A 115,456-nucleotide genomic window follows, 5' to 3' on the forward strand; every position below is an offset into this window, starting at 1 on the left:
GTATAAAAATTTCCAAAATCCATGCGTTGTATTTGTATAAGGTGACCCAATAGCTCATGGACAAAGAACAATTTGGTTTCCAAATCGGGCTATCGAATCCATGTAACCCATACAAAACTTAGACACATGTAGCAGTACTTAACTACGATATATCAAGGCTACTTGAGAGTAGTCTCGATATTTGTAATTTCTCGATCCATAACTTTCCATGGGAGCATTACCCCCGCGAAAATTGAGGGATAAGGGATATTGAGGGAAAATTATTATATACATAGTATTCTGTTCTTTTTGCGTTGTAGAGGGTGTTTCAAATTAGAATTTTCCACCATAGGAGTTTCTGAGATATTCATGAAGAACTATCGATCATTTTGTATACTATTTTGAATGTTAAAAATGAATATTTTACTTTGAGACAGTTTAAACTGCATCTGTTATTTTGGTATAAAGGTTATTATGTTTGTTGTAACTTTGTTTTATAATCAATAAATATTTTTTTAAATATAAATAATTAATTTTGTTTCATGTGTAAGGAACAAACAAGGGTTTTTGTCAACATTTTACAAACTCTCTTATCAAAAAAACATTTTTTAAATATTCATCAATTCTGAATCATTTATGTATAGAATTGTAGGATTAAAATAAACATAAGTTTTATAATTCTAAATAATAAATAGATTAATGTGCCATTTTTGTTTAATACATACTATCTCAAGGGAATCACCACTCTGTTTTAAAATAAAAGAAGGAAATAAATATAAATTTTAATATCCATCAATCTACAATCGACAACAATAGCATATTAAGTATATACATATTTACAAAAAATTGAGCAGTTATTTTCATTTACTACATAAAATACTATTACAATTAACAATACATTTTGCAGTAATACTTTGCTGCCCAAAGGGGTACACAATAGATGCAAGTCTTTTGCGTAAACAACAAAAACCTATATAATTTAAAATTGTAATTAAAGAAAAAAAAAGTATTATGCATCTCGGAGCTATCTGGCTCTTGCAGGTAAAAAAATATGTATAATTTTAAACCAAAGGTCTCTGTACCTCAACATTGTAATAGTTCATATGATTTATGATTTAATACACCCATTTTGAATAGGTGTACAAAGTGATGTGCGGTGATGTTTCTTTAACAAAAGCATTTATTGATAAAATCGGTGACTGAAATTGATTAAATTTTGTTTATTTTTATAAAAGCTAGATTAATGGTTTTTATCTTTTGGATGTAATATGGCAGGGATTGCGAACGAGGGACCCGTTGAGAAATTATCCAACCCGCTTGAACTTTTAAAAATGATCGTTTTTATTGAAAGCTTTCATTTAAATAAAAAAGCAACTAAAAGATCTCTATCAACTATGTTCGGAGCGACATATGCATTCAAGCATTTATTTTCATCAATGAATTTATTAAATCACTACTACTACGACTAAATGACTGCTGTACGTGTACGATTAAACACCACATACTATGAACTTTGCATAGAAAAATTATCGTCAAATAAACAAAACAGATTTCCCATCAAACGAAAATATCGCTAAACGGAAGATTTGTTGTTGTTTATATTATTATTATTTATTTTACGTACATTATATTCTTCATGTTTTGTATTTATTTATAGAGTTCATTTAAATTTTGCTGGTAAATTGTAAAGTTAATAAAATATGCCTTTATTAGTTTCTGTTTTAATTACCCAACCTATGTGACCTGCGACATTGATTAAAAAATAAAAATAAAACAAATTTGACCAACTTGCGAAAAATGTTTACCATCCCTGGAATAGGGTTTACGTAATGAATTATCATCTGACATTTTATTTGAAAAAGTCACTAGCGGATTCAAGACTAAAATTTGTACCAGTATTTTTAATATATATCCATTACATTATTTTAACAAATCCAAACTAATTAATACAAAACATAACCTGTCAAAAGATTTAAAACTAAGGATATAACTGTCAATTTGTCGAAAATACACCCCAGAAATTAGTCTATTTCATTATTATATTATTATTTTTTTTGTTTTGACATCTCATCCAAGATGAAGTCTGGGCATTTACGGGGTTGATTTATGGGTAGAATTGGTGAATGTTACACGTGTGTAAAGTGATCACTTAAACCAGCCTATGACGGTCGTCAGCCCCGTAAATGCCCAGGCTTCCATATTCTTCTTCATCTTTGATGAGATGTAAAAAAATAATATGAAAATAACTCCTGTAATTGGAGATAATCCAGATTTTGTGAACAAGTATTTGGACACACTCAAAATGTTGTTTATTTCATTATTATTGATTTGGCAACTTATAAAGTAATTTGTTATATATCTTCTAGAGTAAACATTGTGAATTCTTTTTGCATTGTTAATAATTTGTACAAATCTTTTTTGGCTGCTATTTTGATGCCTCTTTTATTATAATCCAATGCTTCACGGATAAATTTTCTATTCAGGTCATGAACGTGCGGATGGTTGAGGAATTCATCTACAGCCATCCACTCGCAACCTTCTAATTCTCTCTCGCACTGGGTGATTGTAAGGCTTAGAGGCTTTAGCTGCACGATCATGTAAATATCCGAGTTGCCGAACATAGCTTGGTGGGCGTGGCGGAAGGATATGAGAGAGTGAAACTCTGAAAGGATTCCAGTCTCTTCTTTCACTTCACGGATCGCAGCATCAACAATATCCTCACCTAAAAAATGATATTTGTTATCTTATTGTAAGTATGTATGAGTAGTCCACTCACAAACCACGTTATGTTAAAAAATTATGTTTAGCCAAAGGCGGAAGCCGGTAGAATATTCAATCTTTTACCGATTTGATCTTTTTAAAGGGATTTTAGAAAGTGAACTGTCTATTGCATAGCAAGTTTTGCAAGAGTATTGATTTTTCTATTCTATTTTATTCCTAACTTAACGAGTTTTGGCAGATTATGTTAAATATGGATGTTAAGATTTTTAATTTTCTACCGATTGGAGCCATTGGTTTGCAAGTGGACTAATCATATATCAGGTTATGCGGAATCATTGTAGTGGTAAACACAGGAATAAACTACAAACAAAATATAAAGATATTTCAATCCATCTTACTAAGTAGTACCTAGCTTACCTTACTACCTACGTCTACTGCCTACCCTAATTAATTCTCTGTGCACGCCACTGATTACAAAAAATAATTATGTTTTGTTATACAAAGATAAAATAAATAAATAAATCAACCTTTCTCAACATATCCCCCTGGTAGCTTCCAATGCGGGACTTGGAAGTATTTCTCCCTAACAACCAGAACTTGATTGAGGTCGTTAATAACAACAGCTCCAACGCCGAGGTTTGTGTGCGCAAACGGAGGAACATTACACGTTTCCGTTTTTTCTGGTAGCCATTTGTACATCATGACAAATCCATCACTGGCGTGATGGTATTTGAAACCATTCTGAAAGCATAGAGAAAACAATTATTCTATCATTTTATTTATTTATTTTAAACATTGTAGTAAGACTATAGAAGAAGAATTAATATATTAACTACATAAGTCTCATATATTATTCTCAATTTGGGATTAAGATTTTGGGACGAGACTCGAACACAAAAAGAAAGTTTAAAAAAGTAAACATAATTAATGCAGGGCACAATGTAAAATCAATGCGTAATGATTTATAATGCAATCTCTCAGAAGAATGTGCGACAAAACGATGTATGATAGATGTGCGAATAGTAAAATAAGGAAGGAATGCAAGCAAAGCTGAGATAAGCATTATCGATAAAATTAAGAAAGGTGTATTGAGATGGTTTGGACATGTAGAACGAATGAGTGAGGAAAGAACGGTAAAACAAATTTATGAGGCAAATGTAAGTGGAAAAAAGAGCAGAGGAAGACCGAGAAAAACATGGCACGATCAGGTATGCCAAATACTTGAAAGTGGTCAGGTTAGGAGTCGTAACAATCGGCGGGTATGTATGAGGAGATGCATGGACGTGGAAGAGGCGAAGAATGTTTGCAAAGACAGAGTGGTGTGGCGTTCTATTCTCTCTGCCTACCCCTGCGGTGAAGCGGCGTGATGGTTAGTTAGTTAGTTAGTTTTTTATGTAAAATATAAAACAATAAACGGGTATAATAAATAGGCATATAAAAAAAGGTAAGAAGCATGCTTAAAGGAAACAAATGAGAAAAAATAATAAATCATTCAATGGATATGTAGTAACACAGAATTATTTTGTGTAAAAGTAATGTAAATAAAAACAGTTGATCGATCCTGAACATCCTGTCCAGAAGCATGCTTTTCACCACTAGCTATTGATAATTATTGTGTGTGTTGCTGTTATGTTCTACAGATGGCGCTGCTATTTTGGTAAAGTGGTTATTTTTCAAAACAAAACAAAAAGATGTTTTTATTTGTGACAAGTATATAAAATCACACAAATGCAATCTGGTACCAAAACTTACCAAACCAAAATGATTACTATCAATGCACATATACAACACACAATAGAATGTAGATCGAGAGTAGTTTATTTTATATTTGATGATAAAATATTAAATAGAAAAAAGGTGTATGTATAAATCTTACCCTGGCTAAAACTGGTACCCAGTCAGCATCCTCCAAATTCACTTTGAACCATATTCCTCTCTTTCCATTTTGAATCCAGGATTGAAGAGAGTCTAAAATGTGATTGAATTTTTATGTTTTTTCTTTCTTTTTTGAGTTCAGATACAATTTGATGAATCAAATAAATAATTGAGTGAATGAGACCTAACGAGACAAAGAAACCAGCAACCCAAGTGGTACGAACCAGATCAGAAGAAGTACATAATGTATTAGTGAAATATTATTATAAAGTACATACAAATTTACTTTCAAAATTTCATCCTAATTATTCCGAAGACTCATTTGAATATGACTCAGATAGTGTCTTGAGTTTTTCTTTAGACTCCCCTAGGTTTATTTTGTTCTTAAAAATGTATTTTAATGTATATATTTGCTCCGACAATTTATTTTTATTATCTTCTTTGTGTTATTAGTTTTTGACATGAATAATTTCATGTCAAAAACTCATTTAATGTACATATATTATTGTATTGTAGAAATTTTAGTGAAAGTAATAATAATAATTCGATTATTGTGTACAACTTTACTGTCTTGGAAATTTGTTAATTGAATGCTATTTGTACATTTTGACTTAACCTAAATTGTTCGTATTAATCTGTGTATTTTATAATGTTATAATTATGGAATTGACTAATGCCAATTTTATTTAAGCGATAGATTCAAATTTTTCACATTTTCTTTTCTTGGAAACCAGTTGATTAAATGCTAATTGTACTTTTAACTAAACCTTAATTGTTCATATTATTGTTTATTTTATAATGTTCTGACTCTAAAATTTACTAATATCCATTTACAGCAAGGGTTGTCAATACGCGGCGCGCGATCATGTATAACGAATTTTTTCTTTTCCTTCAAAAATCAATAAGTATGTAATTCGTTGTAGTATTTTTTTAAATTATTCATGTCTGTATGCCGCCCTTAGGATAATTTTATGTCATCGATGCGGCCCGGGTGCAATTTGAGTTGGCCAAGCCTGATTTAAAGCAAATAATATTCTTTTGTCGTTTTTTGCATATTTTCATTTTCTTTGAACTGTGTTCATTGTATACTTTTGTACTTTTTTGTAAATACCTGAGTCATTAATATGCATGCGTTTTTTATTGGCATTTAATTTACTCTGTCATTGAATAATATAAATGCTAATAAGGTTATAATTCCTTTGCCGAAATTTTGTGCCTTATTTTCTCTCGTATGTTGAAGTTATTTTGGGTTACTTTTGTACTTTCCCCTTATGACGTTCTTTTTATATCTCTCAAAATACATACTTTTGAAAATCACTTAAAACCAATGTTTTATTTAAATTTACCTCCTAGCTTGTATGAAACGGAACACTATGTAGCGATAAAAGAACCTTGCCATCTTGAGGGATGGACATGTACTAAAGATGACAAGGTTGTGGTCGAAACTGGTTGAATTACCAAAAATAAAAGTGGTTAAAAACAAAAAAAAATATTTTATAAAGTTTTATAGAATATACCACAAGGTAACTTTTTTTAAATTTATTTTAGTTGTGCTGAGTTTCTCCAAAAAACAGACTGAGCTCTTGTCCTAAGAAGGACTTTTTTATTCTTACTTTTTTTGTTATTGACATTTATACATTTAAAAAAAAAATACTTAGGAAAAAATATATCATGGGTGTACTGGCAAAAAACATTAACTCGAAAGTATGCAATTTTGACTTAATGATGCATTTCATAAAGTTTTCAATGTTCTATAAACTGGCAAAATACACCAAGTAGTTTGAAATGTCATATACATGTGTTTTTAAAAGTAAATTTAACTAATTTTTAAGTTTAATAGCGGTATTTTATTCAAGCTAAAAGCATTAAATAACAGGGATTATTCAAACAGGGATTTTAGAGTTAACATCTTTTGCCAGTATACCAACGATAATCTTTTAAATTTTGTCAAAATAACATATTTTGTTACTACTACTACTACTACTATAAACGCGCCGTTTCTCCGCAGGGGTAGGCAGAAAGGATGGAACACCACACTATATATTTTGATGAATTTTAACCATTAACACATATTTTGTTGAATTTTCTTAATTTTGTTAATATTGATGTCAGCTTTTTGGGGGCTCAACATTCAATTGCACCTGGGGTCAATGAACACTAATTGGTGTGCTAATTGTGCCACCATCAAACTATTATTTGATTTATTTGTGGTGTAGTTTGAGAATATAATAAATACTCATAGTAAGGATCTTATAAACATGTATATAATGATAATCTCAGTTTTACTGCTGTTAATGGATAGATGAGATTACAGTTATCTATCCTCTATAAATGACGCACTGAGGATTGTGGTTTTAATTTTCAGAATGTGTTAATAATTAACTGTTAGTTTATTTAAGCATGGAACAAACCTTCAAGTTTCTTTGGAAACAAATTGGAGCTACACTGTTCTTCATTAGATTCAACGGTTATTCCATTGTAGCGATCTTGTGTGCCTTTAAAGATATCACATTGAGTTGCCATTTTCTTTTCATAAGAATAACTGAAAACATACCCAGCATATGATTAGATTTTGTTACAAAGATAAACAAAACATAAACGATAAGAAAGTATCTCACCAACGGTTGTAACCTTTACACGATCTCGGTGCATGTAATAGTTTAAGATTCCCACAATCTACGACGGTGAGTCTGTAAACTCTGCGAAAAGAGCGAAACATTTAAAGAAGGTGGTTGATAGATCATTTACCACTTCTAGATAACGATTGAAATGTTTAAATAAAATACATAAAGCTAGTGCCAACTAACGTTTAAAATATGTATATTTCAAGGTTGGACTTTGCTTTACGTCACATCACGATAGTACAATATTCAGGAAGCATATTTTACGATACAAGCTAACGATAGACAGTATTCAATGCCAAAACATATGATTTTGACAGTTTATGCAAATAATGTTGCCATAATAAGAAAACATTTACAATATTTTGTAGTACTCACGCATTTCATAAAACAAAAGAGAATAAATAAAACGGGGCAAGTTGTTTTATAAAATTACAGGATATTCCGATTCTTTACATTGATACCCTAATTAAAATATTTATTTATTATAAAAAAGTGTGTTATTGTGTCCACCTCCAAAATGTAAACTTCGATCACCACATACTCGGTAGAGGTTTAATTAAAATTTATATCGGAATGTCAGATGCCAATCCAAATAACAAAGGATTGGTGCCTAAGAAGGAAGAGATATATCTTTTGTAAAACTTATAAAAATGGTTTCACTGCATTATTCTGATTTGCTGTTTCCTACGTTGAGCGATGGTAAGGTGAAGAAGGTAATGTGTGGTTGCCATTGATAACAATATAAAATTATATGACTATTGGACTCACTGATTATGAATTTCAAGTTAATAGTTAAGATATCTGTTTACTTTAAAGATCAGGTCAGTGATAGAATCACAGGCTTCAATTTATTCATTTACTCACGCCTAATAGTATTCTTCTACTTAACACGAGGGAAAGCTAGTGTCTTAGGATCTTTGAATATTGGTGTTACCATCTTTACCGATGGTCTCCACATTTCGCAGCTGTACATATTATGGAAGGTTAAGATCTGCAACGCCAGTCCAAGTAAGATATCTCTCCTGTCTCACCACCTCTACTCATCAAATTGTCTTCAGTTCGGACAAGTGTACAAATAATAAGTATAATAAAAACAACAAAGTATTTACACAATTTTATTCAAATGTAAGAATATCATAAAAATATAAATTTATTCGCATATTTTAACACATTGGCTACGGGACGTTTCTTTAAAGATTATGTCAAACAAGCGAGGCTCCACTGTACCACTTCCCCTTTTCATGCTTTTCATGCTTTCACACAACTCATTCTACCTATCCATTCCTCCTTGTATATTCCATGCACCTATGCGGCATTCCTCTTTGCACCCCCGCGAGAGACGCTGCATAGTAGGTGATGAGCTTCACTGCTACTTAACCGCATTGTCTCGCTCAACTTTTATCAATTATTTATACTCAATCTAAGAAACTCATACTATAATACATTGTAATACAAACTACTTATACTAATATGTGCTTAAATTATACGAAAAGTTACTTTGCATCACTTTTCAAAGATAGTGATATCTCTGCTTTCGCTGCCGGTATACCAGATATTCGAGTTTGGAAGAAATTCCAGAAAAACGCTTCAAATTTGTTCAGAATTACGGATATAAAATATATTATTCTTGCACTTTTCACAGATACGATAAGGATAATGAAAGCAGAGTGAACGCTGTTGAAATGCGTTCCCTCAGACAAATGTGTGGAAAATCATTGTATGACAGGATTAAAAACAAAGATATAAAAAAGGAATGTAAGGCTGAACAAGGAATAATTAAAAATATTAGGAAGAGTTCTTTAAGGAGGTATGGACATGAGCGAATGGATAACGAGAGAATGACTAAGAAAATATATGTGGCGAATGTGAGCTCCTAACACAACAAAACAGAACGAGGACGTCCAAAAAACTTGGCACGATCAGATCAATCAGAACCTAAAATCTGGTGGTGTTAAATGTCTGCGTAACCAGAGGGCATGTATGACTAGACGTATGGATGTGAAGGAGGCGAGGAGTGTATGTTAGGACAGAAGAGTGTGGCATTGCATCCTTTCTGCCTACCCCTACGGTAAAGCGGCATGATGGTAGTAGTAATGTTTCCTTAAAAAAATGTGACTACGGCGGGCGAGATTTGATCGCAATTACACAAGGTGTAATTAGTATGGCAGTAAACTTCAAACTGTGGGGCTCGGATTGATAAAACTGTTTACAACATAAATTATAGATATATTCACTCTCTGATTCACAAATCATCCTATTCAGAATTCCATATTTTAAAATTTTCATGGGATTATATACTCGCCATTTCAGACGACCTCTCCACGGAAGCATCCCTTCGTCTAGAGACATATTCTAAGTAACTCTAATCAAGAATCATATCCTATAGAGCTTTTCCAATAAATCCAGTAATCTTGAATTATCCATAATCAGTGTCCATCTATCCCAGCAGTATGTTTTATGAATCTGTAAGAAAAGATTGTGTTATACATACTATGAAGGAAATAATATCATATGGAAAAATATCATCAGTTAGCAAATATTGTCATTACGTATTTTAAAATAATAAATAAAAAAGTGTTACAGTTGCGCCATACGCTGATAATGTCAAAAGTGATTTGAAATATGGTGATCAGATTAAGCGTATGGCTGATAGTCATTTTACTATATTTGCCTTCTTAGGATCAATAATTTTTTTGCACCATTAACTGTAATGTCTCGTCATCAGTTATTTTTTTTATTTTAAAACTATTTTATATACTATCTTCCAATGAGGAAAATCAAATCGTGACATATGGTAAGACTAGTTATATGGTAATACAATATATAACAGATATAATGTAGGCATACCTTAAATTCATAGAGCAAACATCTTCATTTTCAAAACCTCTGCTAGTCATCAAATCATCACTGCTTACAATCTAAAATGTAAGTTGAGGATATTACAAAATCTAGTAAATAAAACACTTATAGGAATAATTAAAAAACATCATCAGTTAGCAAATATGGTCTTCACGGCAATCGGAGATCTTGGTGGTAGGAATATCATCATGACAATTAATCAAATAATAACACAAACAATTGATGGAGATGATTGAAATGTTTTAATATTATTTTGAGAAATAAAAAGACTTTATTTTTTGATCCCCTCACATTTTTATTAACCACTAACTAGTTTTGGCAACAACCTGTTCCGGGTTTATTTTATGACTTAACTAGTTGGTTGTTGTGGATCAAAGAACAAAGTCTTTTTATTTCTCAAAATAATATATCACTATAATCCACAAAGTTGATGCTTTCAATATTCAAAATATGAAATGTTTTAACCTAATATGTGGGGCTTAAAAATACTTACAATCAGAATCTGCAGGTCTGAGAAATCACATTCTTGATCATCCATATGGTTTCTAAAAGAAAGAAAAAAAACAACATTAGCACCTACATTAAAATCCGAATTAGAAACTAAAGAAAAAAGGCACTCAGTTAGCAAATATGGTCTTCACGGCAATCCGAGATCTTGGTGGTAGGAATATCATCATGACAGTTATTCAAATAATAATACACACAATTAATATAGATAATTAAATGTCTTAACCTAAATATGGACTCAGAAATACTCACAATCGGAATTTGCATGCTGGTGAAATCGTATTCTAGATCGTTCACATGTTTTCTGAAAGAAGAAAAAAATCAATATTAGCATCTACACCAAAATTTGTACATAATGCTGAAGAATAAAGAGAGCACTCAGTTAGCAAATATGGTCTTCACGGCAATCGGAGATCTTGGTGGTAGGAATATCATCATGACAATTAATCGAATAATAGCAAACAATTGATATAGATAATTGAATGTCTTAACCTAAATATGGACTCAAAATACTCACAATTGGAATTTGCAGGCTGGTGAAACCATATTCTTGATCATTCTTATATTTTCTGAAAGAAAAAAAGCAAAATTAGCATTTGCATTAAAATCTGCACTAAAAACTATAGAAAAAAGGGCACTCAGTTAGCAAATATGGTCTTCACGGCAATCGGAGATCTTGGTGGTAGGAATATCATCATGACAATTAATCGAATAATAGCAAACAATTGATATAGATAATTGAATGTCTTAACCTAAATATGGACTCAAAAATACTCACAATTGGAATTCGCAGGCTGGTGAAACCATATTCTTGATCATTCACATGTTTTCTGAAAGAAAAAAAGCAAAATTAGCATTTGCATTAAAATCTGCACTAAAAACAATAGAAAAAAGAGAACTCAGTTAGCAAATATGGTCTTCACGGCAATCGGAGATCTTGGTGGTAGGAATATCATCATGACAATTTATCAAATAATAAAACACAATCAATGGAGATAATTGAACTTCTTAACCTAATATCGTGGGTATACTGGCAAAAAAAAATAATTAATTCTGTTATTTAGAGCTTTTAGCCTGAATAAAATACCCGCTATCAAACTTAAAGTTGAATTTACTTGTAAAACCACATTTATATGAAATTTCAAATCGCTTAGTATATTTTGCCAGATTACACCGACCAGAACCAGAGTGTGGTTCCTCGAGCGCCCGACGCGGCTGCTGAGAGAATCACGCTCCATCATTTATTTAATTTTCTCCGGACATTTACATCTCAAGTCTACAATTTTTTGCTCAACTATAAATATTGTGATTGGTGTTAACTTGAAAAGGTTAAAAGTTATAATTTTACAAAGGTTAGCTGTTAACTGATGAAAGTGCATCAATAATATCATTGCGTCGTTCAATATAGCAATGCGGTCCTAAACGGTGTAGTGTATTTCTAAGAATCTGTGCCGAATTAACACATGTGGCAATCGGGCGTTAAAAAGTGCTGTGTTCGTCCCTTAAGGGTACGTTACAACCATAGTGTATTCATCCGAAACCCCTAGCTTCTCGGGAATAAATGAATGCAATAAAAATGTGCAAAGACAATAACGATCCTAGAACATGTGCTTAAACGGATATATTTTATGAAATCGAACTACAACCTTGAATACCTCAACTACGCCAGCTCCCATTCGTATGAAAGTGTAAGCGGAAAACCTCAGACAAAACCATCATGTCGGATCACGGAAGGGCGGCAAAAGAGGATCAAAGTGAAGTCCTGCTTGAACTGTGCTAGTCTGGAAGTTGGCCATCCACAATGACGAGGAGCTCAACATGCTGCCCTCCAGCGTGACAACCATCGCTCAGCAAGGCGTCCTGCCCAACATCTTGGCCATTCTCCAGCCCATGGGATCAAAAGGAAGGCGTTTTCATTTGTCGGCTCATCATTTCCTAATTCCAGACTCGACGGCCCGAGACCGATTGACGACGTTTTAATCCATTTTTTTTTATCATTATCATCATCATTCTATTATTATTATCTATGTCTTTATAAGCGCCCTTGAGGTAGTATTTTACGAAAATGGCGCTATACAAGTTATCCGAATTATTATTATTATTATTATTACAGAAAGCTGAAAACTTTATGTAATATGCATCATTAAGTAAAAATTGCATATTTTCGAATTAAGGTTTTTTTGCCAGTACACCCACGATATCTGGACCCGAAAATACTCACAATTGCAATCCGCTGATCTGTGAAATCATATTCTTGATGATTCATATGGTCTCTGAAAGAAAAATAATAACATTAGCATCTACACAAAATTTGCATTATATACTGAAGAAAAAAAGAGTACTCAGTTAGCAAATATGGTCTTCACGGCAATCGGAGATCTTGGTGGTAGGAATATCATCATGACAATTAATCTAATCGTTTTACAAATATTTATCGGGATAATAGAATTTCTTAACTTAAACTTGGGAACTCAAACTTACTCACTTTTTAATTTTCGATGTGAAATAATTTTTTGAGGATTCACATGGCTCCTGAAAAAAAAGAAGCAATATTAGCATCAACACTAAAATCTGCACTATACCTAGAGAAAAAAGGGCACTTAGATCTTGGTAGTAGCAATGTTACTATAAAATGGCAATCTAAATATATTAAGACGACTAATATTTATAAGGTAAACCGTTTCCAAAGCAAAAATAAAAACTGAAGAACACGGGCAGATTCTTTGAATAAATAACTAACCTTTTACAGTAGCCAATAATCATTGCCACATTAAGATGTCGGCGGATAAATAATGGAAATCCAACCATTTTAACTACAGACGAACGGGAGCGCGTTACACCGGGCGAACACGTGAGCTGTCACTTTCCAAGTGTAGCAACTTGAATATAAAAGACACATTGGGCCTAACACGCATGCGCAACTAGGTGTAAACAGGTTAGCCAATTACTCGTTAGTCTTTTTGCAAACGAGAATTCCGAACGCAAAACTACGCACAAACCACAAGGTCGTTTTTTTATGATTGATAATATACGTAAGTACCTACTCTGGAAATAATTTTTGGTCTTTGTCTAAAGAAGTAAAAATAGGTCAGAGTTATAAAAATATAAAATTTTATAGTCATTAGATAGGGCAAACATTGAAACCATTAATATTTTTTCATTAAAACAGTTTTTAGGTTTTTCGATTTTATGAAAAAGGTGCTACATACATTATTACATTATTATTATTTTTACTACTATTGTGACTCCCGAAATTACCTCTAATGTAAAGCTTACTTGCAGGCTTATAACTTTTGTTGTTTTTATTGGATTCTCGGTTATGTCACAAACTCCCAAAAAATGCAGAACTTGATTTATCGTTTCAACGGCGGTTGAACCAATTGTAAATTAAAATAACATTTACTAGTTTGTTTTTGGTTGGTTGGAAGATATTGTTCCTAAGCAATACGCCGTGACAGAAGTGAATCGGGCGATCGGATCACAGTGACCGGGTCGCAGAGACCGGGTGGCTAAATATTGCTCATGGCGGACAGCGAGCTTCTTAGCAGTTAGAAATGTTTAGTGACGGTAATCACCGTTACCAAACATGTTTTTTGGATTGCATTGTTTCATGGATTTGTAATATTCTCACTCCTTCACGTGCGTTATGAAACTAAACATATTAAAAATTAGTGGTTAACCACCCAAAAAATAATTCCTCAATTCTTAAGGAAATGTCCTTTCTTTTCCATTTAACTGGACAGAGCTACAGCAACGTGTGGCTTGGTACAGCTTGTATAACAATTTATTTAAATGGACCATTGTTTAGTTGTGAATTTTTATGCTTATTTTTTCAATAATCACAGGTAAATGTTTTGTTAACTGTCTCGCATCTGTTCAATTTCCTCTAGAAAATACAATATTTTGATTCTTCATTGTGTAAGCTTATTATTCTGGAATTATTTGAAAATATTATATAGACAGAGATCTGATGGTATTATCACACTATTAGTAAGTATTCGCCCGCCTTCGTGGTGTAATAGTTAACGTGTTTAGCTAGTGTGCTGGAGGTCCCGGGTTCGATTTCCAGGGGGGGAGGGTGAAAGTAAGTATTAGTGATTTTACGCTTTAATATTTATTTAATATTACCCTGGGTTGGTTCCTGAAGCGCAGGGGTGATCACCTTGCTTTCGTGTAAGTAACGATCAAGATAACTCTTCGTTAATACGATGCAGTGCCCTATACACCATTGGGTGCTTCTGAGGGTTAGAAGAATAGGAAGAAGTATGACAAGTATTTTTGTATAAATAAAAGAGTAACAAAGGTTTTTATTTTATCGAAATGTGTTTTGGCTAACAATAAGAAATGGAATAACCATAAAATCGAGAAAATAGAAAAGAAAACGGTACATACGTCTATGTTACCTTGCTAAAAGGGTTTTATTCATTGATAAAGAGCCTTAGTCCTTGATTTTGATCTCAATATCATTTTTGTAATATTTAAACAATGTAGGATAGTGTAGAATAATGTAGAATAATCAAAGTAGGTACGTAAAATGCCTTGTACAATTTTTATAATTGGTTTACTTTTTCAAAGAGAAATATTTGTTTTTTACTATCTACAAAAATACTTCAATTTTGTACTGTCTCTAACTAACTAACTAACTAACTAACTAACCATCACGCCGCTTCCCCGCAGGGGTAGGCAGAGAGAATAGAACGCCACACCACTCTGTCTTTGCAAACATTCTTCGCCTCTTCCACGTTCATGCATATCCTCATACATACCCGCCGATTGTTACGACTCCTAATCTGACCAATTTCAAGTATTTGGCATACCTGATTGTGCCATGTTTTTCTCGGTCTTCCTCTGCTCTTTTTTCCACTTACATTCGCTTCATAAATTTGTTTTACCGTTCTTTCCTCACTCATTCGTTCTACATGTCCAAACCATCTCAACACACCTTTCTTAATTTTATCGATAATGCTTATCTCAGCTTTGCATTCCTTCCTTCTATCATACATCGTTTTGTCGCACATTCTTCTGAGAGATCGCATTTTGACTGCATTAAGTTTACTTTCATCCTTCTTTTGCCAACTCCATGTTTCACTTCCATACAATAGAGTTGGAAATGGACTCCGTTGAGCACTGCCAGTTTAGCTTCCGATGATAGGTTTTTATTTGCTATAACTGATTTCAGTGCACCATTTACTTTGTTCCCAGCATTCACTCTTCTATCTATGTCTTTATCAATCTTTCCATCCCTAGGAAACATACTACCCAAATATACGAAATCATCTACCTGTTCCAAAATCTCTCCGTTTACCAATATTTCACACTCAGATCTAGATTCTTCTCTTTCAAAAACCATGATTTTGGATTTGCTAACATGTACTATCTCAGTGAGCCTAAGCGGCTCATTATTAAAAATAGGTATCAAATTGTGGTAGAGTGGATTCTCGAACCGAGAAACTCAAACTCAATAGTCCGTGACACTAACCACGGGACCACAACCCGACACTTCATCGGCAATTTACCATCGGTAATATATTGAGCCGATATATCGATTTACTTATTATTATATTAAGCATTATGTATGAAAATAATACTTCAGTATTATAACAATTTGTTAGCTAAAATAGTTTTAATAAATCAAAGTTATGGTATCTTATTTTGGCTTAAAAAAGATTGATTGAGTTATTATTGATCGGTGAATTGAAGAATGGACTTATATTTGAAAAGACTCATATAATAATTATTATATTTGATGGATGTTTAAAAAAATAAAAATGACTTTGCATTTTTTGTAAAAAAGCAAATGGCGGGAAAAAAATGACGAAAACATTAAAAAAGTTTTTAAAGTGTGAAAAGTATGATTTTTGTTATTATAGTGATGGCTCGTATTTGTTCTGTGACAAACGAGGAAACAAGTCACTGAGAATTTATACGAGTCGCTTAAGAAAATTGAGAATTACTTTTTGATTTTTATCAAAAAGTAATTCTCTTATTTATTGAATTTGATTGATCTTATTTTGTAAATTTAAAAATTAAATCCACAACGTGTAAAATATATGTATACAATTATTACTGTTGCGTCAGTATATTGAAAATATGATTATGAAATATGTTATAAATAGTAAAAAAGTTAAATTTATTTGTAAATGTGCATACATCATATTGTATACGTATATGTGGAACATTATAAATGTATGAGTGGTCATAAATAAGGGAGAAATAATATTTCTAGCAATAGGTAATTTAATAACACAGTAGTTAGTTTAAATGCACATAGTACATACATATATTATTTTAATTCAACTTTATTTTATTTTTATACATGTATATTTATAAATATTTATTCAATCAACATACACATCAAATCATATGAACAGCCGTTAAATACAACATTTGCTCCGAAGGTATCTATTAATAATCAACCTAACAAAAAAAGAAATCAATATAAGTTTCTACCATAGATATATGTAATTTATCAAGATAGTTTCATTTTTTATTATTATAGATCAATGTTAATGTTTTATTTTCTATAATTGAATAATATTCTTTTATAGGTTTAAAACTTTATTACTTATCGTTAAAACGATATATATTTTTTACTTTGATACAGCCCTTTTTGTTTGATATTTTAAGCCTGTTTTTTGTTTTAACTATGAATTTCACTTGATGAAAATTAAAACATATAATAAAAATATATGAACTCTCTCCCTAAACTTGATCAGTACGCTCTATTAGACAGGTACTTGTTACTGAAATATTGTATTTTTTAGCACTATTAGTACATTGATTTATTTTTTAAATAAAACACAATACTTACATACTTAAATTAAAAACAATAATTATAATTGAAAAAGGCGATATTATTTGCATTTGTTTTTTTATGAATGGATATTCATTACTCCAATGAGAAAAATTACTTTAACGTTTTATATGTTTATAAATTGGGATATATCTTGATCCTAAAATATCCTAGGTACCCTTAAAATGTTAACAGTTACCGGAGGAAGAATAATTTTTATTACAACCATATCGACGACGACAAATGGACGAGAAATCATGAGACCTTTCTCTTATATATTTGTTTATAGTTATTTGTAATAACTAGTGTGTCGATGACCGAATCAACGAAAGATTCGTTCATCAGATCAGATCGCTTGTTTTTGATCGACGGCTCTGCGTATTTAAAAGGCTCGGCGTTCGTGATAGTGATTTACAAAAAAATGAGATACGTAGACTTGGGCGGTCATATAATAAACGAGCATTAATAGAAAAATAGCTTTAATTCAGTTTTTGGATTTGGTCATTTCAAGCTAATCACGCCCATTAGTGGACAAATTTGGTTACGTGTTGCGTATGTCTAGGTCTTAATTCGTACATATACTTGACAATTTGACATAAAAAACTTAAACTGAAATGAAATATAAATCGAGGGAAAGAAATGAATACCATCCCGATTTGGTCACCAAAAAAGTCACAATTAAACATTCCATAACATAACAGTGTTACCTATTATTATACTTCTAAGAAAAAAATTGAACGGATTCTTAAGATCCTGTCGTTTAGTAATTCTATGGCTCATTTTAGCGTATTCTAATTCTAATTACTAATGTTATATAATATTTTAACGTTAGGTACTTTTTAGGTACGCTAGGTGTCGAGTTGTGGTCCCGTGGTGTCGCATACTCTTGAGTCAGAGTTTCTCGGTTCGAACCCACTATACCACAATTTGATACCTATTTCTAAATAACGCAAATATTTCTCTTTTTTTAAATTAAAATAATGTACCTAATACCAACACGATGATGAAATAGTAATCAAAATAGTAGATAGGCATCTACAATATAAAAATGAACAATAGAGGGATGCCTACCGCCTACCGCCTACGCCTACGAGATTACAATGTTTAAAGCGGTTTTCATAGTTTGCGCGTCCACCTGACAAAGAGTAGACCGGGGACATTTGTGTCACAATGCATTTTACCTTTTTCTAATCGCAGTGATGATTATGAAACAAAAATTTTTCTCAGTCAGTTAAGTTGTTCATATAATTATTATATGTTTTCTTGTTTGCTTATTTTAGGAAATAAAATAAAGGCTTTGAAACAGATCGAGGAAAATAGAATACTATATTTATATATGCCACATGTAAGGATTATTGATTAATATTATAAAATTGCCAAACAAACATATTTATGGGTTTCCATTAAAAATAATATACGATTCATTTGTACCAAGGTGTCATTTGTACCGAAATAATAGTCCTCGATTTTTAAAAAAAATTATGTTTTATTTCAAAGAGATAAAAATACAAGACAAAAATAAAAGTAAAAAATAATTCATTTTCATACTTTTACTGTGAGCCTATGCGGCTCATTATTATAAATAGGTATCAAATGGTGGTAGAGTTTGTTCGAACCGACAAACTGTGACACAAGAGTCCGCGACACTAACCACGGGCCCATAATCCGAAATATTGGTTGCTATATTTGAAATCGAACGCCTTTTAAAAATATATATCCATTGTTCTCTATTTAAAAACATTTTATAAAATATATATAAATAAAACATTTAAAAAATAAACAGCACATAAATCATAAAAACAAAATATGATTTGGATCTTTTATACTTTATGATGAATTATTATTAATACCTTCCACCTGGTACAATTTCCTTTGGTCTCCCCTATATCTTATTATTATTTTATTATAATAACAACTACGACGTTATCAGGCATGTACTAGCGTAAGCTTTTGCAAGCCGATAAATATTACAATTTCTTGTAATGATTGTTAGTCTTGGGCCGCCATTCGCCGTCGGTAACCGTTCTCACGGCCATATTTAATTTTCAATTTGCCGCCAAATGTGCTGTCAAACTGAATTAGCCGCGCTTTCATTATTTGACCAAAGATTTTGAAATTAGAATACTTTTTGTGAACTTTCGCTGCGTGGGTACTTACTCACATGGAATAAAACTGCACAATGGTAAGTATAAATACTTACATAATTTTAATTGATTTGACTATGAGAGATAATTTGGTTCACATCATAATAAAAAATACGTCTCTGATATATAATAATATTAGGTTACATAGATCATAGATAAATACAATATTTTTTTTTAATAATTTATATATTATTGTGTAAATAATTACTAGTACGGAAATTAAGTGAAAGAAATTAAATCATCCATAAATTTGATTAAGTAATGATGATTTTAAAAATGTTGGTCGCGGTGTAGGATTAAAATTAAAAATACACTCTAAATTATTTAAATGTTTATATTATCGTTAAGTATTTAAGACTACCCATAATCTTTCGAATATCACGCGATTGAAACATAAGAATTTGTATATTAAGTACATGTTAAAATCATTTTATCTCTGAAAATCATGGAGTCTGTTGATAAAAAAATATTATTATATATTTTAAGGAAGTAGCGTATGTTTAATACAAATCCACGATATAAATAAAAAAAGACTTTAATTATACTGAAATATTTGGTTAGTTATAACAGTGGTTTTGATTTGCAGAGGTATGTACAAATATTCAGACTGCCATCACTAAAATTTAGACTAAGCTTCACATACGGTGTTTGAAATTTATGCAGAATGCATCGATACACGTGTCACAAAGGATTTAAAGAAATAGTAGTACTTTTACCAAGTAAAACTTACATTAAAAATTTGAAAATTCCTAATCGCAAGGCGAAATATTAATCACTGGTAATCATAATCGTGGTTTTCTTACTCATATTTATGAAAAAAACGTTGTACCCTAGTTCTAGAGAGTATACGTATTTTTTTAAAAATAAATATGTTTAAATGAGTTTAAAAAATACTGTAGAGTTTAAATTTTTAGTTTTTGTGTCGGGCTATGGTCTCGTGGTTAGTGTCACGGACTTTTAAGTCAAAGTTTCTCGGTTCGAACTCACTCTACCACAGTTTGATACCTATGTATTTCTAATAATGAGCCGCTTAGGCTCACAGAAATATTATAACATTGAAATATTTGTGTAAACAATAAAAACACAAATTATTCTCTATAAAAAAAAAATGAAAGGAGAAATAAACATATGACCATCCTTAAATCTAGAACGGAAATCAGCGTTATTACTTATTACGTGTAACTTGAATGCACGTGTTTACTAAAAAGTAGGGCATCATTTTATTATACATTACGTAATTGGGGTTTCCTGAATGTTAAGTCTGATTTCCAATAGATATAAAAAATACCGTATAAATGAAAAAAAAACACTAGTATGAAAGTTTATGTAACAACTTTTTAGATATTTTGTCGTTGATAAGTGTATTGGAAGCAGTGCCTTTTGCATCGTTGGATTCAGATAAGATATACAAGAAAACCAATTGTTGAAAAGTGCGTTATTTAATACGAATATTACTTTTTACTTGACAAAATGGATATTCAATTTTTTAAGGACGTAGGAACTAGGTACTAGGTACCTACACATACTGAAAAAAGTTTAAATGTATGTTTTTACGTGTTGAGGTACACCAACATAAATAATCTAACTGGTGTTTATTTGTTTGTTTTGTTGTTGTTTTTATATTTTTTAAGTCTACATTGCCAGGGAGCATGTATGACTTATGACTAGATGTATAGATGTGAAGGAAACAAGGAGTGTATGTCAGAACAGACGAGTTTGGCGTTTCATCCTCTCTGCCTACCTACGGTAGTAGTAGAAGCAGTTATTAACAGATTATTTATACATGTATGTATTAATTGTCAAATTAAACGCAGATTTTTTGAGTCTATTAAATTGTATTTTATTGTTAAAAAACACTTCAAAATTAATACTGTGACAATTGTTTCGCCTAGTTATGGCATTTTCAAAAGATATTCGTTTGAAAATGCTATAGCAGCGCAAAAATGTCATAGTATGAATTTCTATGTGTTTTTTTAACAATAAAATTAAACTTAGTAGACTCAAAAAATCTGTATTTGATTTGAAAATTAATACATAAATTAAAGTGGAGTTTTACAAATTAAACGCCAAATTGACAAATAGTTATACACCTTATAATTTTTTTACATTTAATGTTTCTACGGTATACATACATAACATATATAGGGAAAAATGGGTAAACATTAGAATGTGTAGGCATATGTAAGAATTGATGGCTCTAATACATGTGGTAATTAGGCCTTGAAAATAGTTTAAAAGTGCCAGACGCCTCCCCTTTCATACTTATTGGAGTTCTTTTCAAATAAAACGCGACGATAAACATAAAATTGCTATAACTCTTTTGAACTGCCCTCGTGTATAAAAAAACTTAATAGAAAATAAATTGGACATGAAGTATTTGAAATAAAACGTTTAAAACACCATGAAAGTACGTTTTCTCAGCAATTGTAAAACAATGTCTATATAATCAATTATCACGTAATTCGAGTTAGTTTAATAGTTTATATAATCAATAGGTAGTAGAAGAAACTATCACTAGTAAAAGCATGTTTAATTTTTTAAAGATATTGTATCAACTGTGACATTAAAACCACAAGCATAGTTATTTCAAAACATTAAATTGAGTTTATAAGGCATCATGGACCGGTTTTTAAATACACGGTGAGGAAATTTAAAATTCAAACTCAGAAAATATGGTGTGGGTCAGGGCATGATGATTATCGGACAATGGCATTACAGTAAAACCTCGATATAACGAACTAATAAGGGGGAGGGGATGTCCATTAAAGCCAAAAGTCTGTTATATAAAACTAATTTACTTAATTATTAATTAACTTATGATTTTTTTTTCAAAAATAAGAACACTGTATTTCGATATACATAAACAATACAGACCACAAACAAAATTCTATTTATTTATTTATTTACGCATGATTGACAACCACAATACTCAAATTCTTAGAACTTCTCTGTATATTGTTCATATAAACACGGTGTTTGAATCACTATAATTTCACTAGAGACATCTATGGTGAGTTTAAAGAAGCTTTTTTCTAGTGTGGTTGTCAATCTTGGGTAGAATTGGTGAATTTTACACGTGTGTAAAGTGATCACTTAAACCAGCCTATGACGGTAGTAAACCCCGTAAATGCCATTGATGGTAAAGGCATGATGATTATCGGGCAATGGCATTACATTAAAACCTCGATATAACGGACTAATTAGGGGGAGGGGGTGTCCGTTAAAGCCAAAAGTCCGTTATATAAAAAAAGGTTTAAAAAACATAAGAAAAACTGTTTTTTTGTTAAAAAATATGAACGCTGTTTTTCGATAAACATAAACAATACAAACCACAAACAAAATTCTATTTATTGCTTTCGGACACTGTTCGTGAAATGACGTTGCTGTTTGATATTGATGCGCTTGCTTTGTTAATCCTGCTTTGAAAAAGGAATCAAGATTTGTTTGCACTTTTGAAGTTTGCTGTTTTTTTTATTTTAAATATAATCAATTCTCTAAAATAACAAAAATGCATATAAGATACTTATTAAAATATCGTTGAATTTTTTCTTATATTGGGCCAGATTTTTTGTCCGTTATATCCGATGTTAGTTACATATATGGAAGCCCGTTATATCGAGGTTTTATCCTACTGGTAAAGTAGTAAGTAAAAAAAGATACAAAAAACATATACCTAGTCAATACCAGTTTACCGATAACTATGCAGGTTTTAAAAAAGGAATGCTCTGCCATTATTTTGTGTTATAAAACAAAACAATAAATATATTCTAGTATATACTAGTTGAGTATGGAAATAATGTCTCAAAATTTGAGCCAGTGAATATATTCTGTCGATTTTTTTCTCAATACAATAAAACCTCGATATGACCTCTATTTAACGAAACTCGGATATAACGGACAAGAATCCGGTTGAATGAAAAAAAGTCCTATTAATATTATACATGCTTAAATTTATTTAAAGTGTCATCGCATGCAAACAATTTTTAGCGGCCATGATAATCACAAATTATGTCTCAAAACTTCAAAAGTGCAAATAAAACTTGATTCTTTTTCCGAAAATTACCGAAAGCAAGCGCGTCGATATCAAACAGCAACGTCACTTCATGACGAGTATCTGAAGACAACAAATATAATTTTGTTTGTGTTTTGTATCGTTTATTTATACATATCTGTATACAATGTTCATATTAAAAAAAGTTTTTTAAAAGTTAAAACGGACTTTCGATTTAAACGGACAACTTTAGCCCCCCAATAAGTCTATTGTATCGCTGTAGGTACTGTAAAAATAGTAATGGTCAGATGATGTCGTATTCTTTTTTATTTCAATACGATCTCGTCATAAAGTTCTAATTAGTACATAATATTTAACAAACAGCTGATAATATATTTTTATTAATTGAGAATTACACAGTCAATAGTTTCGTTAAACTGACTCGTGATTATCACAGCCTTGGATTCTTTAACGCACTTATGCGTTTTTTTGTTACACCGGAGCGAGTTCCTCGAAGTTCTACTAGGTTAACAAACTACTGGAGTTCAACATAACACCCTTCCAGCAAATATCATCGCATCACGTGGTAGCGTTAAAATATGAGAATCATCATAAATAATGTACAATATTTTAAAAATTAATAAATAATTTAACCAACTTACCGATACTGAGAACTTTATTTACCGGTAAGTAATTCGGTTGACCAATAAACCGGTAATGCAATTTGAACAACTAGTAATGCAACAATCAATGATTTTGCTTTTTGCAAATATAATCGCGTCATGTGGTTGTGTTAAAATATGAGTATCGTCATAAAAATATATTTCATAAAGTAAAAAATAATTTAACTAAATTACCGATGCTGTGATCATTATTTACCGGTAAATAATTCGGTTGAATGATAAACCGGTAATGCAATTTGAACAATTTGAGTTCTTTAAGGTGGTATAGACATGTGGAGCGAATGGATAATAAGAGAATGACTAAGAAAGTAAATGTGACGTGATGGTAGTAGTAGTAGTAGTATTAGTAGTAATTGGAATAAACAGTAATGCAACACTCAATGATTTTGCTTTCTGCAAATAACATCGATTCATATGAGTATCATCAAAAAAATGTATTTCAAAAGTAATAAACAATTTAACGATCTTACTGACACTGAGAATTTTCTTTACCGGTAAGTAATACGGTTAACCTTTAAATCGGTAATGCAATTCAACCCGAGCGCATGTTGCGCTCATAACAAATTTCTGAGTAAGGTATTAATTATTTTGTAGTGTATGGTTACCATTTACTACCGACAGTAACGTTTTGGATGGTATTTGTAAAAATGAAGCAAATGCTACACAACTAGAGCAAATGCTAGATAACTTTACAAGTTACCTTGATCGTAAGTTACACGAATGCGAGTTTATTGATGTACCTTCTTCTCCGGTCGTTTACCTCATTGCTGAAGATCGTGACACCTCTGTTGGCTTACTCTGAAACCACTGACAACACTGCCCCATCGTTCCCTATATTGTGCAGACATTAGATCTCCCAGAACGTAGAAACTTGTGATCTCTTTCACCTGATCGGTCCATCAGGTTGAAGATCTAGCTCTTGGACCTTCTAGGCCTCCGGTTATGACAAGCCTCTCCGGTTGTCTGGTGGTCTACGAGCAATGTGACCGAAGAACTCGAGAACTCGCATTCGGTAAAGAGATCTCGGACATCAATCTGGAATCGCACATTAATATCTTCACTAATTTTAACACATAATTTTGTGGTACATTAAATCATCCGAACACCTAGGTACTTTCACATTATTTTTTGACATGTCATCAAAGATGAAGAAGAATATGGAAGTCTGGGCATTTACGGGGCTGACAACCGTCATAGGCTGGTTTAAGTGATCACTTTACACACGTGTAACATTCACCAATTCTACCCATTATTAACAACCACACTACTCAAATTCTTGGAACTTTTATATATTTGAACCAATTTTGAAACATTGTTTTTGAATCACTAGAACTTCACTAGAGACATCTATTGGTGAAATGAAAAGAAGCTTTTTATTGAGCAGAAACGTTAGAAACAAAGAACCTAGGTACTTTGTTTATAGCAGCGTAAAGGATTATAAAAAAACATTAAAACAAATATCCTTTTTCACCAGTTATGAGTTATGAGTTAATTAATGGTTGAATTGTTTAATTTATGTTTATAACGAACCAAGATCTTTCTGTGGTTATGCAAAGTAAAAGATAAAAATTGTTCTAAGAACTAATAATACCTAACCATCTTTTCTCTAACGATAAACGTATCTAGGAAATGCATCATTTGCGGTTGAAATTAAAAATAAAATAATAAAGTAGAGCTGAAAACAATTACACTTTCTATACAGTAGAAATTCTTTGGGAACTTTAAATTAATCAATTAACTTCAAAGATTTTCATGGGTGTTGATCACATATGCTGAGAGTGGTATTTTAGCAAAAGCACTTTACTTTTTACGTTACTATTTTTTAGTAGGTACCATAGCGCCCTGAAAAAGCACGTGTAATAGCCGCCGAAATACCGGAAGCGAGTGCTAACGTAATACGGCATAATATCTACGAAAATAATTTTTACTGTACCTGCCATACACTACACTTCCTTCATAAGGAGAAGTAAGGCATCTACATTTTTTTTGGCACTAGATTATTTTATTTACATTTGTGTATGAGGATTTATTCACCCAAAAATATTGCGAAGAAAACAATCTTTCACTAAATGTAATTCCAAATTGTTGATATGAAATACTCTTCTATGCATAAAAAGTTAATTATAATTATTATTTAACAAACTTTTTATTACATCCAGGGTATTTAGACACAACGCCTATGGTGTTGTGTCTAAATACCCTGGATGAATTTGAGTATGAATTTGAGTTTCTTTAGTTGAAGCGTACCTTATTAGAAACCTTATTAGAAAAATGTCTAAAAGAAATCATATTTATATGTTTATATATATATATATATATATATATATATATATATATATATATATATATATATATATATATATATATATATATATATATATATATATATATATATATATATATATATATATATATATATATATATATATATATATATATATATATATATATATATATATATATATATATATATATATATATATATATATATATATATATATATATATATATATATATATATTTATATATATATACATTTATATGTGTGTGTGTGTGTGTGTGTGTGTGTGTGTGTGTGTGTGTGGGTAGTTTTCTTATAGATAACTACTTATTAGACTTACGTTTTTGTGTATTCCGATGAACAGTAATGTTCTAACTCTCCGTGTAATGATTCCTATTCTTATACCGGATTTCTGTTTTTTTTTTCAGAATTCTCTCTGAGTTCGTCCTACCTGCCAATCAAAGGGCAAATGAAGACAGACAAAAACAAGAGAACTTTATTCTTCTAGGGATTATTAAGGAGGCTGGAGTTTCTTAGTGACTGAACACAGATTACAAAGAATACAAATGGCTGACAAGGTAAGCAAATCCATTATTTGCTAAGCTACGAGGTTAATGAAATATTAAAGATGGCATTCTGATTCGCAACGTGAGAAAAAGTTTTCAAGGCGAATTTTATTTGAAAAAAACAGATCCTTGTACATTTTATTTCAAAATAAGCATGATTCCTTATGATGAAATAGGGTAATCTGTTATTTTGAGTATGTCCAAATACTTGTTCATTAATCTAGATTATCTCCAATTAGTAACATTATTTTTTTGACATATCAACATAAATAAAAAACACATAATTGAGAAACGCTTGAAATCGCTTAAAAACACATTCAATTTATTTTACCTTATAATTTAGCGGTAAATTTATTTGTAGCATTTTGAGTGTATCCAAATACTTGCTCACAACTCTGGATTATCTCCAATTAGGAGTAATCAGTTATTGATGAAATGAATTTATTTTGAAATTAAGTTTTACTTAGTACCACAATTTCTTAAAATCTATTGTGACACGTATTTGAATGCATTCAGCATCATATGGGAAACTAATTCTAAACTTTTTAGTTGGGTCCTTGGGACATTGAAGAATAAGCTTCACAAACCGTGTTTGAAAATAGTTCGGAATGCATCGAAACATGTGTCACAATAAATTTTAATAAAAAAGGTATTTATTTTGTAAAATTTAATTTAAAATGGATAGATTTTACCAAAATGTGACTGCCGAATCAATTAATGAAATGAATTTAAATAAAATATATGACGCATTGTTCAATGTATAAATGTGAAATCGACTCTTATTATTCGACTCAATCTCGTATTTTTATTGAATAGTACGTTTATTTGATGCTAAAACATAATTTTGAAAATTATCATCACTACACATTCATATGCACATTCGTATGTAATACTTTTATGTACACATTACAATATGATCGTGCACTCAATTACGTGCACACGATTCAAATTATAAAGGTGAACGTACGAGCACAGTCGAGGACAAAATTTATCATCCAGTTTGATAACTGATTATCTAGCTTTAGAGCATAAAGTGGCCATCTCGCATACGCAGGGAACTAGACAAAGAATTCGAGCAATGTTCGTGATAAAAAGACCTATGAAATATTAATGGGGATAGGAATTAAGTTTATTTCACCATTTGTAAATAATCTTAAAAGTGAAATTAATCTTTAAACATATTATAAAGAGGATGTTAAAATTTCAAGACCGCCTCCGTAGTGTAATAGTCAGCATGCTCGGCTACCGTTCTGGAGGTCCCAGGTTCAATTCCCAGGGGGGGTAAAATATATTTAAGTGATTTTTTCACTCTAATATTTATTTAATATTACCCTGGACTGGTATCTGAATCGGAGGGCTGATCACCTTTCCTTCATGTGTTAATGATCAAGATAACACTCCGTTTATATGATGCAGTGCCCTTTGCACCATTGGGTGTGGATAAGGGTTTGAATGAAATGAAAATTTCAAGAAAGATATTTGTAAGGTTTGTATGTTATAAAGAAAGAAATCCCTAGAAAATAATTATTTGAATAGTTTTGGAGGTTTTGACAATTTTTAAAGTATAATTTTGAAAAAATGTACAGTGAACAAAAAAATACTTAATATTTTGAGTGTGCCCAAATTTTTGTTGACAAATGCTGTATTTTAGATGATATTTTCAGGCGTTTCTTAGTACATGAAAAATTAATCTCGTATATTTCGGAGCCAGGAGATCTGTCTTCTGGCCACACCTTGTCGACTCTCTATGTTGCCTTTAATGATTAGGTGCAATAGCTCCTACTTCTCTCCTCTTAGCAGATGCCCCGGATAGGACACCTTCCGGTCCTTGATATCAGTCAACAATATTTCCCTTCTCTTGCTCTTCGGAGCGCATTGAGGTTACATATAAATACATACACAGATTAAATACAAATACGTACTCAGTTTTTGCAACAGAGCTACCGACGAACTTGGAGGCGGTCGTGAACATGTCAATTGCGGTGAAAGAACTAAAAAAGGTGAGGTGATAGATTTTTTGAACTAGCACTTCAACTAAGAGAGGCGAATGGAATTCGACCACTAATTGAGTCAATAAAGTAGAAAACTATTGATGAATGGCAACAGGTGGGATGACGATCCGACCTCCTCTCTTTTCCCCAATATAAAGAACAGATAATTTAGAACCTTCACATTGACCATCACGTAAAACAGAGATTTACTTAAGACCTCTTCATTAGATAAAGATATTGCACAGGAGATGTTGAAAGTGTTAGATATGTTTGCCAATTAGAATAGGGTCTTTTCAGGATTTTATTTATTCTAATGTTTTTTTTTCTTACAATGTTGAATGAATTTTCTTAACACTTTTGACATAATGATATTAAAAAAAATAATGTTTTTTTTCGCGAGGTTGCGAATTTTATCATATCGCGACAGTTGAGATTGAAAAGTGTTATTCAGAAAGGAACCATTCCACAAATTTTAAGAAGAAGATGAAGAATTGAATATCGTATTTAATCATTGTAAGGATTACTCTTTTTCGTTGCATAATGTAAGAAAGAGAACCGCAACCCAAAAATATTTATTTTATAATTAATGTTTTACTTAGTAAATACCACTATTTCTTAAAGTCTACCGCGGTTAATTTGCGGTGAAAGAACTAACATATGGTGTTTGAAAATGATGCAGAATGCATCGAAACACGTGTCGCAGTAGATTTTAAGAAAAAGTGGTATTTACTAAGTAAAACAAGAATTAAAAATGGATAGATTTTACCGCAAAGTGACTGCCGAATCAATTAACAAAAATATTTCATCTGAAGTGAACAGTAACCGAGGGATTCTATTAAGCATACATATTTATTACTTCTAAATACAAAACATTTATATTTATTAATTACGATCGATCGAATGAAGCTAAAATATATCGCTAACTCCTTTCAACAGCGTTATTTATAGAAAAAACTTGATTTTTCAGGAGATCGTTTTTAAAGTTTAAAAATAAAATGTAATGTATTACAAATAAATATCAAGTCTTTTTTTAGATTATTGAAAGCATTAACTTTGTGGATCATATTGATATATTATTTCGAGAAATAAAAATACTTTGTGTTCTGATCCACTCACATTTTTATTAACCAACTAGTTTCGACAACAATCTGTTGCCCTCTTCAGGCTTTCATTTATTATTTAGTAATAAATGAAACCCTGAAGAGGGCAACAGGTTGTTGCCGAAACTAGTTGGTAAATCAAAATGTGAGTGGATCAGAACACAAAGTATTTTTATTTCTCGAAATAATATATAAATATTAAGTCACTTATTGAACTTTTTACTGTGCAATAGATCTTTTTAGGTAAAACCTGAATGTTTTTTCTTCATTTGAAAAATATTTAGTTTTTTTCAAAAAATAGTTATACAATACCTTTTCCTCAAAATGCAAAAATAACACTTTCTGCCCTGTAGCGGGTAAATATTGAGTTAAAAATATGCCGCTTTTGCTGGGATGTAGTGCATTTTCTGAACATTCATGCACAACTGAAAATGGACGGTTTTTGATATATGACGTTGTTAAAAGGAGTGAGCGATATGTATATATAGAAATCGACCTTCAAAGTTTTGAGTAACTTTTTAATCACAGCTATTGTTTTATATTTTGTTCACTATTTTCACCATTATTATTTCTTTTTCCCATCCTCTTTCTTCTTCGTCCACTCTGGGAACCTGTGGTAAACATGGTCATCTCAATTTAGTTAGTTTAATCCAGACAGACATATCTTAGACAGTCCTGATATCATATGGGCCATGGTGTTTTTAAATTTCGTCTGACTATCGAGTTTTAGATCGGTCAGGGTGCTGTGATCTGTTCACGGGCTTCATTCTAAAACTCATCTGATCCATCTTTCGTCTGACCTTCAAAACACGTGTCTTGCCCAACTACACATCAGTTTTCAATCAGGAGTTAATGCTAAATGCATTTATGGATTTTCCGGTTTTGCAGCGATATTCTATGACTATTAATTATAAGCCAGGGTCACACGAATACGTATTTCCTGATTTCTAATTACGGTAAAACATCGTAATTTGCAAAAATATGCATTTAATAACTAGTCGAGTTTGTTTGATGCTCATATTGCAAAATCGACATCAAAGTGCGAAAATAGTTCCTTAAAGAAAACTGAAAAAAAAACCGTACGAATCTTGGCAGTTTTGTCTTCTAGGCCAGAGAAACCTTTTATTATTATTTGGATGTATCCAAGATCTGTACCTCAGTTTATTTTTACTTACTGGAAAATGCCTGAAAACACGATTTATTTTTAATTTTTATGTAGCTTATATATTTACTGGGTATTTTTATTAATGTTGTGAACAAATAAACATATCATTTTTTGACATCTTATCAAAGATTAAAAAGAATAAGGAAGTCTGGGCATTTATGTTTCTGCTCAATAAAAAGCTTCTTTTCATTTCACTAATAGATGTCTCTAGTGAAGTTCTAGTGATTCAAGAACAAGGTGCTAAATTCGTTCATATAATATATAGAACTTCCAAGAATTTGAGTAGTGTGGTTGTCAATAATGGGTAGAATTGGTGAATGTTAGACGTGTGTAAAGTAATCACCTAAACCAGCCTATGACGGTCGTCAGCCCCGTAAATGCCAGACTTCTATATTCTTCTTCATCTTTGATGAAATGACAAAATATTATATGAAAAATAACTCCCATAATTGGAGATAATCCAGATTTGTGAACAAGTATTTGGACACACTCAAAATGTTGTAAACAAATATACAGATTCGAACTCAGAAACTCTCATTCAGAGTCCGCGACACTAACTACGCGACTGTAACCAAACACTAAAATATTCTAAAACGATCATTATATTTTTCAAAGGTTGAAATATAATCTCTTTACAATCGTTTCATTTATATGTAATAAATGTAACGATTGAAAAAAGAGATAAAAAATAAGTTTCTATTTTGATTCGTCGAACATTGTGATTTTAAATGTAATTAAGTGTAATCAGTTATTAATATTCACAAATTTTGTATTCTTTTTTACTGTATAACTAAAACCTTATACATTTTTTTGAAGTTTAAACCGGTCTGCTTGCGCCATGTTTTTTTTTTTATACGTAAGTGTTGTGCGTCAGTAAATTACTAGATAATATGATTGTTTTAACTGGTGAAGGTAGATATTGGGGGGTAATAACCGGTCAAATCCGTTTCTGTTTGATTTTTGTATAGAGTTTTGGTTACATCAAAAGTTAAAGGCAACGGATAAATTTCACGATGTGTCATTAATAATAATAAATTGATATGAGAAATCATAAGAATATCAGTAACATTCTTATTGAAATCTGTAGAGAACTAAGGTAGATATTAAGGTTTAAACTTTAGATATTTGAATAAAACGATAAACGTGCGTCCGCATACGTCATCAAATTTCCAACATCGAACGTTTTATGACGTTGTATAGTTTATTGTCTATGGTTTATAGAGCTGTAATAGTAGTAATGTGGATTGTTTGTTTACCACTACACTACCATTTGTGTTATACAATTATGAGGGGAGGGTGGACCATAGACATAAAAAAATATAGCCGCATATAATGCAGCAATGTTACAATTAAGTCCATCGTTTCTGTGACGTCATTCATTACCAACTTACGAAAACAACGTATTTACGAAGACGAATTTTCCAAAAGAAAATGATGAATGAAAATATTGATTCAATCGGCTGTTATAAATACAAAACGTGTCTAATACAATCATTTATAGGTTGAGTATGTTAAATTAGATATTCCTCCCGTTTGAAAATGATCCATTGTGATGACGCGCACATTTTTACTTTAAAGAAGGAGTAATTGTGAAGAAAAGTTGTTTTTAATGTAGTGTTCTTTATTGCACCGCAACTAGTATTTTAATAAACATATTTTTTTTCTTTGAAATATTTACTTTGGAAAGATATACATATTATAAAATTAGATATAATAAATATTTTCAGACCTCTAAAATATGTATCTTTATAAGTGGCTTTATAACGCTAATGAAAAAATGTCCTTGTTTATTCTATATCCTTTACATCCAGTTTGAAAAGAAAAGATTACAGACATTCTAAGCACATAAAAAAAATAACAAAAAATACATTTAGTATCATTTTAGACTGACGTATTCACAATGCTTAAGTAATTTGACATTGAACGTTGAATGGCTAATATGAACATAATAATGTCGTACAATATCAAAGAAGATGTATTTCATTATTTAACAGATTCAAAAGAACAAACGAAACATTCGAAAAAATATTAATACGAGTAATAAATTCGTGGTCAGACATTTTAACAAAATGAAAGTCATGTGAGTAATAAATTATATGGTATAAACACTCATCGAGATTCACCATAATTTAAGTAATATTTATTTTATGGTATAAACACTCATCGAGATTCACCCTAATGTAAGTACCTAATATGTATTTTATATTCTCAATATTATTTATTTTTAAAGCATTTACTGTGGTTAGTCACTTTTACTTATTTTTTTTTAAACAAAAACGTAAGTAATATTAGTATATAACCACTCACCGAGATTTTTGTGTCTACCGGTTTCGAGACGTACCCGTCTCTTTGTCAGGACATCACTACCACAGCATGCAAACAATGCCATCCTTCACCACCATAGCACCATTTATACACTCACAACTACACAAAATATCGCATTCATAATAACACATTCGATTTTTGGTCGACCCGAAGACCAACATGCACTAAAGGTTTCAGCACAGACATGCTTTACGAGCTGAGGTTAAAGTGCATAATTGAATTAACTATTATAACCACATAAATATGACATTTCAAACAACTTAGTGTATTTTTCCAGTTTGTAGAACGTTGAAAAATTTATAATATGCATCATTAAGTCAACATTTCATATTTTCGTATAATGTCACATCATTCTGTCTTTGCAAATTTATGCAATAGTAATAGTTTTACATTCTCTCTACATATCAATCGTGTGTGTAATCAGATTCGATTTGCTTGTATAGGGAAATTAACGGCTATAAAAATATATCTTGTCCGCCTCCGTAGTGTTATGGTCAGCACGCTCGGCTACCGTTCTGGAGGTCCCGGGTTCGATTTCCAGGGGAAGTCAAATAAATAAAAGTGATTTTTTCACTCTAATATTTATTTAATAATACCCTGGACTGGTACCTGAAGCGGGGGGCTGATCACCTTTCCTTCATATGTAAAACATATGAAGCAGTGCCCTATACACCATTAGGGTGCGGATAAGGGTTAAAAAAATATAAATAAAAAAATAAAAAATATTCATCACAGGTTTTACCATTTTATTTGTGAATATCCGGAATGCACGGTAACTAATTAAATATGCAGGGTAATTTTCGTAGAAAAATACACAGTATGTGGTTTCAACTTTAAGATGTGAGTAATACACGGAAAATAATCATGTATTTGAAATACTGTAAGGGAATTTCCTATCCATCGATTTCATAATTTTGCGGTTTGCTCAAGACTCAATTAAAAATTCAGTTATTTTTTTCACTAAACGGATGTGTCATTTTCAAGCTTCATTTTTGTCACAATTATTACGTTGCATCAAAGTTTGAATCACAAACAATTATATACATTGCAAGGATTTTATATTAAAAAAAACAATACTATATATGGACGTAAGTAGAATGAATGCAGTCAAAATTTAAGGTTCAAATAGTGAAATAAGGGAAGAATGCAAAGCTTAGAAAAGCATTATCGATAAAATTAAGAAAGGTGTGTTGAGGTGGTTTGGATATGTAGAACTAATGCGTGAGGAAAGAACTGTAAAACAAATTTATGAGGCGAATGTAGTTGGAAAAAAGAGCAGAGGAATCCGATTAAAACTTGATAAAAAACAGCATGATCAGGAAATAAGCGGTTGGGTTAGGTGTTGAAATAATTGCCTTGTATGTATGAATGTGGAAGAGGTGAATAATGTTTGTAAAGACAGAGTAGTGCGGCATTCTATTTCGACTTTCTGCCAACCCCTGCAGGGAAGCGGCGTGGTGGTTAGTCAGTTAGTTGCCAATAAAGTAATACGTAGTCGATCAACATTTCATATTATGAAAAAACAGTATCACAAGTTACTTTTTATACTTTTTTGTAAGTATATTTTGTAAAAAAATAATAGAGGAAATACAAATAAAAATATGTAAAATGAACTCTACCGACAAAGCACATAACGTGATCGGTGGGTTTCCGCAAAAAATGTATGTATAGGTACATATTAATATATGTATGTTTGTATACATGATGAAAGAAAGAAGAAAGATATATGTATGAAAACGTACGGATTTATTTTTAACAAATAAATGAAATTTTGAAGAAAAAAACCCATTTTCATTGCATCGACGTATTACTGTTTGACGTGTTTTAGTGGGGTTTTCACTGCAGTAGTATGTACAATAACTGTGTGGGCATAATGTGTGACGCGCTTATGATACATCGTGACGTCAGTTGTTGAGTATGTAATAACTAACTTCCTTTATTTGTCCGAAATGACTTGATGTTTATTAATGTTTACCATAACAATATTCGAAAAAGTATCAATTGAAGAGAAATGCCATCTCAAATGTTACAAAACTAAAACAATGTTAACTTTGACGCTTCGATTCTGAATACCAGCAATTAGTTTAGATCAAAAAGTTGTAAAGTGTACGAATTTTCAATGCATTGTTTTTTTTTAAATCCACCATATGTATTTACTTCATCTGCAAAACATTACTTTTCAAAATAAAACTACATATCTGTTCGTGCTTAAATTTTGGAAAAATAATTTCATAAATTTATTCGGCAGTCACTTTGTGGTGATGGAGATACTGAACCCCACCAGTTTTATATGTGCGTTTACCGAACCCTTAATTGGTAAAAAAAATAGCTGGATTGATACATTCCTTTCAAATAATATACTTGATCTATTGGATAAATGAATATATCGTACATCGTATAATTTTTCATAATATTTGATATATCCCTTTCAAATAATATACTAGATCTATTGGATAAATGAATATATCGTACATCGTATAATTTTTCATAATATTTGATATATCCCTTTCTAATAATATACTGCATCTATTGGATAAATAAATATATCGTACATCGTATAATTTTTCATAATATTTGATATATCCCTTTCAAATAATATACTACATCTATTGGTAAATGAATACATCGTACATCGTGTGATTTTTCATAATATTTGATATATCCCTTTCAAATAATATACTACATCTATTGGATAAATGAATACATCGTACATCGTGTAATTTTTCATAGTATTTGATATAACCCTTTCAAATAATTTACAAGATCTATTGGATAAATGAATACGTAGTACGTCTTATAATTTTTCATAATATCGTACAATAAGTCGGGTGTGTGTTTTGACTTCCACCAAACCCGGGAAATAGACTCACCGAACTCCTGGGGTTCGATCAAACCCAGGTTAAGAACCATTGATCTAGACATTTTTAATTTAAGTTAAATGTGGTAAATATCACTTTTTTCGAAATAGCATATTATTAACCAAGTAAAATTTAAATAAAAAGGCTAACCTTCCAGCCGTCGTAATATTTACGACTAATGTACTTAAACGCTTCCTTCACTCTAACCACTTAATTTCAAGCATCGAGTCTGAGCTATTCGAGCAATATCTTACAGCAATTCCCTTACATTTATATAAAGAAAACACAATTTACATACAGAAAACTTGATGACGTAAAATTTACAACGGTCCGCTCAAGGGAAATTTCTCAGCGCTGGAAGTTTAAGATCAATTCACGTGAATATAATATATGTACAACTTTCTAGAATACTATTTATTTAAAGAACTTTATAAGACACTAAAATATATAAAAATAGTTTGCCAAAACTACCGTAAATAACGAAATTATAAACCGGTAATACAGTAGTGGATTTAGTCATATTTACCGGTTTGTGAAGTTGTCGATGATTTACAATATAGGTAGTTAGTATAATGATAGATGGCACGACAAAATACCTAAGGAAGATGATGAAATTTCCACACCACATTACAAACATTTCAATACAATCAATTGAATTCGATTGGCGTGGAGCAGGGGTGTGTAATTGTTTATGACACGGTCACAATAAATATTTTAAATTTTATAACAGGAAATTATCAAACATTTTCTCCACTGTAACTAAATCTTAATAGAGTAAATATAAAAAACTTAAAAATCTAAAATATCGTTTTACAATTAAATTTTTAAAAATTGACATATTTTGTTATATGAAACGCCTGATTCGAAAATACGCTCTGACAAATTAATCTTTAAAACGATTTTTGTTGAAACTTAAAAAAAATACCACACAATTTTTAAATTATGAAGTTTTTGAAAATTTTCTTATAATTTATTACATATTTATTTACATAAAAAATATAAAATATTGAATGTTGATTTTGATATTAATATTTTACAAACGGAATAAAATCTATGCTTATGTTATCTTTTTCTATTTTACTCAGAAACCTGATGTTACAAGCAAATACTAAGTAATTTTATTAAGATCGATCGAATTATATATTAAAAGGTATATTTTTAGCGACGATCACGAGAAAAAAAATGGGCCGTCATTTTCCATCAATTTTTGTGAGGGTAGCCGATATATCGAGATGATAATTGGACTCCTCTGGTTTTATGTGTAAAATAATTGCCATTTAAAGATCAGGAGAGTGTAATCAATAATAAATATCAGAGCTATTATTCTAAGGACTGAATGGTAGAGAGACAATATGTATTTTTTTATTTAGTTACACATATGCACAGTTGTAAAATGGTGCATTCAGTGGATAGCAGTTTGACAAAAATACTCAAGTTTTGTTTTATATACAAATTGGATGTGGATTATGGAAGAACTTACACAAAATCATGCAGACGCACAAAGGTAAATTTCAATAAAGTATAGCTACAGGGATCGAAGTAAAATTGTTTAATATGTAAGGAATAAAAAAAATAAATGTTTTTTCGTTTTTTTTTTTAAAGTAGAAAACAGTAAGTACATGCTAAAAACCATTTCATTATCGATTTTTTTATCAATGGAATAATTTGGTTAACATATAACATTAAAAAGGAAAACTTTTTGGATATGGTTTGATTTATGGTGAACGTTTAAACCATTTCTGCCATGATATGCTTTTTCACAATGATCGCAAATGAAATTTTTAACACCAGTGTGAGAAAGCATGTGTTTCTTTAATCCTTAAGAACAGAAAAATCTTTTCCCACAAGTGTTACAGACATGATTTTTTTTGTGTATTTTTCTCACGTGTGAACTTTTAGCGCTGGATGTCATAAAAGACATTTCACAAAAACTGCACTTGTGCGTTTTCTCTCTCTTGTGATTCCAATTAATATGTGATTTCAGATTACAAGGCTGCTTGAAAAATTTGGCGCAGTATAAACAGTGATATTTACCCTCTCCGTGGATTAATAAGTGTATTTTAATATGCCCAACGGGGAAAGATTTTCCCTAGACATGACACATTATTTTCTTTTGGACTGGATCATTTCCAGTTTGATTACTTTTTGCTTTGCCAATATTTACATTTCATCGAGCTTTGATTCCTCCATGAACCCATTCCAACACTGCGGGCAAACATAAGGTGTTAGGTGTTTTCTTCTATGCACTAAAAGAGATTTAAAATCATCAAATCTCTCATTACAAGGCCTTCCCGATGGTTTAGTTTTTGGATGTCGAGAAATACAGTGTTTATACAATTTTATTTGTTCTGGGACTTTTTAATGTAGAGTTTTGGTTGTATAATCACATTTTATCATTCTTTTGGTATGAATTCTTGAATAAAAATATATTTTATTTTATCATGTTACAGGATCTCAACGGGGAGGTGAACGGGGCGTTTGTTCCTGATGCGGACTTAAATATGAATGAGTTGAAAAATGGAAAGGGTCCTTCTTTAACGAAGGTAAGAAAATATTCATAAATTCACTTGATGAAATGTATTTGTACTTTAACTTTTGTGTTTTGAAATTAATTTATATTTCTATTGTAAGCTCAAATAACATTTGAATAATGAGTTAGTGTTGTACACCAAAAAGAAGAATATACCAAATGTTATCAGGAGCTATAGAGATGCCTCCTCCGCCTCCGTAGTGTAATGGTCAGCATGCTCGGCTACCGTTCTGGAGGTCCCGGGTTCGATTCCCAGGGGGGTTTAATAAATATAAGTGATTTTTTCACTCTAATATTTATTCAATATTACACTGGACTGGTACCTGAAGTGGAGGGCTGATCACATTTCCTTCATGTGTAATCGATCGCGATAACACTGCGTTTATATGAAGCAGTGCCCTATGCACCATTGGGGTGCGGTAAAGGTTTTATTATTATTATTATAGAGATATACGACATCAGAAACTTCATTCACAATGATTTCTTTTAGGGCGTTCTTATTCAGGCTTATTTACATGTTCACTAATCTATAAAAAAATCTAGTTGATAGTGGATAAAAATCAAGTTTTCTGAATCATCTTAATTTTGAGGTTATGAGGTCAAGTTCACAACTACAAGGTCATAAGATCAAAATAACAAAGTATACCATGTGGTCAAGGCTACGTTGGTACCCTCGTGAAAGGTAAAAACATATAACAGCCTAAGTACACCCTGTAAACCTTTTATTCTTATTGAAATACATCTTTCAAATTCCTATCTTTCTGATAGCAATACATCATTCAATTATAATTAAAATATGTCTTTGGTATTCCTTTCTTTGCACTAATGTAAAATCGCATGTCATAAGCTACTCAATTTTATCAATATGATGGATTATATTTGTCATTTGTGAAATAGCATTCTTAAAGAAATTATTTCTTAAATAAAACATTTTTTCCGTACTTTTCTGATAGAGATCAATCTAATATATCTTTTTTGATATCAAAATGAAGATATTTAAAAATAATTATTATAAATATGAAATGGCTAAAAAATCTAGTGATAATATCTTTTCTTTATGAGCGGAACTATAAAAGATTATTTTTGTGTAATTTTCAGAGATATTGAAATATTTTTAAATCGTTGCATAGATTATTAGATAGCAAAAGAAATGCGGAATATATATATATTTAAATATATATACATATATATATATATATATATATATATATATATATATATATATATATATATATATATATATATATATATATATATATATATATATATATATATACATATATATATATATATATATATATATATAAATATATATATTTATTTATATATAAATATATATATATATATATATATATATATATATATATATATATATATATATATATATATATATATATATATATATATATATATATATATATATATATATATATATATATATATATATATATATATATATATATATATATATATATATATATATATATATATGTGTATATATATATATATACCACATATGTTTGTAAACATTATATTTTTTGGTTGTTGAAATAGCACATGAAAATTTTTGTTTGAAACCTATTTTTGTTTCTTTTTTTTTAAATTGATTTTATTCAAACATTTCACGGAGCCAATTATGTTCATAAGTCGAGGATCACTAGAAATGACACTTTCAACAAATTAAGATTATCCGCTCGGAAAGTTTTATTGGTTCACAGTTCACGTTTTTAATAAAAATCTGCCTGTTAATTTTTTTCGTGATCTAATTATGTTGAGAAATTCTAGATTTAACTTTTACTCCTTAAGATTTTCAGCATTCATTTTTCTCTGTTACCTTTCGAAGGATTCTTTTATTGTAAAAATAATTCAGTTTTAATTTATTCTTTTTAGGAACTCCATGGAGAGCTGAACGGGGGGTTTGTTCCAATAGCAGAATTAGATATTAATGAATTATCAAATGGAAAAATTTCAACGCCGACTAAGGTAAAATTTTTTATTTTAATATAATGAAAATAAAGTGTATTTGATTTTCCAACATTTAAAGTTAAAATGATTAGCTTTTATAGACAGCTTTATTAGATATATAGAAATAAAAAATATTCTTGACAGTATGTTTTGTTTCTGGAAGAATTTTAATTATAAAAGAACCCTGGATTATTTCGTAACAAAAATATTATTTTATCATCAAATAGTATCAACTTCATAGTCATCCTTTTTTGAGATATTAACATAAAATTTTCTACAACATTTCTGAAAGGAAACGTGTAAAAGAAAATGTTGGTAAGTGTAACGAAAAACAGTAAATAATAAATGAAACCCTTTTATGCGACTTGCTTTGCACTGTCATTGTATCGTAAATTTTTGATTTTTTTACTGCAAACATCGTATTTTTTAACATTTACATGAAGTAAAACGACATTTTTATTATTATTTTATACTACGCTACAATCGTAAAAAGGTAAATAATAACAATATAACAAAACGCACTTTTCAAATTGGTGTTATTTAAACAAACGAAGCATAAAGATAATGTAGAAATCATCGAGTTGTCAAATTCGTTACTTATTTTCGTTAAATTTTTTTGTTACGTAAAACGAATCGGGTTATTTTTGTTTTGTTTTTTATGTACATGGAATAACCAATGGTATTTTACTAGAAAAAATTAGAATTTAATTTTTTTGTTAGTATGATACAAATGTCAGGATCTACAAATCGCTCACTCCTTTCAACAACGTCATAAATAAAAAATCACCGATTTTCAGTTGTGCATGTTTTCGAAATGCCCAGAAAATGTACCATATCCCAGCAAAAGCGGCATATTTCTAACTCAATATTTACCCGCTACAGGGAAGAAAGTGTTGTTTTTACATTTTGAAGAAAAGGTATTGTTTAATTATTTTTTTCAATATACTAAATATTTTTCAAATGGAGAAAAATCCTTCAGGTTTAACCTAAAAAGATCTGTTACACAGTAAAAAGTTCAATAAGTGGCTTGATATTTATTTTTAATACATTTTATTATATTTTTAAACTTTAAAAACGTTCTCCTGAAAAATCAAGTTTTTTGATTTATGACGTTCTTGAAAGGAGTGAGCGATATGTGTATAAGTTAATCGTTTTTGTCTGGATTTTTAAAAGAATATGGAGTACTACCAATGAGGCATTTGTTTCAACTTTGCCATTGAAACTTTTGTTTCTGATCAATTCTATTTTAGATATCAATTTCTAAAACTGCGAAATCATGATATATTAGTATGTTAGTTATAGAAATAATGCAAGGCTCGATTATCGATAAAATTTAAAAATGGTTTAAATGAGATGGTTTAGTTATGTGGAACGAATGAGTGAGGAAAAAATGGTGAAACAAATATCGCTTACTCCTTTCAACAACATCATATATCAAAAACTTAATTTTTCAGGAGATCGTCTTTAAAGTTTAAGAATATAAAAAAAATGTATTAAAAATAAATATCAAGCTTTTTATTGAACTTTTTGCTTTGCAACAGATCTTTTTAGGTAAAACCTGAAAGTTTTTTCTCCATTTGAAAAATATTTAGTTTATTAAATTTTTTTTATTAAACAATACCTTTTCTTAAAAATGCAAAAACAACACTTTCTGCCCTGTAGCGGGTAAATATTAAGTTAATAATATGTCAATTTTGCTGGGATATAGAACATTTTCTGGTTATTCCGAAAACACGCACAACAGAAAATTGACGATTTTTGATATATGCCGTTGTTGAAAGGAGTGAGCGATATATCAGGTGAATGTAGTTAGACAAAGTACCAAAGTATGACTGAGGAATACTGGGATGATCAGGTATGTCAAATACTTGAAAGCGGCCGGGTCAGGAGTCTAAATAATGTGCGGATTTGTGTGGTATGACAGAGTGGTATGGCGTTCTATTCTCTCTGATTTAGTTAGTTCTAGCGAACAGGAAAAAAATCAATTTTGGGTAACATGAAATAAAACTGACTAATCCATCGATTTATTGGAGATACCACTATCTTTTGAATTGTTTAGGCACGCTGAGGACATTGTTTACGGTTAAACAGTAATGATTTTTGAATACATTAAACCCATTAATCATTTATCATGTACACGCTTTTATCTTGTCAAGATAACTTATATTTTATGGATAATTACTGTTGAGGCTAGACGGTAATCATTCTGCGTTAATATGCGATACCAAAATACATTATCATTTTTAGAAGTGCGTTGTACGAGAACAATGAAGTCAAATGTCTTCTCTAAAATCTCTACTGGCTGTTTGTCGAAATTATTTAAGCAGGTTATAAGTATTTATTATATCAGACATTGGATTATCACCCTACGGATGACATATTTTCTTCAAACCCTCATCCGCACCCGATGGTGCATAGGGCACTGCATCATATTAACGCAGTGTTACCTTGATCATTAAACTTCTTATTTTAGAGGAATAAAGGTAGAATTAACCTCTCTTTATATTTCCTCGTTAATTCTCTCACAAAAGTAGGAGAGAATTTAAATGACATTTGATCATCATCCAACCCTTATCCGCACCCCAATGGTACATAGAACACTGCATCATATAAATCAGCTTGATCATTAATACATGAAGGAAACGTGATCAGCCCTCCGCTTCAGGTACTAGTCCAGGGTAATATTGAATAAATATTAGAGTAAAAAAACACTTATATTTTTTTGACCCCCCCTCCTGGGAATCGAACTCAGGACCTCTAGTACGGTAGCCAAGCGTGCTGACCATTACACTGCGGAAGCGGACAGTGAAAATAGAGGTAATTAAATAATAACCTTATGACATACCATAAGAAATGTTAAGCCTCATCGACATTTTTACATATCTACTTATCTTAAATATGTATCAACTTGAGACAAAGTAAAATCTCTCAAAATTACAACTTAAATACGAAAGGAATCCAACAACAGTGCATATATTTAAAAAAAAATAAAACCCTTACCGCACCCCAATGGTGCATAGGGCACTGCTTCATATAAACGCAGTGTTATCTCGATCGATTACACATGAAGGAAAGGTGATCAGCCCTCCACTTCAGGTACCAGTCCAGTGTAATATTGAATAAATATTAGAGTGAAAAAATCACTTATATTTATTAAACCCCCCTGGGAATCGAACCCGGGACCTCCAGAACGGTAGCCGAGCATGCTGACCAAAACAGTGCATATATCCATATTAAAAAAAAACATTTTAGATGTCTCATAATGGGTACTTGCGTAACAACGTTACGCAAGTAGTGATCACTCAAGCCAGCCAATTACTAGGTCGTCATCTTCTTTCGTATAAAAACGAGACGCATATAATCACACATGTCTTTATATAACATCTATAGGGTGATTAATCTACGTATATCCTTATTACAGCACTAAATTTTGTAAATTTTAATCTTGTATGCAATAAAAAAAAATATATCAATTTCCCTGATAATATAATCGTTCCACCCATAAAATGAAAACACTCAAAATATCACTACAATTTATTTCAATTGACATATTAATAATAATTATTTTATTATATCGGATTTCTAATATAAAAAATGATACTATTACATTGACCTATATCAAGAAAGTATGATAAATAGTTTTGTTTGAGAAATATTTTCTCTTAAAATTTTAATTTTTAATGTCGAATATAATCCGTGAAATTGATTAAATTTTATTTGTTAATGATGTGCGATTATGCATACGTACAAAAAAAGGAATTTTGAAGATAAACACAACAAGTGTTTCTTTGGTGAGATGAAAGAAGCTTTTAAATGCCATAACTAGGCGAAACAATTGGCACAATATAATTTTTTATGTGTTTTTGTCAATAAAATACAACTTAGTATACTCAAAAAATCTGTGTTTGATTTAAAAATAAATACATAAATTATAATGGAGTTCTACAAATGAAACGCCAATTCAATAAAGAAACTCTTTCATTTGAAATGAAAATACAAGAAGGGATTTTGCTTAGTAAAAATAAGCTTGTTTCATCTCACCATAGATGTCTCTAGCGAAATCGTAGTGAATTCAAGCACTATGTTTCGCAGTGTTTTTTTGTTAATTTGAAAGTTTTTTGAAGGAGTTGTAGCATTACTACGCGAATCACCCTGTGGTTTTGAACTTATAACCTTGAAGTTATCTGTACCTAATGAACTTGGAATTGAGATGATCAGAACTACTGATTTCTATCCACTATCAATCAACATTTGGCTTTTAAAAACTTTTACTATGCCAGAAAAAAGGTTACTATGCCAGAAATACCGCGATTTCAACAAAAATAATTTTTAAAAAAAATTAGAAAATTTAAAAACACTCTGTACCATTGTCAAAAAGAAATTTATTTTTAAATTCGTTATTCGGCGAGACATTTTATTTTACAGCCGGAGATATGACACAGAGTTACTTAATGTATGCAACCAACAAAATGAGTTATAAAAATAAATTGTCTTATAAAATTATAACTTTTATTGTTTTACTAATAAATGTGGTACATATAACTATAACGCATGTATTTTATCGGGCGTTTAGATCAGAAGTGTGATTAATTGACAAGAAAACGGAAAAAAATAACTCAGTAAAAGAGTACGCCTGGGATGTAAAGTTTTGAATGTAAACTGATTTTAGTTTATATTTTAATATAAAGCAAAGTTCTATCTTTACAGGGACATCTTTAGTCAAGTGCCGTCAAAAAAAAATGTAAAACTAATAAGAAATAATGCATTACCAAAAGTTTTCTTTAATAATTTTTAGATATCACACGAAAGTATCTTTATAATTTGAACTACCCACGGACGGAGGCGTGGATTAAACCACGGCTTTTAAGCGAATGTAAACTATTCTTAGCCACCAAGATATAGGGCTGGTATGCCGATTGGCTAGAGTACTGAAAGCCGATATACCATATTGTTCACTCCTTTCAACAACGTCATATATCAAAAAACTGTATTATAAATAAATATTAAGCTACCTCTTGAACTTTTTACCGTGGAACAGATCTTTTTATGTAAAACCTGAATATTTTTTCTCCATTTGGAAAAAATTATATTAAAAAAAAAAATAATAATTTGCAGAAACAACACTTTCTGCCCTGTAGCGGGTAAATATTAAGTCAAAAATATGCCGCTTCTGCAGGGATATAGGACATTTTCTGGGCAGTCCGAAAACATGCGCAACTGAAAATTGACGATTTTTGATACATGACGTTGTTGAAAGGAGTGAACGATATGTCAGATTTTGTATTCAAATGGTTAAAAATGTTTTTTTAGATTGGCGACCCGGAAAGTGAGCCTGAAGAAGAAGGTCCCAAAAGAGATCAATGGGGAGGTGGGCTTGAGTTCCTGATGTCATGCATCGCCATGTCCATTGGCCTGGGTAACATATGGCGCTTCCCCTACACGGCCTACAGCAACGGCGGTGGAGCTTTCCTCATCCCTTACATCATCGTCCTTTTCTTGGTCGGAAAACCGGTGTATTTTCTAGAAATGTACCTGGGACAGTTCTCCAGCAAGGGAAGTGTCAAGGTCTACGATTTCTGCCCGGCATTGAGAGGTAAAATAATTTGAATTGATATTTTGTTAAATTAATTTTTTATTATATTACTTTTTGACATCTCAAAATAGATGAAGATTAATGTTGAATCTGGGCATTTACAGGGCTTATGACCATCTTAGGCTTGGTTGCCAAGTACCTCCTGATTGGAGATAATCTGGATTTGTAAACCAGTATTTGGATACATTCAAAATGTTGTATTTTTAATTTGTTTATTTTATTTACGGCTGCAACCAATTAGTATAAAATATATTACAAAGTTCAAATATTCAGTATAACTTATAAAGTAAGGATAGTTAATTAAGATGATTAACGTAGTTGGGGTAGTAAAAATAAACACAGTAAATAAACGAAATACAAAGTTAAAACATATTTAACATAATACGGGGTTAAGTAAAGATACACCGTAAGCAAACTTATTTCTACTCTCATGATTTCAGACGATAAAAGGTAATGAATTATTTCATTTTTTGATTTGGTAGTCACTTAGTGGTAAAATATATACATTTTATTTTAAGTTTTACTTGATATGCACCACTATTTCTTAAAATCTATTGTGACCGTGTTTCGATGCGTTCCGCATGATTTTCAAATTGTGTTTGAAATGGGTAGAATGGTGAATGCTGCACACGTGTAATGTGATCACTCTACCAGCCTACGAGATGTCATAAGCCCTGTAAATACCCAGACTTCCATATTCTTCTTCATATATGTTGAGATGTCAAGGTTTTTTGTTGCTTATTATTGGTGTTGAATGATAATAAATGAGAAATATTATAACTAATTAAGCAATTTCTCCCAAAATTCCTTACAATTGTCCGCATAATTATGCAAATATTTGAGTAGACAATGTTATCTTGCTTGTAAATTACATGAAGGTAAAATGATTACTTATACGGACAGTTCTGTCTGTATTATTATACTGTACCTATTATTATTTCAACACGCGCTCAACATATCTGAGCATAAATCTTTATTATTACCACGGTTTTAGGTTATCTTAAGATATGCCACGCTTGCAATATGGCTTATTGTTCTTTTGACACTCTTTAACGGAAATGGTTGAATGGTCGAGTGGGAAATGCGATGACTGAGCATTTTGTCAGCACTGGTTTGCCGTGCCGTTGTGGAGGCGACTGTGTACCGGCCAACGTCAGGTCAGATCGGATCTAGCTGACTAACTGAACTTACTAACTACTAATCCTTTTCACTGCCTACACCGGGGTACTTCTAGATTTTTTTTTCGTGGTTTTACAAACTTGTATTTATTTCAATTGGCACTGACAAGGATATTGAAAGCTTTTAAATGTAAATGAATCGATCACGTGTTGAGATAGGAGGGTTTCCTGCTAATAGAGTAGACGATTGAGGAAACAAATGCCAGAGGACGCCCACGCCGCGAATATCTTCGCGACTTATTCGAGGACATGGTCTGTTCGACGTATGAGGAGCTGAAGAAGGTTTCGCAAAAAAGACCGGAGTGGCGAAGGTGACCAATCCACAAGATTGAGAAAAAAGAAGAAGAAATGTAAATTCACAGTAAAATTGGGATACAATTTTGTTTCATATATTCTATAAATTTCGCAACATGCTTCATAAAACAAAAACAAAAATTGCTTTGCAAGAGAAGGTCTGTCAAAAAACCTAAATGCTTCTGTATCAGATCTATGAATGGTGGGTCTAGGCGGTGGGACAGCTTTCAATGATCTTTAGCTCGAAAATAAAATCAAAAACCTGCGAAAGTAACGTAATACGTTGAATACTAATAGATCCGAAAACTAGTTTTGATTCCCAAAGCTAATTTTGGCCATAACTGACATATTTTCTTTCAGTAACCAATATCAATGTCGAATTTCCACCCAAGATCAAAGGATATCCTAACAACGAGGAAAATTAGCTTATTTCTTGAATGTTTTCCGCAGATACTTGGTGGCACATTTTATGATATCTTTATAAAATTATTTAACTTTGTTTTCACCACTTTTTTTATTAATATAATTGAAACCGGTACGTCGAATTGTATTAATAAAAAAAGTGCTAAAAAGAAAGGTAATTAATTTTATGAAGATAAAAAATTAGCTTAACCTATTCGGCAATATTGGAAGGTTTATTGATTTGGGAAGCTCAAATTACTCACAATACTCAAATTAAAGGAATTTTTTAATAATTGAGGTAGTAAACGCCAAGATAATAACGATTTAGCCATGAAAAATAGCCGTTTATAAACATATGCAATTAAAACGGATGCACATAATCGCATAGATGACGTGCGTGCTTCGAATAAATTAGACTCGGACATGTTTTCTTACATACCAATGGATCATTATTCTGGCTACCTTGGATAATGTGGCATTATGGTTGGTGATAACGTAAACGCATTGTAAATGCATCTTATCTTATTTGAAAATTAAAAATTAAGTCATATAATTAAAAAAAAAAGATTATTCTCCTTTTTCCATTTTTATGACCAGTGACTTTTACATTATTTTTTATATTATTTATGAAGGATGTTGTTTTAACGACGTTATTAATTTTTTTTGATTATGGTGACGTAAGAAAAAGCTCTGAATGTCACCGGAGACGCTTAAGTCAAACGAGTGTAAAATATTTTTTATTATTATTAGTTATATTCGCCTTGCAAGATTAGTTAATATGGCCTGTATATAACTTTTTTTTTTAACTTTATAGTCTGTTATATTCACTTGGTGTGAATGAATTAAAAATGGAAATACGAGTTTGTCACTCGTGTAAAATCTATAACAGCTTATATTTTTTTTCACTCACCTTCGAGAAGCTTATTTTTTCAAAAATTGATTCCGTAGTCACTTGATAATATCTATCCATTTTTAATTAAGTTACACTTGATAATAAACTACAGTCAAACTCGATTATAACGAGTATGAAGGGACCAACTGAATTTGCTCGTTATAACCGTTCCTCGTTATATCCGAGAATAGATTTTTTAAAAACATACCTCATCAAATGAAGTATGTTATCTAGAATAGTCACATAACACAATACGTCGCAATTGAAACATAATTAATATAATTCGCCCATTACACACATGTCATAAATTTTCAATTCAGTTTTCCTATATTTCTTAAAATCCATTGTGAGACGTGTTTCGATGCATTCCGCATCATTTTCAAAAATTATATGTGGTCACAACACCACGGACATAACTTTAAAAAAAATATTTAGACTTAGCTTCACGTACGGGGCTTGAAAATGATGCGGAATGCATCAAAGCACTTTTCACAATGGATTTTAAGAAATAGTAGTATTTACTAAGTAAAATTAAATTTAAACAATGTTGAATAGTTTCGGGTAAACATAAAGTTTTTTTTTATTCTTTCATTAAAGGGTGTAGTCCTAGTTTCGTATGAAGATGTATAGCCTTAAGTGAAGATAATAATAAATTAAACCAAATATGCGTATTTATCTGACAAGATTTAATCTCTTTTTTATTTATTCGCGTGGGTGCCGATAAGAGATTTAATTATCAAAAAAAGATAATATTCTTATCGTGTTAATTTCAGATGTTTAACAATTAAGGACAAATTTCAAATCATTCTTGCTGATGCAATTTGTAATCTATATGGGATAAGAATTTTAAGACAAAAAATAATCTCATTTTGTGACTAGAATTCATACATCACATGTACACTTTGTGTACAACACAGGCTTAAATTCTTATCTTTAACTATAATATTATGATCTTTATAACGAGCTGGTACCATATAATAGATATATCGCTTACTTCTTTCAAAAACGTCATAAATCAAAGAACTTGATTATTCAGGATATCGTTTTTAAAGTTTAAGAATATAATGAAATGTATTAAAAATAAATATCAAGCGACTTATTGAACTATTTACTATGCAACAGATCTTTTTAGGTAAAACCTGATTTTTTTTCTCCATTTAAAATATATTATGTTTATTTAAAAAAATAATAATTTTACAATACCCTTTCTTCAAAATGTAAAAACTTTCTGCCCTCTAGCAAATATTTTTAAAATATACCGCTTTTGCTGGAATATAGTACATTTCCTGGGCATTCCGAAAACATGCACAACTGAAAATTGACGATTTTTGATATATGACGTTGTTGAAAGGAGTGAGCGACATGTTATCATTTCATATTGATTGAAAGATACAAATTCTGACAAAAACACAACGAAAGTTGAAATGGGTAGAGACTTCGAGGGAATCGTTCCTCTAATTCTTCTGATGTTTTTTTTTCACAATTTTCTTTTTCACATAATTTTCCATTCAAAATTCGCGTTCTTTTGTTATATTTGAGTTTTTTTAGAATTTCACGATTTTTGATTTTGGGTTTGCTGTTATATAAGTGTTCAGAATACACATAAAATTATAGTCCAAATATATTAACAGTATTTTTATTATTTTTTATATCGATTGCTGTAATTTTGATCCTACTTCATAATAATAAAACATAAAAGATAAAATGGAAGTCTGAGCAGTTCAGAATATTTAAGTTGAATTTGTAGGTCGTGGGAACGTCGGAATACCCTATTAACACTTTGACAAAGTAATTTTTATTAAAAAGAGAAATATTTGTGTTTTCATAATTTACAAGATACATAATATTTCTTATAAAATTTCATAATATTTCTGTGAGCCCAAGCGGCACATTATTAAAAAAAAAAGGTATCGAATTGTGGTAGGATGGGTTCGAAGCCAATTATTCTGACTCACGAGTCCGCGGCAGTAAATTACGGGACCACAACCCGACACTATTACCACCTACCACTTTTAATATCACTATTTCTTATAATCTATAGTGACACGTGTTTCGATACATTCCGCATTATTTTCAAACACAAGACGAATAAGACAAATTAGTGAGCTATGTGACGGATCTTGATTGATCTAAGATACTGAATTCATTGTGTCTATTGCATTGTTTTTTTAAGGAACAACTTTATTCGTTTATTGTTCAGTATGCACATCCACTTTCATTTCTAAGAGATATAAACTAAATATGTTATAAATCATGGGTGGCCAACATTTTCAGTAGCCGGGCCGGATTTTAGAAATAAGACTATCTACCGGGCCGTAAAACAAAATTTATTTTATTATTTAAAGCACCCTTGCTATAAATCGTTGCACAATAGGCAAAGAAAAATTTGTTACGCAACTAACAAATATATTTAAAAAAAAACACCGTATACGGTGTTGTAAACGATGGCAAATGCATTGAAACACGTGTCACAATGGATTTTAAGAAATACAAATAAAATTAAAATTTTAAGTGAATTGACAGTACGTTTAATGTATTTTCACACTTTGCAGGAACCGGTGCCGGGCAGACGCTCGCGGTGCTGTCCGTGATGACGTACTACGCATCGCTGATGGCCATCATCATATACTACATGTTTGGGTCCTTCTCTTCCGAGCTGCCCTGGTCCGTGTGCGACGCCTCCTGGAGCGACTGTTATCCGTCCGGCGACGCGGGCTCTGTCGGCAACTTGTCGGGACTCAAGAGCTCGTCTGAACTCTATTTTAAGTGAGTGGAAACGGAAATATAAATTGACGTAGACGCTCGACTCCGAAACTGGCGTCACGGGATCGATTCCCGACAACTGCTAAATTAATTCTAGAAAGATTTATTTTCAATATTCTGGGTGTTTGTGATGTATTTTTCTCATTTACCTTCTCTATTTCACCTGTCTTTAAACGCAAGAGGCTCTGCGGGTTATTTCTTTAAAATAAAAACAAAAAATTAATCAAAATGTGAAAGCGTTCAAATCTCCTCTTCTTCTTTAGCCTTCTGAACTCTTCTGCTAGGTAGTATCGCCTCCAATAGGCCTATTCCATATCCTTTTTTTTTCTTCAATTTGTTGTTACTTGAAGCCAATTTCTACCCCCCGCAGCGGCTGTATCGTCGGACCATCCTTTTTGAGGTCTTCCGAAGGCTCTTACATGCATATTATACCAAGGTCCGCATATCAGAATTTCATGTCTCCAAATATTTGTTTACAAATCGAAGTATCTCCACTAGATTTTTTGCGGAAATTATTGGCGTCACTATTCTTGTACTACTTTACCAATATTTTTGTTTCTAATCAAAGTTTTACTTGGTTAATACAACTATTGTATTTCTGTAGAGTATTCCACTAAACAGTATTTCTATCCGATTTGATATCATTTAAAGGTGTTTAAAGTCGTTCTGATTAGAAATCAATAAAAATATGTATTTGATGAATTGATGAATAACGATTGTAGAAGTTTATCGTAAAGTAAATTTATCATAATCCATCATCAAGAATATCATTTATTATTATACAAAATATCTGAGATTTAAAAAAAATCAAAGTTTAAACCATTAAATAGATTTATCATGAAAAAATACAGAGGTACGAGTGTAAAATTTTCGTTATAAAAAATTGCATGTTTGATACGTATACGTCATTGAAAAAATATTTTTACGATAAAGTTAATATCGTAGACTAAGCCTATATTTACACGGATACAATAGCGGATAAAAATATCATTCCATACCGTTATGTAATAAGTTATCGTAATATTTTTTTTGTTCATTTGTTGTTTCATTTCTTCTGCCAGTTACCATTTGAAATATATTGTAGCATTGAATCGGTCTCATTTTTATTTTTTTCATCGATATCTCAATAGAAATGATTTAATTGAAATAGGATATGAAAGACCGAGCATTTTCAGGGCTTAAGATCTGTTATTGGCTGGTTAAAGTGATTACTTTACATACTAAGTAACAGTTAAGCATTGTAATGTTTGAAAGACTCAAAATATTGTGAATTATACAAATGTATAATTTTTTTATGTTTAACAGTTTAAGTGTTGAGAGTCGAATTTTTGACTTAGTAATTCTACTACAATATTGAGGATGGTCAAATTTTAGATTTTTGTGTCACGGTTTTTAGCGGTTGACATTAGAGATTGGATAATTTCAATTTATTTTATTGATTGTGGTGACAAATTGATGAATAAAAAACACTTTGGTTAAAATTGCTTATCACTCAAACGGTTAATACGATTTTTATATCAACCAACGACGAAACGATTAGCATGTTTTACTTTTTGTGTGTACTCTATAAAACCCATACTTTTTCTTGAGTGTTTATCGCAAATACTTTGTGGCACATTTTATAAGCTTTATAAAATAAAATAACTTTGTTTTAACCACTTTTTTATTATTAGTACACTTTAACCTACCGGTATTGACAAGAACCTTGTCATCATCAGGGTTTATTAAATTCTAAAACATTAAATACTTATAATTAATTACATTCCCTTACCAAAAACTTCCACACACTCCATAAAAAATTCTAAATGTACTAATAAAAAAAGATTGGTTAAAAAAAAATGTTTAATTTTATAAAGTCCACACTTTTTCGTTTTTGATTTATCGTATACGTGTATAATCGAGGTCCAAATAATAGAAATATTGCCGCTTGGATTTTACAATTTTTATTTTGTTTCTAGACGAGTTGTTTTGCGTGAAGTCCCTAATATCAACGACGGTATAGGAGTACCAGAGTGGAAGCTTCTCTTGTGCCTTCTGATGGCCTGGTTGTCGGTATATCTAGTGCTGCTCCGAGGAGTAAAGAGTTCCGGAAAGGCATCCTACTTCCTGGCCCTGTTTCCTTACGTCATCATGTTAGTCCTGCTGGTTAAGGCTGCTACGCTTCCAGGAGCCAAAGACGGAATCATCTTCTTCATAAATCCACACTTTGACAAGATCTTGGACCCACAGGTATGAAATCAAAGAAAAATATTTTTTTTAAAAAAGTCATACCAAGTGACCAAGTGCATTTTTTACAAACACGTGATCATTGACTTTTTTGATATCTTACTAGCTTTATATTGCCCTGAAAAAAATTCCAAAAGATTTTAAACTTGGACGTATAATATATTGACTTGTTAAAAATTACTAAATGCATTGATGTTTATTTTATTGCCAAACAAAAGTGACTTAAATGGCTCACTCCTTTCAAGAACGTCATAAATAAAAAATGATCAATTTTCAGTTATGCATGTTTTTGGAATGCCCAGAAAATGTACTATATCCCAGCAAAAGCGGCATATTTTTAACTTAATGTTTACCCGGTACAGGGCAAAAAGTGTTGTTCTTGCATTTTGAAGAAAATGTATAGTTTAATTATTTTTTTAAATATACTAAATATTTTTCAATGAAGAAAAAAACCTTCAGGTTTTAACTAAAAAGATCTGTTGCATAGTAAAAAGTTCAAAAAATGGCTTGATATTTATTTTTAATAAATTTCATTACAGGTACTCTTAAACTTTAAAAAAGATATCCTGAAAAATCAAGCCTTTTGATATTGTGGCAATAAATATGTGACTTTGTTGAAAGGAGTGAGCGACATATGTAAATATATATACGCACAGTTATAGTTCAGTTTAGTGGCAGTAAATATGTGACATTAAAATATTTTATTAAATGTGAGTATACAATAAATATGGTAAAAGTATGTACAATACATCTCTGCTTTACCAAAGGGTTGAGCTTATCACAACACCAAACTATTATGATGGTAATCAATATATTTCTCGCTACGCATATTGTGTTGTGTATTACTATGGGTCACTTGAAGAGTGTGTACCTCATCACAATGGATTATTTTTCTTATCATTGGGACACTATTAGATTGATAATTTCAATTTTTATGATAAGAGAACATTATTATTCGAGACTTTTACATAAAACGGTTGATTTAACAGGAATTCATCGGCTTTGTATAACGAAAAATTATATACAAAAATTTGACTTATTGTTGCCATTCTACCAATTACCTGGTACCAATACTCACGTATGGAAGTAAAGCGTAAAATTGGCGATTAGGTTAAGAGCGGACTAACCGTAGTCGAAATATCGCTCACTCCTTTCAACAACGTCATATATCAAAAAACTTGATTATTCCATATTTCCATATCCCGATATTATTTGTGATATTTCACAACCCGCAACACTCAAAGGATACAAAACGTAAAATGATAATGAATTACTGAATAATTAATGTAACGATTATGAACTCTACTTTGATATTAAAAATGTCAGTCAAATATGTGTTTGGTAACCCTAGATTGAACCATATTTCCAAATCCCGATATTATTTGATATATTTCACAACCCGCATTACTCAAAGGATACAAAACGTAAAATGATAATGAATTACTAAATAATTGTAATATTCTCAATTTTAATATTAAAAATGTCAGTTAAATATGTTTTTGGTAACCCTGGATTGAATCATATTTCCATATCCCGATATTGTGATATTTCACAATTCGCAACACTCAAAGAATTCAAAACGTAAAATGATAATGAACTACTGAATAATTAATGTACCGTAGAACGGGGTTACTTGAACTTTGATGTGTTACTTGAGCCTAGTACAAAAAAAATTAAATCTGTATTTGGTCTACAATAATGAACGTATCGACACGATTTATTGTTTCCCTGGCAGGTGAAACTTATTATCACGATACGTTCATTATTGTAGACCAAATACAGACTAATATCTCTTTTTTGTACTGGGCTCAAGTAACACATCAAAGTACAAGTAGCCCCATTCTACGGCAACGATTATGAACTCTATTTTAATGTTAAAAATGTCAGTCAAATATGTGTTTGGCAACCCTGGGTTGAACCATGTTTCCATATCCCGTTATTATTTGTGAACATATCTCTGCAAGCGCAATTTCAGTGGAAATCGATGTGGACAATGCATTCAGGGGTGCAGCTTTCCCAATACATACGTTATCCCTCTTTTGTGGAAAGTGGAAATCTGTACAAAAACATGGGATATGACGTGAGACAGCTTGACGTAAGTTCGCCTCGCCTGAATGGAGTTGTTTCATACGATAAAAATACATATCGACGGTGGAAGGTGGAAATGGCGAATCTGCTACTCCGAGAATGTGACACCCAAGCGACTTAAAGTTTGAAATATTTATTACTTTATTGTGTATTTACAGAAACTCAATTCTTCGAAAAATTTTCCACAGAATTTCTCAATAGACAAACTTATAGTTATTTCATGTCCGTCTCTAAAACTAAAACCGATAAAAACAAAATTAACGTAATTCCAAATATATAAAATTCAAACAAAGATATATTTTCAAAACGTTTTTTGAAGATACTATGTGGCACATTTTGTAAAACTTTATAAAATAAAACTAAAACTTTGAGTTTAACCACTTTTATTTTTGGTACTTTTCTTCAACCGATTTCGCAAGAATCTTATAATCTTCAGGGATGTACTAACATGTACAAGTCTATCCCTGAAGACGACAAGATTATTGTCAAAACCGATTGGAGAAAAGTGCCAAAAATAAAAGAATTTTATAACAGAGTTTAAGTTTTATTTTGTAAACGAATGCCCATAGTTTTGTACTTTTACAAAACTATGGGCATTCGTGTAGATATTTAAAAACACCTATAATATGTTTTCCAATTTAAGCCTCACCAGGTTTAGAATTTGAAGATATTATTTGAGTTCATATTCTTTTAAAGATTTTTTTTTTTTAAAAAAAACAAAAAAAAAAAAATTTAAATTAAACTCTTAGAAAAATGCCACCATATGTTTTCACAGATTATTGTTTTCATGGTGATTGAATTTTTCTGAAGCATTTTCTGAATAAATTCAACCAAGTTTCTGAAACACAATGCATTATATAAAAATCGTCTGCTAGCTTATATCTGAATAAAATAAAAATTTTTTTTCTAAGTTTCAAAATTATATTATGGACGACGGATATTAGGATTATCCCATTTGAATGTGGCTGTTATCGTTAGAAGCAGTTTTTCTATTTTTCAGTATGCAAGCAGATTTATTCTTGCATTGATAAATCATGCCAGAATAAGCCATTTATAAGCCCTTATCTTTCTTCCACCGTGTCAGCAAAATGCAGTTGACTACTAAATAGTTTCGATAATACTAGAAATATTACTTGAAAACTTAAAGTATGGAGAAAACAAAAGGAACACCTTGACCTTGATGTATTGGTAAGAAAAAAAAAACTGAAGACAACATCGTGTTCCAGATTGCAGTATTGTATTTCTTTGGTTAAATTGAAAATTAATGGTTTTAATTTTTTACATGAAATTTAATATATGTGTGATTAATTTTTCAATAGAATCTATAGAGAAGCATTTTAACTATCCTTTTTTATGATAGAAACACTAAGAACGAATCAGTCGATCAATGTTTAAAAAAATTGATAGGAATTGCTCCTTACCTAGCAATCTTTTCATAGATCCTCTCTTCAATTTTTCTAAAATCTTAGTCAATGAGCGCACAAATCAGCAAATCAGGGAATCAGTGAATTAAGAAATTTTATTTTTAAGGATTAGTAATTTTATGGTATGGTAATATAATATTCTCCTTATATTACAATACCACAAAACTTGGCATGATGATGAATGTCAAAAACTTGAAAGTGGCCGGGTCAGGCGTCGAAATAACCGGTGGATATGTATGAGGAGATATATGAAGGTGAAAAAGGCGAGGGATATTTGCAAAGATAGAGTGGTGTGGCATTCTATTCTCTTTGCTTATCCCTGGCGGGGAAGCAGCGTGATGGTTAGTTAGACATAACATGTTTTTGTATGCAAATTAGTATGGAAAGAGTCAACGTCCTCAAATTGTGAATTAAGATAAAATAATTACAAGATTTTTTTTTTCATTTCAGGTGTGGTATGCCGCAGTAACTCAGTGCTTCTTCTCACTCTCAGTGTGTTTTGGTAACGTTATTATGTATTCGTCCTATAACAACTTCAGGCATAATGTTTATCGGTGAGTATTAAATGAGAAAAAAATCCTTCATCTTACCGCTCCTTTGATATCTTTCTTTACCCAATTATTTCCTTTTTCTAGAGTTTCAGATGCATACCCAATCGTTAAACACAAAATAAAGCTTAAGATATCACATTTTACGAAAAGATTAACAAAAATTAATTGTTTTATCACGTACCTAAAAAATCTATTTTTAATTAAATTAAATCTAAAACATTGAAATATTTAAAGTAGGTACATATTTGATTTATTACATGTTTATACCTGATAATGAAAAGGTTCTTGGCGAAACTAGTATGATAAAAGTACTAATATAAATGGTTTAAAACGATGTATTTTTGCTGAAGCAAAAAAATGTGTTTGAAACAAATATCTAAATACAAATAATCCATCTTGACCAATCCAATAATATTTGAAAATATCTCATTTTCATAAGTTCCTCTGACACTTGTTTCAACTACATTCGCCTCATAAATATGTTTTACTTATCTTTCTCCATTTTTACGATTCACATCCCCAAAACATCTCAACACGCCTTTCTTAATTTTATTGACAATACTTATCTCAGCTTTGCATTATTTTCTTATAGCACCACTTAAACATCCATACGTCGTTATTCTTATTATATTTTTTCATTTGCTTAATAAAAATTTCATAAAACCATTTAAATTAATTGTTTTATTCGGCAGTAACTTTGTAGTAAAATCTGTCAATTTTAAATTTAAGTTTTATTTAGTAAATACCTCCATTTCTTCAAATCAAATGTAACATCAATAATAATAAACCCATAATTAACTAAAGCCCCCCCCTATTGTCCATGTTCCTACTGATAAGAAATAAAAATGATAAAAATTAAATCAATAAATAAAAATAAGAAAGAGCTCCTACCCCCTCTTCAACCTTTAACGTTCCAACGACCCAACTCTAAAATTTAGAATTAGCTTCACATACGGTGTTTGAAAACGATGCGGAATGCATCAAAACACGTATCATAGTAGATTTAAAAAAAATAGTGGTATTAACTAAGTAAAATTTAAATTAAAAATTATATAACTTTTCTATTTCCTTTTATATAAAATATTTGTGAATTCTTTTATTTGATTAAGCGTATTATTTTAGTGACGCCATGATCGTGACGTCATTGGACACAGTGACGAGTCTCATAGCCGGTTTCACAATCTTTGGCATCCTCGGGAATTTGGCGTACGAGACTGGGCTGGACGTTGAAGACGTGGTACAGGGGGGCACAGAACTGGCTTTCATCTCATATCCCGATGCTATCAGCAAGTTCGAGAGTGTTCCACAAGTGAGGAAAAATATTTTAAATGAAAAAAATACATTAAACTAAATTAAAAGTTTACATATATCAACCATAGATGTCCTTGAAGAAGTAGCATACAGAAGATTATTTCAATTGAAGCATAAACATAGCTACCGAAATTTGAGTAGGTGAGTGTCAATTATGGGTAGAAAGGTGATATTATATTGAGATGTCAAAGAGTAAAAATAAATGGACAAACCCAGATTTGTGAACAAGAATTTGGACACACTCCGAGATGTTGTGTAAAAAATTATGTGTAAATGAAGAAATGATTGTTAGAACTGAGTCCTATGTTGAGAACAAAGGGAAATCGTCGTATAATTTTTTAAAAACCCTTATCTGCACCCCAATGGTGCATAGGGCACTGCATCATATAAACGCAGTGTTATCTTGATCGTTAACACATTAAGGTAAGGTGAGCAGTCCTCCGCTTCAGGTACCAGTCCGGGGTAATATTGAATAAATATAAAGGTAAAAAAAATCACTTATTTGATCATATTTATTTGACCCCCCCTGGGAATCGAACCCGGGACCTCCAGAACGGTAGCCGAGCGTGCTGACCATTACACTACGGAAGCGTACAAAATTAGTTAGAATGAATGTACATATTATACATATCTTGAAGGGAAGTATTTGAATGAATGAGATCGAATTAAAAAATTAGGTTTTCTTAATTAGACTGGAGATTTTGGAGTGATGTGTTATGTATAATATATATATATATATATATATATATATATATATATATATATATATATAATATATATATATATATATAAATATATATATATATATATATATAAATAAATATATATATATATATATATATATATATATATATATGTGTATATATATATATATATATATATATATATATATATATATATATATATGTATATATATATATATATATATATATATATATATATATATATATATATATATATATATATATATATATATATATATATTTATATATATATATATATATATATATAACGTGGTAATATTTTCCTTTTGAAAATTAAGTGTAAATAATATGTAAAGTGGGTGTATAATAATAAAATAAACAATGTGTTGCTTTGTAATTAAAGAAACGACAATATAAGTTTATTCTTAATTAATCTTTACAATAATTTTTATATCTATCTATCTATCTATTTGATTCTGACAGTTAATAATATTATCGGAAGTCTTTTGTTTTATTCTGAGCGACGCATGCGGCATCTGGTGGTAGAACTGTTTTATGTAGGTACTTTTTGTAAGTACTTAATAAAATGTATAGGTAGGTACCTAGGTATTTTATTACATCTCCCCCCTTGGGGATGAAAATTCATAGTTAAATTTTCACTCGTCCTCCGGATCATCTTCTTGTAGTGAAGGGACTGGTATAAGTTTAGTGATATGATAAAGTTTTTTTTTTTTTTTTTTCCTCCTATCTTTTTTCCTTCTTTTTTTTTTCTTTCTTTTTTTCTTTCTTGTTTTTTTTTCTTTCTTTCTTTTTTTTCTTTTTTTCCGTTCTTTTTTTTTATTTCTTTTTTTTGTATTTTTTTTTCTTCTTGACCCTTTTAAAGTAGACACAGTTTTTCTCAATCCATTTGTTTTTTTCTTTTGAATTCATTCATTTATATTCAGATCTCTTAAAGTATCTTCTAATATAACCAAATGTACAACTTTTAATTGTTCATCTGCATTTTTATTCGATTCTAAAACTGGGTTCCGGCTTAGACAATCTACTTCTAAATTTTTCTTTCCTGGAGTATATTTTATTTCATCTTTCGTAGAAGTTTTTTCTACTTTATTTTTATTTTCATTTTTCAAGCACTGTTTCTGTGTTATTTGTATGTCTTTATTTTTATTCTGATCTTTTAAATTATCTTCTAATTTAACCAAATTTACAACTTTTAATTGTTCATCTGCATTTTCATTCGATTTTAATACTGGATTCCTGCTTAGACAATCTACTTCTAAATTCTTCTTTCCTGGAGTATATTTTATTTTATCTTTCGTAGAAGTTTTTTCTACTTTATTTTTATTTTCATTTTTCAAGCACTGTTTCTGTGTTATTTGTATGTCTTCATTTTTATTCTGATCTTTTAAAATATCTTCTAATTTAACCAAATTTACAACTTTTAATTGTTCATTTACATTTTCCTTCGATTCTAATACTGGATTCCTGCTCATACAATCTGCTTCGAAATTCTTCTTTTCTGGAGTATATTTTATATTATATTTTGTAGAAATTTTTTCCACATTATTTTTATTTTTAATTTTATCACTAGTTCTTAAATTTCCAGGTCTTCTTTGACTATCTTCTAATCGTTTTCTTTGATCATCTTCTAATTTTTCTCTCTCACTCCGAACATATTGTAGTAATTGTTTTAATACATCTAATGTTTCATAATCCATTTCCAATTAACAAAATTGTCGTTTTATAACGTGGTAATATTTTCCTTTTGAAAATTAAGTGTAAATAATATGTAAAGTGGGTGTATAATAATAAAATAAACAATGTGTTGCTTTGTAATTAAAGAAACGACAATATAAGTTTATTCTTAATTAATCTTTACAATAATTTTTATATCTATCTATCTATCTATTTGATTCTGACAGTTAATAATATTATCGGAAGTCTTTTGTTTTATTCTGAGCGACGCATGCGGCATCTGGTGGTAGAACTGTTTTATGTAGGTACTTTTTGTAAGTACTTAATAAAATGTATAGGTAGGTACCTAGGTATTTTATTACATATATATATATATATATATATATATATATATATGTACAACTCAATTCTGCAACACGTTTAAAAATAATAATTTTAACACTACTTCTAATCAGTGGTGCTCAAAGTGTAAATCAATACAGATGGCACAACAAATTAAATGTCAGTAATTTAATCCCTATTATTCCACTTCGTTTCAGTTGTTTTCATTCCTCTTCTTCTTCATGCTGTACGTCCTCGGAGTAGGCTCCAACGTGGCCATGGCGTCTTCCATCATCACCGTATTCAGAGACAAGTTCCCCAACCTCAAAGTGTGGGTGGCAGCTACTATGGTGGCCTTATTTGGTTTCGGAGTCGGAATCGTCTACATTACTCCAGTAAGTACCTACCTTTGAAAAAGAAAATTACATGTCAAATTTTTTCAGGGTCTTGCTAGAGAAGGTTCGATCCAAAAAATATGCAAATTAATTAAAATCTGCATATGTGTTATGTCTTCATCTTCTCTTACATTTTTCTTCATTTACCCTGAATATTTACTTATTTGAAAATTAAATATTTACATGGGTATTAACTGGCTGATTACTAGGAGAAAAATCGGATACTAATATACGTTTATTCTGTGTAAGAAATTGATAAAAAAAATTACACACACAAATTATTGTGTTGTTTTAACATATTTTATAATAATTTAATCATGTATCTATGTGCACGTACAAAATATTTTCGTTTATCTCAAGGTTCTACATTTTAGAGACATACTATTTTTCATTATACATATATTGCGATAAGACGCAATTTCCGGTAAAATTCAATAAGTGTGCGTATGAATATCCTTCAAACATGATACACCAAAAGTATTCATCGGTATAAAAAATAAGTTTGTATTGTACATGAACAGAGTAAATAGTGAAAATCTATTTTAATAGATTTTCTCTCAAATAAGCTTTTTCACAAACAGTTTAGAAAAAGAGGAATCGTTCAAATCTTTTCACTCAAACTCTGGCATTAATGTATAAGGACATGAATGTAGAAAATGTGAAGAAAGTTTTTGAAAAAACAAGACTAGTGTGGCGTTCTATTTTCTCTGCTTACCCCTGTGGAGAAGAGAAGCGATAATAAGTTAGTTTGTTAGTTAAATTCCAAACGAAATTAAATATGATTCTTAAAAGCGTCTTAAAAAGATTTTGAAAGAAGTCGTATTTGAAGATGATATTTTTAATAACTTTTTTTTTCAAAAATGATAATAATATTACTATATAACCACTCACCAAGATTTTTATGTCTACCGGTTTCGAAACGTACCCGTCTCTTCGTCAGGACAATCACTACCACAGCATGCAAACAATACCACCCTTCACCACTATAGCACCATTTACACATTTAAAACTACACAAAATGCACATGCGATTTTTGGTCGACCCGAAGACCAACATGTACTAATTTTTGAGATCAAACATGCACATCGAAGAGACGGGTACGTCTCGTATTATTAACATTTTTGTAAAAAAAAAAGTAAAATGACTAACCACAAAGTAAATGCTTTAAATATTAATAAAATTGAGAATATGATAATTTTACTCATGAAAAAATGTGTTTTGTTATAGTTGTTGTTGAATTTTTGTTATTTAATTATAATATAGTTTGGCTACTCTGGTGACTAAATAAACTCTAGTCGTGTAATTAATATGAAATGATATACTCCAGACGTATATTTTTAATAAGCGCCCATGAGCAGCTATTTCCAAGAAATATCTAAGTAATTATGGGACGTATTCTGTGCGCAAGTACTGCTCTGTGGCATGCAGTTAGCTATGAGAGGGCGTACTAGAGCTTCCAGTGCAGGAGACTGGCTCTACGGAGAGAATGGAAGGGGAGTTGATAAGGAATGCTGAGGAAATGGAAGAGGAATCCTTGAAATCGAGTGCTATTGTGCGGTTATCGAATCAGACTTCAGATGAAGTGTTTATTGGCAAAAAAAATTATGTTGGTTTGATGTAATAAAGAATATACAACATTTTGAGTGTGTCCAAATACTTGTTCACAAAACCTGGATTAAAATATAAGCTTAATAATAAAATTGAAAATGGTATTTTCTGGCGTTTCTCATGTGTGTGATTATAATCCAGGATTCAGACCTCACATACTACATAATATAAGAGTTTCTGCTTAGTAAAAAGCTTCTTTACATCTCACCAATAGATGTCTGTAGTGAAGTTCTAGTGATTCAAGAACAAGGTTTCTAAATTGGTTCATACATATAGAACTTCCAAGAATTTGAGTAGTGTGGTTGTCAATAATGGGTAGAATTGGTGAATGTTACATGAGTGTAAAGTGATCACTTAAACCAGCCTATGACGGTCGTCAGCCCCGTAAATGCCCAGACTTCCATATTCTTCTTCATCTTTGATGAGATGTTAAAAAATAATAAGGAATGTTTTCAAGAATTTTAACGCTTTTAAACGATTGAAATTATTGACATTTTGAACAATAACTTTGCACTTTTTCCATTTTTTTTTACTGAAAAAATGTTATAAAATCACTACATTTAAAATGGTATCTAAATTATAAAATAAAATACACCTTTTTCTAAACAAACAGTATTTTCTCGAAGAATACGATTTCATTTAAGAATTTTCCCGATAGAAAATAATCACAAATTTTACCAGAAAAAATGTCTGAATGTATAACATAAATGCAATAGAGAGCTTAATTTAGATGGTTTAGAAATTTTATTATAAAAAGCAATTGATATTTAAAAAAATAATTACAGCTAATGGTTATAATACATTGAATAAGAAAAAAACGAAATTCATAATGTCCGTGATTTACGTTTAAAATGTATATTACAGCACCATAATCATTTACCCCCTTGAATTCACTTGGCAACTAGTGAAAATATAACCAGTAAGACAAGTCGAGTATTTAGTACTCCATGATTATATAATATTTACTCCGTGATTTTATAATATTTCAATTAATTATGGATATGACAATTTTTGAAAATTACCTCCCGAGTTGTCTCATTTCTCTAAATGATTGCCGTAATATATAATACAGATAAATTAATATTTTTACATCAGTTTAATAAAATCCTCATATCACAACATGTAATATGAACGCTCAATATAGAGGTTGTTAATGCAGTAAAGTAATGGCAACTTCAAGATAAGTTTGGTTTGATAATAAAGGAGTAATGGTTAGGTTGGGTTACAATTTCGAATCTAGACTTCATATCTCGTAACAGAATCTTGTCAAGAACTGTAATGATCTTGGATGCAGTACTTAACTCCATAACCCTTTACGGACCAAAACAAATTTGAATAATTTTCACTAAAATATGAACAATCACGTGTCCGTTACTCATTTTCAATTAAAAAAAGCCAGTTAAACATAATTTCTCTCTTTGCTGGTCACAATCTGTATGGTTGGTTTGTTTCTTTCATAGTCAGTCTCCACCCTTTTTAATCCTTCGCTTGTCTTTTCAACTCGGCGAACCTGCTAGAGCGTATGTCAAAGATAATTTGGAACATGTAGTTTAAGCGTGGTCGTTCTCTGTAGTTTGTGTATTCTCACATATCTTCCGCAATCGTTAGAACAAGCCTAGGTGTCTTATATTATGGGCTATCCGTTTGGCTCAGTGTTGTGCTACTTTATTTAGTAAGCATGTAAACTTCCTAGTCCTTCTTAGTACCTCATTGTTACATGTTTCGACCCTACATGTTTCGACCAATGAATCCCCATATCTGGCCTGCCCGATAGTCCACGTTTCACTTCTATACAGGTGTATGTTCCAGACCAGAGTTTAAATTAAGTTTTTTTCTTGTTTTTAAATTAAATTATTATTCAATTAAAGATTGGCATATATATCGTAATCATGGTATGATGACCATGCAAAAAGATGCAGTTTCTGTTTATTATTGGTCGTCCATGAACAAGGATCGTGAATCTCATAGAGAAGTTCTTCCCTGCTTTCCATTTTCCGATCTTTATTTTTGATCTCTAAACCTTGTCCTAGCTATTAGACATCAACCCTATTTTTTAAATAATTTTGAATTTTGGCATGAGTATTTTGTAGGACCCTAGAAAGAAACTCACTAATAAATTTTTATTCCTAAGCACCAGGATCATCATATTCAACATAATATATTGTATATTTATACATGATAATGAGTCATGGCAGTGTCCTTGTGGATATTCGTGAATGTAAGATACATTTGATGATAGCCTAGTATATGTGGCTTACTTAGCGAAAATATGTCGAGTAATTAAAATCGCCGACTGGAAAACCGCAATGAGAAAGGGTTAACGCCGACTACTTAACTGCAGGCGACTATGTCGTAATTAAAGACTCGTAAAGAGAAGTGAGTGGTTGGCAAGGGTGCAAGTGTGTGAGAGGGTAAAGGGTGGTTGGGGGAAGCTAAGGGATAGTTAAATAAAGCAAATAAATTAATATAATAAATGACTAAAAGAGTTACATAGCTGTTAAGAAAAGTCAACATGTTATATATCATAAAATACTGTTTTTGATATTGTCCATAGTAAATAGTAAAAAGATATCGCTCACTCCTTTCAAGAACGTCATGAATCAAAAAACTTTTTCAGTAGAACGTTTTTAAAGTTTAACAATATAATACAATGTATTAAAAATAAATATCTAGCCACTTATTGAACTTTTTACTGTGCAACGGATCTTTTTAGGTAGAACTTGAATATTTTTTCTCCATTTGAAAAATATTTATTACATTTAAAAAAATATTTAAACAATACCTATTCTTCAAAATGTAAAAACAGCACTTTCTGCCCTGTAGCGGGTAAATATTAAGTTTAAAATATGCCGCTTTTGCTGGGATATAGTTCATTTTCTGGGCATTTCGAAAGCACGAACAACTGAAAATTTACGATTTTTGATTTATGACGTTCTTGAAAGGAGTGAGCGATATGTCAATTTATCACCAATTTATCAATCTCTGAATCAATATTGAACCTGATAGACGCCTTCACCATATTCTTAAGGAATTTCTTCATTTCAGATTAATATTTTGCAAATTAAAATGTCTTTAAAAAAACTACATAGCCTTTTTTAAGAAAAGGCCAAAAACATTTTTATTAAGGTTTTCATGGGTTTTCTAAAATAAATAAAAAAATATTTTTAAATACTTTAATCATGTTTTTGTGTATCATGCTATATAAGTAGGTGAAAGAAGAATTTATTTCATGCACCATTATGAATTAAAACGAATAGAATCAAATCAATTGAAAACTTCGAAAACGTTTTTAAAAACTAGTTTTTAGTTTTTAAAACTGTTTTGGAATATAATATTCGATTTGATTATCATTGTTTCAATTTAAAATGGTGCATGAAATAAAATAACTCTTACCCATTAATACACATGATACAAAAAAAACTTTAAAACACTTCTAAATATAAATAAATGTCAGTAGACATATAATTTTTTGACATCTCATCAAAGATGAAGAAGAATATAGAAGTCTGGGCATTTACGGGGCTGACGACCGTCATAGGCTGGTTTAAGTGATCACTTTACACACGTGTAACATTCACCAATTCTACCCATTATTGACAACCATACTACTCAAATTCTTGGAAGTTCTATATATATGAACCAATTTAGAAACCTTGTTCTTGAATCACTAGAACTTCACTAGAGACATCTATTGATGAGAAGTAAAGAAGCTTTTTACTAAGCAGAAACTCTTATATTACTATGTGAGATCCGAATCCTGGATTATAAACACACACATGAGAAACGCCAGAAAATACCATTTTCATTTTTATTATTAAGCTTATAATTTGACCAGATAATTTATTTACAACATTTTGAGTGTGTCCAAATACTTGTTCACAAAATCTGGATTATCTCCGATTACAGGAGTTATTTTCATATAATTTTTTGACATCTCATCAAAGATGAAGAAGAATATGAAAGTCTGGGCATTTGTAAATTGTAAATTGTAAATGCCCAGACTTCCATATTCTTCTTCATCTTTGATGAGATGTCAAAAAATAATATGGAAATAACTCCTGTAATTGGAGATAATCCAGATTTTGTGAACAAGTATTTGGACACACTCAAAATGTTGTAAGTAAGTAGACATGTTCGCGGACTTCCCTTAAATATTTTTGTATGCTATTTGCTGATTTTAACACTGCGTTTATATGAAGCAGTGCCCTATGCACCATTGGGGTGCGGATAAGGGTTTTATTATATTATATTTGCTGAGAGGTATATAATTAGTTACTCTAGATAATAGACTTTTGTCCGCGACCTTACGACAAAGAAGCTTTAATGGGCAGAAACCGCATCACATCCGTGTTGGTCACAGGGCTGGGGAGGGGGTGGTTTGAAGGAAGGGAAGAATCCATTTTCACCATTTTGTTGCGTGCATAATATATATGTGGGTTTAACAACATCGAAGAGGCTAATGGCCCTAACAAACAGTTTACAATATATTTTTTTAAATACATAATTAGTTTAGTTAGAAAAATACATTTTCCGTCAATATTCGATCCTTTCACCCATTAAAAAACTTATTTTTGTGCATTTAGTGTTTGGTTTTGATATCGTCCGGCATAGTAGTTTGGTGAACAAGGTGTTTGCTACTATGCTGGAGGTTCCGATTCAAATATAAAAATTAAACATGTATATTATACCACTTTTTGAGTTTATTAATGTAAACACGACCAGTTTCAAGAACTACACGTGTTCTCATCAACAGGTTAAAACACAAACTGTATTATTTCCTCTTGATGCAAACATCTGTAGTTTTCGAAATTAGTCATTTTAAGATGATAAAATTGCTCCAAACAAATGTTTTATTTTTTGCAATTTACTTAAATCATTTTAGTGTTCCACAAAGTTAATACCAAATCAATTAATAATAAAATAAATATTAGTGATGGATAAAATATTAATTTAATATTACCTGGACTGATGCGCATCCAAAATGTCACTACGTTTGAGTGCCATGCTGAAGGTCCCGGGTTCAAATCCCAAGGGGCTCAAAATAAAATAAATGTTCTTTGACTTTTTCAATATTTATTTCATATCACCCTGACTGGTATCTGATCTGGAAGATTGATCATCTTACCCTCATAAAATGAACGATCAAATTGACATTGCATCAATTAGGCGCAGTGCCCTATGCACCATTGGGTGTGAAAAAGGGTAAGATAAGAAGGACTTATACCTGAGATGCAGGACTGATCACCTTGCCAAGTAATCAACGATCATAATTTCGCGTCGACATGATTCAGTGACCTACGCACCATTGGTTGCGGATAAAAATAAGATGAAGAAGAAGATTTTTATATTTACAATAATATATTATTCTTAAACTTATTTTTTTAGGGTGGACAGTATATTTTAAATCTCGTGGATCATCACGGAGCATCGTTCGTGGTATACCTGATGGGAATTACCGAGCTGGCCGGTATATTGTGGATTTACGGTAAGAATAAACATTTTTTGTTTACGCATATTACCACAGATGAATAATGAGATTGTTGTCAGCAAATTATTCTGTTGGTTAGAGGTCGCTAATGTGTTATTTAATTATGTAAAGTAAAATGTTTAGTAATCATATTTAATGATTATAAATGAGTAGTTCTTCTGTGCTTCCTGCGACTGTATTAGCGACCAAGTTGATGTATTCCATCCGACAATTTACCATTATTATTTATTTTATTAAACACTGTATTTTTCATCGTAAGGATCATATTGCTCACTTCTTTCAACAACGTCAAATATCAAAAATCGTCAATTTTCAGTTGTGCATGTTTTCGGAATGCCCAGAAAATGCACTATATCCCAGCCAAAGCGGCATATTTTTAACTTAATATTTACCCGCTACAGGGCAGAAAGTGTTGTTTTTGGATTTTGAAGAAAAGATATTGTTTAATTATTTTTTTAAACCTTCAGGTTTTACTTGAAAAGATCTATTGCACAGTAAAAAGCTCAATAGGTGGCTTGATATTTGTTTTTAATACATTCCATTATATTCTTAAACTTTAAAAACGGTCTCCTGAAAAATGAAGTTTTTTTTTTATATATGACGTTGTTGAAAGGAGTGAGCGATATGCACTGTGTTATGAGATTGAATATTATATCAAGGAGTTCCGAAAATTAAAGTAATGTGGTTGTCAATCATGTCTAGAATGGTAAATGTTTGACGTGTGTAAAGTGATCACTTAACCAGCCTATAACAGGTCATACGCCCTGTAAATATTTACACTTCCAGATTCTTCTTCATCTATATTCAGCTGGTAAAAGGAATAAATGTGTGTTGGTTTTAGGTGTGCGCAGAGTGTGCGACGACATCGAGTTCATGTTGGGTATCAGTGTCGGCTTCTACTGGAGGCTGTGTTGGGCCATAGTCACCCCTGTATTACTGATTGTCGTCTTTATCTACTCTCTCATCACCCTTCAGCCGCTGATGTACAACGGGGAGGAATATCCTCCCAGCGCTGTTGGTAAGTAACCCCTTCTGACTATGTATATATCTTGAAACTAGAGGTCTATAGAATCTGTAGAAATTTAAATATATTTATAATGTATATTTGCATCATCCGGCCACGCGTTGTGATGTGATTTAGTCTCGAGAATTTGTAAAAAAAAATTAAGAAAAAAACACGCATTTCTTTTAATTCTGTTTAATATCACAATGCTTGTGAAGCAATGATATTATTAAAAACTTTATAAAATCAAACAGCTTTGTTTTAACCACTTTTTATTGGTACACTTTTTCCAACCGGTTTCGACAAGAACCTTGTTATCCTCAGGGTTTACGTACTAATTTTAAAACATTGGACTAGTCATAGTTAGGTTAAAGTTGATTGAGGATGACAAGGTCTTGTCGAAACCGGTTGGAAAAAGTGTACCAATAAAAAGTGGTTAAACAAAGTTGTTTTATTTTATAAAGTTTATAAAATGTGCCAAAGTATCTGCGAAAAACATTCAACAAAAGAATATTAAATATCTATGAATCAACAATGGTATGGAAAACATTGAATATGCGTGTTGCAATTGAAAACATTGATAATGCTAAGTAACAGCAGCTGTCAAGAAGCATGCTGTCCACGCTGAGTAATTTTAATATTGCGTGTGTTGCTGTTACGTTCAACACATAGAACTGCCATTGCTGTCAAACGTGTTTTTACCTGTCACAGTTTCATACACCAGTCACATGCATATGTGTAATTTAAACATGCCAATATAATCCGTGAATTTCTTAAGGAGATTTGATATATTGAGCAAACGAATTTTTTTAAATTTGAAATAAAGATAAATATTTGTGTTTTTATTTTGCACACAAATATTTCATACTATTTCCGTGAGCCTAAGCGGGTTATTATTAGAAATAGGTATCAAATTGTGGTAGAGTGGGTTCGAACCGAGAAACTCTGACTTTTGAAGAGTCCGCGACACTAACCAAGGGACCACAATCCGACACATTTCAACATAATACCTCTTATGATTGCCAACTACACTACTCAAATTTTACGACGCATTGCATTTGAATTTAATTTACATTTAAATATTGTATATCGTAATATTCAAAAAGCATTTTAACAAATGGAAATATTCCTTACAATTTCCCACAGGCAATAAATAACAATTTACCTTTATTTAAAGCACTTAATTGAATTAACGTATGGTCGGTTGGTTATCCTACATATATCTCAAAGATTGACCCTCATAATGACATTAAGGTTCATTTTATCTCGATAACGGTATGAATATACTTTTATTCTCACCCCATTCTACATACAAACTATCTGAACATAATATGTTTGTATTTTATGGATAATCACGACCAAAGGGCAGGATTCAACTAAACCCATTAATTATTTATTTCATACCTTTTCTAAAGGTACCAAATTAAAAATTGACTTATGTGAACTAGTTTATCTACAATAACTTCAAAGTAGAAATGATGACTAAAAATTGCTAAGATAAAATTTAGAAATCGTGCAATTTGACTAATCTCATAAATTTTTTTGATAAAACAAGCTAGTAGCTACATAATAGTTTTATTTTATTAATGTTTGCGTTGTATACATATAAATGTAAAGGTATTTTGTTAATTGAACTTATGGTACAAAAAAAAATTAAAAAAATTATTTTAATGTGATTTAATAAATTTAATGTGAACGACAGAGAGACAGAGAGAGAGAGTGAGAGAAAGAGAGCCCTCAAAAGAAAAACAATAATCTCTTTATTCAATAATTACACTGTCATCGTTTAGCGCTTCAATTGGTAAAATTGATATTGATGGTTTGTGATAATCATAATACATTATACATCATTGTGTATACGTCACTTTCTTTTGCTCTAAATCCGTGGGGTCGAAATAAATAATAAATGTCACTTTATTCCTCTCTTTACGTTATATCTTTCTTCTCTCTCTTGTAACAAAATGTGGTTAATAAACGTGACGCGTCATTAAATCGAACACGCGTTGAGCTAAACTAAAAATGAAGGTAAAACAAATAAAAGAGTCGGCTGTTGGATTTGATCGTCAAAAGCTTTTTTAAATCGCATTTTTTTGTATTGTACATCAGAGTATAATATGAGTAAAGCCAGTTTTATTTTGCGAACAACAAATAATAAAACGATTGTATAATGCCGACAAAGGGATGCTGACTAAAAATATAACGAAATCGTTTACTGACGTGAAATTTCGAATCCATCAAAAGCGCAGTCAATTCCCAATTCAAGGTATTGATTCGACCGGAAGACGGCTTTATCGGATACATATTAACCGGATGTAGCGCAGTCACTTGAAAATTGAATACAAATGAGAAATGATTGATTTGAAATCTACGTTTTGCAATGTTTGTGGTATTTATTTAAATGTACAAGTATGTATGAATGATAAACTTCTTCTTCTTCTTTTTCTTTTTGATGGCTTTTCACCCATCTTGGGTGTTATAGCCAGTGTCGAGTTTTTTTATTTACACTTTTTACATTTGACTTATAAGTGTTGAATGATAAACTTAAGAAAAGTGTGTTAAGATGATTTGGGCATGTGAATTGAAGAGTTAATAAAGGGAATGTATTAGCAAATATATATGAACGATTTTATCTTAAATGTATTTTTTTAGTTAATTTCTACTTTATATATACATAAATACATTTTTTTGAATTAATTAATTAATTTTTCTTTTTACAGCGAGCGGATGGATTCTATCCAGTATAGGAATTATGCAGATACCAATATTTTACTTCCTTGCAATGTATAAAAGAAAAGAAATTATTGGGTTGAAAGATGTAAGTATACATTATGTTATTTATCTTTAATAATAATATTAATACACATATAAAATTATCGATTTCTTAAAGGACAATTTATCATTATTACATGCTATCATGGGTAGGAGGAGAATAACTCCATTCAAACGCGTCATTAAAAAACCTAAAATGTAATTTTTGATTTAAGTTTTACTTAGTAAATACCACTATTTCTTAAAATCTACGGTGACAAGTGTTTTGATGCATTCCGCATCATTTTCTAACACCGTATGATGATGCAAAATGGTGCGGAATGATGCGGAATGATGCGAAAATGATGCGGAATGCATCGAAATACGAGTCACAGTAGATTTGAATAAATAGTGATATTTACCAAGTAAAACTTAAATTAAAAACGGATAGATTTTACCACAAAGTGAATGCCGAATCAATGAATGAAATTCTTAAAATATAAGTCTACATACATCGCGGTAAGACCACATGTCGCTCACTCCTTTCAAGAACGTCATAAATAAAAAATCATTAATTTTCAGTTGTGCATGTTTTCGGAATGCCCAGAACATGTACTATATCCCAGCAAAAGCGGCATATTTTAAACTTAATATTTACCCGCTACAGGGCAGAAAGTGTTGTTTTTGCATTTTGAAGAATAGGTATTGTTTAAGTATTTTAAAAAATATACTAAACATTTTTCAAATGGAGAAAAAACCTTCAGGTTTTACCTAAAAAGATCTGTTGCACAGTAATACGGTCAATAAGTGGCTTGATATTTATTTTTAATACATTGTATTATATTAATAAACTTTAAAAACGTTCTCCTGAAAAATAGTTTTTTTATTTATGACGTTCTTGAAAGGAGTGAGCGATGTGTAAAGCTTGCTCCAGGGTTGATTGGATTTTTTCAACATATACATCATGTATACCGCAAAGTAAAACGCAGCTTAAGGAACTTGCACACGTGTGTTTTTACTTGTGCAATTTGTCCCGAGACATGGGTTGGACTATTAAACACCGGATTTGGCGAAATTAATTGTAGCCATCGGCGCTGTAAAGAGTGCTCCCGATAAATCCCCCAAACCGAGACATTTTGCCTATAAAAGTGTTTTATTGGACTAAAATCCACTTTAAATTGTTTGAGGGCTGTGGTTAACAGTCTACGAATAAACGAGGCTGCCATTTTTAGTATTTTATCACCAATTTTTAAAGAGAAACAATTTTTTTGTGATGTATGAGGATAGTTGTATTTTCAATACTAGTGGAATAAATAAAAAAATGCACAATGACCTCATGAAAAAAAAAAAGAAATTTTCTATTCCTTGAAAATTATCCATTTCATTCAAACCCTTAATCGCACCCCAATGCTGCATAGGGCACTTAATCATATAAACGCAGTGTTATCTTGATCGTAAACACATGAAGCAAAGGTGATCAGCCCTCCGCTTCAAGTAGCAGTTCAGTGTAGTATTGAATAAATATTAGAGTGAAAAAATCACCTATATTTATTTGACCCCCCTGGGAATCGAACCTGGGACGTCTAAAACAGTAGCCGAGCGTGTTAACCATTACATCACGTAGGCGAACATTACTGTATAATTATTATTGTACTGGCTATTAGTACTGTACATTTTTTAGTAAAACATTTATTTTTATGTATGGTATTTACCCGCCTCCGTGTTGTAATAGTAAGCGTGTTGAGCTACCGCCCTGGTGGTCCCGGGTTCGATTCCCTGGGGGGGGGGTAAAAATAAATATTAGTGATTTAACACTCAAATATTTATTAAATATTACCCTGGATTAGTCCCTGAAGCGCTGGAGTTACCTTGCCTCCATGTAAGTAACAATCAAGATAACACTGCGTCGATACGATGCAGTGCCTTATGCACCATTGGGTGCAGATTAGGGTATGAAGAATATTTTTTTTGTTTTGTCCATAAGAAACGAAATAATTATATCACTAATAATTGAACAAAAATATTAATGTGTCATAATATTATTATTTTCAGAGAATCGTCGCAGCTTTTGCTCCAAGAAAAGAGTGGGGTCCTGTTGACCCCAAAACAAAGCGGGAATGGTTAGCATTCATGGAACAGAAAGCTGTAGAACGAGCAGAGAAACCAAAGGCATCAGCTATAAGAAAAATATTTGACAGTGTATTTGGATACTAAAAAAATATAAAACATTGAATGGTGAAATAAGATAAAATGTGAATGTAGTTATGCCATGTGAAAACGAACAACATAAATAAGTATATTTCATTTTTAAAACCAGATTCCTACTGTACCAAAAATAATAACTTAGACCAAAGACGTATATTTTTGGTTTATAAGTAAAGGTACTTGTATTACTAAATATTTGTGCGAATATAATTGTATGCAACCGCGACAATCCTAGCTATTGCAGGTATTATCTTTTCCTGCCTACTAATTCTTATCCATTTTTTCCCATATGGTAAATCGGTAATGTCATTTATTCTGATTTCCTTCACTTAAATAAATCTCATCAAAAATTAAACAAACGAGTATAAAAATTAAACAAAAAATATTATTTCCATAGATAATATTATAAGAAAATGTTACTTGTAAAAAATGCTACTAAATAGAAAAATCAATAAAAAAAGAAGATAATATAAAATAATATCTTTTTTTGTCATTCGAGTATCTTCTTTCTTACTTATACAATTTTTGGATTACCAAAGTGTCACAGATGCTATCTATTTTTTACCGAATTAAGTGTAGTAAAAATCGGATTATATGGGTGCAAATTAAGTATTTTGTACTTAATTATCGCTCTAGGCTTTTTGAAGTACATAGACGATAAACATACATATATTAATTACAAATCCCTTCATTATGTATTTTAAGAAAGCACAGAGATTACTAGAAACGTTAATGAATATTTAGATAAATAATTTTGATTTATGTTGATTAGATATGATGCAAGCCTTCGCAAATGAAAACAATATGTACTTTATTTATTTGTATTTTTTTTATTTATTTATTATTTTGTAAGGGTTTATACATTCTTCCTAATACATACCGCGATGTTACGATGCACAGTGGGGTATATTAGCGATCTGGGCGGCCAAAAGTCACTTTTAAAAACATTGTCGCAGGTGTATGAAAAATATATCAACATGAAATAGAGTATTTTGTTGATGACATGCAATAATTGTATCCCCCCCACGCACATCTCACGTGTCTAATGGTCAGTCGCAAAGTTGTTGTTATTGTGAGTGCACGTGTTTCTCTTTCGCTGTTCGTTTAGTACGCAAACATTTCAGTGATTATTATTATTTTTTTGTATTACACGTATACAATTTAATAATGGATTGTGATCAAACAAGTAAGATAGTGTATTGTACATAGATTTAAGTTGCAATAGCTAACATATAAACTAAAAAAAACTAATTTAAATAAGTGCCTTTAAATGGATTTTTCCTTCATTTTTTTTTAAATAAAGGATATTTAGTTGTGCTTCCGAGTGTTATTCGGCTATAATTTTGATTGTATCAAATAGCTTAGCCCTCTTTCTTTATATAAATTGAAATTTTTTTTGCAGAATTTTGCTCTTTTGCAAGAAATCGCTCTTTTAAGATGAGTCAGCACAATAATGAAAACTGAACTACGTACAGTTTTTTATCTTTAAATTGTTACATTTTTATTTTAGGACCAGTAGATGTTAGAATAATGACTAGAAAACAGTTATTTATTATCATGCAGCAACAAAATGCTAATAAAATTAATGAAAAATTAGAATGCTTGCAAAAGTACCTTTTACAATTAGATAATTTTTCTGACGAGTGTGCAATGAAAATTAAAAACGATTTTTCGCATTTCAAGTCTGAAATGAAACGAAGATAGACTAATGCAGTCAGAAAGGAGGAAACTTTCTTGATAAAAAATGAAAATTGGCTTGACGGAACTTTTACAATTCCTTGGGTAATGAATCGATCAGGACGACCATCAAAGTCGTTTGGTGAATCAAGTCAGAGAAGCAAAAGAAGGAAAACTGAAGATTTGCGCAAACATATTGAATTAGATGTGCTCACCCATGCTACTCGGTCAAAGTTAGGAGAAAGCGGGATGAGAGATGCTTCTTTGGTGTTGAAAGAAATTATCTGTACACCTAAGCGTGCTACCAAATATAAGAAAGCGTATTCTCGTTGCCAGCAAAAAAATACCCGGATAACGCAATTGACTCCATCACAGGCTTTATCTATTTTTGTTGAAGCCGATCTTTCGAGAAGGCAATATGAAATAGTAAGGAGTTCTCATAAAAAACTATACCCGTCTTACAGTATCTTACAAAAAGCAAAACTCGAGTGTTACCCTGCTAAGAAAGCTTACAGAGTAACTGAAACTTGTGCCGAAGTAAACCTACAGAGTTTAATGGATCACACTACCACGCGACTATTGACACATTTAGAAGAATGTTTACAAAATTTAAATAAAAAAGAAAGAGAAACATTAGTTTAAATGTGCAAGTGGGGTTGTGATGGAGCACAACAAGCTCAATATAAACAAACGTTTTTAAATGATGCAGACTCCGATGCAAACATATTTCAGAGTTCGTTTGTGCCCCTACAACTTATTTGTTCCTTGAATAATAAGGTTATTTGGCAAAACCCAATTCCTTCTTCACCACGTTATTGTCGTCCAATAAGAATACGATTTATAAAGGAAACAAAAAAAAAAAACAAATGAAGAAATCGCTTATATTAAAAGCGGAAGAAGAACTGTGTCCGGACGAGGAACCATGGCCATCTTTCTCGGACTAATATTTTTTAAATTTTTTAAATTATTTACTACGATTTGCATTTATTAAAAAAAAAAAAATTTTTTTTTTTACTGATAAGTAAAAAATATCTCCATATAATACAATGAATTAGTCAAAAGGCATATTTGGAATCGATTTAGAACGAAAAATAATATTGGCCGCCCAGATCGCCAATATACCCCACTGTGCGACGGTCTAAAAAACTAACTGGTTTTTGATAAAAATATAACAAAATCTCCCCTTTCTGAAAAAAAGAAAGCGTACTAAAAACCTGTAAAAAGTAAGATTGATGAAAATTTGTTTGCTTGATCTGAAATGACAAAAATTTACAGCGTAATTCATTGAGTTATAAAAATAAATGAATTTCTCTCTCAATTTAAAACAAGATCGTTATTTTTAATCTAAATCAAAACACAAATAATTTTAATGTAAGTAGGTACCCAAAATGTTAAACTTTCCGGCTACCGATAGAAAGTTATGTTAACTGCTCTGGTTTTGCGGTCTATGTTAACTTGACCGTAACTTAAAGTGTAAATAAAATTTCCTCCTAAATTTACACAAAGTCAGAATTTTGTTTGCATGCTGAAATTCGGTGAGTTTTCAGTAATACTACAGGCATTAGGGTGAGGTTTAAAATGTGAGAAATGATCGATAAACCACATATTGTTTTTTGTATGTAATGAATATAATTTGACTTAAAATAATGATTAAGTTCTCGATTTTCTGAAAACAGGCGGAATAAACAATATAAATTTTGATAAATTTCTAACAAAAATCAACAAATTCACATATAAACAAAGAAAATTCAAAATACTAATATATTACACAAAATAAATAAATAGAAACAAATATTTATCGCTACCGAGTGGTAATTTAGTAATATACTCGTACTTATTTCATTTTATTATTATTATGCTTTAAAGCTTTATGTTTCTGAAAGTTCAAATAGGTTTAATCATATGCCTCTTGTGCTAAATTATATATTTTTATCTTTACAGAAACTGGGTTCAAAATATTGGAGTCGTTTTATTCAAAACCCTTTTAAAAATTATAATTTATCTAGTTATTATTTATTTATTACTATAAGAGGGGTTCTAAAATGAATCACTCAATTACAAAGATGCATGAATATAGTATAATGATGAAAAGTAGAATTATTTAACGAATTTCATTTTGAAGATGATAAAAAAAATACTTGTCAACGAGAGGGAACGAGTCGAAAAATTGTTATATACGGATTTGCAACGTACTTATCTTTGCTTTTTCGCTCTAAAACATACAAATACAAAAACGGTTTCTAATACATCCACAATATTCGTAAGATAATTCTACAATACACGCCTCATTAAACTCTTGTAAACAATAATTTCCTTTTTTTTTCTAAACCACTTGTGATATTTAGGTAGAATCTTAATAAATATTCACCTAAAAAAGTATTATTTAATGTTAATTTTATGGTTTACATAGCATATGTTAATGCTTATTTATATTTATACACAACTATCTTTGTTTATACACATTAAAATTAAAGTGTAAATAAAAAATATTTTATACAAATTTTTATTTTACAAACACATACCTATATTTCCTTATATTAAATACAGCATTTTGAATTGTAGAACAATTATTTTTTAAGTGAAATTTTACCGTAAATATATGCTTAAAATATTAATGCTTACCGTTAATACAATAATTTAATTAATTTATTATTAGATTAAAACCAATATTTTAAGCTTTTCCACTTTTTTATTTGACCAGCGACCGGGTTTCGTCGTTACCGACATCATCAGACTGGTATAATGCCAGTCTGGTATAATGCCAGTCTGATGATGTCGGTAATGATGAAACCCGGTCGCTGGTCAAATAAAAAAGTGGAAAAGCTAAAAATATTGGTTTTAATCTAATAATAAATTAAAAATGCAATTCCACCACAAAGTGTCAGTGGATAATATAAATCTATTAATAATTTAATTGATTCTTTTCTAACTTAGCATTATGTTAACTACATATCAATGTTATTTACAGTCCTCTTTTATCAAATACTTGAATATGTTAACACGCAAAACGTTTTCGGGTTTGCGTGAACGTATACAACGACATTAATAAAAATAACAACAACCGCCGAGCGGTGCAAATATTGTATTGTATTTTACGAAATATAATTATTGTATGACTATATCTTTAAAATAATGTAACCATTTAATCACGGACGTAGCCGTTAACATTATTTTAGCTATTAATATTGTTTATAGTGCCCTCTTATCAAATACTGAAATATGTTAACAAGCAAAACGTTTACAGTTTTGCATGAAAGTGTACAAAAATACCGGTAACAATGTAAACAACTGTCATATGTTATTCTGTCAGTTTTTGACTATATCATAGTGTATTTGTAAATTAGTATTATCCGTTAAGTTCTAATTTCTTTTCCAATTTTTTTACAAAGATGACAGAAATGAATAAAAAATATTTATATGCATACATGGATGTCAATCAAAAGTGTTAAAATAGCTATTTCTGTATTTTTGGAGGGTTTTGCGAATTAAGTATTTGCTCTCAATTCGTTTATAATGATTCTTCTAATTAACCAGAAAACTAAACGGTTTTTGTTTTTTAAATTTTGCCGATTATTATTCTTTGTAAGTCTATTTTATTAAAATTAAACACTTGAATATACCTCTTTAACGAGTTTTATTTTTACTAACGACTAGTTTCGAAAACGAGTTTAAGTTTGTTTGATTTTAATAAAATAATCATGTCATTCTACAAAGTTAATGCCGAATCAATAAATAATATCTTTGTAAATCCATTTTCAGTTAAATATAAACTTAAATATAGGTGTATAAGTAAAGTAAAAAAATAGATAACATAAAGTCAGCTTCCATAGTGTTACTGGTCAACATGTTTGGCTACCTTACAAAAAGTTTCTGGTTTGATTCCTACTAGGGTAATTAAGACAATAAGTATTTTATTTTGTAAGACTCTAATATTTAAAACGTTACCCTGTAGTGATACCCAAAGCGTGATAACGTTGGCTGCATGTAGCTAACGATCAATGTAATAGTGCAATATCTGATGCAGTGCCATATACACCACCAGTGGTGCATCCAGATGCGGATAAGAACAAAAAAAGAGTATGTAATATACATATTAAATAATATAAAAACTTGTAAATGTGTAATGCGTCGCTAGCTAGTTTGGTTTCTGCACAGGTGGATGAGTGAATGTGCCTCGTAATAATTGCCTTGTCTTATGTATAAATATTTGTGTTTTAGACTCAGTTAAAAATAAATTAAATAATGAACATTGCCCCATCTTTTATTTCCCTATTCAATATTTATTCATTGTAAGTAAGAAATGCTTCTACCTCAATAATTTTTATCCAAAATGTAGTTGAATATTAAAAAATATAAATAACCCTATAACGATTCCAAGAATGACCCAATGCAATCGTTTATTTATATGAAACGTAATATTTATTACGTTTCACATAAATAAAGAGGTAATTAATTTACGTAATTAATTAAATTACTGACACAGAAATTAAGAGGTAATTAAAAATTAAACATTGGTTAGATTGAATTGTATTTCATTTCACACTAGTTTCAAAAACTACAGATATTTTCATCGACAGGTGATCACAAAAAATAACGAGTAAAAAAATCATTCAGGTATTGGTGAGGCGGGTGGTAAGTTTTTTGATCACCTCTCGATGAAAACCTCTGTAGTTTTCGAAACTGGTCGTGTGTAATGAAATTAAACTCAATTAGTGGTCTAATACAAGTATTGAGTCATCGACATGTCATTCAATGTATTTAATTCCAAAACAGTAAATAATATGAAATAAAGAGGATTACAAAGTGACACTGCCTGCGGCCTAGTAATATCAGTCCGATAAGATAAGTTTTTTTCTTTATCAAATATCTTTAAAAAACAGCATATTTTTAAATGTGGACCCCAAAAATCAGAAGTTCGCTACGTAAAAACGTTATTGTCATAAAATTTAATATGACGCTTAAAATTTTCGTATTTCATTTTCGTATTTAATTGGTATTTAACATTTCCGGGAGTACAAAAATTGATGTCTGACTTTCTCTGGGGAGTGGGTTCTTTTTACATGATTTTTTTCAGTAAATCGATGTATTTTGAAGATAGAAATTATGTATAAATATATTTTTTCAAACTCCTTTCAAAATATTTTTCAATTATGACAAATTTACACACAAGTATCCACAGATGTCATTGCTATACAAGTAACATCATAAAAACTGACAGACGGACTTCGACGTTCATTAACGTCGATACTCCTTTAGGGAAAAATCGCACTGACATTCATTTATGTCCATACTCCCGGACAGGTTAAAATCCGAGAACAAATGTATGGAGCAGTTTTCAAACAAATCTTGCTGTGTTAGTCGTAGTCATATAAAAATATCAACTAATTTGTTGGTATAGAGCAAATATCTCATAAGATACTATCTGTTTACCCTACAAAGAGTTTTTATTTCAAATCGTTTTTTTTACTTTGATGTTTTTGTTTGTAATAAAATAATCAAGACATTGATTTTACCTGAAAAGAGACATTATCTACATATTGTAATTAACTATATATTGTCAAGTCAATTATTTAATTTTAATAAAGTATCTACCACTGTACGTGTAAGTACTTTATTGTTTATTTTTTAAATTTCATTTTAATCGAATGTTAAAAAAAAGAGTATCGGTTGCTATTTATTGACGGAAATCATTGTCAAACCTAAATTAATGTCGAGTATAAACAACCTACTTGAACGTATATTTAACTAAAGAAATTTTCGATACTATCACTACAATTACTATGGATTAGTAAATTCAACTGGATAACTGGTCAGTAAATTACTTTAATTTTTAGTTTCTTGTGAATTATTACCTTAGTCCCGGTTTCCAAAACAGGAAGTAATGAATATGATGTTTTATTATGAATATATATTTACACATACTTATCAGTATGATACGGACGCTTTGAAGCAAAAACAGAGGTCAACAAAATAGCGGATTAATTTTTCAATCGAAAATATCTGGAAGTATTGTTGAATTATCAAATTATCTATTGGGATAAAAAAAATAGAAAAATACGTAGAATACCTACATTTTTACTTTAAAAAATATGGATATTAAGGGGTTGGTGAGTTATGTATTTAGACAATGAAGCAAATTATGATTTTTGTATTATTTTTGTAGTTTTTACAAATATTAAAGAAAGTGATATTATTTCTTTATTAGTGGCAAATAAAAACTGACTGTGAAAAAGATCTTCCATTATGAAAAAAATAAACGTGCCTATCTATTTATCTGAACTTGACTTTGGTGGTCTAAAACGTTTTTTAATACTGAAAATCCGCACTTTCATAAACAGATCGTTGGGATATTAAGTCCCAAATTGTAAGTTTCGACAATTTTTTGTCCAAATTATGTTATTTTTCGTATGAAAACTAGTCGTGATATACTTTTTCGGACAGGAGTAAATTTGTAAATTGTTATAATTCATAATAATAAAATAATAAAAGTCGTCCTTCAAACCTTTACTTTTTGTCCTTCTTTTTTTAAATAATTCAACTGTCTTTCTTTATTAAACTTGCTTTAAATTTAAACCCCAAGACAGCGTATTTTTAAAAAGGGTGATATATTTAATCTAACTGAAATATATGTTTAAAGACAATTTATAAGTGTTTCATCGTAAGGGAAATTTTTCTTTGCTCCACGTTATGTTACAATTGGTGTAAAATTAATTATCGTACTGATAATTGTATGACCGTTTAGTAATATTTTTGGTTCCTGACCAGCATTTAATAAATATTATATTAAATTCTCTTAAAACATCTAATACAGCCATAACGCAACACATGTGAAAATGACAGTTCGACAGCTGACTACCAGACTAATTATCGAATGACAGGATAAGAGTGTGTTTGAAATAATTCGCTCAGTTAAAAATTATTCGTCAGCCTTAATTCAATAATTTACTAAAATAACATAACACGTATAATTTTTGTAATATTTTTTCTTTTGAGAAGTTATTGAAAAGTAATATTTTAGAATGTCTGTATCCTATAACAAGCTTTTTGACAATAAGTCTTTATTGCATATCTTAAAAAAAAACATACGGTGCAAATTGGTTTGATCTCAACAGCGTCACATGATAAGTTTTTGTTATATTATACTACAAAAAGTAATACTTAAATGGTGTAATAATTAAATGGAATAAGTAATACTTAAAAGTAATACTTAAATGGTGTAATAATTAAATGGAATAAGTACCCAAATGTAACTACGTCATTACAAAGGAAAACATGATTTATTAACAAAAAATTGTCTAGATCAGCGGTTCTAATTTTTTTTGGTGACGAAACACTTTTAAATCATAAAATATTTTACAGATCCCTAAAAAAAGCAAAACCTTGTTTTAAATTCATAATTTAATATTTTAATGAGAGTCATAAAAACAACTACACTATGAAATACTGACTTCTATAATCATGTATATGAAACATCCTCGTACAAGGAAAATTTTTTCATCATTACAAAATTGTAGATTTAAGTTTTGTACTGAAATTTCTTGGTGGAACTGCATTTTATAGAATAAAATAACAACTTTGTAGTTTTTTACACATAAATTTTATTTGACCAACATCTGGGTTTCGTCTTAACCGACATCATCAGACTGTTGATGTCGGTTACGATGAAACCCGGCTGCTGGTCAAATATAATTAATGTGGAAAAAAACTACATTGTATATATTATCCTGCTTATCACGATGAATGTTATCACGATGCGATAGGACTCTGTGTAGCACACTTTGAGAATCGCTGGTCTAGATATTGCAAGCTTAATTATATTGCTTTCCCCTAATCAGGCCCTTGCCTTATGGGATGCATAAATTCATGTTCGGACAATCTAAGTCCTATCAGTTATTCACCCTCACGGTAGGCTCTATTCCCCTAGGTGAGTCCTGTGGCACAACTTCGAAATGCGAAGAATGAACAATAATTATGCTTTGTATGAAAATTCAAGTGCATTGAATTCCGATTTTGTAAAGAATTTGTTTCAGAAAGCTATAAGAAGAAGTTTTACACGAAAGTAGGGTTATTTATCTAAAGAAATAATATTAATGTAATAAAATTAAATGCACTGCTTTTCTGAAACCATTGGAAAAAAAACTGGAATATGTCCGCTTTATTTACAAAAGATGTGTATTCGATATAAGATATGTTTGTGTGTTACAAAATAACTAATTTAATTTAATTTTCAATGGAAAATTAAAATTTTCATGTTTTTACATAATTATTAATAAGTATTAATCACCCTTGAGGTGATATCCCAGAAAAACGGCGCTATAAACATTTACCATATTTATTATTAACTTATTAATAACTATACATAATGACAATTATTCTTAAATAAATAAAATAATAATAATAATTACACTTTTAAATAATAACTTTTAAATAATATATAACTTTTAAATAATATGCAACCTTTTATGGAAAGAATCATATAAAATGTTGATTTTTTAATGTTTTTACCACTTATCGTTTTGCTCTTTAATTTATGAATAAATAGTTTTAAAAAATCCATTGGTTTCCCTTAAAAATTATATTTCCCTTAACAATTTGTAGTAATTATATTGAACAATAATAAAATGTATTATATGACGTTAAAAAAAACTGTTCACATTTAAAAAAATGTGTTTTATGTAATATTGATAATATGACAAATTCCAAAAACGCGTCATAATTTGAGATTTTAATGCGAACGTTGAAATTTTTTGGAAAGATAAATTAAATGAAAATATTACAGGTTGCTCTGGCACGTGAAAGTTTAAAAGTTTCTGAAAGTTACGTTAACTCAAATTTCCAACTTTCAAATTCAATTGTAATATTGTTCTGGTAAACCAACAAGTTTAAGGTGTAAAACTTTTTCTGGAAATCAAAAGCATGATTCGGGATTTATGTTTTGTATTATTTAGAAAAAAAAATACTCATTTTTTTCGAGAGAAAAGTTTTTGCAGTATTCTCAGTATATACACAAACCTCTCAGTAACATCAACTTCGCCCGACCATGAAATATCAGGATTAATTATTCTTAATGATTACAATTTGATGAATCATTACAACTAATATATTAATCACATTCTGATTATAGATATTATAAGGTATGGAAAATGTGTTAATAGACTAGTGACTATATTTAATATATTAATAAAGCTGGAATAAAATATTTAGGTACAGAATGTTTGAAGAAACTATTTTCCAAAAGGTTTTTTTTCTTTTTTTTAAACTTTTAAAGCCCATTTTGAGTGGGTTATGAAAAGTACACCAACATCAATTAAAAATAAATATTTATTTTTCAATGATCAGGAATCCTAACAACCAGTCAATTCTGTATCCAAATACACCATTCACGTATCAAAATAATTTGGAATAGATTGTTTATTTGTTCTAAAATGTTATTCGTCTGTTAAAATTACAAAATAAGTGAAGGTATTCCTAAAACTACTAAGAAATCAAAGGGGTGTAAAAATTTGTATTGAAAAATATTTTTACTCTTAATTTTTTACTCCCAAATCGCAAAACATAAAATGGAATAAAAATCTTGTGGGGATAACCTTGAATATAATACGAACGCACTGAAATTATAAGTATGTTATTTTTCTTTGATGAATTAACTTTGAAATGATATACGATGTGTTTTTGAAAGTAATACAAAATTTCAAATGATGTTATTTTGCATTATTTTATTTCGTAGATAAATTATTATGAAGGAAAGAGGTACCTACCTTAATACTTTTTAAAAATAATTGTAAGAAAACATTTCGGAACGATATCCCTAACATATTCAATTGTTCCTTTCTGATTTCTGGCTTACAATACTGGAATTTTATTTTTTTGACATCTCATCAAAGATGAAGAAAAATATGGAAGTCTGGGCATTTACGGGGCTGACGACCGTCATAGGCTGGTTTAAGTGATCACTTTACACACGTGTAAAATTCACCAATTCTACCCATTATTGACAACCACACTACTCAAATTCTTGGAAGTTCTTTATATTTGAACCAATTTTTAAACATTATTCTTGAATCACTAGAACTTCACTAAAGATATCCATTGGTGAGATGAAAAGGAGCTTTTTATTGAGCAGAAACACCTTAATTAGTATGTGAGGTCCGAATCCTGGATTGGAATCACGCACATGAGAAACGTCAGAAGATATCATTTTCATTTTTATTATTTAAGCTTATTTGACCAGATAATTTATTTACAACATTTTGAGTGTGTCCCAATAATATGAATAATATGAAAATAGCTCCTATAATTGGAGATAATCAAGACTTTGTGAACAAGTATTTGGACACACTCAAAATGTTGTACTAGAATATTACATTCGGCAAATTATAATGATGGGAAAAATAAAAGGACGCCGAGGACCTAGCAGAAAGCAAACATCGTGGCTACACAACATTCGCAACTGGACCGGGATGAGAGAAGTGGAAGAGTTGTTCCGGACGCCGCAGGACCGCGAAGCGTTTGTCATAGTGATCTCCAACGTTGGTATAACCTAATAAGGGACACGAAGAAGAGATAAGAAGAATACAAGAATAAATAAATTCAATGCCATACATACCTTGGGCCACTGTTGCGTGAATGAGCTTTATGTATTTATTTTCAGACCAAACAAAGCAACGCGATGGTGCCTACAGCTGATGCCGACTATGACGCCCAATCCAAACATGAAAGCATCTACCAAGAGCGTGGCACGTGGGGCTCGGAGCTGCAATTTCTTATGTCCTGTATCGCCATGTCAGTAGGCCTGGGTAACGTGTGGAGGTTCCCATTCGCGGCCTACGATAATGGAGGGGGTGCTTTCCTCATCCCTTATGTCTTCGTTCTGTTTTTTGTCGGGAAACCAATCTACTTCATCGAGTCGATAATGGGACAGTTCTCCAGCAAGGGAAGTATCAAGGTGTACGACTTTTGTCCGGCAATGAGAGGTAAACATATTTTTTTCTTGTTTATTGTAACTGCAGACAGTTGGATAAATTCCATTTTAAATATTTGGTTAACATATTCAAATTATACAAGGCTATTGGATTGAATTCCATGTTTATTCAAATACTTATCGCTCACTCCTTTCAACAACGTCACATATCAAAAAACTAGATTTTTCAGGAGATTGTTTTTAAAGAATACAATACAATGTGTTAAAATTAAATATAAAGCAAATTATTAAACTTTTTACTGTGCAACAGATCTTTTTAGGCAAAACCTGAATGTTTTGTCTCCAGTTGAAAAATATTTACTTTATTTAAAAAAAAATTAAACATTACCTTTTCTTCAAAATGCAAAAACAACACTTTCTGCCCTGTAGGGGGTAAATATTAAGTTAAAAATATACCGCTTTTACTGGGATATAGTACATTATCTGAGCATTCCAAAAACACGCATGGCTGAAAATTGTCGATTTTTGAAATACATATGACATTGTACATATATATGTACAAAGATGTATATAGTGTCGCGTTTCATCTTATTAAGACATCATTGAACTCTTTTTTTGTTTGATAATGTCTTAATAAGACGAAACGCGTCACGATATTTGTACAATACTGTACATACCATATTTGTATATTTAAATGAAAGTAACCTTGTTGAATTTTTTATATACTACCCAAATATTTTTTCTAACTTACATGAAAGATACTTTGATTCTAAGATTATTTTAGTGAAACATTATGCAACACCAAGCAATCCAAAAAAACACAATTTTATTTAAATCAAAGATTAAAATCAATATCAAATTACATTTAACTACTTAATTTTTTTGAGTGTGTCAAAATACTTCAAAAATGTGTTCACAAACCTGGGTTTCTCCATTTGGGAGTTATTGAACATTTTTGACATCTCAACAAAGATGAAGAATAAAATGAAAGAATGAGTATTTTAATGGTAGAATGGTGAATGTTACACCTATGTAAAATGATCATTTAACCAGCCTATGACAGGTCGTAAACCCTGTAATTACTCAAACTTCCATATTCTTCTTCATTTTCGTTGTGATGTCAAAAAAATACATAGCATCTCAATTGCCTATCCTCTACCCAACTATTGATGTCTGTTACTGTTAAACCCAGGATTACACCAATTCGTGAACTCTTCATTTTACGCTTTAAAAATATAATAGCCTTTTTAATTATTTCAAAACAAAATTAATTTTAGTGTCAAAACTCCCTAGGTGCCGGAAGTGGTCAGGCCTGTGTCGTGACGTGCCTTTTGACGTATTATTCATCTCTGATGGCCATCATTCTCTACTTCCTGTTTGAATCGTTTAATGCCACCCTTCCATGGAGCGTTTGTCAACCCGAGTGGGAATTTTGTTATTCTTCTTCAGACTCAGATCGCAATACATCGAGTAATAGAAGTTCCGCTGACTTCTATTTTCAGTAAGTCATTCTATATAAATAAACATAAATCCGTCGATTGATACCTTCTTATACATCTGAGTTCTCGGTACCATCTATGGTTGGTTTTGTAAAAAATGTATTGTAGAATGCTGAATGTTACACATGTATAAAGTGATCACTTGAAGCAGCCCGTGTACCCCGTACTTACCCAGTCTTCTATATTTTTTCATTAGGGGTGTACGTACACTTAAATATGAAGAGTCATTACGCTACCGGCTGCGCGAGAAGCCACACGTGTTGTCCGTGCTCATTTATTTCGAGCATACATATATTGGAATTTGGCGAATAAATATTTTTTAAATAATTTTTGTAACTTCTTTCCTTTCAATAACTCTTTTCTTTTCAAAACCATATATTTATTTATTTCGAAGAAAAAAATGTTTTTTGATACATAAATGGTGTTTTAAGCAAAAAAATGCAATTAAATTAAATGTTACCTGGTTTTAAAGAAAATTAATTAGCGCGTCATTGATTTTTCCACTTTAATTGATTTGGCTGTCATTTTGTGGATTTATCAATCCATTTTTAATTTAAGTTTTACTTGGTTAAAACCACTTTTATACGGTGTTTGAAAATAATGCAGGATGCATGGAAACACACATCACAATAGATTACCTTAGTATCTTCACTGCTAACTTAGAATCAATGAAATGTATAAACTAATGCCTCTAGCGAGGTAGCGAGTGTCTTTGCATAGAATTTTCACTAATGAATTACATTCAATTAAAGTAACTTTAAACATAAAGAGTAAATCCACTCACGAGTAGGCATAGGCTATAAAACTTAAAAAGTAGGAGCCTGAGTAAAGTAATGATAAGCGGTGTTGCATAAACCGTAGCTATGTAGATTTCTGAGTCACTTAGAGAAATAGTGATATTTACCAAGTAAAACTAAATGTAAAATTCCAAATCCTTCTTCATCTATGTTGAGATGATTTTATGTTTGTAGAAAAACCGTTTTGCAAGAGATAGATAATATCGACAGTGGGCTCGGATCCCCAGACTGGAAGATGGTCTTGCACCTACTCGCCGTGTGGTTGTTAGTGGCGCTGGTCCTTCTGAAAGGAGTTAAGGCTACAGGGAAGTATTCCTACTTCCTCGCCTTATTTCCTTACGTCATCCTGATTGGACTCTTTTTCCGAGCTGTCACCCTTCCCGGAGCTGGTACGGGCCTTTTCTTCTTCCTTACACCAAAGTTTGAATCTATCCTGGATCCAAAGGTAGGATTTAAATTTTAGATTATAAACATATCAATAGTAAAATATAAGAAATAATTAAGATGGTATAGGCATATACCAGGTAACGCCTCCGTAGTGTAATGGTCAGCACGCTCGGCTACCGTTATGGAGGTCCCGGGTTCGATTCCCAATGGGGGTAAAATAAATATAAGTGATTTTTTCACTATAATATTTATTCATTATTACCCTGGACTGCTACCTGAAGCAGAGGGCTGATCACCTTTCCTTCATATGTAAACGATCAAGATAATACTGCGTTTATATGACGCAGTGCCCTATGCACCATTGGGAAGCGGATAAGGGTTTTATTATTATTATTATTATAGGCATATAGAAAGCAGAGAACTGGATCATATTGTGAACAAGCCAATTATAATGAATCTTCCTCGAACGACATATAGAGGAAGTCCAAAGATCTTATTGATGCTGCAGAATGATAAAATGATTTTACAGATTGAAAGCTAGCTCTACAACTGACTAGTTTTTTCAACATGTACATCATGTACCCCATAGAACAAAACGTGGCTTGAGAAACTTGAACCCTTGTGTTTTTACTTGTGAATTATGTTTTAATCACGTAATTCCACAAAGTTAACGCTTAATCAATTAAATAGAAAAACTAACACAAAGGTACTATTTCAATAACTTTTCAGATAAAACAAACGGATTCCCAAAACAAATACAAAAAAGTGTTGAGAGTCGTATGTATCAGTGTGTTTTCATTTCCTGATTTGTAACGAAATTCATTATTATGTCTAGGTTTTGGTTATATTTGAGCCATTTTTAAACGAATAATTTTTTTGATTCATTGGTGATTTGTTTACTTTTTTTTCAAAACTTTTTTTAGGTCTGGTATTCGGCTGTCACACAATGCTTCTACTCCCTATCCGTTTGCTTCGGAAGCGTTATTATGTACTCGTCCTACAACAACTTTAGGCATAATGTTTATCGGTGAGTGTATATAACATAGACAAATCCTCATTCACAAATACCGCACGTAAACACATGGCTCACTACTTTCAAGAACGTCATAGATCAAAAATCGCCAATTTTTAGTTGTGCATGTTTTCGGAATGCCCAGAAAATGTACTACATCCCAGCAAAAGCGGCATATTTTAAACTTAATATTTACCCACTACATGGCAGAAAATGTTGTTTTTGCACTTTGAAAAGAATGTATTGTTTAATTATTTTATTAAATTTATAAAATAAAATCATTCAGATTTTACCTAAAAAGATCTGTGGCACAATAAAAAGTTCAATAAGTGGCTTGATATTTATTTTCAATACATTTCATTATATTTTTAAACTTTAAAAACAATCTCTTAAAAATTCTGGTTTTTTTGATTTGTGACGTTGTTGAAAGTAGTGAGCGATATTATCAAATAAGTTTTATCACATTTTTAGGGTAATTTATTTTTTAAAAGAACTTTACACTTGTATCGTAAAATACTTGGATACAAGTTTGAGTTAAAGAGTACTGCGCTATGCGCATCGGTTCCACTTAGATATCAAAGATAAGTTAAAAAAAACTGTATTGAAAGAGAAATGGAAGCAAACGCTTATAGGAAAAGTTACCCTACGTAAAATCTGTAGGGAAAAACGCTACGCGACATTTAAATAATTCACACTTTTCACGTTTATAGAAAGAAAACTGCTAGGAAGTAATGCATTACTAAGAATATATACAAATAATTGCTTAAAGGTAATTTATAATATCGTAGTCGTACAGGAGAAAGTGACCAACTAACAAAACGTAAAATGTTCAGGAGGGCCATTCAAGTCACTTTTGCTTGGCAAGAAAATAAACATCAATGCAGTTAGTCATTTTTAACAAGTCAATATATTATATTTCCAAGTTTAAAATTCTTTGGGATTTTTTTAGGGCAATATTAAGCTAGTAAGATATCAAATAGTCAATGATAACGTTTTTGTAAAAAATCCACTTAATCACTTCTCCTGTATGACTACGATATATTTAATTAAAGGTTTAATTGGTAAATACCACTATTTGTTTAAATCTACTTTGACACATATTTCGATGCATTCCGCATCGTTTTCGAACACTGTGCGGTGTTGATGATGCGGAATACATCAAAACACTCAATAGATTTTTTAAACATCTTGATATTTACCCAGTGATTTTTTTAAATAACAAATGGAAAGATATTATCACCAAGCGACCAGATGAATCGAGATTCTATCGATAAAGCTCTTTGGATCAAATCCTTACGAAAGTTGTTCAACCATCCTAAAAAAAGGTTGTGGCATAATAAAAGAAGGTGTTTTCGTGACTTGTAGAGGCAGAGAAAAGAAAGTGGAATCGTTTTAAGTCAAGGGATTATTTTTTGAAATATTTTTGTTGGCAAAAAATATAAATGTATTTACAAAGATACATGCTTCTTATTGAACCTGTAATGAAATAAGGGAGTTAGAAAGTAATTATCTCTAATAATTTAATTTCCTACATTATACTAAAATCGTAGGGACGCGTGGTGTGACGTCAGTGAGCGTCTAGCCGCAAGACTCACCTGTGTATTGATTTGCGAACTACGCTTCCCGTACTGTATTGCTACCGTAGAATTTGCTGACTACGGAATCTAGAACTAAGCGACTTTTATGCACTGATTTTTACGATATTTTTAACTCTCTTAACGTATTAACCTTTCCTGGAGTACAATAATTGATGTCCAATTTTCCCTAGGGAGTGGGTTCTTTTTACAGGTTTTTTTCTACGAAATCTATGTTTTATGAACATAGATATTATGTAAAAATAATAAAAATGAAATACAACACCTCTTGAAATATTTTAAAATTATAATAAAATACATATCCACAGATGCCATTGCTATATAAGTTACATTATACCAATTGACAGACAGACTTTGGACGTTCATTTACGTCCATGCACGCGAAATTCATGATATCGCTCACTCCTTTCAACATCGTCATATTTAAAAAAAAACTTGATTTTTCAGGAGATCGTTTTAAAATATAATATAATGTATTAAAAAGAAATATCAAGCCTTTTATTGAAGTTTTTATTGTGCAACAGATCTTTTTAGGTAAAACCTGAATGTTTTTTCTCCAATTGAAAAATATTTAGTTTTTAAAAAAAATATTAAACGATACCTTTTCTTCAAAATGCAAAAACAACACTTTCTGCCCTTTAGCGGGTAAATATTAAGTAAAAATATGCTGCTTTTGCTGGGAAATAGTACATTTTATGGGCATTCCGAAAACATGCACAATATAAAATCGACGATTTTTGATATGACGTTGTTGAAAGGAGTGAGCGATATGTATGAGTTGGTTGATAGTTGAATGTGACACTGTATAAAGTGAGATTTAAACAGCCAGATGATAGCCCTGTATAAACCCAGATTTCCATATTCTTCTTCATCTATGTTGAATAGTCAAAATTGTTTCATTGCTTTAGTGACGTCATGATAATCACGACGATGGACGCGATTACCAGCCTGATAGCCGGATGCACCGTGTTTGGCATTCTGGGGAACCTTTCCACGTCTCTCGGTGTTCCGGTAGAAAAGGTGGTCAGAGGAGGGTTTGAGCTGGCCTTCATATCCTATCCAGCCGCCATTTCAATGTTTACTTCAGTTCCACAGGTAAGTTTGTAGATGAACCAACCAATTTGTCACATTAACAGGATTTTAACATTAAAGGTGTCTCGACTTGAGATGAAGCATCTATGTTTTTTTATGTATGAAGGAAGATGGAAGTCTAAGCATTCTAGGGCGTATTACCTAGCATTTGTCAGGTTTTAGTAATCACTTTGTACACCTGTGTAACGTTCAATATCCTGCCCTCTATCGAATACCCATTCATCAATTTTTGAAACTTAAACTTGTCTGTATTCTTGTCCTTTTCCTTCCTGTATTTTACCATTCCCCCACCATTTTACTCCCACCCTCACATACACACACATACACCTCTCATAATTAAATATACATTTATTCTCTTAATAGACAAGAAAGAATTCATATATCGCTCACCCCTTTCAACAACGTCAAATATCAAAAAAGTTTTTAAAGTTTAAAAATAATTAAAAAATATACAAGCAATGTATTAAAAATAAACGTCAAGCTACTTATTGAACTTTTTACCGTGCAATAGATCTTTTTAGGTAAAACCTGAATCACACTAGGCTTAGCAAAAGTTAACACTCTCTTTATCATTCCTCGTTCACTTTGTGTAATACCACTTTGATCAAAGTGGTATTACACAAAGTGAACGAGGAATGATAAGGAGAGTGTTATATTACCATATCACAAAGTTAAAAATGTTTTTCATATATAAAATATGAATGAAAGTTCTTGGCTATGTTGTGTTCGATACCTTCTGTAGCTGTAGTCTATTAATTTCAGCTATTTTCATTCCTATTCTTCTTCATGATGTTTATCCTCGCTCTGGGATCCATCGTGGGTATGGCATCCTGCATCATCACTGCCATCAAGGACAGATTCCCCTCCGTTCCTAACTGGACGGTTGCTGTATGCGTCTCACTTATGGGTTTCTCAGTGGGCGTGGTTTACACCACTCCGGTAAATACCGTTATTTATTTAATTAACTCAAAGGGATATGTGTCGCCTACTTTCAAAATCCGCCAGATCCAATTTTATAAGATGTTAAAATAAATACGCCAATTACGGGTTTTATTGTTTAAAATATTTATATACTTGGAAATCCTGCCAAAAAATACTTAAAAACAGCTTTGTATTTCAAATTCCGCTATATTCATGGAACTTGCCTTCTGACCCATATCGGCCAATCAGAGAGCGGGGATAGGTCAAACATTAAGATGACGTCATCATCGGTTTGTTTCTCGTGTTTTATTTAAAAACTGAATATAATTCTAAAAAAATGCGAAAATCCTCTATTTCATAATATTTTATATAAAGATAGACAAATCTTTGAAACATAAATGTTACCCGGAGAATTTTGCATTTTTTGTAAAATCGACTTACATGGATCTGGCGGATTTTGAAAGTAGGCGACACATATATTACTTAAGCAATATTTATTCAATAAACTTTAGTTGAGATAGAAATTCTTCGTTAGTGAATGGACATTTACCAAATCACAGGAAAAGGATCCAGTTTGATGCCTGGAGCAAAGGTGATCAGTGCAGAAGAAGGATTAGGACGAGCGACAATCATATTCGCAACATTTTGGTATTTGGGTATTTACAGGGCTAACGTTTCAAGCTTTCTAAATCAAATCATAGATGGCTGTCTTCAACTCAATCACAGAACGTCATGAGATTCATCATAAACAAATGTACGACTTCCAAAATTTGAGTACTGTGGATGACAATCATGGGTAGAATGGTGAATCTTACACGTGTGTAATGTGATCACCTAACTAGCCTATATTAGCCCTCTAAAGATCCAGATTTTCATCTATGTTGAGATGTTAAAAATGTAAAATAATCATATTGCTTGAAATTTTTTTTTATTCAATTTTTAAATTGAAATATTTGTGTTTTTATTATTTACATAGATATTTAAAATTCATATTATTTCTGTGAGCCTAAGCGGCTCATTATTAGAAATAAGTATTAAATTGTGGTAGACTGGGTTCGAACCGAGAAACTCTGACTTAAGAGTCCGCGAAACTAACCACGGGACCACAACCTGACACAAATTCTGTTTTTGTTTTCATATATTTTTATTTAATATAATTTAATGTCTATTTAAATTACATTTAAATACTTAGTATTTATCTATTAAAAAGAATGGCAGCAATATGCTATTTTGTTTTAGATATATGGTATTCTTTTCAGGGTGGTCAATTTATTCTTGCTCTAGTTGATCATCATGGTGTATCAGTTATTACATTTGTGCTGGGAATCGCTCAATTATCAGCTATTGTATGGATATACGGTAAGAAGTCTAATAAAACTAAGTAATTATATTTGTTAGAAATTGACAGTTAGGGGGTAGATGACTGAAATATTTGGGATAAAAAGGGAAATATACTCGTATAAGCTGCTCTCCGGCGTAATTATCGCTCAGGGAGGCACCTGCCCAACATCTTGGACATTTTTCCAGCCCAAGAATAGGGCATAATAATGCGGTTCTTCTTATTTCGACGTTTTTTTTTTTAATCTATCATTATCATCATCATATATCCACTTCTTTGTAAGCCCGCTTGACGAAACTAACGCTAAATAAATTATCTAAAATAAGTATCAATATTGTTATACACATAGACTTGTAAGAGAGCTCTATTAATTTTCTCCCTGTTAACTTCTGATGCTAAGAGAGCACTAAATACTTTTGACTGGTAATAGTCACCTATTAACGACTGTTACCAGTCAAAAGTATTTAGTGCTCTCTTAGCATGAGAAGTTTTTTTTCTTTTCGTTTGCTTAGCTACTAGTATTAACAATATTTTACGATTGTCATTTTTTTGTTCCTTCGCGAATTAAAAAATAAATAAATAATTCGCAATGTAAGCTAAAAAAACATAATTCGTTCTAGATTTTGCCCTACTAAAGAATTTTCTTATCTCACGATTTTTATTGATATCTCAATAAATATGAAGAAAATTATGGAAGTCTGGGCATTCATAGTGCTTACGATCTGTCATAGGCTGATGTAAGTGATCACTTTATCTATGTGTAACATTTACCATTCTACCTATGATTGACAACTTCACTACTCAAATCCCAAATTTGAGTTTTGTTGTGACTGTATATCTTGGGTCGAATGACGAATGTTACACTGTATAAAGTGATCACTAAAACAAACCTATAACAGATTGTAAGCCTTGTTAATGCCTATACTTTCTCATATTTCATCTATGTTGATGTATCAATACTTAAGTATCAGTTGCTAGTTGATTTTTTTATATTAAAAGATAAAGATTATCCAAGGTTTTTTTCTACAATTTACACCACGCTACCAGACTTGTCCAGTATTTCAAAGGTTTTTTTTATTTGATAGTTTTGTGTTCTGTATCTTTTTTGTTGATTTTATATACACATCGCTCACTCCTTTTAAGAACGTCATAAATAAAATAACTTGATTTTTCAGGAGAACGTTTTGAAAGGCTTAAAAATATAATACGATGTATTAAAAATAAATATCAAGCCACTTACTGAACTGTGCAACAGATCTTTTCGGGTAAAACCTGAAGGTTTTTTCTTCATTTGAAAAATATTTAGTATATTTAAAAAAAAAAATTAAACAATACCCTTTCTTCAAAATGCAAAAACAACACTTTCTGCCCTTTAGCGGGTAAATATTACGTTTAAAAATATGCCGCTTTTGCTGGGATATATATATCTGGGCATTCCGAAAACATGCACAACTGAAAATTGACGATTTTTGATTTATGACGTTTTTGAAAGGAGTGAGCGATATGTGTGATGAAATTTTTAACCAAATGAATATTGATTATGAAACGTTTAACACTTTTATTAGACCACTTATTGAGCGTTATTGTCTATGTTTCCATTAAACCAAGACCCATCTCTTAACCCCCCTCCCTCTATTTATTACCCCTCCCACCTCTACCAATACCTAAATGATTATATGTTCATTGGTTTTTGTGATCAACTGTCGATGAAAACATTTGAAATTTTCAAAACTAGTCATGTGGTATAAAATTCAATTAGTGGTATAATACAAGTTTTTAATTTATTATTATCATCATGTCATTCCACAAAGTTAAAGCCAAATCAATGAATAATATAAATGAAAGTTTTTCACCCCACTGAAAACTCCTTTTAAAATCAGTGTACCCATTTATTATGTTAATAATATAATTCTGATTATAATTTTTTATGTCTTTATTTCAGGAATGACATAGAAATTTATAATCAGAATTATATTATTAACATAATAAATGGGTACACTGATTTTTTCTATGTCTTTATTTCAGGAATGTCTGCCTCCGTAGTGTAATGGCCAGCACGCCCGGCTACCATTCTTGAGGTCCCGGGTTCGATTCCCAGGGGGTTGGTCTAATAAATAAAAGTGATTTTTTCACTGTAATATTTATTCAATATTACCCTGGACTGGTTCCTGAAGCGGAGGGCTGATCACCTCTTCTTCATGTGTAAACGATCAAGATAACACTGCGTTATATGACGCCGTGCCCTATGTACCATTGGGGTGCGGATAAGGGTTTTATTATTATTATTAATATTATTTCAGGAATAAAAAACCTCATGGACGACGTCGAGTTCATGTTGGCGAAAAGAATTGGAATATTTTGGCGATTATCTTGGGTCATAGTTACGCCTTGCACGCTGATTGTAATATTGATTTATTTTTTTGTAACACTAGAACCCCTTAAATATTCGGGCACATCATACCCAACCAGTGCACTAGGTAAGAATAAATACGTATTTATTATTTTGAGTTCTCAATACCGTTATAAATGAAAATATAAATGTTCTTTTGTTCAAAATCTTCAATATTCTACAGTTATTAATCCATTACTTTGAATTTTTGACACGTTTGAAACGTTTTATTCGAATCCGCGCGTGTTTTTATTTATGAAGCATTTAAAAAAAAGCTTTTCGGATTTCAATGCCAGTGCCATCTGTTGCATGTAAAGCAATACACCATTACATGGTGGGGAGTGTGATTCTTGACAGCTGCTTAAATATTATAAACCCACTAGCATATTATTATGTACGATTTTTTTTAATGAACAGCTTATTAATGCCGTCTATTGCATGTGACAGCAATACGCGTATGATTTATATTGCTCATGGCGGACGGCGTGCTTCTTGATAGCCGCTGAAATATTGTGTGCTCACAAGCAATTTGAAAGTGAACAAACTAGAGTTGTATGATTTATCTTTTCTTTCTTTTGCGTTTAATCAGGCTGAGCCATAGCAATGCGTCGCTAGGTGAAGCTAGTTTTAAAAAGAACATGCTTATATTTATTGAGACAAAAATAAAGTTCTAAAATTTTCGTGAAATGGATTTGTTTAAACTATAAAGCTTTTGTTTCATTTCTCATTGATTTTCAGTATGCGGTTGGATCTTGTCAATTTTTGGATTTCTTCAGATTCCCATATTTGCTGGTTTAGCCTTCTATAGGCGTAGACACATACCGGGAGTTAGGAATGTAAGTAATAGGATAAAAATTATCTTTATTTCGTCTGAGAATCTGCTTTCAAGTTGGTACCAGAAATAAGTCCTTCAATTATTTTAATTTCAATGATGGGTTCTAAAATTACAAAATTGTACACCTGTAAATTGTAAATTTAAAAAAAGATATTTTGTACATTTCGACATCTCAATAAAGATGAAAAAGGATACGAAAGTTTGAGAGATTTCCAGGGCTTACGACCAGTCATTGGGTGGTTTAAGTGATCACTTTATACGCGTATAACATTTACAATTCTACCCGAAATTGAAAACCAAACTGAAATTTTTGTCATAATCAAACTCATCTATCGCTCACTCCTTTCAACAACGTCAAATATCAAAAATCGTTTAATTTTCAGTTGTGTTTGTTTTCGGAATGCCAGGAAAATGTACTATATCCCAGCAAAAGCGGCATATTTTTAACTTTACATTTACCCGCTACAGGACAGAAAGTTTTATTTTTACATTTTGACGAAAAGGTATTGTTTAGTTTTTTTTTTAAAGTATATTAAATATTTTTCAAATGGAGAAAAAAAAACCTCTATATTTTACCTAAAAAGATCTGTTACATAGTAAAAAGTTCAAAAAGTGGCTTGATATTTATTTTTAATACATTTTATAATATTTTTAAACTTTAAAAACGATCTCCTGAAAAATCAATGTTTATGAAATATGGCGTTGTTGAAAGGAGTGAATGATATTTGATATAATTCACCTCGCTTCATGTGCGAGGTGAATTATATGTGCATGTGTTTGCAATAACATCTATGGTTGATTTGAGCTGGCTTTTAATTTATTATTGCTCTTTCTCTTTCGTGGGTTTATTAAAAAAATAACCGATGTAAACGAATTTTTGAGTGGTTGAAAGTTTCCCTCTTTTATGTCCACAGTTATTTTGTTATTACTTAAAATTAAGCATTGGTAGCCTTTTTTATTTTAAGCATTTTCAACTGAGTTACTTTACTCTTTCACTTAAAATTGCAATATTTTAATAAAATTATTGTCATGTTGGTATCTTGGTAGGTAATGGTTACAATTTTGAATTTTTCAGAAAATTCACTCCGCATTTTCCCCAACATATGACTGGGGACCAATGGATAGAGATATTCGGAAGGAATGGTTGCAGTACAAGAAAGATAAAGAAATAGAAAGGAATGGGAGAGACGACCTATCAAAATGGAGAAAATTCTGCTATGATCTTTTAGGATATTAGATTAGTTGTTATTTCGAAAGATTTATCAATATTTATTATTAAAGCAATTTAAAAAAAAATTATTTGTGTTCTTATTACTAATATAAATATTTCGATTTCATACTGTTTCTGTGAGCCTAAGCAACTCATTATTAGAAATAGGTATCGAATTGTGATAGAGTGGGTTCGAGCCGAGAAACTCTGTCTTAAGAGTCCTCGACACTAACCACGGGACCACAGCCCGACACAATGTGTTAAAAATATCCATGTTTCAAAAGTGCACCATTATAATTATGTTTTAAAAATATTTATGTTTAAAGGCGCACCATTAAAATTATGTTTTAAAAATATCCATATTTCAAAGGCACACCACTAAAATTATGTTTTGAAAATATCCATGTTTTAAAAGCGCACCATTTTAATTATTTTTTAAAAATATCCATGTTTCAAAGGTTCACCATTATAATTATTTTTTAAAAATATCTATGTTTCAAAGGTGTTCCATTATAATTATACATTTTCAGCATATTAATTTGTGTTTTAAAATCGGTAATTATGAATTCAAATCCCAATACACCAAAAATTGAAACACCTGTTCAAAAACATTTTGTCATATTTGCCTACGGACTTTTGGAAACTGTATAAATGATATATTGGTATATGGATTAGGAGTGTAGTTACAAACTAAATACCATTAATCGTGTCATTCGGCCACGTCATATATGACCTGTTGATGGGTTTTGACATTAACAGTAACTAAAAATGAATTGAATAAATAATTATTTTAAAATCTGTCCACGACGCGTGAAATAAATATAACGAAAATATCACCAATCGCATCCCAATACATATCTATTTAAAAATTGTATTAAGCTAAAATATTGAGTGGGTGTATAAGTAAAGAGTAAATTTGTCATCTCGTTGTTAGTTTCGCTGACTGCAAACCGTGACAAAAATGTGATCATTGGCTTTTTGATATCTTACTAGCTAATATTGCTTAATATTGCCCTGAAAAAAACCAAAAGATTTTTAACTTAGATGTATGATATCTTGACTTGTTAAAAAGACTGACTGCATTGATGTTTATTTTATTGCCAAGTAAAAGTGACTTAAATGGCCCTCCTGAACATTTTGCATTTTGTTAGTTGGTCACTTTCTCCTGTACGACTACGATATATGTATTAATAATTTATCCTTAAAATAAAACAGTGTTTTTTATAAATTATTAAGACAATTTCTAAATATTTTTTTTTTAATAAAATTTATAAAAAATGCTAATTGTTAATCAAAGTATTTTAAAATAAAATAAAAATCTTCTCAATATTATTAATATTTAAAGCATTTACTTTCTGGTTAGTCATTTTTACTTATTTATTTTTTTACAAAAATGTTAATAAAATTAGTATATAACCACTCACCGAGATTTTTACGTCTACCGGTTTCGAGACGTACCCGTCTCTTCGTCAGGACAATCACTAACACAGCATGCAAACAATACTACCCTTCACCACCATAGCACCATTTACACACTCAAAACTACACAAAATGTCTAACACATGCGATTTTTGGTCGACCCGAAGACCAACATGCACTATAGTTTTCAATACAGACATGCGTTACGAGCCGAGGTTATAATATACGTTTAATACGCCTAATATACGTTTAACCTCGGCTCGTAACGCATGTCTGTATTGAAAACTATAGTGCATGTTGGTCTTCGGGTCGACCAAAAATCGCATGTGTTAGACATTTTGTGTAGTTTTGAGTGTGTAAATGGTGCTATGGTGGTGAAGGGTAGTATTGTTTGCATGCTGTGTTAGTGATTGTCCTGACGAAGAGACGGGTACGTCTCGAAACCGGTAGACGTAAAAATCTCGGTGAGTGGTTATATACTAATTTTATTAACATTTTTGTAAAAAAATAAATAAATAAAAATCGTTATATGCCTGGTTTTCATTCTTTAAAGACATAAAGATCAATATTGAAGGTTATTTGATATTTTCAATATAACATCGTTTATTACTGGCAAAAAATGTTGAGTCATGAGAAATTGAATATTAAAAAAAAAATGTAGGTACGTACGTAATACTTCATATACTCTTACTATATCAATGAACAAAATTGCTCAATTTCCCACGAATTTTGAAATTCTATGGCAAAAATAAATAAATTAATGACAATGTTATGTTTATTGTGATATTTAACAAATTTTAAATTTTCTTTTAGTCTATTTTCTAGTAATTGCACGACATTTAAACCGCTTCAGACCCAAATTACCTATCTTTGATTCCAAATACATTTTAGGGTAAAACAGTGTCACAAATTTTTTGATAAAATTAAATTAAAGAAATATTTCTTTGATCATACTTTTGAAAAAATGTACGTAAAAAAGTATTTTTATTTCGTAACTACTTAAATTGGAAAATTTCGTTAAATCTTATTTACAAATAAATTAAAAAATGACAGCAGTTTTCCAGTCGCCGCTTTGACTACTGTAAATTTTTGGTCCACCTAGTTTGTTTTTATTATTATACTAATTATTATACAAAACGAGCTATAAAAATTACCGTTGAAAGATAAATATTGACATGATTCTTAATTACGCGAATTGTTTCTTCAAAATTAATTTAATTACAGTAATTAGTCATGATAAACCGTATATTGTTTTAGGTCTACAAGAATTGTGTTCGGTAATGTATTCCAAGTTTGTAGAAGTTAAATATACAGAAGAGTATATTTATCTTCTTTACATCTGTTTAAACATATTATTATCATCACAGTGTATATGTGCAACTTGTAACAATATACAAGGAATCTCGAAATGCATATATAAATAGTAATCTATGAATTACTTGATAGTCATTTCTTAACAAGGAGTCGGTTAATCCGTTCCGAGTGTGATATCTGTTATTATTAATTAAAATGGGAAAAGGAGCATATTTTGTTATCAGAGCTTTAATTGCGTTAATTTCTTTGAACTTTTTCGGAAACAAGTAAGTTTTGTGTATTATAATAGTAAATAAATTTTGTTCGCCTCCGTAGTGTAATGGTCATCACGCTCGGCCACCGTTCTGGAGGACCCGGGTTCGATTCCCAGGGGGGGTAAAAAGAAATATGAGTGATTTTTTCACTCTAATATTTATTCAATATTACCCTGGACTGGTACCTGAAGCGGAGGGCTGATCACCTTTCCTTCATGTGTAAACGATCAAGATAACACTGCGTTTATATGACGCAGTGCACTATGCACCGTTGGGTGCGGATAAGGGTTTTATTATTATTATTATTAAATAAAAGTTTTAATACTTCGATGTTTTATTTTTAAACAATAAATTTAAATGTTAATCATATACCTAGTGATACATATTTTATTAAATGTCAAAGCGAATGTATTTTTTAACATAGATGAAGAAAAATATTGAAGTCTGGATATTCACAGGGCTTATGACCTATTGTTGGTTTGTTTAGTGTAAAATTCATCATTCTACTACATTCATTCACTCATTACACGAAGTGACTTGAAATTTATGATAAGAGTTTTAAAAAAAATTGTAGTGTGATTGTCAATAATGAGTATAAAAAATGGTGAATGTTGACCTATCGTAGGTTTGTTAAGTGTAAAATTCATCATTCTACTACATTCATTCACTCATTACATGAAGTGACTTGAAATTTATGATAAGAGTTTCAAAATTTTTTGTATTGTGATTGTCAATAATGAGTATAAATAATGGTGAATGTTGACCTATCGTATGTTTGTTAAGTGTAAAATACATCATTCTACTACATTCATTCGCTCATTACATGAAGTGACATGAAATTAATGATATAAGTTTCAATTTTTTTTTGTAGTTTGATTGTCAACTATGGGTATAAATAATGGTGAATGTAAAACGTGTATAAAGTGATCACTTGACCAGCCTATGAGAGGTCTTAAGCCCTGTAAATATCCAGAATTTCACATTCTTTTCATCTACATATGTTGAAATGGCTAAAATATAATGTTCTTTTAAGGTGTCATGCTCAAAATACCGATGGTCCTATGGTCACTGTAACTCAAGGAGTATTACAAGGCAGAATCGTTACCACCAAAAATGGCTTTGAATATAACAGTTTTGAAGGAATTCCTTATGCTAAGCCACCTGTTGGTGGACTACGATTCAAAGTAAGTGCACAAACCCTATTTTTAAATTAAAAAGATTCTTTGTTTTTCAGCTTAAGAAAAATATAATATATTTTGTATTTTAAAAGCATTGTTAACTTTGTGGTATGGTAAAATACTCTCCTTATCATTCATTGTTCACTTTGTGTAATACCATATTAAAGATTTAACTTTAAGTCTACTTTTAAAAATATTCCCATTGTGATTCATTTGTCTTCTTTTCTCTTTCAAAATTATATTTTTGTATAAATGTAAAACCGTAATTATTTAATTTTAATGACTGGATGATGGAATGATTATTCTGAACCGGTAGTCACGAATTAGTGTTTATTAAAGTGGTATTACACAAAGTGAACCATGAATGATAAGGAGGGTGTTAAATTATAATATACCTCTTCCAGAATCCTGAACCAGCGGGAGAATGGGATGGAGTTCTGAATGCGACTGCCGTGGGAAATGAATGTCCGCAGAACGACTTCTTGTTCAGGAAAGCTTATCTCGGAACGGAAGACTGTCTTTTTTTAAATGTGTACGTTCCTAAGGAGAATGATGGAAATTTAGCAGTTTTGGTTTGGATATATGGTGGTGGTTTCATTTTAGGAGACGGTGGTCCAACTGTATATAGTCCTAATTTCATTATTGAACAAAATGTTATTGTCGTGACGCTGAACTATAGACTAGGAGCCCTCGGGTTTCTATCGATGCAAACTCCCGATGTTCCAGGAAATGCTGGACTTAAAGATCAATCTCTTGCTCTAGAGTGGGTTCACGATAATATACACAGTTTTGGCGGAAATCCTAGCAGAGTCACTATTTTTGGAGAAAGCGCAGGAGCGGCCTCAGTACACTATCAAGTTTTGTCTCCAATGTCATCGGGTTTATTTAATGGAGCCATTTTACAGTCTGGAACAAGTATCTGTCCTTGGGCATTACAAACCGATCCGTTGAGTGTTGCTTTTGAACTGGCAGAGTCTTTGGGATTGAAATCTAAAGATGAAGAAGAAGTTTATAACTTTTTGATGAATGCTCCGGAAAAAGATATTGTAATGGGGTCTTTATCGCCAATATTTGCCGGTAGAACAATGTTGGCGTTTGCCCCAGTTCTTGAAAAATATCTTCCAAACCCAAATGCTTTTATTACAGAAGCACCAATAGATCTGTTGGAATCGGGAAATTTCAATAATGTTCCTATGATATTCGGATTGAACTCTGAGGAAGGAATAATATTAAGAGTACCAGGTTTTGCAATTCCTCAGGCTGAGAAAGCTATCGCTGAGAATCGTATTCCAGATATCACGCCATTCATTCCAGATGAACTAAAAATGACACGTGGACAAAAAGGCATCCAAAAGATTGAAAAAAAACTGAAACAGTATTATTTTCCGAGTAGAGAGAACATTTCTGATAGTTATACTGATATTTGTGGAGATTATATGTTTGTTAAAGATGTCACAAAAGGAATAAGACTACACTCGGAACATTCTTCGTCCGTTTTCTATTACAAGTTTCAGTACAGCGGATCGAGGAATTTGTTCCGTTTGGAGGGATTAGAATACGAGGGAGCTGCTCACGCGGATGAACTTGGTTATATATTTGACATGATGCAATTAAATAACCTTCCTCTTGATGGACCAGATGCACTTCTATCAAAAAGAATTATACTTATGTGGACGAATTTCGCAAAATACGGGTAATTAAATTGACATTATTTACAACATTTTGAGTGTGTCTAAATCTAGGTTTTTCCACTTTGATATTTTTGACAACTCAACATAAAAAAATACGAATGTCTGAGTATTTACAGTGCTTATGAACTGTCATAGGCTGTCTGCTAAATAAAAGCTTTTCCAATCTAACAAAAAATGGCTTCAGTGAATTCACACGGCTATCGTCATGAGATTAATGAAATATGGTGTTAGATTAACGATGATAGTGTGGTTATCAATCACAAAGTGATCACTTAACATTATAACATGTTTACAAATATACATATGTATATATGTAAACATATATAAGATAGGGTTTCAAAATTAATTATTTCGTTCATCGTTTTTTTTTAAGGAATCCAACTCCTGAAAAATGCAGTATTCTACCAACAGTATGGGAACCAATGACAGAATGTGAGGACCTGAAGTGTCTCCTGATAGATAACGATCTAAAATTAGTGTCCGATCCATTTGCTGAAATTTCAAACTTTTGGGAAAATTTATGAATATAACCTCAAGAATTCAGCTTCAAAATAAGGCTGCCTAGGATGGTAAAATTGTAAAACATTTTTCTGTTATTTATTTATTATAATTTAGTGTTTTACAAATTATTCAGTTTATGATTTGATAATTATAAAGGATTAATTTTAACAATTTGTTAGTGTGTCCACATTTTGCGAAATAAAAAAATGTGAAAAATGATTTCAATAAATATTTAAAAAAAAATATTTTCAGGTGTCTCCTACTAGGTAAAATAAAAAATCTTAAAATTAAAACAATGTAATATTTTAATTTAAAATGGAAAATCACAAACTTCAAATATAAATTATGTACATAAAAAGTCATACGTTACATACTTGTACTAATGATAATATTTTGCATCTGGACATCATTAGTATTTGCATTGCTTTATATAATAGGTCGTGTTATTATCTTGTCATTTCAATGTGTCATTTTCATTTAAATGTGATTATAAGAAATACATTATTTGAATTATAAAAATAATAAGGTTGTCATTCATAATAACGAGTGACCTTAATTTATCGCAAGATCCCGGTGTACTTTAACCTTAATTTTTAAACCTAATTTTTCTTTTTGGAGTATTGAGATCACCTTAATAGCTTGATATAAATGAATTTATATAAATAAAAACCTAAATATTCGTTTGTTCAAAATCTTAAAACTCCTTAAGTAATTCGCGGATTGCTTCGAAATTTTACCATAATATTGCATTGCCATGTGAAATTTCCCTTTTTAAAACATATTTTTTCACTGTAATGGCAGTGACATCTGTTGAACGTAGCAGTAATACTCACAATATAACTCTTTGTTTTTTTTTATCAGAAAAAGGGTAATTCTTGACAGTTGCTGCCATTTAGCATTTTTCGTTGTTGTTTCCTATTCATTAATTGCTTGCTATTGTTCATTGCTTCGAAATTATTTTATATATTAGGTGCAGGTACTTTTTCTTTCTTTTCTTTTCAATTTGACCAAATCAAGCTACAGCAACACTTGGCTGGGTATATCAAGCGATCATATAAAAGTAAGAGAAAAAAGATAAATCAAAATAAGTTGACGTATTTTAAATAAAATTCTTATTTTACGTTAAATGGTGCAAAGGCAAATATATGCCATAGCTTTATACTGATCCTTAATTTTAAGCAACCAAAGCAAGTCTTGTTTTTCGGAACGAATCCAGAGTGATGTTAAAAAAATATTCAAGAGATAGGAAATCGAGACAGGATCTCTTTTAAATTATTAATAATGATAATAAAACCCTTATCCGCACCCCAATGGTGCATAGGGCACTGCGTCATATAAACGCAGTGTTATCTTGATTGTTTACACATGAAGGAAAGGTGATCAGCCCTCCGCTTCAGGTACCAGTCCAGGGTAATATTGAATAAATATGACCGTGAAAAAATCACTTATATTTATTTTACCCCCCTTGAGAATCGAACCCGGGACCTCCAGAACGGTAGCCGAACGTGCTGACCATAACACTACGGAGGCGGACAAAATTAGGAGTGAAAAACTCGACTTCACCGTATTTTTTATATCCACTTTACTTACATCACATTTTCAGAGGCTTTAATATACGAACAATACATACAAGTGAAGGTATTAGATGCAAATGCAGAATTATCTACATCAATCCAAAAATGATAAACAAAGTCAGATGTCCTAAAACAGTACTTTACACGAAAGGAATTTGAGGTTGTTTACACATTTTTTACACAAAATAATAAAATAAATTATGTAACAAAAATAACAGTGTGGATAGGGTTACATTATTTGGAGGCCACATGATATGAAAATTCGATACAAGCGCCTTGTTTTCGTAGCTTTAAACCATTATCTTATATTGGACGAGAGCGGTCCCACTATACCGTGATCCTATTTTACCCTCCTCCCCTATATTGTCATTTGCTACACCCTGTATATTTTTAACCAAAAATGTTGTAATTTAATTTTCGCATGATACGAAGAGATATTTTACAGTTTAGCGACTTGGAGCACATTTGTCACAAATATTGTAGTGGAAAAATAACATAAAACCATATACACACGAAGTCTTAAAATATACCATGTATCCATGATACCCTCGGCTAATGTACAGAGCGGAGTTTGTACCAAATCAGGATATATGTAAGCCGCTTAAGCGACGAGGGAATCATCCCTTATGTATCTTATATTTAAAATAACTAATGGCTATACAAATAAAAAGTTGATGTACTTTCGCTCTTTCAAAACAAGTTTACATGTGGAGCACAAGGGAAAGAATAAATTGTGGAAAATGCATTTAATGGATTTGATGTTTTAATACGTAATATATTTTTATTATTGACGAAAGAACAATTCTTTAAAAGCAGATGATTACAACAATAACTTAAAGAAAAGTAGCTGCGTGCTTCGGAGTCGAACCCAGGACATTCGGATATTGCGTCCGCTGCTTTAACCGATCAAGCTAAGTAGTATGTTGGCCTTATAAGGAAATTAATCATACCCTTTAGAATGTAGTGATTTCACGACTTCTATTTGATTATTACCGTACTGTACTAACATTTATAGAATTGAATACGAAAATCCTTCTTCATCATGCTCTTAGATGGTGGAACTGTAATATTTATTGGTAGATGTTTTTTTCACTTTTCTTAGTAGATATTTTTAATGTTTTGAATATTGAAAACATTAATTTGTAGATCTTATTGATATATTATTTTGAGAAATAAAAAGACTTTTTTGATTCACTCACATTGTGATTGTGATGTGAGTGGATCAAAAAACAAAGTCTTTTTATTTCTCAAAATAATAGATATTTTTAACACTAGAGGAATATCATTATGGATCCCAGAAATGTTATTTTTCAAATAAAAAAATAAATATTTTTTAAAGTTTTCATAAAAATACTTTTAATCGCTTTTTAACAAATGCAAACGTCACAATAAAATAAAGAGGAAATGAATATTGCAAACTCATTTTTAGAATTGATTATTCTAACCCCTATCCACACCCAATGGTGCATAGGGCACTGCATCATGACGCAGTGTTATCTTGATCGTTACTTACATGAAGGCAAGGTGATCACTCCTGAGCCTCAGGGATCAGTCAAGGGTAATAATATCAAACAAATATTACAGTGTAAAATCAGTAATATTTATATTTATTTATCAATCATATTATTATGCGTGAGGTAAAAGTAAATCTTAAATCAAAATCAAAAAAAATGATTACACACATCCCAAAATATCAAATGGGTTTAAATTAAAAACCCTTGATAAACACAAGTTTAAAAAAATTATATAAATAATATGAAAATGGTTTGTACATATAAGCAAAACTACCAAGCAAAATGTAAGCGCGCATTGTAGGGTTAATCAAAATAACAGGTCGATCAATCTGGTGTTTACATAATTTTATTAGTACCTAGTTAAGCTAGAGAAAATACCAGGGTTACATAATGTTGGTGGGCCGCATTGCAGCAAATTTTTTTGGTAACGTAATGTTACACTACAGAAAAGGTTCCTCGAAACGTCCTCGTCCCCAAAGGAAGGCCGTAGCTCAATCTTGGTGGTCAAATATTCAGATTGGGGTCCTTTCCACCCGCCAGGAGCCGGTAAAACTGTCCTTGCATACATTAACCTACACCGTTTTGTCACTCGTCTTGCTACATTGTGACGTTACCGTAAATAAAGTCCCCACCTACTAAAAGGGTTTAATCCTGGATATTTTACACATTTTTTAGAGTTGGGTGTATTCCATTCGTAGATTTAGGTATAAGACCATTTTATTTATTCGAGAATTGTACAGCTTACATATAAAAAAAATTATATAAAACAATAGTTACATCAACAATAATAAACATTAAATTACATTAACAAAAAATAGTTACGTTAAAAAAAAGACAGTTAAACAATTCCACATTTATGTTATAAAACTATTTAAAAACATTCAGAGATTAAACAAAAAACAAAAAAGGGTATTATATAAAATAATAGATTTAGCAGGAAGGAGAAGGAAAGGAGAGGAATTAATAAGGGTGGTTAAAGGATTTTTTTTCTAGATAAGAAGTTTAAAAATATATTTATAAATATACATACATACATATACATACGCATACATACACACATATATATATACAACATTTTGAGTGTGTCCAAATACTTGTTCACAAAATCTGGATTATCTCCAATTACAGGAGTTATTTTCATATTATTTTTTGACATCTCATCAAAGATGAAGAAGAATATGGAAGTCTGGGCAGTTACGGGGCTTACGACCGTCATAGGCTGGTTTAAGTGATCACTTTACACACGTGTAACATTCACCAATTCTACCCATTATTGACAACCACACTACTCAAATTCTTGGAAGTTCTATATATATGAACCAATTTAGAAACCTTGTTCATGAATCACTAAAACTTCACTAGAGACATCTATTGGTGAGATGTAAAGAAGCTTTTTATTAAGCAGAAACTCTTATATTAGTATGTGAGATCCGAATCCCGGATTATAAGAGTTTCTGCTTAATAAAAAGCTTCTTTACATCTCACCAATAGATGTCTCTAGTGAAGTTTTAGTGATTCATGAACAAGGTTTCTAAATTGGTTCATATATATAGAACTTCCAAGAATTTGAGTAGTGTGGTTGTCAATAATGGGTAGAATTGGTGAATGTTACACGTGTGTAAAGTGATCACTTAAACCAGCCTATGACGGTCGTAAGCCCCGTAAATGCCCAGACTTCCATATTCTTCTTCATCTTTGATGAGATGTCAAAAAATAATATATATATACATATACATATTCATTATTTATACAGAAAAAAAATTGTCATGCACCGTTCACCCCCCCACCCATAACATAACTAGGTTATTGGTGGAGAGTAAACAGAGTATGACAACTTTCTACTAACCTCTTTATTTTATTATAGCTATACTTTTCCCGAAAATATCAATGTCATTAAATGTCTTGTTGTATGAGTCTATGATTCTATTTAGGGTGGTATTTTGTGAAAAAACTGTGTTGCACTTTGGTACATGAAGAAGGTGAGTAGAACGCGTACGTCTTTGAGGTACTCTAAAATTAATACGGGCTACTGGGTCTTTTTACCATTTTCTTATATAAATCCTTCATCATTCATCATAATTCTCGGGTCTATCTTGGGGACATTTAAAATCTATTTATTTATTGATTTGGCATTTTATTTGTAGAATTCCATTTTAATTTATGTATTAATTTCAATCAAACACATATTTTACGAGTCTACTAAGTTGTATTTCGTTCGCCTCCGTAGCGTAATGGCCAGCACGCTCGGCTACCGTTCTGGAGCTCCCGGTTTCAATTCCCAGGGGGGTCAAATAAATAAAAGTAATTTATTTCACTGTAATATTTATTCAATATTACCATGGACTGGTCCTGAAGCGGGGGGCTGATCACCTTTCCTTCATGTGTAAACGATCAAGATAACACTGCGTTTATATAAAGTAGTGCCCTATGCACCATTGGAGTGCGGATAAGGGTTTTATATTATTATAAGTTGTATTTTATTGACAAAAACACATGAAAAAATAATATTGCGACAATTGTTTCGCCTTGTTAGGGCATTATCAAACGAATGTGAAGATCAAATGCACTACGGTCCTTATGTAGCTATACAATTCTAAGTGACAGTTTTAACACGTGCAGCAATAATTTATTTATACATTTATAATCTTTTGATTTTTATTTTCATTTCGTTATTTTTACTTTACTACAAGATAAGTGTTGTAATAGCAGTATCTCTCATTATTGTCAGCTTAATATTTGTTGTATAATGAAGACCTAAAAATAATAAGTAAATTAGATCTTTAAAGAGGTCTTTAATTGTTGTTCTTTATATATATTTTTCAAAAGGTAATTACATAAATTTCAACAACTATAGATCTTTTCTATAAAAATGGTTTTATATTTGTCTTGGAATGGGTAAACCTATTTTTAATTTTTTTTTAAAGATACATATATTTGTGTTTTTATTATTAACACAAATATTTCAATTTCATACTATTTTTGTGAGCTAAGTGCCTTTTTATTAGAAATAGGTATCAAATTGTGGTAGAGTCGGTTCGAACCGAGAAACTCTGACTTAAGAGTCCGCGACACTAACCACGGGACCACAACCCGATTTAGATAGAAGCAGTAATTCATACATGAAATTATTGTAAATACTGATTGTAAATCTATGTGTAAATGTATATCTATGTACCTTAGTATTGTATTTTACGCTTGAAGGATCTTATTACCAGTGATTTGAGGAAAATATGACACATTACATCAACTTATTCGACCCTATAATAAGCCAATAATAGTACTTAGCAAAATACCAGACAGTTACTGTTTTTTTTTTAAATTTCTCATCGTATCGAATCTGAATTGTTTGACGAGAACATCCCTATTTATTTTGTCCAGTGAAGTTTTTTTTGTCTGTTACTATTTATATCTACAAAGGATATAGATTGTCTTTCTTTCACAAAGGACGTTTTATTATTTAGCTTTTACTGCCAGCCGATACGGATAAATTATTCATGACAACGACAAAGAGAGTGACACGACGTGCATAAAATATTAATTTATTTGCACACACCCTCCAGTTCCTGCTCCGCACTGCATTTTGTTATATCGCTCAGTCCTTTCAAAAACATCATAAATCAAAAATCGTCAATTTCCAGTTGTGCATTTTTTCGGAATGCTCAGAAAATGTACTATATCCCAGCAAAAGAGGCATATTTTTAACTTTACGTTTACCCGCTACAGGATAGAAAGTGTTGTCTTTGCATTTTGACGAAAAGGTATTGTTTAGTTTTTTTTTTAAATACACAAAATATTTTTCAAATGGAGAAAAAACATTCAAGTCTTACCTTAAAAGATCTGCTGCACAGCAAAAGTTTAATTAGTGGCTTGATATTTATTTTTAATACATTGTATTATATTTTATACTTTAAAAACGTTCTTCTTTAAAATCAAGTTTTTTTTATTTATGACGTTCTTGAAAGGAGTGAGCGATATGTATACTTATTTATGAATCGTCTATAAAATATTATGCATTGTGAACTTTGTGGTTTGGTTATACATCACTGTCTTTATCGTTTATCGTTTTTGTGTAATACCACTTAAAAAAAACACTACCTCATGACTACCGGTTTCGGGATATTCATTCTATTATCAGGTCAAATGTAGACTAAAGTTAACTTGTTATGGTCTGCTATTTATATGAAAATAAAATTTGAAAGAAAGAGAGAAGATAAAGAAATCACAATAGGAATATTTAAAAAAGTGGATTTGTAATTTAAAAAGTTGGGCAATTGGAAGAATTTAATTTATCCATTTAACACCAGAATGATTCATTTCATCTTCTTTATCTTAACCCGTAAGCTGCGGATCGCATCTGTTGTCGTTTTTTATAGAAGTACCGTTGACTGCGGATCGCATGCATAGTCGTTTTTCAACTTTACGTACTTATATCAACACCTATGGATAATTTTTTGCACTTAAATTTGGTTCGAGGCATTTATGAATTAGTTC

General features: G+C 30.9%; 4 protein-coding genes and 1 long non-coding RNA gene across 8 annotated transcripts; 3 read left to right on the plus strand and 2 right to left on the minus strand.

Moving 5' to 3' along the window:
- Nucleotides 1–749: 749 nt before the first annotated feature.
- LOC148305583 (uncharacterized) lies at nt 750–7,514 on the minus strand. Of its 2 annotated transcripts, XM_088266535.1 has the most exons (6): nt 7,383–7,482; nt 7,194–7,274; nt 6,987–7,117; nt 4,577–4,668; nt 3,228–3,441; nt 752–2,701 (listed from the first exon to the last, which is right to left on the minus strand). In XM_088266535.1, exons 3-6 carry the CDS (start codon nt 7,096–7,098, stop codon nt 2,331–2,333), a joined length of 789 nt encoding a protein of 262 aa, XP_088122661.1. In that variant the 5' UTR covers nt 7,099–7,117; nt 7,194–7,274; nt 7,383–7,482; the 3' UTR covers nt 752–2,330. The 2 variants fall into 2 exon arrangements, with proteins under 2 accessions (XP_088122660.1, XP_088122661.1); XM_088266534.1 differs by having other exon boundaries at nt 750–2,701; nt 7,194–7,514.
- A 786-nt stretch (nt 7,515–8,300) lies between these two features.
- On the minus strand, nt 8,301–13,439 carry LOC148305584 (uncharacterized). The gene is made up of 9 exons (XR_015838131.1): nt 13,306–13,439; nt 13,051–13,097; nt 12,787–12,838; nt 11,344–11,395; nt 11,083–11,134; nt 10,818–10,869; nt 10,552–10,603; nt 10,047–10,117; nt 8,301–9,662 (listed from the first exon to the last, which is right to left on the minus strand). It is a non-coding gene; the product is annotated as an uncharacterized LOC148305584 (long non-coding RNA).
- Nucleotides 13,440–38,903: 25,464 nt separating this feature from the next.
- On the plus strand, nt 38,904–76,184 carry LOC148305585 (sodium-dependent nutrient amino acid transporter 1-like). The gene is made up of 12 exons (XM_088266451.1): nt 38,904–39,005; nt 40,883–40,975; nt 46,268–46,550; nt 51,869–52,082; nt 54,038–54,308; nt 58,268–58,371; nt 59,491–59,677; nt 62,618–62,794; nt 69,788–69,887; nt 70,732–70,908; nt 73,611–73,708; nt 75,694–76,184. Exons 1-12 carry the CDS (start codon nt 38,904–38,906, stop codon nt 75,853–75,855), a joined length of 1,968 nt encoding a protein of 655 aa, XP_088122577.1. The 3' UTR covers nt 75,856–76,184.
- A 7,014-nt stretch (nt 76,185–83,198) lies between these two features.
- LOC148305586 (sodium-dependent nutrient amino acid transporter 1-like) lies at nt 83,199–101,565 on the plus strand. Its single transcript, XM_088266471.1, has 11 exons — nt 83,199–83,332; nt 88,175–88,496; nt 89,738–89,945; nt 90,915–91,185; nt 92,051–92,154; nt 94,643–94,829; nt 95,589–95,765; nt 97,007–97,106; nt 99,387–99,563; nt 100,214–100,311; nt 101,386–101,565. The coding sequence occupies exons 2-11, from the start codon at nt 88,193–88,195 to the stop codon at nt 101,545–101,547; spliced, it is 1,788 nt and encodes a 595-aa protein (XP_088122597.1). The 5' UTR covers nt 83,199–83,332; nt 88,175–88,192; the 3' UTR covers nt 101,548–101,565.
- Nucleotides 101,566–104,380: 2,815 nt separating this feature from the next.
- Nucleotides 104,381–108,396, plus strand: LOC148305587 (carboxylic ester hydrolase-like). Of its 3 annotated transcripts, none has more exons than XR_015838130.1 (5): nt 104,381–104,519; nt 105,541–105,691; nt 106,090–107,378; nt 107,750–107,953; nt 108,130–108,396. XR_015838130.1 is itself a non-coding variant. In XM_088266424.1 (5 exons), exons 1-4 carry the CDS (start codon nt 104,449–104,451, stop codon nt 107,898–107,900), a joined length of 1,662 nt encoding a protein of 553 aa, XP_088122550.1. In that variant the 5' UTR covers nt 104,381–104,448; the 3' UTR covers nt 107,901–107,945; nt 108,130–108,396. The 3 variants fall into 3 exon arrangements, 2 of the variants coding, with proteins under 2 accessions (XP_088122550.1, XP_088122549.1); XM_088266424.1 differs by having other exon boundaries at nt 107,750–107,945; XM_088266423.1 differs by having other exon boundaries at nt 107,750–108,396.
- Nucleotides 108,397–115,456: the final 7,060 nt, after the last annotated feature.

The sequence above is a fragment of the Brachycentrus maculatus genome, unplaced genomic scaffold (assembly GCF_059751285.1).
Source record: "Brachycentrus maculatus isolate JH-2025_06_01 unplaced genomic scaffold, ASM5975128v1 h1tg000269l, whole genome shotgun sequence".
NCBI classification, from domain to species: Eukaryota; Metazoa; Arthropoda; class Insecta; order Trichoptera; family Brachycentridae; genus Brachycentrus; species Brachycentrus maculatus.

What these genes read in the sequence shown, in the direction of transcription:
- LOC148305586 (XM_088266471.1), top strand. Translation starts at nt 88,193, where the DNA reads ATGGTGCCTACAGCTGATGCCGACTATGACGCCCAATCCAAACATGAA. An exon ending in CTTTTGTCCGGCAATGAGAG is followed by an intron (nt 88,497 to 89,737) that starts GTAAACATATTT and finishes AAAACTCCCTAG; the next exon opens with GTGCCGGAAGTGGTCAGGCC. An exon ending in GCGTGGTTTACACCACTCCG is followed by an intron (nt 95,766 to 97,006) that starts GTAAATACCGTT and finishes TATTCTTTTCAG; the next exon opens with GGTGGTCAATTTATTCTTGC.
- LOC148305587 (XM_088266423.1), top strand. Translation starts at nt 104,449, where the DNA reads ATGGGAAAAGGAGCATATTTTGTTATCAGAGCTTTAATTGCGTTAATT. An exon ending in TTGAACTTTTTCGGAAACAA is followed by an intron (nt 104,520 to 105,540) that starts GTAAGTTTTGTG and finishes TGTTCTTTTAAG; the next exon opens with GTGTCATGCTCAAAATACCG. An exon ending in TTGGTGGACTACGATTCAAA is followed by an intron (nt 105,692 to 106,089) that starts GTAAGTGCACAA and finishes TACCTCTTCCAG; the next exon opens with AATCCTGAACCAGCGGGAGA.
- LOC148305583 (XM_088266534.1), bottom strand. Translation starts at nt 7,294, where the DNA reads ATGTTTCGCTCTTTTCGCAGAGTTTACAGACTCACCGTCGTAGATTGT. An exon ending in TGTAAAGGTTACAACCGTTG is followed by an intron (nt 7,118 to 7,193) that starts GTGAGATACTTT and finishes GTATGTTTTCAG; the next exon opens with TTATTCTTATGAAAAGAAAA. An exon ending in AGGGGGATATGTTGAGAAAG is followed by an intron (nt 2,702 to 3,227) that starts GTTGATTTATTT and finishes ATCATTTTTTAG; the next exon opens with GTGAGGATATTGTTGATGCT.
- LOC148305585 (XM_088266451.1), top strand. Translation starts at nt 38,904, where the DNA reads ATGTTACAGGATCTCAACGGGGAGGTGAACGGGGCGTTTGTTCCTGAT. An exon ending in AAATTTCAACGCCGACTAAG is followed by an intron (nt 40,976 to 46,267) that starts GTAAAATTTTTT and finishes ATGTTTTTTTAG; the next exon opens with ATTGGCGACCCGGAAAGTGA. An exon ending in ATATCCTCCCAGCGCTGTTG is followed by an intron (nt 70,909 to 73,610) that starts GTAAGTAACCCC and finishes TTCTTTTTACAG; the next exon opens with CGAGCGGATGGATTCTATCC.